Genomic DNA, 143,019 nt, shown 5'->3' on the forward strand with positions numbered 1-143,019 from the left:
CTGTTAAGAGAATGAAAGGAGAAAATACTTGTAAACCACATACCTGACAAAGCACTCATATCTAGAATAAAAAAAGAACTATCCAACTCAACAGTAAAAAATAATCCAATTAGAAAATGGGCATTAGACCTGAAGAGACCTTTCATGGCAGAGGCAAATAAGCACAAGGAAAGCACTTGCCTTTGGGGAAATGCAAATTAAGATCATTATGAGAAATCACTGCACACTTATTTCAGAAGTGGAAATTTAAAAAGTATTGATAAAACCAAGCGCTAGCCAGGATGTGGAGAAACCAGGTTTCCATACCCTGAGTGTGGGAATATAAAACGGTACATGCTGCCAGTCTGGAAAATTTCTTAACATTAGCAGTTTCTTTAAAAACATGCACTCATCATGTTACCCGGCAATCACATTCCTGGGCATTTATTAGAGAAATTAAAGTTGAAGGCCACACAAAAACGTGGCTTTTAACATGCATGTTCACAGCTGCTCGATTTGTAATATTTTGATTGGTAATTAACATATAATGAAATGCACGAATCTTAAATTTTACAATTCAATGTGTGTTGTCAAATATACACTGTACCTACCTGTTAAGGTTTAGAACATTTCTAAGATCCCCTGAAAAATTTCTCTGTGCCCCTTCAGTGACTTGCTGCTCCACTGACAAACTGCAAAGCAACTACTAGTCTGATTTCTGTGACCTTTTATCTGTTTCCATATAAATGGACCATACAGTACATATTCCTTGATGTCTGGCTGCTTTTGTTCAGGAACATGATTCCAGATTCTGTGTTTCGGGGTGTGTCAATAATGCATTTCCTTCCAGTGACCTGCTAGTGTCCATTGTATGGATTCACCTAAATTTGTTTGTTTGTTCTCGTTAATGGATATTTGGGTTAGTTCTAGTTTTTTGTCTTTTATAAATAAAGCTGCTATTAACATTGTCATATAAGTCACTTTGTTAGATATACATTTTCATCTCTTTTGGATAAAAATCTAGCATGAAATTGCTGGATCATACATTAGGGTATTTGTTTACATTTATAAGAAACAACGAAACCATTTTTGAAAGAGTTTGCATCATTTTGCGTTCTCACCAGCAATACATGAGAGAGGCCCCTTTGAAGTTTTTAAACAGGCATTCATTTTTCAGGTGCACACAGGCATTTGTATATAATCCTTTATGAAGTGTCTGCTTAAGTCTTTTTGTCCAGTTTTGTCAAAAAACCAGGCTTTTAATTATTGTTATATGAATTCTAGAATTGAGTCCCTAGTTTGATATGTTGTGTGAATATTTTCTTCTAGTCTATTGATTTTCTTAGTAATAAAGTTTAAAATTTCCATTCGGTCCAATGTGTCAATGGTTTTCTATTGTAGTTACTGCTTTTTGTGTCCTAAGACGTCTTTTCCTCCTCCAAAGTGGTGAAGTTATTGTTTTATTCTGTAAGTTTTTAAGTTTACGTTTATGATCTAATTCTGAAAACACACGTTTTAACCAGAGGCGTAGGTTGCCTGTTACCTGTGACACAGGAACGAATCACAGAGGCAGGCGCGGGCGCGGGGAGCGGCGCGGGCTTCGCAGCCGCGCGTGTCCGGCTGTGTCCAGCCAGGTGGCGCGGGCAGGTCACTCCTCGGGGACCAGCGTGGGCCCGGGCCATGCAGCAGCGACCCACGAAGGCCAGTGCAGCGAAGTGGTTTCGAAACCTGGTTGGAGACACGGGCCGCTCAGCTGTGAGAGCGCCGGGCACTCCGGAAAGCCGCTGCGGAGGAAAGCGCGTGGCACGCCGCGCGGGGCGGGGTTCTCCCGCGGGGCCCCGCCGCCCCGGCCGCGCGGCGCCGTTCTGCAGGCCGCCACCAGAGGGCGCCGTGGGAGCAGGGGCCAGGCCCGCCCGGCGCCACCCAGCGGCCCCGACGCGGCTCTGCTCCAGGCGGGGAGGCGGGCGGAGGCGCGCTCGCCCGAGTCTGCACGCGGCCCTGCTGAGCCGGCCGGGCGCTTCCTCAGAACGCCGCCAGGGGGTGGCCGCCAGGGGAACCGGCAGCCCAGGAAGATGCTGAAAGCAGCCTGGCCCAGCCGTCCCCGTGGCGGCAAGTCTGGGGTAGACGGGCACAGGGAGGCGGAGGGCACGGCAGGGCCTGGCAGCGGGGTGGGTCCGCTGGCCCCGGCTGGTCCCTCCAGGCCAGGCGCGGGGCCGGCTGGCGGCCCTTCCTGTTGCGGTTGGGGCCCACTCAGGCCCTGGCGTGGCGGGTCGGGCGGGCAGCGGAGGCGGCGGCTGTGCGCGACGGTCCGCGCTCTCCTGGTCACCCAGCGCGGCGGTGGGACGGGCATTCCGAGCTCTGGGCAGGAAGCGTGGCTACTGGAGCTGTGGCCTGGGGGCTGACTGGCCCACACCACGAGCCCAGCGCGGTGTGAGCTACAAATATTAAGACTCCCCTCTACCCCCAGCCACTGTGGGCCGAATGGAGCCCCTCCTGGTCAAGGGGATACCCTAAAACTGAGTTGCCGGCCAGGAGAGGGAGGTCAGACCTGCCTCGTCACGGCCCCTCTGTTCTCAGCGTGTCCTTTGTAATTCCTTGACAGGCCTGAGGCTGTGCGGGACAAACCTGCAGGTCCTCAATTGACACAACACATATGTGCTGGTAGCTTGTCTCAGATTAACAGATTTTCTTATCTTAATTTAAAACTTTCCAATACTTTATACACAGCTTCACTTTTTTTTTAAACCAGTTACAAGTCAAAGAGTCTTTAAGCCCCCCTATAACCCATAAGCCCCCCATTCGAGATGGCCCACCTTATCGGACCAAAACAGTGTATTGATTTATGACTTTACCTGTAACCCCTGTCTCCCTGAAATGTCTAAAACCAAACTGTGACCCAACCACAGAGAGTCCACTTGCTCAAGGCTTCTTGAGCTTGGCTCCTGGCCATGGTCCTCAAATTTGGTTCAGAATAAAGCTCTTTAATTAATTTACAGAGTTCGGCTTCTTTTCTGTTGACAATACCAGCCAAGGCTGAGTATCAGGCACCCCAGGGATTTGAGCCTGAGGGACTTGGAAGGGAGTCCAGCCCCACAGCTATGGCAGAGACAGTGCAAGCCCTACCTCCAAGTGGTAGCCTCAGAATCCCATCAGAAGATAGCCCCAGGGCCAGGAACAAACCTAGTCATGGACCACAAGAGTGTCGGACAGGGTCCACCTTTGCCAAATACCACGAGGGTCTGGATACCTGCATGGGGCCATGGAAGTGCCTGGAACCTCACGCCCAAGCCTGGGGCCCACAAAAGTATTTCAGATATTTATGGTCTCACATTAGAAGCTGTAGGAGTTAGTATCTGTTCCTCACTACAAGGACAGAGATGCAGTGACCCGGGATAAATGGCAAGTATTTAGAAGGACTTCCTAGAACCAGGACAGAAGGAGGACAGGGCCAGCTTCCTCCTAGGAAATTAACCCGGGACCGCAAAGTGTTAAGCTGGCAGGCTGGAGGGAATTGGCGCGTTGTCTTGCTAGAGTGTTGCAGCACTTGGGCCAACTGGGTTCCCTGCCTCCAGGCTCACCTTCCAGAGTGCTGCCAGAAAGTTCACTGAAGCCCAGCAAGACACTCCCCTGCCTGTCCCCTGTAAAGGCTCCCCTTGTCCCTGGAAATCCTTTGAGCTTCTCAGCCCAACAGCATGAGCCCTCCCTGACTTGGCCGCTGATGGCACCTTCATCTTTTGACCTCCCTCCTCCCTTGGTGAGAACATAGCATTCCTTTGGCACATCTGGTACAGACCAGATTCCTCACTGCTATCTAAGTTCCTCCCTCTGGCTGGAATGTTCTCCATCCTGTCCCCCTGAAAAGCACTGAGTCGTCCTGCTCAAGTGTCACTTTCCCTGTGGAGCCTGTGGCAGGTAGAGTGCCTGGCCGAGCTAACGGACAACGTGGGTCACTGACCACACATCCACCCGCCCCCCTTTATTCTTTGCCAGGAGAATTCTGATTTTACCCAGGTAGTCACCCTCAGGAAGGTGACCCTAAATAGGCCTCGTCCACTTGGTAGCCCTGCCCTCCTGACAGCATAAAGACCGACACTGGCAGACATGTGCCCTGTTCTGGCTATTGACCTGGTGGCAGGCAGAGGACACAAGCCCTCACAGAGAGGCTACCACAGGGACCAATTCTGCTGGGCTTGTCTGTCATTGCAGTGTCAGAACCTGAAACTGCACCTGGGCTTAAGAAGGTGCCAAAGGGGTTGAGAGAAACCCCCTTCTCTGGTTAGATCCTTCTCAGACTGTGCTGATTAGGGCTGGCCAGGTGGGCCTCCTTCCACAGGGAGCCTGGGAGGCCCAGAGAACCTTCCCAGAGTCAGCCCATAACTTCCGCCCTGTCCCAGCTTTCTCTGCTGGGGGCAGGGGCGGTGTCCATTCTGCTCCATCAGGAGTGATAAATAAACTTTACGACTCTGCTCAGATTTCTTTGTGGGGCAAGCACGTGGCATGACCACATTTCCTGGGCAGTTCCTTGGCTGCAGTTTTTCTCGAAGCTCCTGTTTGGCCACATCAGGTTTTGGGGTGGACTGCAAAATAATCCTGTGCCCAGCAAAGCGGTGGTCAGAAGGGCTTGCAGGGCAAAGGGATCATCTGGGTCCTTTCTAAAGGGTGTGGGCAGAAAGCAGCTAGTGGTTAGGCAGTGACTCAGCACTGCAGGGAAGTCCAGAGATGGAAGGAAGGAAGGAAGGAAGGAAGGAAGGAAGGAAGGAAGGAAGGAAGGAAGGAAGGAAGGAAGGAAGGAAGGAAGGAAGGAAGGAAGGAAGGAAAGAAGGAAGGAAGGAAGGAAGGAAGTCATCGCCCAGGGCGGGCATCCAGGAGATGTGCACTGCTGTGTTTGCTGCACAGCTGTTGAACCGCTGGGGAGCCCAGCACTGCTGTGTTACGGGCGGAATGTGTGTTGTTGAAGCCCAAGCTCCAGTGTGATAGTACTTGGCGACGGGGCCTTTGGGAGGTAATTCGAGTGAGAAGAGGTCATGAGGGTGGGGCCCTCATGAAGGGGTTAGTGCCCTTATAAAAAGAGGAAGAGAGAGCAAGAATTCTCTCCACCCTCCATGCAAGCACAGAGGAAAGGCCACGTGGAGAAGGCAGCTGTCTACGAGAGTCCTCACCTGAAACTGAATTGACAGCACCTTGACCTTTGACTTCCCAGCCTCCAACACTGTGAGAAAGGAATGTCTGTTGTCGAAGCCACCCATTTGTGGCATTTTGTTATGGCGGCCGGGCAGACTAAGACATGTTGGTGCGTAGCTGCCGCCTCACCGAAACCCAGGAGCCTCGCCTGGGGGCCTACAGACACCCCACAGTCCAGCACCAAGGGCTGAGGCCTGGTCGTGCAGGGGCCTCTCCAGCTCTGCTCCGGCCCTACAGCCAGCAGACGAGCTGGTTGTGCTGCACCAGTTCTTAAGTATTTTGAGTAATGCTGTGGTGGATTTAAAAAACAATAGCCTCCAAATTCTCTGACACTGTTCTCATTGACAGATGGGGTCTGTGTCTCCTTTCTTTGACACTGAGGTGGCACGTGATGTCTTTGACCAGTGGGGCACGGTGGAGGTGATGCCACGTGACACCTGACACTAACTCGAAGAAGGCAATGCTGCGTCCTCCTTGTCCACTGGGAGACCGTGGAGCCCTGAGCTGCTGCAAGAGGAGTCCCGCTACCCTGAGGCCACCATGCGGGTGATGCCACGTGTAGGAGCTCCAGGAACAGTCCCAGCTGAGCCCAGCCTTCCAGCCGTCTCCTCCAGGCACCCAACATGTGAATGAAGAAGCATCCAGATGATTCCAACCCCCTGATGCAGAGTCTCCCCAACCTTCAGGTCTTCCCGACAGAGACCACAGACCTGCTGGAACAGAGGCAAGCCATCTCCACCGTGCCTGGCTGAGAACCTGTGAGCACTGTAAAGTGACGGTCTTACACCACTAACTCAGGGGTGGTTTGGATGCAGCAATTATAGTGGGGACCCTACTCTGCATTGGAAGGTAAGGAACCTGAGGCTTGGGGAGAGAGACCGCAAGTGACTAGGTTAGGATCACCGAGCCCACATGGGGCAGACCCAGAACCTGCTCCAATCTATGGGAGCTCAGAGCTCTCACTGCTCCTGTCCCCTGATGGGCCTGGCTCCTGGGTATGTCCTCTCTCCTCAGGGCTGCAGTTTAGGAGGAAGTTTGCAAAGTGGGGCATGTTCAGAGACCCAACCAAGCTCCAGGAGGACTGTTGAAGGGCTGGGGACATTGGGCTTTGACAGATGTCTTAGGGGAATTTGTGAGCCTTCTTCAGATATCCAAAATGTTGTTACTGGGCAAGAATAATAAACGTGTGGCCCTAGAGTGGAGAGTGGTGGGCCTGATGGAGTGGATTTTGGTTCAAAGGAAGAGCTCTACTGGTCACGCCAGTTGGAAAAAAACTGGGCTGTCCAGGGAAGAGGCCTAGTGTCATCAGCATCATTTTATAGATGAGCCTCAGAGAGGTGAGGGCCTTGCCTCGGCCACACGGTCAGTGCAGGACAGAGCTGTGTCCAGGTCTGCGTGGCCCTAAGGCCAGGCTCTCTCCACCCCACGGCACTGCCTCCAGCTGTGGCAGTGCGCACCCTGCTCCCAGCCTTGGCTCCGTGAACTGCTGTAGCAGGTGTTGGTTAAGTAATAGATCAAGCGGTATCAGTGCGTGGCTGGGTGCACCTGTTGCACCTATTAATTTCTTTGTAGGAGTTTTTAACAAACATACTCATCTTGGAGATATTTTTTGCTTTGATGACCTCTATGGAAAGTGGTTTATACTAAATGGAAAATGGTCAATTTATTCATGATTCGAACTGAATTTCCTTTTTTTCTTTTTGGAGACAGAATCTCACTCTGTTGCCTGGGTTAGAGTACCGTGGTGTCTGCCTAGCTCACAGCAACCTCAAACTCCTGGGCTAAAGCAATCCTCCTGCCTCAGCCTCCCCTGTAGCTGGGATTACAGGCATGCACCAGCATGTCTGGCTAATTTTTCCTATATATTTTTAATTGTCCAGCTAATTTCTTTCTATTTTTAGTAGAGATGGGGGGGGTCTCACTCTTGCTCAGGCTGGTCTTGAACTCCTGACTTCGAACGATCCTAGCCTCGGCCTTCCCGAGTGCTAGGATTACAGGTATGAGCCACTGAGCCCAGCCTTGAGTTTTCTTAAGTGACAACATTAGGCAAAATTCAAAAAGGGTAGGCTTCATGTATCTCTAGAAATCTCTCTGATGTCATAAGTAATCACATGTGGTTGAGAGGAGTCAGCAGGGACCACCTGTGGGTGACACAACAGTGTCCGGCTGGCATGTGCCTTGCCCTTCTGCCTCTTGCTGAGCTGGGCAGGGAGCCTAAGGCAAACCCAAGCATTTCTCCAGCTCTGCCCCAGCCCCATGACCTGCTGCCCTGCTTAAAGCAGAATTGTCTTTAAACATATTGTCAGCTGTGTTTCTTGGCAAATGTAGTTAACAACAGCAGACATTTGGAGAACTAGAAACTTGACTTCGTAGCCAATGGAGACCTGGGGGTATTTTTCATAATTTGACTTCGTTAATGACTCAATCTGCATACATCACCAGATGAGCTATTTCTTTTGAAGTTTTAACAGCGTGATAATCACTCTGCATTTTGCAGGCTCCAGTCTGGTTAGGCAATCCATTGCAGCCCATTTGATTTATCTCCTTAGCAGTTTGCTGCCAGGGCTACTTAATTCTGGGCGTGAGTGGTGGGCCCAGATGGCTACCAAGTGCTTACTCTCATCAACTCTTCAGATGTGGCTCCTTCTGGGAGGATTTAGTGTATTTCTGAAGACGCCACCGTAACTCAAGTGAAGAGCCAGCTTTCTGGGTGGGCGAGCCGTAGAGAGGCCTGCCTTGGTCTCTGTGTTTACCCCCAGTCTCCAGCCACACTGACCTCCTTGCTGTTCCCCGACCACACCACAAAGTCACGAGCACAAGTGCATGGTGCCCACTGGGAAGGATGAGCACATATGGCATTGGGTATGCCATCCAGTCTCCCGGGAATGTCTACGTTTCCAACTGAGAAGTGGGGCCCTGGGCTCACCATGATCACACTGCTGAGGGTCTGGCCGTACATCTTCTAGAACTGACACTTATGAGGTTTAAGTCAATCTCACTCCTTGAACCGATTTCCTTATCAGGGTCCCACCGCGTGTCCCTGCTCCTTGGACAAGAAAGTGGCAGTCAACAGCCATGTCTCGCCTTTCCTGGCCGTCTCTGTAGTGACGGACAGATCTGTGTGTCAGGTTCGCGGCTGCTGGAGGGAGGGAGGTGCAGGAAGGGGCCTCTGCTGCAGCGGGGAAGGCGGGATGAGGGATGCTCTGGTGGCTTAAGGGGTCCGTTGCCTTAATCTCTTCTCACTCACTGCCCACACCTCTTCCTCTAGTAGATGCCCAGGGTCCCAAACTGCAGTATGTGTCTGGTTTGCCACCGCAGATTCTAGACCCCCAACGCGCGCTGCTCCAGGGGCCGTGCTTCCTCGCAGAGCAGCAGCGGCAGCGCTGACTTACCTGCCAGCTTGCAGGCAGGACCGTCCAGCTCACTTCCACCCTGACCAGTCTCGTGACGGCTGGAGCCACGTGGCCCAGGGAATCCCATGCCCTCTCTCATTCCTCGGGCAGGCATTGCCAGAGGGCAGAGGCCAGATATTAGCTGCAGGGGGTGTCAGCAACCAGAAGTCAGAGAAGATAGACACTGACTTCAGTCTCACGGAACTATTAATAATTTTACTATCTATCTTCCAGTTGGGTTGCAGACAGCAGAAACTCTACCAGATAAGAGTGGTTTGGGCATCTCTTTTTGCAGCCAGCGCAGCCTTTTGGGCACTAGGCAAACCAAGGGTGGCACCCCTGGAGCACGTAGTCAAATCAAGACAAAGTCAAACCTGTGGTCCACACCCCACTGCAAGAGGGACTGCTCTCTGCAGTCCCTTGGGCCACCCTGTGCCCAGCCAGGAAGGGTCTAGCCCTGTCCACTGCTGATGTAGCCTGCGGCCCACATACTGCCACAGCCCTCAAGGACAGAGTGTTTAGCTGGGCACACGCTGAGCTGCTGTGAGTGGCAGTCTCCCTCTGAACCTGTCCATCAAGAGTGCCTTGATTCCTGCAAGTCCTGCCTGTGATCCCCAGTAGCTCGCTCAGGGAGCCCAGGTGGTGCAGTGAATAGGGCAATTGGGCTGGCTTGGGTTGAAGTCAAGGCTCTGCCACTTGGCAACTGTGTGACCTTGAACTTGAGCCTTAGTTTCATCCCCTCTGGGATGGCAAGTACAACACGGGTCACCCAGGACTGTGTAAAAGTTCAGTGCAATGAACACCTGTGAGCACACTTGCTTGGATTCACACCCGGAGACATGGCTTCGCTTTCCCAAACTTGGCTTACTCTCTGAGAACTAAAACCTTTCTGACCCACAAGAGGCTGGGATAAGAGAAGGCCCAGTGTCGAGGCCCGCGTGGCTCTCAGCTCCTCGGCTTTGCAGTTGGTGCCGCGTAGTGAGCACTGTACAGAGCGCAGGAGACAGGACGGTTACCTTCATGGCGTAGCAGAGTCTCCCGCAAAGTAGCTGTGGCGGTTCCAGGTGCATTTCACGGGCAGACAGGAGAGCCCTGTTGACGCCTGGAGGTTGCGGGCAGCATTGCACACAACTGTTTACTTATGTCTTGCTCTGGCTCAGGACTGTGCCAGGCTGGGTACATGTCTTTGAGCCCAGCCTATCCCCCAATAAGGGGCTTCGTGTCAGGTGGGGCAGGACCGGGAAGGAGGCCTGGGACACTGGGCGCAGCTCCAACCCGGGCAGGCAGGCAAAAGGGCCAGAAATGAAATGCACCCACAGGGCTCTTCTGGAGACACCAGCTGCTCTAGGGACAGCCCCTCCCTGGTGCCCTGTCTCCGGGCGTCATTGACCACCAAGTGCCCTGCCAGCAGGCTGACCTACAGAGACCTGGACACACAGGCCCCGCCCTGAGCCCCGGCGTCCCCGGGTGTGGGCTGTTCCTGCCAGGACAGGGCTTCAGCACGCCCGCCCCACGTCACACTCCTCCCCCCCAGTCTGTCTCCCCAACACCCTCACTGTTGTGGGGGTGCCTCGATGGCGCCTCGGTGGCGCAACAAGAAAGGAGTTTTTCCTCCCCTTTGTGTGAAGTAGGGCGAGGCAATTAGCGAACAGCACACTTCTGCTTACACTTCTACCTCCGGTTATCACTTGGGTTGTAAAGAGTGGCGGAAGGGAGGTGGGATGCGCAGGGGTCGCACAAGATACTGAGGAAATTAATCATTTCAAAGGTCAGCTCATGACCAGCGCGTGATCAGTTTGTGCGTTGCTAGGGCCCTTTGGGGATAAAAGGCGTGCTGCAATTCAGGTGGGGGTCCTTCCCTAAAGAGAGCGACCACTGCGTTGGAGCGCGAGGGCTCGGACCCTGGCTAGCCAGACAATAAAACTCCTCTTGTGATTTCACATCCTCAGTGTCTCTTTCCTTCTGTTCGGCGGGGTTGAGTAAGGCCGGTCCGTAACACTGTCATCCTCAGATGCAGAGGGCAAAGGCCTGCAGGGACCTGAGCCGGGTGGGTCCCAGCCTAGTGTCAAAGAAAGCCCCCATGGGCAGAGGGGCTGGAGTCGATGGCAGAGGGAGAGGCCGAGTGGCCAGCAGGGCACAGTCTCACCTGTCATCTTGGAGAGCCAGTCCTGGGTCCACAAAGCCACTCACGTCATCCCTGCTGCCCTAGGAACAGGGAGGTGGCTCTGTAAGCCAGGCTGGCCAGAGCAGCCGGGCTGTGGGGAGGGCCAGGCTTGGAGGGCAGGCAGGGCTCTGTGCTCTTTGGCCATGGGACTTTCAGCGAGCCAGGTATCCTCTCCAAGCCTCGGGTTTCTCATCTATACAATGGGGGTAGTCAGGGCCCCCACAGGGTATGGGGGATTCAGTGAGCTAAGGGAAGCATGAGGCCTGGCATGGGGCATGCGTGAGGGACCTACTCTCTTCCCACTTCCAGGGTACCTGTGTGTGGCTGAGTCGGGACAGGTGCAGGGCCTCCGCTGTTGGACCCTTCAAACACACTGAGACACTCCCAATGAGCCCAGGCCACTGGGGCTGTCCCATGCCCCTGCCCTGACTCCAGCAGCTCTGTTCAAGGGCTGCTCCCTGGGGTGGGCTGTGGCGATGCCCAGGAGCCTGCACAAGGCATACCAGGGTCCTCTCCAGGTAGCGGCTTGTGTCTGCTTGGATGTCCTCCGCCAGGCTGGAGCCGTAGTCTGCAGGGAAGCAGGACCATGAGGTGGAGGCAGAGACCCGGGCCTTCCCAGGGCCTGCTTTCCTCCTTCCAGCCCTGTTTCCCACGCTTCTCTGACTAAAGCCTTCTAGGAAGGATGAGTCTTTGGCACGGGTGTAGGTGCAGTCCCAGGTGTCCAAATGGCCCCTGTCACCTGGGAGCTTGGGTTTGCCAGGCCTGGCCTCCCAACCTTGCTGCTACAGGGTCTGGGATCTCGGGTGACTTTCAACCTCTCTGAACATCAGTGTCCCCAAGCTGTGAGGGCTGAGAGAGAAACTAAAATGCACGTCACTTTCTCCATGGGGATATTTGGGCTTCATCACTGACTTTCCTTCCTTAAATCTCCAAACTCAATTTGAGCCAGTGGAGGCTTCCAGGCAACCATGGCTGTGCACATGTTCACTCCTGTGCTCGCTGAGTCCCCACACGTCTGGCTCTGTCCTAGGGCTGGGACAGTTGGGAGGAGAAACAAAGGGTCTGGCCTGGTTGCTCCCTGCCCTTAGAGTTCCCCTCTGGGTGGCAGAGGGGACAGGACATGGGCACAGCAGCTCCAACGTGAGGACAGCACACAGCCACAGCACTGGACGGAGCTGGCGGGAAAGAGAAGGGAGGACAAGGCTCAGGGAGAGCAAAGCCTGGGGCAGGAGGCAGCTCCCACTGGGGCCCCTGGGGCAGTGTGAAGGAGCTCAGGGAGGGAGGGGGAGAGGCGGGAAAGGAAGGTGGCGCCAGGCCACAGGGGGCTAAAGCCAGGCCAGGGCTCTGGGCAGCTATCAACAGGGCTGCCAGGTAAAACACAGGGTGGGCAATTAGATTGGAATTTCTGATAAATAAAGGAGAACTGTTTTGGTGTAAGCAGGTCCCATGTGCCCATGTTTCCTGTGGGCTGGCTCAGGGAAAGGCCTGTTCCAGGTGCAGCTGCATCCCAGGCTGTGCCCCCACCCCAGGCATCCCTCCAGCCCCCCTTACCTTGCCAAACTGAGCCTTGAGGGACTTGGTGATCTGCTGCCTCTGCATGTTGCTTCTCCTGGTGAGCACCTCGGTCATGGCCTGCTCATTGGTCGCTGCAGGGGTGCACAGTGTGACCACCCCCCTACCCCCAGGGCACTGCTCTGGGCCAGGAAGGAAGAGGCAGCTGCTTGGTGGCTGAGCAGTGGGCACACGCCACCTGGATAGCTCCAAATGCCCAGATCATTTTCATGGCATAAACACACGCTTAGGAAATCCACCTCCCTATTTCCCATACCACCTGCACCCACACAGTGCTGGGGTGTGTCCCAGGTCCACCCTTACAGCCACAGAATAGGAGGATCAGCTAGCTCTGAATACCACCCCTGGGCCTTCAGCACCTGGCCAAGTGAGGTCTCCTGCCCTGCCCTCTTTGGTGTTGGTCACAGCAGGGGCAATCCCACTAAACCCAGACCTCTGGGTCTGAGGCCTGGCCCAGCTACGCCTTGCCCTGAGCCTCTGTTTTCCCATTTGGAAGTGGAGATAATGGCATAGATTTCACTGAATGTGGAGGCCATGAAAATGTTTTACAGGCTTGTCTAGGAATGGTGGTTCTCATTAACGCCCAGTTTATCAGGCAGAGCCAGCTCAGGGGTAAATCCTGCCTGGGGTGAGATTAGGGCTGGGCCAGCCCTTGCCCATTTGCAGGAATGCTGAGGGTGGCCCAGGGCAGAAGCTGGAGACAGAAGGAAGCCCATCTGTGGCCAGCAGCATGCGGCAAGGGGACCCTGGGTCGGCCCCACAATCCTCCACACCCCCAAGCCAGGCGCTATTCCAGCACCACCCCACCCAGAGTTCACAGACACACGCACGGGTCCAGAGTTCCTGGGGCTGTTTTATAAGTGACAAGCTCAGACTGACGGTGAAGTCGCTTGCACAAGGACATACAGCAGGTGGCCTCCCCCTTTCCCGCTGCTCATGGATCCACAGCCGCCCTCCCCACATCCAGGCTTGGGGGGCAGGTGCCGACCACTGCTGGGGAACCTGGGACATGTGTGATTTTCTGGGTACTGAAGTAAGTTTCAGAGTACCATGGGGACACCCCAACTCCCTGGCTGTCCTCAGCACCCACTTTCCAGGGCTGTGAGTGGAGGGGTCTTGAGCAGAGAGGTGAAGCCCCAGAGAGGCCCAGCCTGGCGAGGCTGCAGATGCCACTCACTGATCCCCTTTGTGACTTCGTAGAGGGTCTCTGTGTCAGGGTCTGGGTGAAGTGGGAGCTGCCCTTCCCGTGACAGACACCCTCCTGTTCAGCCTGCAAGAGAGCCAGGCCTGCTCAAAGCAGGAAGGAGCCTGGAAGGCAGCGAAGGCTCCCGGGCCATCCTGTGGCCTGCCCGGCAAGGTGAGCACCTTCCCTGGGCTCTGAGAGCAGCTGGGCCCTTGCAGGCCAGTGCAGAGCCTTCCAGCCCCTTGGCCAGCAGGCCAGAGCAGCCGGAGCCAGAGTGTGTGGGGAGAAGCCACATAAACGCCTGTCCCTGCCTGTGTACCTGAAGGCAGGTGCAGCACCATCCATAGGCAACAGGAAGGACAGACCCATGCAAAGCTAAGAGGAAAAAGAGCACCTGAGTAAGGGCTTCCTGGAGCTGAATGCGCTGCCGTGAGAGCTGGCAGACGAGCTTGGGGGGCTGGCGCAATGCAGACTGTGACATAAACCAGGTAACTGGAGTACTTGGGCTCGTGACTTCCAAGCCTATAATTCAAGGCTTGCCTGAGGAATCTTTACACTTGCACCCTGTGCTTTGTCTCAGTTGCTTAAGATGAGTGACCCTTGTATGTACGTTTTGGAGGAAGGGTGGTAGAGAGTGGATGGAGTTTGGACATGGGCACTGAATTAGAGAAAGACTCAGACATCCTCAAATGGAAAGGAGTTTATAGTCACATAGAGACTGGTCTCCAACTCACCTGTTCACCTATCCCCTGCACCGCCCCCCATTAACCATCTACTTTGCCACCGACCCACTCACCCATCCACCCGCCCACCCATCCATCAGTCCATCCACTCATCCATCCATCCAGCCAGCCAAGCCCTAGGTTACATCCTGAAAATACAGAACAGATTCCCATCTATGGTATGGCTGTAAGGATCTTTCCTTTGAGTAAGAGCTAAATACCTTGTACTCTGTCCCCTTCGCTTGATGTTTAAATGTCTGGTGGCATGTCTTCCTGATTTCTTAGCACTGTGTTTCACAGCGGAAATTGTTAAAAGTAATTCATGTGGAAATTTCATCCAAAGAGAACCCACGTGTTCCCAGATGCTACCCAAATGTGGGCAGACTCATGGAACCCCTCGCTTGTGGAGTCATGTGCTGCTGCTCCTCCTGTTAGTGATTTTGGTACATCGTATGTGCCAGGTGCTTTGTAATCACTGTTGTCCCCTGGACGTCCCCAGCAGCTGTGCCAGGTGAGTATGGATGCCCATCTTATAAGCAAGGGCACAGGGCTCGGTGAGCTTGCCCAGGTCACACAGCTGGCACGTGGTAGTGCCGGCACCTCCCCCACAGTCTGACTCAGAGCTGAGCTCTGTTGACCGTTCCCGCTCTACCGATGACTCGGCCTTTCCCAGGGAATGGGTTCCCGGAACACTCCACCAAAGGAAGCCTTACCCGCAGGAACGCAGGTCATCTGGGAATGTGGGGGCGTCCCAGCTCTCAGTGTCTAGCTTTGGGAACCCCCCACAGGGGCTTCCCTCTGCACCCAAGTGGGCATTAGGGGGCTGTGGTGCAGCAGCGACTGGCTGGGCCATGGGGCCGAGTCACCGAGGTGACACTGTTTGTAAGCAGCTCCCTGGATGGTTCTGATCTCCCCACATCAAGAAGCCTCAGGCCCACTTCCCACTCTAAGGTTTTAGGAAAAAGTGGGGGGCAATGTTCTTGGAATCAGAGCCCTGGATGTCAGCCTGGAGTGGGAAGGAAGCCCCAGAGGTTTCTATCATGGTCCCCTGCTAGCATGAAGGAGCTTCAGGTTCCAGCTGGGTCTTGCCCAGGGCTGGGCCCATCCAGACATGTACATTTTCACTGAAAAGGTGACCCAGAGTCCGTGACTCTATCTCTCTAACACATTCTGTGATGGCGCAGAGGAGCGGCCGCACCTTTGCCTTCCCTGTCACGGGGCTGCCAGAGAAGCTGGGAGACAGAGTTTGTCTCTACAAGAGAGGTGTGGAAGGGGACACCCCCCTAAAGAAGGAGGGTGTGGCTCTTTCATCCCCCCAAATCCTGTTCCTGGTCTGGCTTGTGCCCAGGGGATGTCTGCTCTTCCTCGGCAGCTCAGCAGTCGCAGGTGAGGTCTACCTGTGCACTTGCTGCCCCAAGTCAGCTCAGGCCACAGTGTAGGCTCTGGAGTCAGGCTGCTCAGATTCTAAGCCGGCACCTGACACTTACTAGTGTGGCAACCTCAGGCAGCTGTGTAGCCTACTTGTGCCTCAGTTTCCTCATCTGCAGACAAGGATACTATGTCATAGGCTTGTGATGAGGCTCAAGAGAGATACTGAAAGTGACATGCTCAGAGGCATGTCTGGCACACCATGGGGGCTCAGTGAAAGCTGTCATAACCCTACCAGTTTGGCCAGGTCCCCACAAGGAGGCCCCTTCGCCCCTGCCCCACTGGGTGCAAGGCCCAGTATCAGACTGCCTTGGCTAGTGCCTGGCTTTGGAAACTGCCCAGCGCTGGGCTCTCCCTGCAGGCCTCTACCAGCCAGGTCCTCCTGCTCACTCTCCTCCCTCCCCAGTCTTGACAAATGAGTCAAGTCCTTTGACCCCTGGAGGCCTGCAGCCCTCCCATGGCCTGAGGCATGGGCATGGATGGCCCCCAACATCAGTGTATTCAATCAGGTTACTCTGGAGCTCAAAGCCCTTCAAGGGCTCCCCATTGCTCTTAAGGTAAAGCCCCAACTCCTTAGGCTGCCTTGCAAGGCCCTTTAGGACTCAGCCTTGCCTGCCTCCCCAGGTCCGTGTTTGACTTACTCAAGGAAGCCCTTATTGCAACTTCTAAGTCATTATTTTGCACACACTCATCTGCACGCATACAAACACTAAATTAAAACCAAAGCCACAATAACAGAAAGAGTTATCATTTTAAAAATTAAGATTCTCCTCCTCCAGATCTTCCTTTTGCCTCTTTTATAGTCAGAAAAATCAATAGCAAAGATACCAAGATTTCACAGGGATTACCTTCTGAACGAATTTCTTATTATCTTAGACAAAAGAGATGGCCCACACTACTTTTAACTAAATCAAATAGAACATGCCATTCAAAATTTTTCAGTGTACTAAAGCAGTATGAAATAAAGCCATAGCCTAGAACATAGTTAGCTCTCCATTCCTTTTTTCTCCTGGTTGGCAAAACAAAGATTCCTACCTAAAAACTTCAGAATCTAGGACAGTGCAGTTCAGTTTCCACCTTGTGTCTTCTGCTCTGGAAACTGCAGACATCAACTACCAAGACAAGACAGGTGTAAATGGTACTTCAGCATCCAACTATTCTCAAGAGAGAACTGAAATGCAATAGAATGCCAATCTGGTATATTCTATCTCCTTAACAAAAGGATCTATTGAGAGCTTGAGGCACAAATGAGCCAGGAATGTAGATCAGCCAAACTAATAAGGAGTTTTCCAGTACAGAAGAGTTCAGAAGCATGATAGCGTCCAGAGAATTAGAACTATGGGTTCCTTGAAATAAAGTTACTTCACAAATTAATTCAAATGTATTTGAATCTCCCATATTTGGATCATCATCTGTGAAGACAAAAAAAGTCATTGCCAGAGAGAATTTGCTGATGCATTAAGTCTTTGTCTTCTCTGGTAAAGTAAAAAAATGAGTCAATTGCTTAGGTAAGTCAGCCTAAAATATCAAGATAATGGAGACAGTAGTTGGGCTTTATATAGGGCTCTGAATCCCAAAATGGAACTTACCTGCCTGTTAAAAGACAGAGGAATCAAACTAAATCATATTGGCACTATAGAAACCATAGGCTGCAATTATATGACAACTCCAGCATCACCTTTCCCTGACTCACCTATAATGATGTTGGTTACTTTTCACAGTTAGGCCTATTATATTCTGAAGGAAATTCTGTCCTCACTCAGTTTTATGCCAAATGATTTATCTGAAATGATAAAACCCACATTTTCTCTTCCTAAAATATCTGACTGGTGTTAGCAATGATTTATGAAAAATAAACCACATTTCTAGGAATGCAAATGATTAGAAAGAATATGAAGCAGTCTTTATAACATTCAATTCATATCAGGATTTCTTTTATAGCAAATTGAAGATAGAAATTAAATATTTATTCTGAATAGATTATTTGAACTATAGCTACTTTACCTAGATGTTTTCATTCTGCACTTTGCTATCTAGGTCTGGCCACTACATCTAAAGTCAAAAGGAAGAGTAAGCAAATCTGTGACATTATAAAGTGGGGTTATCCTATACCTGAGATTTTGCTATATTCATTTTTCTTCTAATAACATTTAATTCAACTTCAGAAAAAAATTTTTCCTAAAAGTCCCTGAGTGAGAATTGGTTTGAAACTTAAACATGAACTTGACTTGACTTTAAGCACTGAAGATTTTTAGTGACAACCCCTCTCTCTAATGATTAAAAAGGAACAAATCCCTAAATTAAGTGAGACTATAACTTCCTTCTCTCCAAACATGAGAAATATGCAAATAAAAAGTATTTCTATCCAGCACAACCATAAGAGGAAAACAAAACTAAAAGAAAAGAAAAGAAAGAAAATCAAGAGACAACTGGCCATAGGTGTACAGCAAAAAATAAATAAAAGGATAAAAACATATACACACAGACACATGGATAAATTAATTATTTAGCAAACATTATCTTCTGATTTCTTTCCTTCTATTTAAGGTAACAATATGAAACTGGTTCAGGTATAAATTTTGAGCACTCAGATTGGATTCCTCAGGAATGACTACAGTTGTCATATAATGGGCATCCATGGGAATCAAAGTAGGTTGAAGAATACTTCTCTTGTCTTCCAAAAGTTCTGAGCATAACAAACTGTATTTTTATAAAAACATTTGTTTTATGTATTACATAAGTCAATTTTCTACTGAATATGGTCTGAAATTAAAGTGATGGATACTTTAGTAGTTGTCCACGTGGTCTTGTCACATTCTGCATGCATTGTCAAATTTCTCACTGTTAATTTTCTAACAAGCAGTTTTGCTTTCAAATGCACCAAGGCCAGTGACTGAGTCCAAACACAAACTTTGTAAGTAAAGAAACTTCAAGTAGTGAGAAATTTTAAACACAACAGCAGCAGCAGTCCAGTATATATTGCATTTTCTCTAGTTTTTGACTTTTTTCTTCTCATATACTTACCAGTTTTTATAATGTATTTTTCATTGTGTGTGAGTCTCAGTATTCAGGAAAACATCCAATTTATTAATCACAGAAGACTTCTTATATCTACTCTGGTCAGTCTAGTAGGGTATGTTTATCTAACTTTATTAAAAATACAACTTTTTCTAAAAAGATTTGCATTTCAAAATCCTAACAATGTTTTGTTAGAACACAATATATGCTCAATAAACAGATATGTTTGAACATGTTTATATAGAGTAGTAGCATATTCAACAAGTACTGATCTGAAAGTGAACATACCTTAGGTTTCCACATACCATGAATGATTCATCAATGTCATTCATATTTTTCAAAGTATTATCTTCTCCAAATGAACATAATTTACAAAACTGAGGAAAAATAACAGTCATGTTGTGAGAAAATGTATTTATTTATTTTTATGGGAGGGACTTTTATAACAGAATTGCATGAAATAATTGTGTCTGGAAAAATGAGAGATTTAAGAGAAGGATTTCTTTGGAAAAAAGAAAACCTACTTCTGCTTTGGAAATTGTAAGAATGTATGCACACACATGAAGAATTATCAGGAAGATGAGTTACCTAGTAGGGTCATTTAAAAATGCTTATCACTAAAGTCACTAACAATTAATCTATCTTTACTTGGGAATACAGCAGTTTTTTAAAAAATTTGCTTTAGGTGGTAAATTAGGCACAAGTCTCAGCTTTCCTTTTGTCAATAAAGATTTTGAAGACTTTCCCTTCATTTTTTAAAATTAAGAGAAGGTGATAGGAAGATTTCTACTTATTCAAAAAATGTAATACAGTGAAATCTAGAGGGTAATTCATTTTCCTTTTTGGTCTTAAATTCCAAACAATTTATTTATGGTACTATTTAAAGATTTCTTCCTAGGAGATATTATAATGATGCATTTTAGAGTAATTACATAAAGCTTAAATGTGTGTTAGCTACCTACCTAGATACTACTTTGCCATCTCCTTAGAATGAAATTAAATTAGGTAAATTCCACACTTATGCAACATAGAAAAACTCCCTGGTAAAATGAGTTGTTTTCAGTTAATTTATATATGAGGTAAAATGAAACAAAGTATTCATATTAGAAATATCAGATTATATATTGTCACTTTTAAACAACAAGGTTACTTAGAGCTACTTTAAAGTTTATTAATTAAATATAAATCACAATTATAAATGCTAAGAAGCAATTAAATTTAAATATATTAAAAATCTGTTCCTTCAATTCTCTTCAAAACTGTTAAAATAAAATATACAAGAAGTCATTGTTCCTTTCTAAATAACTTTATCATTATTTGCTAAATAACTAGTTGCTATGGGAGTTTAAAGCACTGAAAACCATCATATAAAATATGGTTAATGCCCACAGTCATGGAGAAAAACCACACAAAACAATAATTCCAAACAGATGAGCATAAAGTCCTTTCTAAAAATACTGTATATGGTACATTCAAATCTATTGAGAAGGTATATCAAAATTTACTTCTGATTTTTAAACCTTTGTTCTCAACTACTATACAAGCCTACAAATAAAATGCAGAAACTTTTTTCCCAATTTATTTATAAAGCCAAAAATCTGACTAACTTTTATATTCACTTTCACTTCTCTGTACGTGCACTGACCCTGAGATGTCTCCTCTCTCCAGCTCAAATACAACCAACATGGAATTATTTTAAACTGCAATTTAAAATTTATTAAGAAAAATGCTGAATGTTACACTTGACTGGGTTTTATCCTGGCCCAAAGTATGTATTAAATGAGTCAAATATTTGTTAACACTTCCCATTGTCTAATTCAGAGCATTTCCGTATGACTTGACAGAAAGGTTTTTTGCGATTATGATATACTATATTGCAAGTTTATTGTAGAACAAACAGTATACTTTATCATCACAATTAAAGCTGTAAAATTCATGAAATTGTTTCTCGTATTCCATAAACATATTTTCTAATTATCATCTATTTGGCAAAGTACTTCAACAGGACTTGGTTTGCAGTAGTCATGTAAATAAGCACAAAGTAAATTGAATTTTATTATTTTTCAGAGGAAATTGCGAAAACTTCATCATCAGGTAAATCTATAGTTTTGATTTGTTTTTAACTGTTTTACAACTAGTGCAAATATTATAGTGTCATTCTCTACCCCGTTTCCTTCCTTATACCCCCACTCTAATTTTAAGGTTCATATTATTTGGTGGTTGTTTGTTTCAAAACAACACATTTTATGCTAAGCATCTACTTAGAAAAAAGTTAACTCTCATCTGTCTATGTTAAATGTAGGAAATGAGTCTTGGGTTACCCAGTTGGGACAAATCCTTAGGTGTGGATTCAGACGTGGACAGTAACAGGGAGGTTCCTATAGCCACTGGTAAAAGTTAAGGAGAGCACGACTTGAGAAATCTCACCTTTTGAGCTGCTTTGGAGGGACTCGTTTTTGCTGCCTTTAGGACTTCCCCTGGGTCTCTCAGGAGAGGGCTCAAATGTTGGCCCCTAATTGGGGGGGATGCTGTCGTGGCAAGACCCTCTGAATGAAATTGATCCTGACTCTATATTTGCTGCATATGCTGCTCAACAGAGCTGTTGGAACACATTCCGTTCAAGCACAAGCAGATGGGACAGAGTTTACAGAAAAGGGAAACAGCTCTCCTTTCAATCCATTCCAGCTGCCCTTTGCAGAGCTGGGACGCTCCCGGGGCGAGGCACGCGGCCCAGGGCGTGGCCTCTCGGTGGGCTGGGGCCCCTGTTCTCACGTGAGATCACTCGTGAAAGGGGCGGGGCGAAGCAGGCTGGGAAAATGGTCTGGAACGGCAGGGGCGGAGCCAGTGCCTGATTGACAGTTGAGGGGCCAATGAGAGAAAGCAGGCCAGAACAAGGAACACGCCGCCTTCAGTTAAACTGTCAGGGCGCGTGGGAAATCTAACTCGTATTGCCTGTCAGGTTCTCCACTTGGCTGGTCTCCGCCTAGCGCTCTCAAACTGACCTTTTCTGGCGGTCTTAGAACCCATTCGTGGACTGTCTCCTCCGTCGTCTGTACGTTTCTCCACAGGCGCTGGTGAGCACTATTACCACGTCCATTTCACAGGTGCGGCAGCTGAGGCTTAGAGGTAGGAACCTCAGCAAGGCCACAGCTGGGATCCCACTCTTGGCACCTGACCCCAGAGCCCATCCTGTCCAGCGCTGCAGTTCCACTGGCCCGGACACCTGGGAGTCAAGGCGGAGCAGGGCCGGTAAAGAGACCCAGATGAGTGCAGTTGAGCAGATTGCTGGGGGCAGTGTCCTCGGAGTGGACGTAAATAGTGATAAGTAGCTGTTGGGTCCCACACGGCGTGAGAGCTCAGAGGATGCAGATGGGAGGGGAGTCAGGAGACAGGAAGGTGAGAATGTGGGTGTCATGGGCCAGGCTGTCCCCCATCTGGCAGAGCCTGGCAGCACTGCAGTCTGATGTGGCTTTGGGTTACCAGCAGGTGCAGAAAAGCTGTTCCCTCGGGGCTGTGGTGTTTCTCAGGTGTGAAGTTCAGCATTTAGGAGCACAGCAGTATTATAGTCCCTAGGAGACAGTTGCCTCTGTCTGCTAGGGCTGCGACTACAAAATACCACAGAGAAGGTGGCTTAGACAACAGATTTCTTTTCTCACAGCCCCAGAGGCTGGGAAGTCTGAGACGGGGCGCTGGCAGGTGTGGTTCCTGGCCAGGCCTCTTTCTGGCTTTCAGAGGGTCACCTTCCATCTGCGTCCTCACATGGTGGGAGGACTCTCCTCTCTCTCTCTCATCTAGAACATCAATGCTGTTGGATTATTACCGCACACTTAGGACCTCATTTAATCTTAACTGCCTCCTTAAAAGCCTTGTCTCCACATAGAGTCACAATGGGGGTTAGGCCTTCGACACATGAATTTGGGCAGACACAGTTCATTCCATAACAACGGTTCATACTCAGTAAGTATGTAACAAGTGATAATCGAGGACGGAAGAAACTGAAGTTTGAGAACTCACATGTACCTGAGGTCCTTCCACAAATCTTACTTGGTTTAATGGGCGTGAGATTCCTGTGCTGGTGTGTGCCTTAGCCGTGGGGGAACGTTCTGAGGAGAACTTGCGTGGGAGCTCATGGTTGTCCTCCAATGGTCACCACGAGGAGGTCTGAGAAGGTTACACCACGTGTCCTTGGTGGGCCTTAGTGAACCCATTATCCTCAGATTGACCTAAGCATTTCCTGACTGTGATGTAGCTGGTGCCACTAATGGAATAATGAGATCCCTAATGACCAGCCCCAGGGAAGCGAAATAATAATGACTTTTATTTTGTATTGTTTAATGTCCTTCTAGAGTGTGGTGACCAAGTCTATCTATTTCATCCTACTTGCTCTGGTGGGAGGAAGAGAGATACAATATGAAGCTCAAAGCCTTTGGGGTCTGGCTGATATGCTTCCATTCTGGGTCCAGACACCTACTGAGTGGCCTTGGGCAAGTCACTTAACTTTTTCTGAATCTCTTTCTTCACATATAAAATAAAGCCAAGAAAAATACTGACCAATAGTGTAGTCGTGAGGCTATATGAAAGCAATCTGAAATCATTAAAGACCCAGCACTTGGACTAGATATTCAAGTCATGAGACCCCCTCTAGCCACCCCTCCCGAGAATAGAGCCCTCTACTGCCAGGCCATCTGGCTGGCTAGTCATTCATTCATCAGATTGTTATTTTGAATGCCTGCAGGGAGCTGTAGCTCCTAGTTCTGAGTCCTGGGGCGTGGGAAGAAGGAGACAAACAAGGTTCCTCCCTTTATGTAGCTTGTATTCCTGGAGGAGAGCAACAAATGAAATGAGTTTGGATAGTGCTAAGAAGGAAAGAAATTAAATACAGGGTAATGTGCTGAGAGGGTTACTGAAAGCTGAGGTGTGTGTGGGAGTGTTGGAAAACTGTCAGTGGCCAAATGGAGGGGGAGGCTTCTCTGAGGAGGTAAGCTGAGTCCTAAACATGGAGGACCCATCAGTCTCCAGGCAGAGGAGAAGCAAGCTTAAGGCCCAGCTGATTAGGTCGGGCTGGGTACCCGAGCACACAGGCTGTAGGCTGACCATTGCTTTGACTTTTCCCTTGGGACTTAGAGATAGGAAGCAGGAAAGGAATTTTCCTGGCCTTGGCAGTGGGAGCTGAAGATAAAAGGTAGAGGGATGAAAGTTTGGAGTAATCAGAAACTCTGAGCCAGCTGAGGAAGTTGGACTGTGGCTCCATCTGGCACCTGCCTGAGCAGGAGAATGAAAATATAGGGCGTTTACTTGTCAGTGAGGTTCCTGGAGCTGTCTTGAAATCCAAGCCACCTTGCAGTTCTAGTCTGCAAGAAGTCTCACCTTGTCATCAGCTTCTGTTCTTGCTTTTCCCAGATAGACTCAATTCTTAATCTCTCACCACGTATACTGTTGGCATAACACCCCACCCTTTTACTTCTGCTAGTTCTCTCTTGCAACTAGAGAACTTGACTGGAATAGAGCCATGTGGACCTGGGTTTGAATACCTGGCTTTCCCCTTATTAGCTGTGACTGTGAGAAGTTATATAATATCTGTAAGCATCACTACACAGCCATGCCCTTGTGGTGGTGTAGAGATTCAAGGAGAGCCTAAAAGGAAAAGGGCCTGCAGAGGATTTATCACCTAGCAGGTGCTCAGGATGTGTGATATCCCTTTCTCCTTCCCTTTTCTCATGTGCTTTAATGGCTTTTCAATGGCATATCTCCCTCTCAGTATTGAGAAAAAATATAGAAAAATAGAAAAAACTATTCTCCTAGTTTTTTCAAGTCATCCTTCTTATGGTAATCCCTCCACCTGTGTGTGTCTCTGGTCATTTCAATGTCCTCTAAACTATAATTGGAAGAACTTAATGGCAACTACCTTCCCCCTTCTAAATGGATTGACACTGTCACTTGTCTTTATGAGGCCAGAGTAATAAGGATGGGTGTTGGATTTATTAATATTAACAAAATTCATTTTAAAGTTGTGAACATTTGTATTCAGATGGACCTGGAAATGGCTTGCAGTGAGAGAGGTGTGGGGACCAGGATGGTAGAGTGTGTCCTCCAGATGGTGACTGAAGGAGGAAAGGGGGAGATAAAATCCCTCTCAGAGAAGACAGGTTCACAAGACGAGACAAAATGTGATATAAACATGGAGCAGAAGTTCTTCGTAGACCTCGGTCTAGCAGGGAAATAGAAATAAGGTCGTGTCGGTATTGGTAAGCTGTTCCAGGCAGAGCTCAGTGTCTTTGGATAGAACTCTGTAGTCTGGAGCCAAAGAGAACGCTGCTATTTCTTCAGGACAGAACACTATGTGAGGGGCTCTCATCTGTACTGGAAATGGAGGTCGGGCAAACTAAGAAGCACACTAAAGGTATCTGTAAGGTATGGGTGTGTATGCTCAATCCTACAAGCTGTGCTCATACTTTTCTGCCTGAGCACCATGCTTTCCATGTGTCCACAGCAGGGTAAAGTGGAGCAGCTGTGGCATGCAAATGCTGCATTGCAGAGACACGGGAGCAGAATGCTGCACAGGTCCTCACAGATACCCTCCTTGACCCCAGAGGCAGACATCTTCAAGAGAACATCTGCAAGCCTTTCATAAATGCATTAAAGTGGTATCCAAGCAGCAGTAGAATGGTAGTTGGTTTGGGGGCTCTTCTAGGCTGCATCCTGCTATAGCCACTTACTGCCCCTGGATGCGTTGCGTGATTCTGGCGTAGCTTCACATGGGCATGCAAAGGATTGAGAAGACATGGTCTCTGCTTGCAGGGAAATGTACAACCAAGGAGAAATTCGGTAACATGTATGAAGGCTGGTCTTGATTTCAATCCCCTTCTTCCTGGCTCACGAGAGAGTTACGGTATTGATTTATTTTTTTCCCAGGACTGTGGTTGATAGAACCCAGAAGGTTCATGCCATCCATTTTGCATTTCCCTTCCTGCCCTATTCCATGGAGAAAGGCTTCCTGGCGGAGCTGCTATTCCAGGCTTTGGCGGTGGCCAAATGGAGATATTTGAGAGTCCAGTGGGCACTGTGTGTGTGAACAGTGAGAGAGCGTGATTACAGCAACTGAGAGGTGGTCTTGCTCCCTGTGACTGGTTGCCTTAGCAGAGATTTTCATGTTAGAAGTTAGGCAAAGTAGCCTGTCAGTTTCTCTTTCTTTGTAGTAGTCACTTTGTCTATGAAAGTGTTAAACACAGCTGGAGGGTGTGAGGTCAGTTAGGCTCAAGGCAAATGAGGATGTGAATGGCTGTGGACGCCATGCCCCACAGCACTGAATCTTTCTAGATTTCTCTGGGCACACAAGTGCTTTGATGTTGAGAAACACAGAAATAACTGGCTTCTTTACAGATTCAACATACTGTCTTAGTCTCCAGGAAGCAGTTGACTGAGCACTGGAGGGATCTGATCCAGGACCCTGAGTTTTTCCTCCCTGGCTGGGAGTGAGGGAGGCATTTATTCCAGGCTGGCCATGGAGAAGAGGGGGAGGGCTGTGGCACTGACCCCCAGCATCTCTCTCTGTTCATTACCTATTATAGCAAGTACTGTGTGCTGGTGAAATGAGTATGTTTCTGTGCCGGGATCTCCTAGAGGAGAATGACCTGTGAGCCCCCTCGCTGTGTCCCTGTCCTCTAGGGGGATTGCCAAGTTTGGCCCACAGGAGGCTCCTGATATGTGTGTGCTGAGTGAAGGAATGAGAGAATGTGACTCATTCTTTTTCTCACTGGTGGGAGCCTGTCGCTCTTTCTGGAGATGACACAGGGATCTCCAGGGACAGGAAAAGTGCTCCGTTGGCTACTCTGTTTTCCATTTTGTTCCTTCATATGCAGTGAGTGGGAGAGAGTAAAGCCCTGCAGTTAACAAAGAGAGCTCCCTGAATGTGGTGTGCATGGTTTTCTTAGGCAGTATGCTGTTAGCATTCTTACCTTCCATCTAAACCCAAAGCCACCTGCCTTCTTCCCATAGCAACCCAGTGAAATATTTTTCTTAGGGTCTTACTGACTTCCTGGCTAACAGTCTTGGATATTTCAAGTCCTTACTTAACTGTTTACTACATTTAATATTATTGAATATGTCTTCCTTTTTTCTGTTAGAGTAATTTTAAGAAGTTAATCAAAGAATAATGCATAAAATTTATGAAATCAGGGAGATTTAACACCTTAAAATATTGTGTACCAATCCATGACCATGATTATAGTCCTCTAATTATTTAGGTATTCTTTACTTTTTTTCCCAGCAATGTTCCAGTGTAGAGATCTTGCACATCTCTTACTAGATATATTCCTTGGTATTTTTTGGTGTTGGCACTATTTAAATGCTCTTTTCAAAAGTTTATTTTCTAATTGTTTATTGTCAGTATACAGAATGCAATTGATTTTGGGTGGGGAGTTTATTTAATTTTGATAAAATATACATAACAGTAAATTTGCCATTTTAACCATTTTTAGGCATATAGTTTAGTGACATTAAGTACATTCACACTATTGTACAACCACCATTGATTTTTCATATCAACTGTATTGAGATATGTATTTAAAATTCACCAATTTTAGGTGTACACTTCAAGGAGTTTGATACATATGTCCACATCTAGAACATTCCAATGTACCCCAAGGGTCATATATTTCCCTTTACATGTCAAAAAATAGCAGCCCTAAAAGTTAGGCAAATTGCCTAAGGAAATGTTGATAGGGAGGTGCAATGTCTTGTCTGGAGCCAAGATTCCATCTTCTGATCCTTAAGCATTACTATTTGTGTGTTTTTATCATCCATGATGAAATACCCTGAAGAACATAACATGTCCAGCAGAAGAGAAACACCCCCCTCTTTATTCCTTACAGAAATATCAGCAGCCATGGGAACCACATCATCTGTAAGGTGCTGCCCAGCAGCCATGTGTCCCTTGTCCCCTATAGAGAACTACACAGAGGTTGGTAGAAGAGAATTGGAGTGGCTCATGTTCAACATGCCCAAGAACAACTTTGTGGGGTGTCTGCAAAGAGCTGGTGAGGTAAGGATATCTGAGACATCTTTCTGGCTTCAGCCAAGGTGGGACACCTCCATCCACAGAGCTGGTTGGGCACCTACCCAGCCAAATTTCCTGTGAGCAGAGCGTGACTTGGGTCCAGTTCATTCACAGCTCCAGTCTGGTTCCCATGTCTGTTCTCCTCATGTGACCCATAACTTCTCCACTCCCACAACCCCTGGTCCAGCTGGAACCCTGTCTCCACACTCACTCCTCCTCTTCCTTCCTCTGCCAGAGATTGTCATTCTTTTTATTATTTCCTCCCTCTAACCTTCCCTTATTCCTGAGTACCCTCTCTCCTCTAGGTTTATGCAGAGAATATGTTAGTCACATTCCAGAGGATACAAGTAAAAATCTTAAAGAACAAGAGTTGTCACGTGCACGATGCCAGATGGTGGCAGACATAACCATCCTGTTTCTGAAGAGAATGGTGAGGAGCCCTTGCCTCTAGGCTGGGGAAAGGAAGGAAAGGACCCTGGGTCTGAGCCCAGCAGTTCTCTTTTGGTGCTGATGACATTTGCAACCAAGTGAGACCTGGGATATAAGTACTGCCAGTCTGAGCAGGGTGTGCCCCACTAGACGAACTTTGAGGTACTGATCAGACATAGGGCATCCCTGAGTTCTGAGTCAGAACTGAAAGGCGATTTGGGTTGCGCCATGAGGCAGGCATCCTGAGTCCTTGTCCAGACAGAAACCTGGGGGAGCTTCCACAAAGCCAGGTGTCTCTGGGTCTGGGTGAAGTCTGGGAAGAAGCATCTAGAAAATGTCCTTCCCAGGCGTCCTTCCAAGAGTGCAGACCAGTACTGGAGTTTTAACAACAGAGCTGCCGACTCTTTATTGAGTGTATGAACTTTTCCTAAGCCCTGGAGTATTATCAAATTCCGAATGAGGGCACCAAGAATGAAGTCCTGCGAGCTGTACACCAGAGGATGGAGCAGTCTAGAGACAGAGGCAAAAAAGTGAACTCCTCACATGGAGGCAGAGAAGTGACTCCCTGTAACAGAGATAGAAAAGTGAAGTCCCTGTGATAGGGACTTAAAAGTGACTCATTATCTCATCCCCATATGGGCCATCAAAAGAAAGGGTATAGAATTCGTATGTGGGTGAGTAAGAATTGTCAGTGATTAGTATGTACAGAATTAAAAGTGTATATATTTCTCTGAGAGAGAGAAAAAGAAAGAAAGAGAAATTATAAGAGAAAGAAAGAGTGAATGAAAGCAAGAAAGCAGGAAAGAAAGAAAGAAAGAGTGTGGCCATAGCACACAGAGAAAGGAGGGAAGGGCTGGGCAGTTGAGGAAAAGGGCCTAGCATTTTCAAAGGGCAAAAATGGCTTTTTCTTCTGCTTCAGCAGGCTGATGACGGAAGTGGCAGCAAAGCCGTTGCAGGCGTCCTTTCCAGCCTGCCTGAGACTTTGCAATCTATCTGACAAGAGTTGAGGCAGGGTTGGACTGGGCGCTCTCACCACTACTGTCCACTTAGGGGTCTTCCAGGCTATGAAAAAAAAAAACCACTTGGAGATAATGAGTTAGGCCACAAAAGGACAGTTGTGTTGTGAGTTTCCTTTTCAAAGAGGCAATTATGTACTGTAAGTTTCTCTTTTTGTTGGATAGATTACTTTCCTCTGTTAGATAGGTTATTAGTAAGACCACCTTTCAGGCACCTTGTGTGGCAAGAGGGTACGGTGCCCCTGGAAGGCTGGGTGGGAGGGCTCCTGCCCCCAGGCTGTATGGTCTGCAGGGATGAGGAGAGGCCTGTCACACTTCTGGGGTCACATGGGCCAGTCCAACCAAGATGGGACATGAACGCAAACCAATCCCTTTCGGAATAAAGCCTTCTTGAGAATTTCTTTCTCTTGTGTCCTCTAAACATGGTTTCTTGCACAGGTCATAGATCATGACCAAAGGTTACATTTGTGGAAGGCTTTAGTTAGTGCCCAGTAAATCTCCATTTTATATAAGATGAAGTGTACTTTTGAAGAAGAAAGGGAGTAAAGAAGTATCAGATGTCTCAGGGTTGGTGCAGGAATGATCCATCGCATGTTGTCTTTGTTCTGTGCCTGGGAAGATGAGCTTGTAAGGGAAAAGTCAGTGTGGAATCAACAGACCAGTGTTAGGAGCTGAACTGATACCTAAGGGTACAACTGTCCTGTCCTTGTTTTAGGGGAGGATACACACCTGGAAGGGTTTCAAAGCCAGCAGAGAAAGTCCTTGTGAGTAATTAGCGAGGGCAGTTATCCAGAGGTGGCTGAGGCCTTGTGCCTTCCAGAGGGTCTGGCGAATGTATGATGCCTTGGCAGGAGGGTGTGAAGCAACAGCTGTTCACTTGGGAAAAGGAAGGTGGTGCTGCTGCCTCAGCCTCCAGCCTCAGCCTTCCCTTTGGCATAATGAGTTTGAGGGTCCTGAGATGCTTTTATTTTCCTTTACAGTATCTAGGCCCAGAGTGTGCATGAAGAGGTCATGGTCTATGACCTGTGCAAGAAACCATGTTTAGAGGACACAAGAGAAAGAAATTATCAAGAAGGCTTTATTCTGAAGGGGATTGGTTTGCGTTCATGTCCCATCTTGGTTGGACTGGCCCATGTGACCCCCAGAAAGAGTTCAACAACTCCTGGGCTTCTTAAATTAATTAATTTTTATTTTTATTTTCCATTTTAGTATAGACAGGGTCTCACTCTTGCTCAGTCTGGTGTTGAACTCCTGAGCTCAAGCGATCCTCATGTCTCAGCCTCCCAGAATGCTAGGATTATAGGTGTGAGCCACTGCACCAGCCTCTGCTGGGCTTTTTGACCTGGGACATATCACTGAACTCTCTGTGCTTTAGTTCTCACAGGAAACTGGATTAATAGAAGCACCTACTGTACAGTTCCTGGGAGGACTAAATCAGTGAAAATGCAACAGGGGTAAAGGTCAGAAAAAGGGCAATGAAATGTTTTACAAGTTGTCTCTGTAACTCCCACCCTTTTCAGGAATTAAAACCTGCCTTCTTTTCCTGGGGCCAGTAATGAGAGGGGCAGAAAAATGTTCTTTGCTGTTTTGTAGTATCTTAATCCACAGGAGATGGCTCAACAGAATTGTACAGACAAGGGTCATGAAGTCATCCTCACCAGAGATAAGGTCAACCCAAACCACCAATTATAGTTAAACAACAATGGCCCAAAGGCAGGACATGTGACCCTCTGGGGCAGCCGAGGAGCTGGAGGCTCCCAGCAGGAAGTGGCGGATGGGACCAGGGTCAGAGCCGGGAGGGGAAGGAGGAGGGCAAAGCCAGGCGGGACGTCTGGAGTTCTCGCCCCGTCACCACCAGCCCCCCAGGGGCCTCTCCCTCCCTGTCTCGGGGCCTCATGGCTGCTGCCTGGCTCGTTCCCCGTCCCCTAAGGAGGCCAGGGGACTTCCTGGGCAAGGAGGGTTCCTCGGGGTGAATTCCTGTCGTCTGGGTCCCAGGGCTCAGACTCCTGCCCAGTTGTCTGTGAGGCCCCTGTGTCTCCATCTCCACCCTCCTCCCTGCAGCCCTTGACACCCCATCTCAGCAGGTGACGAGGCCCATTCCGTGAGCACTTTCCTCACTCTACATGAATGGGTTGCTGCCAGGCCAAGCAGGTGCCATGAACATTTCTGCAATTTTCCTCGTGGTAAGAAGGTGGCTCAGAACTGGTCATTTGCATTCTTTTCCTTGACCTCTGTGAGCCACTTTTTGACTCAGGTGCCCATAGGCAGATGGTTAGAAACCCAACATCAGGATGCCTACTTTTATCACTTCCATTCAATGTAATGCAAGTTTCAGCCAGAGTAATTAGGCCAGTAAAAGAAATAAAAGGCATCCAAATTAGAAAGGAAGAAGTAAAATTGTGTCTGTTATTGAGTAATATGATCTTACATGTAAAAAACCCACAATAGAAAGAATCTATGTGTTAGACCTAATAAATTCAGCAAAGTTGCAGGATACAAAATTACATACCAAATCATTTGCCTTTCTATACACTAATAATGAATAATCCAAAAAGGAAATTAAGAAGATGATTCAATTTGCAAACATCAAATAGATCAAAACGCGTAAGAGTAAATTTAACCAAGGAGGGAAAAGTCCACTGAAAACTACAAAACTTTGCTAAAAGAAATTAACACACAAATAAATGGAGACATCACATGTTTAAGGATTGGAAAACTTAATATTGTTAGGATGACAATGTTAGCTACAGATTCAATGCATTTGTATTAAAATCCCAACAGCATTTTTTTTTTTTTTTTTGCAGAAATGGAAAAATCCATCCCCAAATTCATATGGAATCTGTAGAAACCTAACCAGGCAAATTCATAGACATAGGAAATATAATAGAGCTTACCAGGGATTGGGGAGAGAGAGATGGGGAGTTATTATTTAATGGGTAGGGAATTTCAGCATGCAGTGATGAGAAAGTTTGGGAAATGAATCATGATGATGGCTGTACAACACTTTGTGGGTACTTTATGTCACTGAATTGAATACTTAAAAAATAGTTACCATAGGCCAAGCTCAGGGGCTCACACAGCATTTGGGGGGCCAAGGTGGAGGGATCACTTGAAGCCAGGAGTTTGAGACAAGCCTGAGTAACATAATGAAACCCCATCTCTACCAAAATTTTAAAAAATTAGCTAGGCATGGTGGCACATGCCTGTAGTACTAGCTGCTCAGGAGGCTCAGGTGGGAGGATCACTTGAGCCCAGGAATTCAAGGCTGCAGTGACCTATGATCTTGCCATTGCACTCTAGCCTGGGTGATAGAGCAAGACCCTGTCTCAAAAAAATAAAAAATTGGTTGCAATGGTCAATTTTATGTCATGAATATTCTATCGCAATGACTTACAAAAAAACTAATTATATGGATTGTGAAGTTAGGCAGCTGTGTGTTGGAAGACCCAAGTATGTGCCTCTGCTGAGACATTGGACATGCTACTTAACCTCTCTGAGCCAGTTTCCTCCTCTCCCCAAGGCTAACCGCCCCTTCCACCTCATGGGTGGTGGTGAAGATAAGTGGGGAAGGGGATGCTAGTGCAGGGGATCCCACGAGGCAGGCACCCCAGGCACCATCGCAGGGTCAGCTTGAAATCAGAGGCCTGGTCTGAAGGAGAGAGCCTGGGAGGCAGGAGGTGAAGGAAGCTCAGAGACTAGGATGTGTCAAACCGGACCAGGAAATGTCCCTGGGGAGCATAGCAGTATTAAGACAAAGCAAAACAAAAAGGAGGATTTCACACATTGTTAATGGAATGACAGTCTGTTTATTGTAGATGAGGCCACTTTGGGGAAGTATAAAAATGGTGCTCTGTGTAAGGAAGCATTACCTGAAATTCAGCTCTCTCCAAAAGGAGTGGGCTAGCCTCCCTGGTGGTCTAGTGGTTAGGATTTGGCACTCTCTCAAAAGGAGTGGGCTGGCTCGGCAGGGCTTGGGCCCTGGGTCACTGCAGCATGGTGCAGAGGTAATGGGTCCCCACCCGTAGTGGGTGGGGGTAAAAGATGAAGCTTGACCACCTCTGAGGGATTCACAGTCTGCAACCTTAAGCACTGTCTGAGCTATGAATCCCAAAACCCAGCAAAGAAGACTGAGTGGAGAAAACACCTTTCAGGGACAAACCCACAGCTTTTCCCCACACTTTCCTATTGTCTGCATTTCCTGAGGTCAGATCACAAATGCCTTCTGAGGCCACCACTCAGCAAGTGATCCAGTGAGCTACTGGGGTCCTGAGCAGTCTGGGGAGAGGTCCCCAGAATCACATGAACAGCAACCTCTGGTGCCAGGGCAGCCTGGGCAAGCTGATGCGCTAGGACAGGGAGCCAGCCCCTGATGCCCAGTGCCAGTGGCGCAGTGACCACGAGTGCTGGAGAACGAAAGGACAGTACAGCTCAAAGCAGGCTCTGGGGGCCTTATCCAGCCTGACCCTGAGCACAGGCTGCAGAGCCCTGTGCCTCCCCAACTAGCGCATAAGCCATGGGTAGCTCCCTGTGAGGTTGTATGTATTCAGCACATTGTGTGGCACACGGCAAGAGCTAAATTAATGCTATTTTGCATCCCCCACCTGTGCCCAGAGTCCCTCCCCAGCCATCCAAGGGCTGGGCTGTGCCTCCCTGGGCCCCCAGCTGAGCCCTTGAGGAATGGGCAGGGGCACCTATCGGGGGCAGCTGAGAGGACCCTTTGGACTCAACACCACTCTTTGGAAGGATAGGCCTGACAAGGTTGTCAGCCCCATAAAGCCCATGACTTGTCCAACCTGATGCACAAGGGGGACTCACCACCCTGTGCTGTGATAAGGATGAAGGTGGCAAGACCTTCCTAGGGTGTCTCAGAAGTCCCTCAGCTGGACAGGGAGGAGAGACTTCTCTTCCAGTGGGCAGGATGCCTCTGTCATTGCTGGCTTTGCTTAGGAGCTAGTGGGCTGGGCCCCGCATTCCCTGAGCATCAGTGTCCAGGGGAATGAACATCAGAGGAAGCTCAAGCTGGGATGGTGGGAAGAGTGCAGTGCAGGACACCCAAGTCTTGTCATACCACCTGCCTCTGGGACTTCATCATCTTCCAGGAAATAGGATAGAAAAATGCCTGCACTCCTCCACATCCTGGATGGATTTGAAGATGCCAGAGTGCAGAGGAAGGGCTCTGGGTACAGTGAAGTGCTTCAACACCCACTAACAGTTGTACCACTGCTACTGGAGAGTAACTACAAAGTCTATTCCACCCACCAGCAGCAGCTGAAATGCAACGTAGACAATGTCTCCAGGACTGAAGAACCCCCCCTTTCTTTCTTTGAGAGCTGGAAGGCACATAGTGCACAGCCCAGCTGTCCCATAGCCAAGTGATCATTTGCTGACTAGGGGTCACTCAAAAGCTGTGCTCAGCGGGGACTGTTAATGGAGACCCTGCATATGGCCTCTCCATGTGACTTGGGTTTCCTCACAGAATGGTGGCTTCAGGGTGTTCAGACTTTTTACATAGTGGCTCAGAGTTCCAAGAGTGAGTTCTTCTAGTGGGTAAAACAGAAGTTATAGAGTCTTTTATGACATCACCTTGGGAGTCACACAATGTCACTTCTGCTGTACTCTATTTGGCAAAGCAGTCATGAACCAGCCAACTTCAGTGGGAGAGAACATGGGCCCCACCTCTCCATGGGAGGAATATGGGTGTTTGCACTCATGTGTTGAAACTGCAGCTTGAACAATTCTTTGAATGGCAGAGGTATATTGTGTGGAGAAACATAGGCATAGATAACTCTAAATTAAAAGGGATTCCAAAAAAGACAATGATTATAAAACATTTTTAGTAATACCTTAATCATATTTTCATTTTTGTATGCATAACAGTGATATATGATTAAAAACCCTCTCTAATAAGCCTCAGATCTTTCAATATGAATACATAAAAATTCCAAGTCATAACATGATTGGGTTATTGGGTTTTGTTTTTGGATTTGGAGTGGTACTTAAAATAATAGAATATTTTTTAAAAGTGTTATTTTAAAATGGATGATGTCCCCCACAAGCATATTAAGATTCTCTTGCTTCATTCACATCCTTCATGACACTTGGTACTGTCATATTTTTATTTTTCTGCCTATTGACTAGACATAATCAGTAAGCCAAACTATGAATTTAATTTGCATTTTCCTAATTATTTATGGCATTGTTCATCTGTTTGCATGATTTTGAGTCATTCATGTTTCCTGTTTTTGAAGTGCCCATTCATGTCTGTGCATTCATTCTTCATTCTCTGATTTGGGTGTTTATCTTTTCCATATTGACTTATTAATATTGATTATAAATTCTGGATACTTATCCTTTATTAATTGCTACTAATATCTTGTTCCAGTATGTAGCTTGTTTTTTCTATTTATTTTCTTTTAGTAAAGTAAAAGTTGTTAATTATAATGTAGTTGAGTTGTCATTTTCCTAAACTTTAAGATTTGCTCTATTTTGAATCAAGTATTTCTGCCTTACCAAAGGTACAATACATTTTATTTTAAAAGTTTCAAAGATTTGCCTTTCACATTGAAGTCTTTAATCTATCTGGAATGATTTTATGTGTGATTTGTGCCAGACATTTGATTTCATTTTGTGCCATGTAGATAACAAATTATCCCAGCACCACTTCAGGAAAATTCCATCTTTTTCGCAACCATCTCATGCCATCTCTGATGTGTTTTAAGGTCCAGAAATGCTTGAGTGACTAGGCTATGCAGTGCCCCCTTGGGAACCTAGAATGATATGCAGAAGAGAAATATAGCTTGTCCTTTGCAGATAATCAGATTGTTAATGAACCATCAAGGTGGGTTCCCTCTGTTGCTCCTTGTACAGAAAGCCAATTACTGACAAAATGAGGATTGTCAAAGAAGAAAGGATTTATTGCCTTTGATATGTTAACTGGGAAGTGGAAGAAATGGACTGCCTCAACCATTGGGATCAGGGGGTTTTCTGGAGGTGAAATGAATAATGCGTGAGGGGAGTGAACATCATTACATGTTTGGGGCAGAGTGCAGGGCATGTATGTATAGTGAGAAATCATGCTAGTATATATATTTCATGAGCAAAAAATGGTGAATAAGTCCTTCCCAGGGTAGAGATTTGAGTAGTATAATGAGGTAGGTGTTAATATTAGTCACTCTTTCAGCTTTGTGCACAGGTGGGATGCAAGAAGTAGGTGGCTCAGCAGGACCTTGGTCACAATCTGTGGTGGGGTGTCACTTACTTTGTCTTCTCTGGACAAACAGGCAGTGTAAGGCTTTGTAGTCATCTTATGGCTGCAAGGAGATTCTTCCATTAGTGGCAAAGAAACTGAAAAAGTTACATCAGTGCAACAGAGAGTTACATCAGTGCAACAGAAAGTTACAAGGTTCTGGTCACCAAATCTTACTGAGTCTGTTAAGCTCTCTGTCTTGTCCTTTCTGCCTACTTTGAAACTGCAGATGCCAGGTTACTGACATTGAGATCAAACTCACTGTCTATGGTACCACTAATTCAAGGTTACTTAGAGCAGCCAGCTCTAGCCACAATGTGAACATTGAAAATTCATTTGAAAGATAAGAGAACTTAAATTATAAAGAATGTTTTCTTTTTTATGGAGCCAGTTACAAGACTGAGTGGTGTATGTGTGCAGGAAGAAGGGGGTGTTAGCAGATGATAACCCAGCTGGATCTGACACATTCACAGAGTTCTACAAGTCTTCATGGGATAGGGTAAATCAGCACATAATTTTCTTCCAGTAATTGTTGGATATTTGCTGTTTCATATATATTTTAGAATCATCTCATCAAGTCTCCTTTCCCCCCCAAACCCTCTTAATATTTGATTACAACAACATTAAACATACAGATATACTTGGAGGGAACTGGTATCTGTACTGTAGAATTCTCCTCTCTCTGAACATGTGTCTGTTTTTTCTGTTTTTTAGGTCTTTCCCAATGTCATTTATATATATTTTCCTATGAAGATCTTGATCTCTTTGGTCCAGTGCCTTCTGTCAGTACCCTATATTTTTGCTGCTATTATAAATAGTACTGTTTAAATTAAGTCTTTAAATTCTGTATTGCTGTTATAAAGAAATGTAAGTACATGTTGATATATTCACTCAAATGGCAAACTCTCTTATTCTGAAATTTGATCAGTAGAATTATTTCAGTTTCTATGTGAAATATAATTTCTTTTAAAAGAGTAAGAATTATGCTATTTCTCCAATAAAATGTTGACTAGCAGCTATGATAAAGACATTCTTGATTTTAAAGAGAATGCTTCTAACATGTCACCATAAAGAATGATATTTATTGAAGTTATTTGGTTAAAATCCTTAATGAGATTAGAAAGTGTCTCTACTAATCCTGGTTTGCAACAAATCATGAACATGAATGAATGTTGAATTTTATCTAAATGTTTTTTCTGGATATTTTGTGATGAACATGTATTTTTGTCTAGTAATCTATTAATATGGTTAGTTACATTAATGCATGTAAAACCAATTTTAAAATGTTATAAGTAAACCAAACTTGGCAATGATATTTCTTAAACATGCTAAAAATCCAGTTTACTAATAATTTAGAATTTTTGTTTACCTATGCTCAGGAGATAGACGAGCCTATTTTTTTTTTTTTTTTGCTTTTGTGTAGTCTTTATCAGGTTTTAGATAATAGGAGACTCATAAAGTTCACTGCCTCCATGCCCCCCACTCACCACGGTCCTGCTGGCCTTCAGGGTGGGGCAGAGAGGGGTACCCCAGGCCGGGGACCCACTGCCCAGGTTTAAGCCCCCTCCAGATCTGCTGGGCAGTGCCCTGCCCTCTCAGGGTTCAGCTCTTGGACCACTCCCAGCTGGCATGATCCTGCTGCCTGTCTGCACTTCCTAGGCACCCCAGTTGTGAAGTGTCCAAGGACTTTGCCTCTGGAGGGTGGGATAGGGCGAGGGTGGAAAATGACAGTTTAACTCTGTTAAAATTTACGGCTTCTGCCTTATTGAAAAAGAATAAATCAAGTGAAAAAAAATAAGCCACACACTGGGAGGATATTTGCAACTATTAATAAAGTAACAGTATCCAGAATATATAATATAAAGAATGTTAATGAATCCATATGACAAGGATAAATATCCCAGTGGAAAATGCACACACAGGCATGAATAGACACTCTGAAAAGGAGAAAGTGTGAATAACAAAAAGTCATGTGAATACATGCCCAATTCCAACAGTAATTAGGAAATGGTAAATTAAGACAACAAGGAGATGTGTAACCAATAGGCAAAAATATAAAAATATAACCATAACAAGTGTCATGAAAGACATGAAGCAAGAGAACCCTTATATGCTGTTGGGAGAACAATACCAGATTTCAATGATTATAAAATGTCACTAATTTAAAATATTCCATTACTTTAAATACAATTCCAAAAGAGAAAACAAAACAAAGAAACAACAACAAAAAAGGACCAAAAAACCTCACCAAATCAATACTTATCATTTGTAATTTTTATGTTGTATATATTGAAGGATCTATTTCACTCTTACTAAAGGGTGTTTAATCAGAGGCCACTCTAGTGCATAGAAACATAAAGAAAATGAAATTGATAAAGGGGTGTCTAAAAATGTTTTACAATTGTAATCAGCTCCATAAACAAGAACATATTTTTTATAGTTGTTTTTCTTGTAGTTCTCTTATGTTTCAAGTTCCCAGGCTAGTAAGATTTACTAAGCAGAACTTTGTGGTGGAGACTACCTGTAGGCAGAGATCACTATCCACCCTCACACCACCTATTTGTCCAGAGAAGACAGGATAAACTACAGCCCACCACAGACTGTGCCCAAGTACCCACTGAACCTGCGCACAAGTCTGAAAGAATGACCAATATTAACCCCTAGCTCATTATATTACTAAAGTCCCCATCCTGGGAGGGACTTGCCCCCTATTTTTGATCATTGCATGTATGAACTAGAATGATTCCTCACTGTGCTTCCATGCTCTGCACTCCACACCAAAGGTAATGATGCTCACTCCCGTCATGCATTGTTCATTTCACCTCCAGAAACACCCCTGACCCTGCTGATTGGGGATGCAGATTTGAGACAGTTCATACCTCCCCCCCTCCCAGTAGACAGGTCCACTATAATAAACCCTTTCTTCCTGGAGAATCCTCCTTGTCTCAGTAATTGGCTTTCTGTGCAACTAGCAACAGTGAACCCCCCTCGTGGGTTTGTTAGCACAATTGATTTTCTGAATTCCTTTTGAATCAGAGTTGTCTATGCCAGCAGTCCCCAACCTTTTTGGCACCAGGGACTGGTTTCATGGAAGACAATTTTTCCACTGATGGTGGTGGGATGGTGGAGGCAGAGCTCAGGCAGTGCTGCAATGGGTGGGGAGCAGCTGCAAATACAAAGATTTGCTCACTCCCCCACTGCTCACCTCCTGCTGTGTGGCCCTGTTGCTAAGTTTCATGGAAAACAATCTTTCCACCCATTGGGAGTGTGGCGGGGGCAGGGGAAGGGAGTGCTGGCAGAGCCTGTGTGGCCTAGTTGCTAACAGGCTTCTGACCAATATGGGTCTGAGGCCTGAGGCTGGGGACCACAGATCTATGCCCAAGTTCGCCACACAGTATAACTCTGCCATTCAAACATTGGTCAGGCAGCAGTTTCAAGCATGGGTGCACGTCAACTCATCCATATTCCTTCCATGGAGAGGTTGGGTCTATGTTCCCTTCCCCTAAATTTTGGCCAGCTTGTGACTGCTCTGACAAATAGAATACAGTGGAAGTGACACTATGTGACTTCCAAGATGATATCATAAAAGGCTCTACAACTTCTGCTTTGCCCAGTAGAAATACTCACTCTTGGAACTCTGAGCCACCATGTAAAAAGTCTGAACACCCTGAAGACACCATGCTGTGAGGAAGCCCAAGCTACACGGAGAGGCCACATGCAGGGTCTCCATTAACAGTTCCCGCTGAGCACAGCTTTTGTGTCCTATTATCCAGGTGTGGCACTTGTGAGTGAAGAAGCCTCCAGATAATTGCAATCTTCAATCACTCAAGTCATGTTGGCGGCTCAAGTCTACCCATTGGAGGCCCTGACACATGGAGCCCTCCCCACCCTGCCCTCTCCAAATGTCTGATCCTCAGAACCTGTGAGCATAATAAGATGGTTCTTGGGCCACCAAGAGCGAGTGGTTTGGTGCACGGCAGTGGAAAGCGGGCACGTCCCTTGTTCACAAGGACGTCGGCAGCATCGCACAGTCCTCACCACCTTCTAGATCCCGCCCTCCCCTGGGGCACGTTGGTGCTCACGCAGATGCTGTCTCCGTTCCCAACCTTGGCCTCCCAGCTCCTTGACCCCTCACCCACAGTGACCTTCTTACCTGAGCCACCTCAGGTAGCTCTGTCACTTAACACAAAGGCAGGTTCTGAGGGGATGTGAAGGGACACCTGGGAGGGCAGCAAGGAGCACGAAGCCTTCCTCTTACACCCCTCAATGGCCCTGTGACTCCCACTTGAGATGGTCAGCATGCAGAACACTGGGCAGAGCTGCAGGTCACAAAGTCACCATGTCAACCTTCCTGTCAGTCATAACAACAGGGAACTCTGCCCCCAGGGTGGGGGAAGGGCAGGCAGGTAGCTGAGGCAGGTGTACCCAGAGCCAGACACTGCCCCTGCTCCCTGCGATCTGGGCAGGTAACTGGTGTTGGGCCATAGTGTGCCCTGGTGGTAGGGCAGGAGGGGTGTGGCCCCTGGGCACAGGCAGAGGCCACAGAGAGTGGCCAGAGGTGGCTGGTGCTCAGAGAACCTGGGCCCTGGCGGAGAGGCCACAGGGACCCAAGAGCCCAAGAGCGAGCTGAGGCCACAGGGACATCTGGCCCAAGAACCCAAGAGCGAGCTGAGGCCACAGGGACATCCAGGAAAATGGGGAGCCGTGGTGTCCAGGGACCCTGCTCAGCGCTATTTCTGCTGCTGCTGCTGCTGTTGCTGCCACCCCCACTTTTTAGAGCAGGAAGTTTCCAGCACCCAAGACCTGGCTGGAGAATGTTCCACCACCTGGGTGTGGGCTCCAGAAGGGGCCATCACCGCCGCGGCCCAAACGCCAGGCATCACTGGCGCCAAGGGCAAGCCCAGCAGGCTTGCAAGAACAAATTGGACCTCTACCTCATTGTGGACAAGTAAGTGTCCTTCCAGGCCTGGCTCTGCGTGGCCACAGGAGCCACCATCCCCTTTTCACTGGGGGCAGGACAGGGCCTGGAGCCCAGAGATTCTGCCAGGGAACCGGCCAATCCTTTGGTCAGACGACCAGAGCTAGGCCTCCTTCTTCCCCAAGGCAGAATGAAGGCCCCAGGTATTTGTTCCTTGGTACACTGTCTCTTGGATGGGGAAAACACATCTGTCATATGTCATCATGCCCCGATGCACCAACAGAGACCCATCCAGGCCCCTGTGGTGGCTCTCATGCCCCTTCAACAGCTGATTACCAGGGGCTGCCTTTCAGCAGTTGTTACAAGCGCACTGTGAATTTTTGTTTTTTTGTGTTGTTTTGTTTGTTTCTTTTTTGTCTCAAATGATTTCTGTTTTACTAGGCCCAGAGAGATTGCTTTGTTGCCTCTGCTGGGCCTTCTAATAGTGTCACTCTTAGAAAGTCCTTTGCTGCTGCTTCTAGGTGTTTTGCTTCTTTCATCTACACCCTGGGACCTCGTGACAGTTCCTGCACTTTCAGGAATGGCTTGGTCTGTCTCAGTGTGGCCCTGGGACAGCTGGGCTGTGCACTAGGCACCTTCCGACTCTCAAAGAAAGGGGGAGGGTCTTCCGTCCTGGCGACGTTGTCTTGGTTGCGTTTCAGCTGCTGCCGTTGGGCGGAACAGACTTGGTGGCTGCTCTCCAGTGGCAGTGGAGCGACTGTCAGTGGGTGCCGAAGCACCTCGGTGTGTCCAGAGCCCTCCCCTGCACTCCTGCATCCTCACATCCAGCCCGGGACGTGGAGGAGCGCAGGCATTTTTCTATCCTATTTCCTGGCCAAGGGGGGCTCCTGGAGCTTGGTGCAGTCCCAGAGGCAGGTGGCGTGACAAGACTTGGCGTCCTGCACTGCGCTCCCCCCACCATCCCAGGTGGAGCTCCTCTGGCGTCCTCGTTCCCTTGGATGCTGATGCTTGGCCACTGCTTGGCTGTCCTTGGGGAAGGGCCGCCTGGCTTTGGAAGCAGGCAGACCCCATTCACCAGCCACGTGGCCTTGGGCAAGTTGCTTCAAGTCTCTGTGCCTCAGTGTCCCCATCTGTGAAAAGGGTATCTTCATACCCACCTTGCCAGGTGTATGAGGAAGAAGGGAGAGTTCCTAGGTCAGATGCAATAGCCAAGGGAGAGTGTGACGTGAGCTGCCAGGCAAGGCAGAGTCACAGGCTGGGAACTCCCGGCACTGCAGGGCCCTGCCCCAGTCCTGGCTGCTGGGCTGCGGGGTTGCAGCTGTCTGTCTCCCTGTGCCCTCTGCCTCTGGTGGGGCTGGGTCAGAGCTCCTCTGGGGGCATTGTGGGGCAATTAAACCTGGGCCCGGGTCAGGCACCCCTGAGGTGCTCTGGGATCTTTTACCCGTGCAGAGAGCCCATCCTGGCCATTGGCTCTTGCCCTTGCTTATTCATCCACTCAGGGAGAGTGAATGAGCAGCTCCTAAGAGCCAGTCACTGTTTGGGGCAGTGATGATAAGGCAGCAAACAGAACTAGACCAAGTCCTTGCCCTCTTGGATCTTGCACTTGAGTGGGGAGACAGGCAATAGACAAACCAAAGAGGAAAGTCTCGTGTGCCTTGGGGACAGAATCAGGGCAGGAGAGTGGGAAGAGCTGAGGGCGGGCCTTCTAGAGAGGCGGTCCGGGGAGGGCGCTGCCTGCACTGCCTGTGAGGTGCCCGTGGGCAGTGTCTGCTGGCAGAGGAGGGGTGTGATTGGGCTCCTGTTCAGAAAGGATGACAGTTGAGGGGGCGCAGGCAGAGCTGGCAGGAGGCCAGTGCAGCACCCAGGGAGGGGATGGTGGTGTGGGCCCATGGGCAGGACAGAGGTGAGGAGGGGGCAGAGTCTGGATCCGTGGTGACGGTGGAGGCCACTGAATCCCAGACAGGTTGGATGGGGGATGTGGGGTGGGGGCGTGGACTGGGGGTTCAGGGAGGAGAGGCAGGCACCTTACTTGGCCTCTTGTGTCTGGCCGATTTCATTTAACATAATGTTTTCAAGATTTGGCTGTTGTAGCATCTATCAGAATTTCATTCCTTTTATGGCTGAATAATATTCCACTGTATGTAATATACTACATTTTTAAAAATCCATTCATCTATTGATGGACCCTTACTCGGGTTGTTTCTACCGTTTGGCTATTGTGAATAATGCTGCCATGAACATTGGCATACATTTATCGGTTTGAGTCACTGCTGCCACTTCTTTTGGGAACATACCTAGGAGTGGAATTGATGACCATATGGCTATGTTAAGCTTTCTGAGGAACTTCTGAACTGTTTCCCACAGTGGATGCATCACTTTGCATTCCCACCATCAAAGCTTGATGGGTCCAATTTCTTCACAGCCTCTCCAACACTTGTTATTTTCATTTTTTTTGATAATAGCCATCCCAATGGGTACAGAATGCTATCTCAGGGTAGCTTTGATTTGCACTTCTTCAGTGACTAGTGATGTTACAGCTTTCCTTTTGAGCATATGTACTTATTGGTATTTTTTGTTCCACTTTTTTGTTTGTAGTTTCTTTTTTGTTCTTGGTGTAGGAGTTCTTTGTATATTCTGGATATCAAATCCTTGGCTGATGCATGATTTGCAAATGTCTCCATTCTGCAGGTGTGTCTCACTCTCTCTGTAGTGTCCATTGATGCGCGAAAGTTTTTAATTTGGATGAAGTCCAGTTTTTCTATTTTTTCTTTTGTTGCCTGTGGTCATCGCGTCATATAAAAAAAATCATTACTAAATCGAATGTTATGGCTTTCTCCTATATTTTCTGCTAAGAGTTTAAAAGTTTTATGCTTTATATTTAGGTCATTGGTACATTTTGAATTAACTTCTGTGATGATGGAGGGAATAGTCCAACTTCATTATTTCACATGTGGACATTGAGTTTTCCCAGAACCATTTGTTGAAACTACTGTCATTTTGCACACTGATTACTCAAGGGACAATGGTGGAAAGTCAATGAGCATAGATGTGAGGGTCAGTTTCTGTAGAGGGTCTCTATTCTGTTCCTTGGTGCATGTGACAGTACTTGCTACAGTGCCACACAGTTCTGATCACTGTAGCTTTGTAATAAATTCTGAAATCAGGAAATGTGAGTTCAACAGATGTTATCTTTTTTGAGATTTTTTTGTTTGTATGGCTATTTAAAGTCTCTTGTGATTCCATATGAAATTTAGGATAGATTTTCTGTTTCTGCAAGAAAATACTGTTGTAATTTTGGTACAGATTACATTGTCATCCAGACAATATTGTGTCTTCCAATTCATAAACATGTAATATCTTTCCATTTATTTGTGTCTTTAAATTCTTTCAGCAACGTCCTATAGTTTTCAGTATATATTTCTTTTGTCTCTTAAGTTAAATTTATTCCTAAATATTTTCTTCTGTTTGATGCTTCTGTAAATGGAATTTTTTTTCTTAATTTAGGTTTGGATTATTTATTAGGGCCTTTTCCAGTCAAATAATCCTCACCCATTTCTTGTCCACACAGCCCCACATAGCTTGATGGGCTGTCCTGGTTAGCCACCAAATGTCCCTCATCCCAGGAAGCTCCCCAGTCCGAGGAAGGCAGGTCTGGACCACCACGTTAGGCAGACCACTCGACTGATGGAAGTCCCCATCCAGGATGACAGGATGACCACTGAGGCTGTGCCCAGCCCTCAGCTGTGTTCGGGTGGGGGCAGGCTTGTTAACGAGCCTGCTGTGGAAGCATGTCATCACCCTGACTTATGTCCACTCTGTTTTCAGGTCAGGCAGCGTGAACAACAACTGGGCTGACCTTTATATATTTGTGGAGGACATTGTGAAGCAGTTCCAAAAGTACGATCTCCATGCCGCTGTCTCCTCTGTGCTCTGGGGCGTTCCCTCTGGGAAGCAGAGGGAACGTCCAGTTAGATTTGGTGGGTGGGGAGTCCCTCGTGGGGAGCACAGAGCCTGGCTGGCATTCTGAGGTCTCGGCAGCTGTGGCCGCCCCTGCCTGAGAGCCAGGTGAATGGCAGAGGCCACCGCCGCCCTGGAGGCCCTCGCAGGCTGGGGAAGGGAAGCTGGGCAGAGCAGCGGCTCAGTAACAGCCCTGGCTACACCGCGCTGAGGCCCAAGGAAAGGGACACAGAACTTGCCAAGGAAGGTTACGGAAACAGAGAATTCCCGGGGACAAAGTCAAGGATGGCTTCCCAGTGGAAGTAGAACTTTGAACTGGGTCTTGTAGGCTGGAGAGGACGCAGCCACAGGAGCCATCAGGTGACCTGTGGTGCCGTGAGGGGTCTGGCTCGCCTGGGGCCTGGGGCCAACTCGGGAGGGCTGGAGCCTGAGGCTGGGCAGGCCAGCTTGGGGCCAGGGACACAGGAGCTCATGGTGCCAGCCCAAGGGCTCCGATTCGTGCTGGGAGCCACAGGGAGCCAGAGAAGGTTCTTGCGCAGGGGAGTGACGTCATCAGGGTTGTGCTGCGGGGACAAAAGTCTGACAACTGTGGGGGATGTGGGTGGTGACAAGAGCAGGAGCGCAGCTGGGACGTGTGGCAGCAGCTTCCCTGAGGGGCACAGGGGTCAGCAGGCAGGAAGGCAGTGGTCAGGGGAGGACAGGGAGGAGGTGTGCGTGGTCGCCAGGAGGGAGGGCGATTTCTCTGAGATGGGTGAAGGGACCAGGAGCTGCCCAGTAGAGGAGAGGCCAGTGGGAGGGAGGCGCTGGTGGAGGTGTGGGTCATCGGGTGCGTGTGGGCGTCTGGGTGCTGGAGTGCAGGGACGGAGCAGGTTGCCTCCGGGGGCCCCACCTCCACAGGCCTCAGATCCCTTCACTAACTCACCTGCCCCCCCTGTGCTCCACACGGGCCCCAGCGCGGAAGAGCTGGGGTGGGGAGCAGGCGGGTGGTGCTCACCCCTCCCTGGCAGCTCACTGATGCCCACTGGAGCCTGTGCCTGTGGCTTCTCACCGGCATGTATTTCCTCTCCAGCCAAGAAACGAGAATATCCTTAATCACCTACTCCACTGAGGGTGACATCGTTTTGCCACTCACCTCAGACCCGTAAGTCTTTGACTTTGATCTCCCCAAGGGAATCCTGGTGGGCTGGGTGGCAGAGCTCCAGACAGCTGAGGGGTTCCCCAAGACCACAGTGGAGAACCTTCCAGTGAACAGGGTGAGTTGGCCAGGGCATCCCTCAGTGCGCACCCTGCAGCTAGCCCCGGCTCCCCGGTGCCCTCTGACCCCTGGCTGCACTGGACCTGCAGAGTCCTGTGCCCCCGAGTCCTCCGCCTCCCACCCTCTGTCCCTGCCCTCCCTCTGTCCCTGCCCTCCCTCTGTCCTGCCTCCTCTCCTGGGAGGTGGCTGTGAGGATCCGGGGCCCAGGGGCCTGGTGTGTGTGGGTCCTGGTGAACACAGCCTGTGCTGGGCACGGCTCTGTGCCTGGCCCTCTCGGCCCTGGCCAGTGGGGACAGGAGCCGGTCTGAGCGCGGGGCAGTGCTGGGGAATTTAGTGCAGGGTGCCTGGTCCGGGGCGGGTCCCCGACAGGGGAGCCCGTGGGTGGGTCCAGAGCCAGAGGCCAGGCTGGGGTGCTAGAGGGCGGCAGGACGAGCAAGTGTCCAGGCGGCTGGAGGGTCCCAGTAGGGGAGCCTGGCCTGGCGGTGGGTGTCCTGAGGGTTCCGGGTGGGCTGGGAGGTGAAGGACCCCTTGGGGAGCCGAGGCGTGGAGCGGGGTGCGGAGCGGGTGCGGCACGGGGAGGAGAGGGCGCTGCGCACCGCGTGGTGCCTGGGCCGCCCGGGCAGCTTCGAGGGGAGCAGGCAGGCGTGCCGCTCCGCGGGCTGCGGCGGCTGGGGGTGTGTCCCGTGCTGTGGGTTGGGGGAGACCTGAGTGGGCCTGACGGGGGAGAATCAAGGATGTGGGGAAGGACCTGGCCGGTGGCCAGAGAGCAGTGGGAGCTGGGCTGGGCCCAGCCCAGTGTGGCCTCCCCTGGGCACGCAGGGCACGGCCTCCTCCCTGGGCCGGCGGGGCAGGGCCCTCAGAGCTGCCCTGGCCGCTCTCTGCCGGCAGCGCGGGGCAGGCCCTCAGGGTCCACACGTGGCTCAGCCTTGCTGTGCTGGCTCAGCCTGTCACATTGGATTAGCCAGACGCTGGGCCCCCCTTTCCTGGCCCAGTCCTGCCACCAGAACCAGCCCTGCCTGCCCACCGCGTCCTGTTGGCTCTAACAGCGGCTGACAGGCCTCATCCCAGAGCCGGCGCGCCCACCTCTGCCCTCCTGTGGGAGCACAGGCCGCCAAGGGCCCGAGGGCTCCGAGTGAGATTTGCTGCTTCCTCGGCAGGATGAAGGGGAGGAAGATGGAGTCAGGCCAGGCTGTGAGGCCGTGGGGGTGGGTGCAGGCCTGGGGGCTTAGCAGGTGACCTTTGCCTCTCTCAGCCTTGGGTTACGGTAGAGCGGGGATTAGGATGGCCGGCCCCATTGCCAGGCCCTGACTGGCAGTTGCACCTCTCTGGGTTAGGGTGAGGATTTCGGTCAGGGTTTGGAAAGTTGGGAGGACTTTGGGAGAGCCTGGCTCGCAGCTGCACATCCCTGGGAAGCTCTGACACTCACCGCAGATGGTACAAGCAGGGCCCTTAGCGATGTCCCCAAGGCCTGCGTCCCTGCGACAGGGAGGAGCTCAGAAGGTCGTGAAATCTGCTGTCCAAGTCACAGTGAGAATGGGCAGGTCAGAGTACTTGCCTGCTCCCCTGCCTTGTCCAACTGGGTCTGCACAGTGGAAAATGGCTGGAGCATAGGTCGGGAGCTGGTTTTCTAGCAGTCAACTCTGTCTACTTCAATCTCCCTTGGTTAAAATTTTTTTTCAGAGTAAAAATAAAGCAAGGTCTTGAAATACTTGAGAAGGTGGTTCCTGAAGGACACACATTCATGCAAGAAGGATTTAAAAAGGTACAGACCCCTAAATCTCAAAGAGTCTATTCTAGTTTCCAAGGTCTTACTGGGTTACCGGGTTCACCTCACCATCCATCCCCATATTTCTTCATTTCCTTGCAGGCAATTTTGCAGATTGAAAGATCCAAATCCACAAGTAAGTGCCTGCTGCCTGCATGGCGTCAGGTACAGGGGGCAGACCTGGGCTCAGGGAGGTCTGTGGCCGGTGGAGCACGTGGCGCCCCCGCTCTGAGCTCCAGGCTCCTCCCTGTGCAGGGAGCGTGGCCAGCCCAGGGTGCGCTGAGAACTCCTGAGATCACACGTGTGTCTGTCCCTGGTTCTTAGCAAATAGGCGGTGTGGCCCTGCAGTTGGGCCGGGGGAGAAGAAAAGGGGGGAGCCGGGGACCCTGAGAGAACAGCCGCTTTCCCTCGAGGGCGCCTCTGTCCTTGTCCTGTCCAGTGTCCCCTCCAGCTGACTTGCACCCCATGACGGTGTCTCAGATGGTGCCAAAGGCTGCAGGGCGCAGCCGACCAGTCCCTCCGCTGTGGACCTGCGGCTCCTGTCGGGAGGGAGGCGCCTGGTGGGGAGGGTGTCGGGTAGGCGTGGGCCCTGCCAGTGTGGTTGACCTGGAGTCCTGACCCGGGTCCAGCGCTGCCGCTGCCGGCAGGAGCAGGACCCGCCCTGCGCAGCCCTCTGAGCCTGCTTTTCACAGGAGCGCCTGGCTTGCGCTTGTGGGCGGTGGCCGGGGCTGCTCTTCAGGCAGAGGGTTGCGGCGTGGCAGGTGGCCTACTGGGAAGGCCTTGAACTGCCTCTGTCCCCATCTGTAAAATGGGTCCTGGGCTGAGGCCCTTCTCACTCTGGGAGTCTCTGAGTGGTGGGTGCTCAGGTCTGGGCAGCCTCTCCCCAGGAGGATGAGGTGCGGGCAGCACCCGGCCATGTCCTGAAGTGTCAGTGCTGTGGCCCTGGCAGCCTGGGGCAGTCCTGGAGCTTCTGGAGGTCACCCTGGTGCCTTTGCCGACCAGGCCACTGCTTGCCTCCCCTGTAGCTGAAAAGATTCCCAGCACAATTATCGCTATGACTGATGGGACAATGGAGCCAGAGGCATTTACACAGAGCCTGGAGCAAGTGAGTGCAGTCCATCATTGCTGGCATTTGCTCTCCATATTTGGTGATTTCTACTCAGTGATTTCTTCCTCTTAGGCTAACAAGGCACGGAGCCTGGAGGCAACTGTTTACTCTGTGGGTGTGGCCGATTATGACAAATCACAGGTAATTCAGAGCAGGTAACCACATGCCAGTCTTGAGCCCTGTTGGGGAAATGTGTCACAGGCAGTTTTCTCAGGGCCACTCAAAAGCTGCTGTTGTAATCCTTCCCAAGGGATTTGGGCCAACTGATGGCCACTGCAGAACTGACTAGCAAGATGTTTTGTTCATCTTCCCACAGTGTAGGGAGAGCGAAAAGCTCTGCACTCCCTGAGAGTACTGGCAGAGCCAAGGACTGGCCCTCAGAGTCTGCCATCCTTCTGTCCCCATGGCATGAGGACAATACACTGTCTCCTGGGCCTGGGGACCTGCAGCATCCTCAGCCCTGGCTGGCAGGTCCAAGCCCCTCCTCTTTCTGCAGATAACACAAATTGCGGACAGTGAAGCCCATACGTTTACAGTGGACACAGGCTTCAAAGCCCTGAGATCCATTGTTGACCAGGTGAGGGGGGCTACTGGGAGTGGTGGGCGGCCGGGCACCAGTGTCCCTAGTCTCACACCTCTACGCTAGTCCACCCCTCCCTCTGTTACAGATGAGTTCAAAGATGTGTACTGAAGTCAAATATGTGGAGCCTTCCTCTGTGTGTATAGGAGGTAAGAGCTCCGGAGTCATTGCTGTGGGCTGGCAGGTGTGTATGTGTGCGTCTTTGCATGCTGTGTGTGTGGGTTGTATGTATCTGTGGGGTGTGATTGGAGGGAGGGTGTGTGTGGGGAGAGAGTGAGAGTGTGTGTGTGGTAGGTGTGCTGTGGATGCGGATGCACACGTGTGGTATGTGTGGGAGTGTGTTGCGCGCTGTGTGTGATGTGGGTGATATGTGGTGTATTTATGGTTTGTATGGTGTGTATGTTTCTGGTGTGGCATGTTTATGTGGTGTGTGTCATGTATGTGTGCTGTGTGTGAGGTGTGTGTGGTGTGTGTGGTGTGGTGTGTTTTTGTGTGTTGTGCCTGTGTGCATGTGGTGTGTGCAAGCACAACACAACGTATAAACAGACAAGAGCAACCAGCAGGGCTTGTCCCAGAAGCCCAGGCTGCTGCAGGACCTGGAACGTCCCTGTCACTCACCACATCAATGACAGGGGGAGAGAAACCGGGCGCTTGTCTCAATGGGGAAGAAAACGGGTCGGGCACAGTCCAACCTCCACATCCCGCTAGGGACAGGAGGGGACCTGCACGGCCTGACAAAGGCACCACACAGGCCCCAGGGCTCACAGCCCCCAGCGGTTATGCCAGCGCCTGTCCTGAGGTCAGGAAAGTGACAAGGACACCCTCGCCAAGCTGAGGCCCCACTGGTGTGCGGAGGACGCCCTGTGTGGTGTAAGGTGGTGACATCTGTGTGCTGAGCTCTGTGGGTGCAGGCGGGGTCCCCACACTACAGGTGTTTGTATGACTGCGGCTGCCCTGGGTGTCCTTCCTTCGTGGGGACAGTGCTCAGCTGGGTGCAGCTGGGTCCAGACCAGCTGCGGGCTCTGCCTCCATGTTCCTAACTGGAAGGTGCCTTTGCACTAGGCTGTGGGGACAGACACACCATGCTCGAGTGCGAGCTCTGCGCCTGCGGGCACACAACCTGGAGCAATTGCCTGACGCCCGCCAGCTCCAGCGGAGGCTCCTGTGAGCGGAGATGCTGCCGCCAGGTGTGTCGTGAGATGCACAGGCCGTGGGCTGTGCGGAGGCTGGCACAGGACTGGCAGCTGGTTGGGCCCGAGAAGCAGTAGCTGGTGTGATATTTCCATCTCTGCCCCTGGCTTCTGGTCCCAGTCCCCGTGCCGTGCGAAGGGTGGGGGTGGGGTAGAGGCTGCAGTGCTGGGGGGTAGAGAGACCCCCGTGCCCTGAAGGGTCTCTTCCTGCTGCTCCTGCCGTAAAGCAGCCTGGCCGTGCAGCCGGCCTGACAGCTGCAGCCGCGCATGTCCTCTGGACACACAGTCCGTGGCGTCGGAGCAGCCCTGTCACGGCCCAGGTGAGGATGTGAGTTGTCACTCCTCCCTCCCAGCAGCTGAGTCAAGGTGACAGGTGCCCTCTGTCCACCAGCTCAGCACACTGCCTCTGCCTGCGTGGCCAGCGGTCCCAGCCCTGACCTGTCAACTGATCTATGCAAAGCTGCCCCACACAGGGGGACAGTCCCGTGGAGGGAAAGTCAAGGCAGCATCCTGACCCCAAGCGAAGTAGAAGGAGCCGTTGCACCAGGGGGGCCCTGAGAACCAAGGAGTGTGCCTGGGAAGGGAGGCCCGGGGAGGCCAGGCCGTTCCGGCTCCAGCACTCAGCCTCTGGGCCTCGCACCCAGCATGGCAGAGGCCTCGGCGGGCCTCCGTGCCTCAGGCCTGGCCTCCAGCCCAGCCTCTGCACAGGGCCTGAGGGTCTGAGCTGACCACCTCCTTCACCCCAGCCTGGCTGGGGTGTCTGAGGTACCTTGGCTGGGCCACCAGGCCCTCCAGGGGCCAGTCTGCGTTCTGGGTCCCCGCTGTGCAGAGGCAGGGCTGAGGGGCCCCAGCTTTCTGCAAGCCCTTGCTTAAGGGCTGAGCCCACCCGTCCCTTGAGGCCCCCTCACAGGACACCTCCCCTGGATGCGTTTCCTGCTTGACAGCCCCTCTGACTTCCTGCAGCCCTAAGTGTAGGTTGGACCCTCTCATATGCTGAGGCTCCCACGTGGCTCAGGCTCCTCCAAGGCAGGGTCTGGGCCATCGGGTGGGAGCTCAAGGGGCCATGCAGACACCATGAGCAAGAGGAAGGCCAGGCCCAGCCAGGACAGTGTCAGCTGTCCTTGTAGGGCCTTGGAGTGAAGGTGTTCCTGGGAGCTCCCCCATCTGAGGAGGGCTGTGCCCTTGGGCCCCAACCAGTGGTTGTCAGGGAGGAACACAAACCCATGGATGGCTGCTGTTCCTGTTTTCCAGAAAAGCTAGAAATCTGCATTGTCAGGGAAAATGTTCCAGCTTTTAATGTTTGCTCCCATTTCTGAGGCACCAGAAAACCTGACAGAGCATGTCAGCAGGCCAGCTCTGCCCACCGCCAGAGGTTCTGCAGACTCTGCCTGTGAGCCATGGTGCCAAAGGAAGGCTGGACACAGGGGCCAGAGGCAGTGCTCCTTGGGGAGCATCTGGGGTGCCTCTGGCCCCATCAGGCGTAGGAATGAGCCAGCCCGGGCCGGGCAGAGCCCAGTGCGCTCGAGCAGCCTGGAGTCCTGCGGGAAGGCGGGCGGGCTCCTGGGCCAGCCCTCCCACTGCCTCCCGTTTCCCTGTGGGACTCGCCTGAGGGACAGGAGCCCCGCTTGGGGAGAAGTGCTTGCTGAACCCCAGCGTGGTGGGGGCGGTGCGGTGGGCCAGGAAGAGGCAGGGGAGCAGGAATCGTCTGTAGGTCTCTGGAAGCTCAGCCAAGACAGCACTTGTTCTGGGATGGGTTCTCCTGAGCAGTGTCCTGGGTGTCTCACCTGCCACACTGAGTCCAGGCCCTGCCCCTGGGGTCTCCAGCCTGCCACAGGCACACAGAAAGACAGAAGGGTACACCCCCACATGGGCAGCAGCCCAGCAGACATCAGGCCCGGGTGCCCAGCTCAGACAGGAGACAGGGTGTCTTCAGCCGCCTTGTCCTAGCTCCTCTGACGCCTTACAAGAGGGAGGACCTGGCCTGCTGCCCTCTGGCCTGAGGGTGCACCATGGGACCCCAGGGTGGGGAAGGCCCGGCTCAGTCGGCCCCTGTGCAGGTGCCTTTCACGGCTCCTTGGGCCAGGGAGGGTGGGGAGAGGGCTCTGAGTGCTCAAGGCCCAGCCGCCTCCTCATGCACCCTCAGTGACACCAGATGAGGACTCGGCCTGGTGGACACACATGTTGGTAGAGGCACAGCTTCTCCCTTGCAGGAGCGCCCTGGCCATCGGTATTGGGTGGACCGCCGGGAAGGGCGAGGTGTGCGTGCGCACAGCGCTCCACCCGTCCTCACTCAGACTTCTGGCTGTTGTGTCTGCAGAATCCTATGAAGTGGTTGTTCATGGATCTGGCTTTCTGAATACGCAGGGGCAGGACCAAGTCATTTGCAGATTCCAGATGAGTGAAAGTGACTTTATTGGTAAGTTGTCCGCTTGGTACCTCTGAGTCACACATTCCCCACACATCGCCGCCTTTCTCCACAGCCAGCCAAGACTCCAGTGCGTGGTGCCCATTCCCTGTGGACACTGTGGGTGACAGCGGTGAGGACAGGTGGAATAAGGACCTAGCTCAGAGCCTGGCCACCCCTCCCTTCATCTGCAGAGTGGGGAGGAGTAAATCCCCCAGGGCCACAAGAGCGTCCCAGATCAGGGCTTGACCCCACCGAGGCTGGGTTGGGGGCTGGGTCTGCGTCTCAGCTGCACCTGCCCACCCTGTTCCCAGCTCTCCCTTCCCTGGAGCGCTGAGGCCCCCAGCCCGTGTGTCTGCTCCTGCCAAGTGGCAGCAGCCCGGGCTCTGGGCCTGGCCGGGTGTACCAGTAGCTTGCCCAGGCCGGGGTATTTGCCCTGGATTGAGAGAGGATGCCGGCCGCCAGGCCTGGGCCCTGGAACCCCGGCTCAGGCACACGTTGCCTGTCACCTCGACCAGAGGAGTGTTCTGTTCTGAGCCTCTGTTTTCTCTACTGTAAAACGGAGCCAAAACGGTGGTTGTAGTAGGCACCATTGCAGGTGGAAGGGCTTAACACTTACAAAAAAAATCTCCTATAATTTGGCATCTGTCAGGCAGGAGGGGTGCTTCTACCACAGGGTGTGGCCTGTCCACAGTGCAGCGGCCTCGGCGCTGACGTGGGAGGGCTCCTCCCCACGAGCTCCTGGGCACAGCTGGACTTCCGGCAGCCTCCTCACCTGGCCCTTGATACACTCATTGGATCTGATTATATTATGTTCCATGATGTCTTTGATTCCAGGGCCATCTGCTGAACCCAGAATGACCCCTGTCCCCCAGGAGGCTTGTTGGCCATCTCCCCTCTTTCCATGAGTGCAGAGAACGGGGCAGGGGCCGTCACTGCCACATTCTCACTGGGCACAGCCGTGTGGATGGTCTCAGGGAATTAGGTTTTCATTGGAATGTACTTTCTCAGGAGTGGCTAAGGACTGAGCAACCCCTTCCTACAGAGAGCGACGTTTACTGAGTACTTCTTGTATCAGACACTGTGCCCAGTCCCTACATGCAATATCTCCGTGAATTCCCAAAACAGCCTTAGTGTCACTTTCTTGTATGAGTCCACCTAAATAACAAACAGACAGGCTCTCTAAAAGAAAACTGTTTATTCAGGAATAGAGCATTGCAACGGGAATATGCATGCCATAGTCAACTATGCGCGAATTCAGGGAGATAAAGTAGTCTTTAGGGTAAAAATGAGGAGGATTTCTGATATTTTTGAGCTCATTATTCTTGTCTACGAAGATCAATAATGTGGGTGAAACCAATGTGGTGTGGAACAGGTAGTTGCTGGGCAGATGTTCTTGCAGAAGTATTTTTTGTGTAAGTTTTGCAATGGCCTTTGTGCAAGGTTGTGGTTTTTGCTAAGACTTTTGTGATAGTTTTTGTTTACATATACAAGCAGGAGAACCCTCTCTTTATAGACTTCTGCAGCTCAGTTTGTCAGGTTTTTTGTTTTTTAATACATATGACTCTGTTTTGGTGCTGACAATTTTTGTATTTCTCCCTTTTGATTAAAACCTTTCTCTGGCAGCATCACTGCTCAGTCGTCCTGTGTCTAAGGTTTGATTATCCTTCAGTGCCAGGATGGATTTGTCCTGGTGCTGGTCTCATTCCATGTTGGAGGGAGTGATTGGCAACTCGGAGTCAGTGTCAAACTCTTCTAGCTACATTTGGGTGTCAAAAGAGGTTGTAGAGAGTGGCTCTCAGGCTAAATCTACCTGGAGTCCAATATTAAGTTCAATTTTGTCTGACCCATAGGCTTTTTCTATTATTTCGAAGTACTGGACTGGCATTATTCTGTTACACGTTGTACTTCTGCAAAAATTTAATGAGTAACATATAGAAAGTTTTAAAAAGGGAAAATATAAAGTTAACTTACATTCTCAGTTTGTGTAACAGTTTCGAACCATGAACCTAGGCTTAAAGACAAGCAATTGAATGAATCAAATGGGCATAGGGAATCAGGTGAGACCTTGTTGTGATCACGTGGCCTGGTTTCTTATTTGGTATATATGAGTCTCAACTTTCCCACAGGAATGTATCCAGGTACAGCATGTAGTATTAGCAATAGCACAGATATTTTCTTAGTTAACCAATGGATACCAAAGTATCTCTTAGGTCAGGTTCTGTTGAAGTTACCAACAAAAAGCACTGGTTGTGAAATTTCAATTACAACACCAACCTGCTTAGTAAAAAAGGCACTATTAATGGGTATAAGAGTCTCATGATGTGGAGTCTTGTTCTGATATATTGAGAAAAGCTGTCTATAGTGTGAAAAGGTCCACTTCTTATTCTGGTTTGGAGTTTATCTCTGATTATGGCATAAGGTGGTTTGGTGAACTTTTATTGTAGCCCGTACATCAGACACAAGGGTTCTTAAGATTGATCTAGTTTCAGCTTATAGGGCTTTAGGAACAGTTTTTCATTTTTAGTAATGCCATGGAAGAAGGTTAGATTGGAGGAATATAGAAGAATTCAAGATCTAGTCTCTAGGTAGATAAGGACTTCAAAACAATGTACAGGGCTATACAACATAATAACAGGTATATTATAGATTTTTTTAAGAAACATAAGTTTTTATCTCTACATTGATTCCATAGGATCTCAGATTTAAAACCCCTTATGTTTAGGAATCCAGACAAAGGCAGACTTTAGATTTTATCTGCAGGCTTAAGGTGCCAGTCCTGGGCCCGCCAGGAAGTGACAATTTTTACTCACTCACTGTCAGGCTAGAAATCCTGGACTCCAAGAGTTTTATGTACATTCTGAAATATAACATTTCAGGAAAAGCCTTAGTAATATAACCAATGTCTCAATCTTTTCTGTCATAAGAGAGAGCAGATTTTTATTGAACTTATGCAAATAACCATAGTGTTATGAAAATTAAGAATACTCATAAACATTTTTCACATTTTGGGAGAATCAAGTAGAGAAAAAGCAAATGCTTCCATTTTTGTCCACAAAAGTACACTTTACCAAATTGTTGTAAACTACAAATAGCTTAAGAGAGAAAACTTCCTTACAACTAAAAAAAAGAACATTTAAGTAAAGAACCAAGAATGTTTTAAATAAAAGTCATAAAACATCATCTTCATCTGTTACTCAATCTCAAGTAATTAATTTTTGTTCTTCTGGGTCCTTTTTTTATTTTATTTTATTTTAATTTTAATTTTTTTTATTTTAGCATATTATGGGGGTACAGATTTTAAGGTTTCAATAAATGCCCATTCCTGCCCTCCCCCTACAAGTCTGAGTCCCCAGCATGACCATCCCCCGGATGGTGCACATCTCACTCATTATATATGTATATACCCGCCCCCTCCCCCCTGCCCAATACCCTATTACTATAGTACCTATGTGTCCACTTAGGTGCTGCTCAGTTAATACCAGTTTGCTGGTGAGTATATGTGGTGCTTGTTTTTCCATTCTTGGGATACTTCACTTAGTAGTATGGGTTCCAGCTCTAACCAGGAAAATATAAGGTGTGCTATATCACCATTGTTTCTTAGAGCTGAATAGTACTTCATGGTATACATATACCACATTTTATTAATCCATTCTTGGATGGATGGGCACTTGGGCTGTTTCCACAGCCTTGCAATTATGAATTGTGCTGCTATAAACATTTGAGTGCAGGTGTCTTTTGTGTAGAGTGTCATTGGACCTTTTGGGTAGATGCCCAGCAATGGGATTGCTGGATCAAATGGTAGATTCTCTTGTATCGCTTTAAGGTATCTCCATATTGCTTTCCACAGAGGTTGAACTAGTTTGCAGTCCCACCAGCAGTGTAGGAGTGTTCCTCTCTCTCCACATCCATGCAGCATTTATTGTTTGGAGACTTTGATAAAGGCCATTCTCACTGGAGTTAAGTGATATCTCATTGTGGTTTTGATTTGCATTTCCCTGATGATTAGAGATGTTGAGCATTTTTTCATATGTTTGTTGGCCATTCTTCTGTCTTCTTTAGAAAAGTTTCTGTTCAAGTCCTTTGCCCACTTTTTAATAGGGTTATTTGATTTTTTCTTGCTGATTTTCGTGAGTTCTAAGTATATTCTAGTTATCAGCCCCTTATCGGATGCACAGGATGCAAAAATTTTCTCCCATTCTATAGGTTGTCTGTTTACTTTCATGACTATTTCTTTGGCTGTGCAGAAGCTTTTTAGTTTCATCATGTCCCATTTATTTATTTTTGTTGCTGCTGTGATTGCCTTTGGGGACTTCTTCATAAACTCTTTGCCTAGGCCGATGTCTAGGACAGTATTTCCAACATTTTCCTCTAGAATTCTAATAGTTTCATACCTTAGGTTTAAGTCTGTTATCCAGCGTGAGTTGATTTTTGTGAGAGGTGAAAGGTGTGGGTCCTGTTTTAGCCTTCTACAGGTGGCTATCCAGTTTTCCCAGTACCATTTATCGAAAAAGGATTCTTTTCCCCAGCGTATGTTTTTGTCTGCTTTGTCAAAGATTAGATGGCTATATGAGGATGGTTTTATATCAGGATTCTCACATCTGTTCCATTGGTCAATATTCCTATTTTTGTGCCAATACCATATTGATTTAATTACTACAGCTTTGTAGTATAGTTTGATATCTGGCATATTAATGCCTCCCATTTTGTTTTTGTTGCCTAGAATTGCTTTTGATATTCGGGGTCTTCTTTGGTTCCATACGAAGCATAAAATTATTTTTTCTATATCTGTGAAGAATGCTGATGGGATTTTAACAGGTATTGCATTGAATCTATAGATCAGTTTGGGTAGTATAGACATTTTGATGATGTTGAGTCTGCCGATCCACGAGCATGGTATGGATTTCCATCTGTTTACATCCTCTGCTATTTCCTTCCTCAGTGATTCATAGTTCTCCCTGTAGAGGTCTTTTACCTCCTTGGTTAAGTATATTCCTAGGTACTTTAATTTCTTTGTTGCTTTTGTGAAGGGAATTGAGTCTTTGATTTGGTTCTCAATTAGATTTTTCTTGGCGTATATGAATGCCTCTGATTTCTGTGTATTGATTTTGTATCCTGAGACTTTACTAAATTCATTGATCAGTTCCAGGAGTTTCTTGGTTGAATCTTTGGGGTTTTCTAGATACAATATCATATCATCAGCAAACAGTGAAAGTTTGATCTCTTCTGCCCCTATTTGAATACCTTTAATTCCATTTTCCTGTCTGATTGCTGTAGCCAGGACTTCCAGCAATATGTTGAATATAAGTGGAGATAGTGGGCAGCCTTGTCTGGTTCCAGTTCTAAGTAGAAATGCTTTCAATTTTTCCCCATTCAGTATGATGTTGGCTATGGGTCTGTAATATATGGCTTGTATCATTTGTAGGTATGTCCCTTCTATGCCTATTTTCTTAAGTGTTCGTATCATGAAAGGGTGTTGAATTTTGTCAAAAGCTTTTTCTGCATCTATTGAAAAAATCATATGGTCTTTGTTTTTGCTTCTGTTTATGTGGTGAATTGCATTTATAGATTTACCTATGTTGAACCATCCCTGCATCCCTGGGATGAAGCCCACTTGGTTGTGATGGATTATTTTTTTGATAAGCGTCTGGATTCGGTTAGCTAAGATTTTGTTGAAAATTTTTGCATCTATATTCATTAGGGATATTGGTCTGTAGTTTTCTTTTTTTGTTGCATCCTTTCCTGGTTTTGGTATCAGAGTAATATTTGCTTCATAAAAGGTGTCGGGGAGGTTTCCGTTCTTCTCGATGTTGTGGAATAGTTTCTGCAAGATAGGTACTAGTTCTTCTTTGTAAGTATGGTAAAATTCGGGTGTGAAACCATCTGGACTGGGACTTTTCTTTCTAGGGAGATTTTTAATTGCTGTTTCTATTTCAGCTCTTGAGATTGGTCTGTTCAGGAAATCTATTTCTTCCTGGTTGAGCCTAGGGAGGCTGTGTGTTTCTAGAAATTTGTCCATTTCCTCCACATTTTCCAGTTTTTGTGCATGAAGATTTTTGTAGTATTCATAAATTATATCTTGTATCTCTTTGGGATCAGTGTGATATCTCTTTTTTTGTTCCTGATGGAGCTTATTAGAGATGTCTCTTTTCTGCTTTTCGTTAGCTTAGCCAATGGCGTGTCAATTTTGCTTATTTTTTCAAAGAACCAACTTTTTGTTTTATTAATCTCCTGAATAGCTTCCCTGTTTTCAATTTCATTTAGTTCTGATTTGATCTTGTTGATTTCACTTCTTCTGCTGGCTTTGGGGTTGGTCTGTTCTTCTTTTTCCAGCTCTTTGAGTCATTTTGTTAGATTGTCTATTTGTGATCTTTTTGACTTTTGGTTATAGGCATTTATGGAGACAAACTTTCCTCTCAGAACTGCTTTAGCTGTGTCCCAGAGGAGTTGATAACTTGTCTCTCCATTGTCATTTTCTTCATAGAATATTTTTATTTCCATCTTGATTTCTTCAGACCCGCGGCTCAGGTCTGTGCACACACATGGAGGTGCCCCACGGGAGTTGGGAGCCTGGTGCCGCATCCGCTACAGGCTCACTGCTCGCTGGCGGCGGCCGTCTCTGGGCTGGTGTCCGCAGGTCTCTCCACCCGCTGGGGAGCCCACCAGCAGTCCCAAATGCAGGGAGGGGAAAGGTGACTGATCCACCTACCTTCCCGCTGGTCTCCGGGCTGCTCGGGCGGTCTCGGCTTCCAGTTCTCCTCCACAGCCTCCTCCCGTGGTGTCTCTGGTGGTCTCAGGTACCCCTCCTTCCGGCCCTCGTCCGCTGTATGCTCGTCTTCTTGCTTCTTTATTCTAATTTCTGCTAGAATCTGTCTTTTCTGCAGAGACGCTCTGTCTGGCAGTGTTTCTCGTCCGCCATCTTGATCCTCCCCCTTCTTCTGGGTCTTGATTAGCATTTTCATGAACTTGTTAGTTTCCTTATCAGAGTTCTGGAAATTTTTAATTAGCCCATTGATCTTAAAGTTATCACAGATCTGCCTTCAGGAGTACTTATTAGAGTTTTTTCCATGAAAATTAATTTTAGGCTAAAGCTAATTGCAAATCCTGTTAGAGTAGAATTCAAGACAAAAACTGTGGATGAAAAAAAAACTTAGAATAGCCATGGTTAAAAGTCTGATGAAAGCTCAGAATTGACAAAGATATTTAGTTATTTTTATTAGATGCAAGATTTTAAGATATCCACTAGAATCATGACTGATAACATATCAGGACCGTGAGTGAGACTTTATAAATTTCACATATCTTTAGAATACTCAGATCAATAACATAACAATGCAAATAAAACTTTAAAAAATATTGCCTAACAACCAAAATTATGATTGATAATATATTAATTTTATGATTGATAATATATTAATTTTTTTTTTTTTGAGATAGAGTCTCACTCTGTTGCCTGGGCTAGAGTGCCATGGCATCAGCCTAGCTCACAGCAACCTCAAACTCGTGGGCTCAGGTGATCCTACTGCCTCAGCCTCCCAAATAGCTGGGACTACAGGCATGCGCTACCATGCCTGGCTAATTTTTTCTATATATTTTTAGTTGGCCAATTAATTTCTTTCTAGTTTTGGTAGAGATGGGGTCTCGCTCTTGCTCAGTCTGGTCTCGAACTCCTGACCTCGAGCAATCCACCCGCCTCGGCCTCCCAGAGTGCTAGGATTTATAGGCATGAAGCACCATGCCTGGCCTAAATTTTTAAGAATTTATATAATTTCAAAACATTCAAGTAAATAACATGCCCATAAATATAACTAAGAGATCTAGCATTGCTTATCATTTGACAATGCTTGTCATATAATTTACCAAATAAGCCTAATCATTTAATATATCTATGAGATGAAAAATAGGTTCCTTGAGATTCTCCCGGGGCCCAACTGCAAATCTCAATGTTAATTATAGTTCAAAAGATTAGTTTAGAATTTTTACCCTGGAGAAGCCCGGCAAATATTTCAAAAAGTTCAAAACACTCACTCAAAAAAGAACCACAGGTTACTGTGAAATAATGGCTATTCATTTAATCAGATTGATAATTAAAAGACTTCAAAAGCAATACAGAAAGCTACATGAATTTAAAAACCTTAACCCTTCCAAAGCTCAGGTTTTTTTAAGAAATCAAAAGCTTAATAAAGACACAGGAAGTTATCTTTATGAAACATAACTTTGTAGGTTTTCTTAGGTCAGTTACCAAAAAGATAAAAAAAAACCCTCTTGCAGTATAATTACTTCTCCTTATGGGAAGCCTGTTTAGATAACCTCAAAGTTGAACCTGTTGAAACGGTACTTAAATTTAATTGGACATATGAAGACTGTGTCCAAGGTTATGAGCAAACTCCCAAATTATAGAGGAATGTAAACAAGAGAATTAGTACCTTGAGTGGGAGAATACATGGCTCTGAGAAAAAGTAAAACAATGTAAAGTTTCCTGGTTACATGGAACAAAATCAAGTTATGCTGGAGGAAAACATTGCTTTTCTGGGCCTTCAGGATAAACATTACAAGGCTGGGCAGGGCGCCTCACACTTGTAATCCTAGCACTTTGGGAGGACAAGGTGGGTAGATTCCTTGAGGCCAGGAGTTTGAGAACAGCCTGAGCAATGGCAAAACCCTGTCTCTACAAAAAATAGAAAAATTATCTGGGTGTGGTGGCATGCACCTGGAGTCCCAGTTACACAGGAGGCTGAGGCAGGAGGATCACTTGAGCCAGGAATTTGAGGTTGCAGTGAGCTGTGATGATGCCACTGCACTCTAGCCAGGCAATAGAGTGAGACCATGTTTCAAAAAAATAAAAAATAAAATTAAATAAAAAATAAACATTATAGTGCCAGGGCATAAAAGCAGAGTTAAAACTGGATGAAAAAGTTGTAGGAGATGATGAAAAGTTGGAGGAGAGAAGAATTATCATCTCAGCTGACCAAAAAGATAGACCTTCTCAATGGAAGACAGGAGAGCTAAAGAACAGAACGCACACCTGTAAAGCATGTGCAGTGAGGTGTGAATCTGAAAAACTTCAAGAGGAAAACTCTACCTCAAGACATGAAATTACCATGCTGAATGAAAAAGGTAGCATTTTAAACCTGAAATTAGGGAAATAAAATGGATCTCAGGAAGAAATGTGCCAGAAATAGTCAGAATCTGTCTGCAGTTTAGAAGATGGCTATTAAACAGATTTCAGGATTCAAAATCAATACGTCTTCCAGTTTTACTAGAAGCAAATCAGTATTTCAAGAAAATCTTGTTCTAACACGAGACCATTTTTTTAGTATTGTAATATTATATTTTTAATATCAAATCTCAATCCCTAGAAAGACTTATAAACAATTCCCTTATAAATATTGCCAACTTAGTTACATGCTATTTTTTCCCCCATAAATTCACCCTTTTGGAACGTTATCATGACTTTACACAGATCTTTGACAACATGCTAGAACTTTGTTTTGTCCTATATTTTCTCTTTTTTACATAACTGGTCATCTTATTTTAGGACATAAATTTACCACACAAGATTCTCAATCATATAAAATTATTCTCTTGTTTTTAAACTTCCTTACCAAAACTACATCTTCATACCCGTAACTTTCTATACCTCTCTCTCTCACTTATTGGTTCTTTTCTATCATTTTTTGTTGTTGTTGTTCTGAATCTATATTTTAAAACAACCTTTAAATAACCATTGAATTACATAAAATTATTCTTTTTTCTCAGGAAAAAACATTTTAATGCCTTTTTGATAATTTTATTCATCAAAACAGCTTATTTTTTGGTACACTATGTACAGAATTATGTATATTAATTAGAATTTTAACTCTTAGTAATCTCTATTTTTAGTAAGCAATTTTGAATTCTGTTATACATTAATATTTTATAGATGAGAACCACTTTATAGTTTTAAAACATGTTTCCCCATAATATAATTTTTATATGTTTTAATACACACAAATATAGTCTTTTTATAAGAAGCCAGGAACAAACTTATATTTATGTTTAGCAACTTGTTTTAGTTTTTAAAACTATCATTTGGAAATGACTTAGACATTTAATGAGTATTATTAATTAAATTTAACATTACTTTAAGATTTCAAATTACATGAAAAGTTTATTTATAAGTGTTTATCTCATTGACATTTACCTGACTGATTTTTAACAATTTGCCTAGATTACCTATGAAAACTGAGATATTAGACAAAGCTAGAGCCCTTTCAAATAATTTCCCTGTCAATCATTTTTATAGCCTGTGAATATCAGGTGTTTACCTAAGGAAGAATTTCAAAGTTAAATATATGGGTATTTTGCTGATAACTCAGAAGATACAAATAGTTTCATTAAATCAACAATATTAAATTAGTCTTATCAAAGAATTACATGAACAAAGATCATTCTGTTTTTAGGCTGAGTTTTATAACTTTTGTGTCAAACCCTGACACCTTAAAATATTTAGTAAATATAAAAATGTCTGACCAGTAAACCCAGGCAAAAATGTATGCTGGCAATTTTGAGGACATTTTTATTTTCCCAATAATTTTAAACCAGCTTATTTATTAAAGATATACTTAAGTTAAGTGAACTAAAGAGCATTATATATAATTACTATATATTTTATATAAGTATTTATTTAAGCCAATCTAAATAGAATTACTTAGGGGATTTCTGGCTATGTCAGATTTTACCATGTAGATATAACATACAACATAATACATGTACAAATGCATAAACACACCTAAACATATATATACATAAAGATCTATGGCTTTCACTTTAGAATGTTAGTCATGAGATAGTGAAACATACAAACTCACCAGTTAATAAAAGACAGTTGGATCCAAATTATATTTCTGATAAAATTAAGACTTGTTAATTTGGCTAAATTTCATTTGCCCTGATCAGTAATCTAATGAATGGTGTTCACTAAAATTTTGGGCAAATCAGTTGCCGTAGCAGTTTTATTTTTAAAAAAACTCTTTCACTCTTTTGTTTCTTTTTTCAGTTTCAAATGAGTTTAGGATTAAATATTTAATGTTTACATTTTAACAGAGGTTAACTGAATTGTATAAGGAAAAAAATATATCCAAGTAGCCTTTTTTTTTTTTTTTCTGCAATCACACGAGGAGGTTTATTTTCTGGCTAGCCAGGGTCCAAGCCCCAGAGCACCAACGCAGTGGCCACTCTCGCAGGCAAGGACCCCGACCGGAACTACAGCATGCCTTTTATCCCCATGGTGCACAAGCTGCGCACAAGCTGACTACGCATGGATCATGCGTTGACCTTTAAAATGATTGGTTGCCCACTATTGCCTTTTGAAATAATTGGCGGGTTGGTTGCCCTCTATTGCCTGATGGGCCAGTCGCCCGTGCTTCAATGACCTCATCCCATAATTCCCCCTACCGCGGTGTAGCAAGCAAGCAATGACCAGAAGCAAAAGTTTGCGGTTAGCTCATTGCCCCACCCAAGTAAATTCCCGACAATTGGAAAAATTCCTCTGCCCTTCCTCTGCCCGACATTCCCCCCTTTCTCTAGGTAGCAGACGAGCACTCTTGCTCGTCCTCAAGGTCTCTTAGGTGCTCTAGTTCTATAGCACTTGACCATAGCTGCTGATATTGTTGTTGCAATACTAGTAGCTGGACAGTGTTTATCCGTTCTTTCACAAAAGCTACTAGTCTGTTAATTACACATGGCGCGAAAGTAAGGACTAAGATTAGCATAATGAGTGGGCCTAGTAGGGTGGATAGTAGCGCTGTTAACCAGGGGGAACTGTTAAACCAAGACTCAAACCAACCTGCTTGCTGTTCATATTCCCGTTTGCGGCGGGCAAGCCCTTCCCTGACCTTAGCTATATATTCTCTAACAACTCCCGTATGGTCTGCATAGAAACGACATCCTTCTTTGAGGGCAGCACATAGTCCTCCTTGCTGGAGGAATACTAGATCTAACACCCTCCGGTTCTGGAGCACTACCTCGGATAGGGAGGTTAGTGACTTTTCTAGGTGTGAGATTGAATCTTCTATCCTTGCAATATCTTCATCAACAGCTGCCCTCAGAGTATTAAACCCTCTTTGCTGCATTGCCAGAGAAGAGATACTAGTTCCTGCTCCTATTGCCCCTAAGCCAAAAAGAGTAGCCAGGGTTATGGCAGTGAAGGGCTCTCTTTCTTTCAAAAATTAGGTTGGTGACTCTTCGCCCTACTATGCCCTCATACATTGTCTCCTCAGTGTGGTATATTATTTTTGGGAACACTAACACCATTATACAGTAATCTTTAGACTCATGTAAGGTTATGGGGTTGGTGGGGGTTCAGGGCAGTAAGTACAGCTGTAGGTCTCCATCCCAAAAACATTAGACCAAAAACACAACATCCCAAAAACACAACAACCAACCCCCACCGCGACCCGTCCATGTTTGTCACCCAGTCAATCCTTAGATGCCACAACCCCAGTCCAAGTCTGTGTCAGCAGTCCTGGGCTGTCACCGCCATGTGGGTAAGTCTGGCCTTCAGAGGATTCTTCGGGTCTGCAGTTGCTTTCCACTGATCCTGGCACCGTTCCTGGTCTTTTTTATTAGCAGGTCTCACGTGGGAGTGGTGTATCCAGGTCGCTACTATTCTATCGACCTTAAGAGCAGTGGGGATAACAAGAATAATTTGATAGGGGCCCTTCCACCTAGGCTTGAGGGTTCTGCTGTTATGCCATTTCACCCACACCCAGTCCCCCGGCTGGTGTGGGTGAAACGGGTGTCCGGCACCCTCCTCCTCAGGCCAGTAGATAGCACGGAGGGCCGGCCATACTTGACTGTGGACACATTGCAGAGCCTGCACCGCTTGTAACACTTCTTTGGGATGTCCCGGAAGAGCCTCAGGGCTCATCCTAGGAACTACAGGAGGGGGTGTGCCATACATGATTTCAAAAGGGGTTAAACCCAAGTGATAAGGGGTGTTCCGGGCTCGGAACAGGGCGAAGGGAAGGAGGGTCACCCAGTCTCCGCCAGTCTCCAGGGCCAATTTGGTCAGGGTCTCCTTTATTGTTCTATTCATTCGCTCTACCTGCCCAGAGCTCTGGGGATGATATGCACAATGTAATTTCCAATCTATCCCCATAGCCTGGGCCAGCCCTTGACTAACCTGACAGACAAACGCAGGTCCATTATCTGATCCTATCCCTTCCGGCAGTCCATACCTGGGGACTATTTCTTCTAATATTTTCTTAGCTACTGTCAAAGCTGTTTCTCCTTTCGTAGGGATGGCTTCTACCCATCCGGAAAACGTATCTACCATGACCAGTAAATATCGGTACCCGTATTTTCCAGGCTTGACCTCTGTGAAATCCACTTCCCGAAATAGTCCTGGCTGCCTCCCCATTTCCCTCGTACCTGCGTGGGTCCCTCTGGTCCTCCCCGGCTGCATGACCTGACAGGCTCGGTAACTTTTGACGATGTCATCTGGAACCCGTCCTTGTGACTTGAACCTTAGTTGAGCAGTGTCCAGAAGTTGCAGCATCTTTCTCTTCCCTAGATGTGTGGTCTGATGCAGGTGCTCTAACAGGTGGCGTCCTAAGAGTTCTGGCACTATTAGGCGATGCCCTTCATCCCGCAACCAGCCATCTTCACTTTTGCTTACACGTAGCTGGTCTGAGGCCCATACCTCATCTATACTGGAATAGTCCGGCAGAGGAGGCAACTGTCCCATGCCCAGGGGTGGCAGGCTAAGGTGCAGGATGTTTGGCTGCGGAGTGCCTTCTGCAGCCTTCTTAGCTTCAGTGTCCGCTCTCCGATTGCCCCGTGCTTCCACTGAATCCCTGCTCTGGGTATGGACTACCGCCACTGCCTTTGGCAGCAAAACAGCCTCCAGTAAGTGGAGTATTTCAGGCTTGTGCTTAATTTCTTTTCCCTCTGCCGTGATGAAGCCCCTTTCCCTGTGGAGGGCTCCATGTATGTGCACAGTCCCAAAGGCATAGCGGCTGTCAGTGTACACTGTCAGCCTTTTTCCTCGGGCCCGGCTAAGAGCCTCCGTCAGCGCTATTAGTTCTGCCTTCTGAGCAGATGTCCCTTGCGGAAGGCGTGCCGCCCAGACAAGTTTACCTTGGTCATCTACTATGGCCGCCCCTGCGTACCTGCGTCCGTCCCGGACGAAACTGCTTCTGTCCGTGAACCAGGTCAGGTCGCTACCTGGAAGGGGGCGATCCTTCAAGTCTCTACGGGTCGTCTGGGTCTCGGCTAGGACCTCAAGGCAATCATGTTCAGGTGCGGCTACATCAGAGGTTGGCAGAAGCGTAGCCGGATTCAAGGCGGCAGGGGTCTGGAACTCGATGCGGGGTGCGTTCAGCAAAAGCCCTTGGTAATGAGTCAGCCTCGCATTTGTGATCCACCGTCCTGGTGGCTGCTTCAGAACCCCCTCTATGGCGTGCGGGGTGGTGATCTGCAGCCGCTGCCCTAGGGTTAGCTTATCAGCGTCTTTGACCAACAGGGCTGTGGCTGCAATGATTCGCAAGCATGCTGGCCACCCTGCCGCCACCGGATCTAGTTTTTTTTGACAAGTATGCCACCGGTCTCTTCCAGGGTCCCAGGGCCTGCGTAAGTACCCCCTTGGCTATTCCCCTCTTGTCTATGAACAGGTGAAACTCTTTTGTAGGATCAGGGAGTGCTAGGGCCGGGGCTTCCAGCATGGCTGCCCTCAGGGCCTGAAAAGCGTCTTCCATTTGCACAGTCCACTCCCATGCTCGCCCCGCCTTACGCCCTTCACACAGAGGTCGAGCCTTTTCTGCAAATCCTGGAATCCAGAAGCGGCAGTAACCCACCAACCCCAGGAATTCCCTCAGTTCTCGGCTCGAGGCTGAAGTGGGTATCTTTAACACAGTCTGCTTCATTGCCTCGGTTAGCCACCTTCAGACACCTTTTATTTTATATCCCAAATAGGTGACTTCATCCTTGCAAATTTGAGCCTTCTTTGCACTGGCTTGGTACCCCAACTCGCCTAAAACTTTGAGTAAGTTTTTGGTGTCCTCTAGGCAGGCTGGGGGGGTTAGGTGCAGCTAACAGCAAGTCATCCACGTACTGCAGCAGAGTCACCTCTGGGTGATTAGTTCGGTACTCACCCAGGTCATCATGGAGGACCTCGTTGAACAGGGTAGGCGAGTTTTTAAACCCCTGGGGCAGTCTCGTCTACATCAGCTGCCCATGAATTCCTCTCTCGTCCTCCCGCCACTCAAAGGCGAAAATCTCCTGGCTGTGTGTCGCCACCGCCAGGCTAAAGAAGGCATCCTTTAGGTCTAGGACGGTATACCAAGACAGCGTGGGAGAAAGAGAGCTCAACCGAGTATAGGGGTTAGGGACTGTGGGGTGGATATCCAGGGCCCTTGCATTGACTTCCCTGAGGTCTTGCATAGGCCTATAGTCCCTACCCCCCTGGTTTCTTCACCGGCAACAGGGGGGTGTTCCAGGCCGACTGGCATTTCTGGAGAATCCCACTGTCCAGGAGTCTCCGAATGTGGGGCGTAATTCCCACTCTGGCTTCCTGGGACATGGGGTACTGTCTGACTCGGGCTGGCTCGGCTCCGGGTTTTAACTCAATGTAAAGAGGCAGCCGGTGTTTTGCCCATCCTGTGCCCCCTGTCTTGGCCCACGCCATGGGAAATTCACAGAGCCATTGCTCCATGCCTTCCTCTCTGCTTTTTGTGAGCTAGTACAATCTATATTCATCTGCCTGTGTCAGGGTCAGGATCTGAGTGACCCGGGGGCTGTTGATGAGATTGCCTTTATTATCAGTTATTATTACTCCCTCTTCTTCAAAATGAATTTGAGCCTTAAGCTTGGTAAGAATGTCTCTTCCCAGTAGCGGCGTGGAGCACTCAGGGATGACCATAAAGGTGTGACTCACTTGTCCTGAACCCAAATCCAATTTCTGCCGTGTGGTCCACCGATACAGTTTGGCTCCTGTTGCCAAGTAGCCTTTAATTTATCTTTTGTTTGCCAGTCTGCTATACAGAGATACTTGGTATTATTGCCCTGAGTTCAAGATTTTGACCTGTTTATTTGAAAGCCTAACTTTATAAATGTTTATCTAGTCCTTTCTCTTTTTAGAATACAAATTTTTTAATTAACTATACCATCACTCTGTTAGTCAGGCAAACCTAAATTTACATTTCCCAAAAGCCTTTAGGTTGTTGGTTGTCACAGAGCTATTGTACTTGCAAAGTCCTTAATTTGAAAGCCCTTTAAGACTTTTTTATCTTGGCTGGAATGCCATAAACAGTGAGTCATCTCAACATCAGTAGAGGAGCCAACAGAGTCAAAGTATGCAGAAAAAATAAATAGAGATAAACAGAGAACCTAGAAGACTCTACATGTTCACTCTATAGTGGCAGGGTGTTTTTTTTTTTTGTAGCGAATTTGAATAATGACCATTTGAGCTCTTGATGTAATTTGTTCATCAGTTTCAAGTGTGCACAAAAATGGGCCATAATATGTAGCTGGCTGGAGTCCCAGAAAATCTGGCAATAATGTTTAAGAATCCCATTCCATTTCTTATTAATCTCTCAAGACCAAAGAAGATCTGTAAATCCTGCCCAGAAATGTTGCTGCTGCCCAACCAGGTCCATTTGCTCACTGCCCAAGAGGGAGCCAGTATTCTGAGACAGCAGGATTTACGGCAGCAAAAGGGTTTATTCTGCATGGCACTAAGGAGGGAGACAGGAGATATTTCTCAAATCTGTCCCCCTTAGAATTTGGGAGACAGGGTTTTAAAGACAGTTTGGTATAGGCAATTGAATGTGCTAATTGGCTGGGTTCTGGGAGGAACCAGAGGGATGTAGAAATTGTCTTCTTTGCCGACCAGGTTCTTTGGTGGGGTCACAAGACCTGTTGAATCAGTTCCTTGGTATGGGCCACTGCCCTGGGTGGCTCAGCTGTTCCACTGGAAAATGGGACCTGGGAGATGTCTCAGAAACTACTCCTAGGTTTCGAAAAGGTGACATTATCTATGGAGAAAGCTAAGAATCTTTATGACCACAAGCTATGTGGCTCCAGAGTGGCAGTTATACAGCAGTAAACAGGGGGACAGTGGCTAATTATTGTTATTATTTTTAGCTATGTCCTTACCACTGTTCTCGCCTTGCACCCCTTTTTATTAATTTGTAAGGGCAGTTTCAATGTCAGGAGTTTGAACTGTGTTTTGATGGTGGCAACTGCCTTAGAGGCTTTTAATTAGCTACCTTGCATCTGTATTTAGGATGTTTATTTTACTGTGGAAAGATTTTCAGAAACAAGCAAGGGAAAGAGCCAGATCATTCATTTACAGACACATATAACCAAAACAAAATCAGTATGTTTGCAGAAATTTGAACTCAGGTACACAGATAAAATAAAATATTAAATTAAGCATGCAGAACCAAAAGTGAATTCACCAGAAAAGACAAAACTCACAGACAGGGTATAAATTCTGTACAACCAAAGTAATCAACCCAGAAAGACACTTGTCTCTATACCAGAAAGGCCTTACCAGAAAACACAAAAAAAATTATCATCCCAGGAGGGATGTGGAGTCTTTTATTTAAAGTGCCCTTAACCAAATCAGATCCTAAATAAAGTCAAGCACTTCTACCAAAAAGAGGGAGGTTCAGCCTAAGAGAAGACTCACTAGGAAAGAAAAGGCATGCCATGGAAGAAGAGAGCTCACAGGACTCAAGTGAATACTGCACACCAGTTCCATCTGAAAGTAATCTTACTCCACTTCCCATTCCCAGAAACTATTTATGTCAACCTAAATAGCAAACAGAGAGTCTCTCTAAAAGAATGATGTTTGGCTGGGCATGGTGGTTCACACCTGTCATCCTAGCACTCTGGGAGGTGGAGGTGAGAGGAGCACGTGAGGTCAGGAATTCAAGACCAGCCCGAGCAAGAGCAAGACTCTGTCTCTGCTAAAAATAGAAAAAAAGTTAGCTGGGTATGGTGGTCACCACCTGTAGTTCCAGCTGCTTGGGAGGCTAAGGCAGGAGAGTTGTCTCAGCCCAGAGTTTGAGGCCTCAATGAGATATGATGATGGCACTGCACCAGGGCTACAGATGGGGACTCTGTCTCAAAAAAAAAAAAAAAGAAAGAAAGAAAGGAAGAAAGAAAGAAAGAAAGAAAGAAAGAAAGAAAGAAAGAAAGAAAGAAAGAAAGAAAGAAAGAAAGGAAAAGCAAGCATTTATTCAGGAAAAAAAAAAAAACATTGCAATGGCAATACACATGCCATAGTAAACTATGTGCATATTCAGAAAGGAAAAGGAAGATAAATGTTTTCAAAGGAAAAATGGAAAATTACTTAATTGTTTTGAAATCATTGCCCTTGAATAAAAAGAGAAATAACAAGGTGATGGCAGTCCAAGTTTAGAATGCCAGTTGCTGGGGAGGTGTCATTGTCAGTGTCTTCTGCCTCCCTGAGATGACAGTCCTGGGGTTGCTGAGGCCAACGCTCCCTCCAGAAAGGGTGTCCAGACCCTTCCTCTGTGGGTCTGTGGGGGTGCTGGCTCCTCATCCTGGAGATCACCAGTCTTTACCTCCATACGTGGGCCACCACCAAGGTCTCACACAGGAGCCCATGTGCAGTCCTGGGTGCCTTTGCAAACAAACACTCTGCTCCTGACTGGTGGCTTAGAAAAACAAGCTTATTTTTCAAAAAATCGAAAACAAATTTTAAACCTGTTTTAACTATTAGGAAAGGGTTGCCTGTGAATGTCCCTGGACAGTTGGCCCACCGATGGACATCCCCTACCCACTGCTGAGACAGCAGAGCTACCTTCCCTGCCCTCTGACCCAAGCCCTGGGGTGCAGGGCAGGGAGGACCTCACCTCTGTCCTGCACTTGTGCTCTGGGGTCAGTAGGCACAGAGCTGCGTGGCCGGCCTCTGGGAAACACAAACTGTAGCTACTCGGGCCTTGGGAAGCCCAGGTCATGAAGAAAGCCAGGGAAAGGACCTTCCTTCCAGAATCTCAGCTGTCAGGACTCCTAGGGCCCTCCCAGGCCATTTATTCCCCAATAGGGGAAGCCTGGGACCTGGGGGCTGAGCCCAGTGGAGGAGCTGGGAGCAAAGCCAGAAGGGGGCGCTGTTCAGCCCTGGCCTCTTTCACAGGCCAGCAGTCAGCAAAGGGTGTGGGCTCAGGAGGGACAAGGCTTCACCTCTACAGGTCATGGGATCTCCTGAGCCTCCTCAGCTCCCACGAGAATACATAAATACCATAAAAATTGGAAAATGAAAACACACATAAAAACCTCTATTCCCTCCTCAGCTTCCCCATCTGAATAAATGGCATCCCCACCTACCTGGTCACTCTAGTCAGAAACCTGAATGCCATCCTGGGTTCCCCTTAGCTTCCTGGGCACATGCAGTCCCCTGCAAGTCCTGCTGCCTGTGTGTACAGGATATACCCTGATCTGTCCAGCCCCCGACAGACTCATTGCACAGGAACAAAACCCCAAGTCACTCCCAGGGCCTACCAGCCCAGCCGCCTCTCCTGGGCCACCTCTTTCCTTCCTCGACAAGCTCAGTTAGTCAGCGCCCCAGGGCCTTGGCACGTGCCACTGTCACAGCCCAGAACACTCTTCCTTCAGATCTTCCCCAGCTGGCTCCTCATCCTGTGGTCTCAGCTCAAACGTCACCTCCTCAGTGAGAATTTATTTTTCATGGAAATTTTGAACGGTATAAAAAGGAGTAAGAATTCTGTAATGAACTTGAAGCACCTGTCACCTACTTTCAGTCATTATTAACCCACACCATCTGGTTTCCCTGGTACCCTCACCACAGAGTATTTTGAAGCAAATCACTGTCATCATATCATTTCACGTGTAAATATTTCAGTTTCTCTGAAACAGAAATTGTGTCTCCAAAACATAGAAGAGTTCACCTGGAAGCACCTGCCCCTCCCCTCCGCTCCCTCTGTCCGCTGCGCAGGCACAGCACTTGGCACCCTCTGCCGTGGGTTTTGCTCACTGTTTTTATTTTCTTGTCTGTCTCCCCTGCAGTCCCTAAAAGGTAAGTCCCTTGAGAGCAGGGACTCTGCCTGCCTCGCCCCTGTCAAACCCCAAGCTCTGCACAGGGCGGGGCGTCCTGGGTGCTCGGCAGGGTCTCAGCACAGAGGACGGCAGAGAGGAGAGGCCGGGACAGCCCAAAGTGTCAGCTCTGCCTGCCGGGGGCAGGCGGGGGAGGGGCACGGCGGGTGGACGTGTGCGTTGACATCCTTCTCATGTCATTTCCTTCTAGATGAAAAACCAATCAGAATGGATGAGACTTCCATCACTTGCCCTGGACCAAAGATAACAAATCCTGGAAAGTGAGTGCCCCTGGTTGGGGACCTAGCGGGCAGGGGATCACAAGGTTAGCATTTGCCACCATGATGTGTACAGAATGTGGGATGCCCCCTCTGCTGGGGCAGCACATGTCTCTTTGTGGGTGGGTTAATGGCACCCTCCTCACCTGTCCTTGTTGGTGGCCCCCAAGGTGTTCAGGGATATGTGGTGGCCCAGAGGCCTCTGAGGAAGGCAGGATGCAGGGTACAATATGCTTGAAGAATGGTACCTTTGCTCCAAGTCACTTTTTGATCTAAGCCAGCACACAGTATAAATACAGAAAGGTTGGGATAGTGACACCAAGCAGCCCTCCCTGGTCACATAGCCCATGTTCACCATGGCACCAGACCCCATGCAGGGCTTCTCCCTGCCTGACCCATACACCCTTGGCCTTCAGTGCTGAGGTTGATCTCACTGTGCTTGGGGACTGTGACTCTCTGGGGGCCTGAATGCTGGATGTTCAGTGTCATTACCATGAGAAAAGCTGTGGGTGATGGTTTGAGCCAAGGGCGAGAACTGCATCTCTCTGGGCTGGTTTTCACTGTCTGCCCTTTCTGTGCATCAGAAAGGTCTCTGTTAAAGTCAGCCTAGACAATGGCGGCAAATTCTACTCTGCTGAGAAGGACAGCTTCACCACCACCGACTGTGTGAGTAATGGAGTGGGCCAGACACCTACAGGGAATGTCTAGAGGTGTTGTACTGGAAGGAGATCATTCTGGGGAGGCTAAAAGGACAAATGGTTTCCAGGTGTTCTCAGAGAGTAGCTTGAGCACATAGGCCCCTGGGGCGGCTCCATCCTGGCTTCCACCTGGAGCAGGAGTGGGGCTGGGAGGCTGGCTGCTAGGAGCCAGAGTCCAGGACCTCTAGGGCACCTGGGCCTCCACGGGGCGCCCCAGGCACAGGGCATCCGGAGGAATCCACCAGTTGCAGACAGGGTGTGTGTGACTGAGTCAGTGCCCCGACTACCAACCTGGCCCTAAGCCCACTCATGACCCCTGGGCCCCAAACGTGCCTGGTGAACACCTGTTGACCACCTGCTGTCACTATGCAGGGGCCCCAATTCCTTTCTGCCTCTCCTGCTTTCTCAGGCTCCTGAGGCATCCCTCTGCTCACCCTGTGACCCCTGCAGTGTGTGTGTCCCCTGCCTTGGAGGGAAAGCCGTGAGGGGTGTGGGCCGGGCTCAGCGCAGGAAGGGACTCCTGGGGACGAAGGTGCTGCTCCCAGGTGCCTGCTTGTCAGAGCTGCATGTGACTTGTGTGCCTGGCTCAGGGCAGCATGACAGGAGGACGTGCCGGGGGCGGGGAGGGGGGCCTGAGCCTACTTGCACCGCCCCGTGCCCAGTCCCGGCTGGTGAGGGCCCAGCAGAGCTGACAGTCCTCCCTCTGGGTCTGCCTTCACTTGTCCCTGCACATCACGCACGATCAGCAGTCGGAGCACACATGGGCCATGGGGAGTCCAGCCGCTGGCAGCCCGCAACACCAGGCACATGTAGGCAGGACCTGGGGAGCAGCCCTGGGGCTCCAGCCCAGCCAGGGGCCCTGCCCTCAGCCTGAGGGGCCTCTCCTTCAGCAGCCTGTGCCGGCACAGGCTGTCTCCCCTCTCTCCTTGGACTCAGGGGAGGACTGGGCAGCCTGTGTTCCCACGGTGCAGCCCACGCTCCCTTTATTGGGAAGAACACTCAGGATGAAAGTTCCTGTTGCAGTTCCCCCACAGGGACCAGGCCCGAGTTAGGACTCTCTGGCCTCTCTACACCTCACACCGGGGGCGCTCCTTCCGTTTGTACGGTGTGGACACTGAGGCCAGAGCCCAAGTCGTGTGCCCAAGGCGGCAGAGCCGGCTGTGGGGAGAGAGGCTCTGGGGCCATGCATGGGTCGGCTGCCCCTGCTCACGGCCTGCACCTCTCCTGGGCCTCAGCACGCGCCCCTCACCTGTCTGTGCACTGTAGGTCCTGCGGGCCTCACCCCAGCCCTGTGCTGACAGCCGAGCTGTGCAGCGAGGGCGGCTTTGTCAGACCAGGGAATGTCCCGGGCCTTCTGGGCAGAGCCTTTGAGCAGAGCCAGAGGTGGGGCCTGCAGGTCTCTGGGGACCAGCCCAGCTCCTGCCCCACTGTGGCCCCTTGAGGTGGGGCTGCCTGGGGCCAAGGGAGTGAGGGCAGCTGGTAGGGAAGAGGCCACCCAGGCCTCCCCAGCTGCTGACATTTGCCTTATCCGCTGGACCATCGGGGATGTTCCCCTCCCCCAGAACTTCGAAAACTGGTACTGGCTCATACCCGCCCTGCTGTTGCCACTGCTGCTCTGGTTTCTCTGCCGTCTGTGCTTCAGGAAGGTAAGTGCTCCCTGCCACCCGGCCCTGGGGCCCCCAAACAGGCCCAGCCTCTGAGGAACAAGAACGCGTGACGGCCCCACAATCCTGCCTTTGGGCAGGTTCCCTTTGGCTCCAAGGTCATCACGTGAGCCAGGGGAGGGCAGTTTCGGTCCCTGCATTAGCAGGCCATGGAGAGCCTGGGCTTCCACCATGCCTCAGCCCCGGCTTGCCACAGATAGTGGCCTGGGACGCCCTGGACATGGGGCCAGGACCTGTCCTGGTCCTGAGAGAAGTGACCCCAGCCCCTGGAACAGGGCTGCCTCACACAAGCCCGTCTTCTGGAAGCCCCAGGTGGAACGGGCCAGGAGGGGGCTCCATGTTGAGGGAGGGTGGGAGGGGCGTGAAGCACTGATGGCTCCAAGTGCAGGACGGGGCTGACCAGGGAGGGACGGAAACTTCTGGTCCGGCTGTGCCTTAAAACCCAGCGTGGATCTTGGCCCATTTCTAGTGACTTCCCCACGCCTCCCTCTGTCCTTACTAAGTGCCAGCTCCTCCTGGACCCCATGCAGGGCTGGGGAGGGACAGAAATGAAGCCCCCACCATTGTCACCTGCAGGGGCTCACAGTCCTGCCTCTGGTCTAACCCCAGGGTGAAACGTCCACCATCGTATGATGTGGCCCGTGCCCCACGTGAAGCAGAGCCTGAGCAAAACGGCAGACCCTCGCCGGGTTGGCGGGGAAGCAGAGGCACTGGGAGCTGGGGTGGACAGGACCCACCCAGAGAGCTGGAGAAGACAGGGGACAGAGCACAGGGAGGGAGGGACAGGGCACGGCCACAGAGACCAAGTGGGTTTGATCTCTGCAGGGGAGCAGCAAGGAGAGAAACTGCAGGGACCAGGAGAGGGACAGTCCCTGAGGGCTGGGAGGTCAGGGACAGAGAAGTTCTCCCAGGGGAAGGGCAGTGGGCCCTGTGTCCTCCTCCCCATGTGGGCTCTGGGCTCATGAGGGGCACGTCCTGGGCTGGGTCTCTCCAGGGCCCGGGCCCATAACCTGGCTGATACTGGAGGACGCCAGGGCAGGGGTGCAGGGACTCCCCTGGGGTAAGGTGGGGCCTGCTGGCCGCAGCGCCACAGGCTCGGGCCCCCGACTGACACCCGCAGTCTGGCGCCTGTCCTGCTGCTCCAGAGCAGGGTCCCGTCTGTGTGCAGGGACCAGACAGAGCCCCCCCCCCCCCCATCTCACATCTTTCTCTTTTGAACATTCTAGAAGAAGGACCAACCTGTGCAGACACCAGAACAGGTAAGTCGTGGTTCTGGTCTTGACATTGTCGCATGAGGGGGGGCTGCCCTTCACGAGGAGGCTCCGTGAAGCCTGTGTCCCTGAGCTCCCACCTTCCTGGGCAAAGGAGAGGGCTGCAGAGGGGCAGGGAGTGGCCAGGGGATGGCGTGGGACTCACTGTGATGTCACCCAGACAAGGCCCTTCCGCTCCCAGCACCGCCTGTCATGAGCCTCTGTCAGGGAAAGTGCAGCCTGGGCCCCAGGTTCCGCAACTTCGGGGTCCCTGCTGCGATGCGTGGAACTCTAGTGTGGTCCCCAAAGGGCTGTGGTGGGATGTGAGGACCCAGGTGAGCTCTGAGAAGGAGCCTCCAGTTTGGGGACCTGGTCCCAGCCCAGGCTCTGCATGGAGGCTTGGCTCCGTGAGATGCGTCTGGTCCCCGTCTCCCGGCAGGGCCGAGCGCTGGCTGGGCTCAGCCTCCAGGGACTGCAGGGCTGAGGGGGTGGGAGGGACGCCAGCCCCAGTGAGCACAGGGACCAAGGGCAGGAGCCGGCTGTGGCTCACCCGGGCTGGGGACCCGAGGGCCGTGAGTGGCCGTGGAGGGTGGCTGAGGCAGGAGGCCCTGGCCGGGCTGCGGTGGAAACAGCCTGGCTGTCTCTGCCTCTGCGCGGGCAGCGTGGGCCTGGGGACGCTGTGGCCGCAGGGGCAGAGCAGAGGGCGTGGGCAGGGACGGCCACTCAGCCTCCAGGACAGGCTTCTGCCAACGTGAGTGGCTGAGGAAGCAGGGAGGGCACAGGCCGAGCCGTTGGCGTTTAGGGGAAGAGCCGTGTGCGCAGCCCTGAGCAGTGTGCGCGTTTCTCCCACGGAGGACGCTGCCCGTGCTGGGTGCCCCTCACTGGTGCTTTCATTCAGTGACCGGTGTCTGCTGAGGAGCCAGCCCTGTGCCAGGTGCTGCGGCCACAGACCCCACGTCCCTGCTGCCCAGAGTCTGCCAGGCAAGGAGGCAGACAGCTGTTTTTCTCCTGACAGCCTCCACCACCGCCTCCTGTAACTGTGTGTCCCACAGTGATTGTTTGCTGCCATGGGTGCCACAGAGGGTGCAGAATGTGCGGAAGGCTGGAGGTGAGAAGGGCCCAAGTGGGGAGGAGCTGGCGGAGGGGGGCAGCCGGCTCACATTACAGAGCCCGGCCCTGGAGGCAGCGTGGCTCTGTGGGTGCTGGACGTGACCTCTTGGTGCTGAGGGAAAACCAGGGAACCAGCCCGCCCTAGTGGGCAACAAGAATGAGGGCTCCTGTCCCCCAGCCCCAGGCCTGTGCAGCACCTGGGGTTCCCCCTTTGGAAGCATCCAGGATTCTGGACAGTGGCAGATGGTGACACTGGCCAGTCCGTGGTTCTCACAGAAGTCACAGTCAGCTTGGGCAGTGGCTTGGGTTTCCAACCACCTGCCTGTGGGTGCCTGAGTCCAACAAACTGAGTCACAAAGAGTCTTGCAGAGGTCAGGGAAAAAATAGAAACAAGCAGTCCTGAACCAGATTCTTACCCCCGTGGAAGCTCTCCAGAAAGGACAGTGGCACCTGCTTGGCCTGGCAGCAAGCCATTCACGTAGAGTGAGGAAAGTGCTCACGGAATGGGCCTCGTCACCTGCTGAGATGGGGTGTCAAGGGCTGCAGGGAGGAGGGTGGCGATGGAGACACAGGGCCTCACAGGCAACTGGGCAGGAGTCTGAGCCCTGGGACCCAGACAACGGCAATTCACCCTGAGGAACCCTCCTTGCCCAGGAAGTCCCCTGGCCTCCTTAGGGGACGGGGAACGAGCCAGGCAGCAGCCATGGGGGCCCCAGGACAGGGAGGGAGCGGCCCCTGGGGGGCTGGTGGTGAGGGGGCGAGAACTCCAGACGTCCGGCCTGGCTTTGCCCTCCCTCCTCCTTCCCGGGCCGGGCTCTGACCCTGGTCCCATCTACCGCTTCCTGCTGGGAGCCTCCAGCTCCTCGGCCACCCCAGAGGGCAGCAGGGAGGCCAGGCCTGCCTCTCCCCTGAGTGTGCAGCACAGAGAAGCCAAAGCGTGCCCTCCAGTGGGAGGAAGTCTCCTGCCAGCGCCTTGTTCCTGCTTGTAGGGCACTAGCCCTCCCCCAGCCCCTCCAGGGCCCAGGAAGGCCACACTGCAGAGCCCTGGGCCCGCGCTGCTGCTCATGGCTGCAGGGCTGCTCTCCGCCTGGACTCTGCCGCCTCTTCTCTCTGCCCTGATCTCGGGCACCCGGCCCCCTAAGCAGGGCACAGTCCTTGCATCCGCCTTCCCTCCCTTGCTCCTAATGCAGCCTCCTTCCCCCACCCCGAGTTCCTGCCAGGGCCCGTGCCCAGTGCCCTGCACCACCTCTGCTGGGCCTCCACCGGTCCCTCCACACTTTGGACTTTCCCTCTAGATCTGCCCCTGGCTTCTCCTCCCCGTACACCAAAAATACGGTGTTGTGCCAGATTGCAAACCTCACTGTGACCCTCAGTGACCATCCCTCAGCACACCGGGCCCCAGGGCCCCTCCCCAGGGGGAGCCAGGAGCTTTGTCTTCTGGGGACAGAGCTGTGGGGAGTGGGGTCCTGACGCCTCTGGGGCAGCGTCCAGGCCGCCTGGCTTCCTCATGGCCACATTGCTTTTCAGGACAATCTGGGCACCATGTGCGGCCTCGCTCAGCCCAGCTACAACGAGATGCCACCGATGTGGTGTCCACACAGGGTCCAGGTGAGCCGGGCACAGGGACCCTCCCAATGGGCAGGAGGCCACTTCGTTTGCCCTTGACAGTGGCCCTCTGGGACTGTGGCTCAGAGAGCTGTGTCAGGGCACCTGCCAGGCAGGAACGCCCAGGACAGGGGGAAACGGTGCCCGTGGGTCCCCCGACTGTTTCTGGGTGAGACACGCTGCATTTCCTTTGCTGGTCCCTGGGTGCGGGGAGTGCTGGTGGGTGTGGTTGACGGTGCGGTCTGGGCAGCACTGACCGGTTCTAGAAGTGGTAAAGCGTCCCTCCTTGTGTCATCGCCTTGGGGCCATGGGGAGAACCGAGATTGTTACTGTACTTCTCCCGTGACCTAAAGTCAATGAGGACTGATAGTGAGGGCTGCCCCGCGGGCCAGTTGCTAGCCTAGGAGCCTTCCCTGTGTTCACTGCTTTATCCTCCCAGTGACTATATGCGCAGGTGCTACTGTTTATTGCCCCAGTTTGCTGAGAGGAACTGAGCACAGAGCGGTTGAGTGGCGTGTCCCAGGTCCGAAAGTCCAGGAGTTCTAGAGCTGGAGGTGATGCCATGCCTGGCCCACCCTGCAGACTGCCTTGCCCCTCTTTCAGATCCACATTCCTGACCTCATGGTGGTTACCCCAATTCCCCCCAGGGCTGCCCTGCTCAGGCCTAGGGCTCCAGACAGTTCTGCTGCTGGCCCAGCCTGGGGCTCACCTGCCTGGGCTTCCCACAGTCCCGCACAGACTGGGCCTGGAGGAGGGTCTGATCCCCAGGGTCTGCAGTGAGTCCCACACTGGCCATATTCCCTAAATCAGGCCCACACAGGTTCTTGGTGGCCAGGTGGGTGGGCACTTGCAAGGCCTGTGCAGGCCAGAAGCTTCTGGAGTGCTGCTGTGGAGAGTCGGGCTGGCAGACATGGAGGCATGGCCGGTGTCGGGGGCACACAGGGCTCCTCTAGCAGCGGGGCCTGGCTCTGTCCGTCTGACCAGGGCTCCTGGTCCTGGCCGTGCTTGTGTGGAAGCCCGTTGTCCATCTGATTTCTTGTGGTGCCTCTGCATGTCGCCACAGCCCAAGTGCAGCAGGCCCAGCCCTCTGCACTGGACAGACCACACGCCCGGCCAGAGAAGCCCTCCCAGGGTGGAGGCATGGAGCAAGCCTGAGGGCTGTGACAGTGGGCACCCCTCATTTCAAGTGCAGGAAGGAAGGCGGGAGGGAGGAGAAGGGGGACCAGTCGGAGGAGGCCTCACTGCGCAGCATGGGGAGGGCGGGAATCAAGTGACCCTGACATTGTCCATTCCTGAGGGCAGCTCTTTGAAGATAAGGTGTTGGGGAGCGTGGCAGAGTGATTGCCTTATGGAGGGCACTTTCCAGGGCTCTGCCAGGCCCTTGCCACCACCATCGCGTCAAGTCCACCTGTGGTTCTGTCAGCCAGAGTGACCATCCTCTTTTACTGATGGCAAAACAGAGGCCCAGAGAGGTCCAGGAAGTTACCTGAGGGCACCCAGAGAGTAAGGGGCAGCATCCAGGGCTATTTGAAGTTAACCCCAGCTCTTTCCTGAACCGAGGGGGGCCCACCCTCTGCTTTGTAGACCTTGGCTCCCTTCTAGCTACTCTTGTCCCATCTAATTTGACCTTGTCCCCCCAACCATGAAAACCTTGCTGAGTGTCTTGTAAGACTTCTGTTGGGTCCCCAAATACTCAGATGTGGGGAGGAGGTCCAGGTCTCTCCTCTGTAAGCCTTCAGTGTATGGATTCCAGGGTCTAAGGTGAGCCAAGCAATAAAGAGGATGGGTGTCTGCGGGGACGTGCAGCCCCTGCAGAGCACAGGGTCAGCCAGCAGCCCCAGTCCTGGGGGTGCAGTGCCAGACACCGGCCCAGGCTACTTGGCAAGCTCAGCTAACAGGTTACATAACTCGCCTGCAACCGCACAGCCAGGAAGCAACTGGGCCAGCGTCAGAGAGCCTGGCTCCATGTCCTTACCATGTACGTGGCCACCTCTTTGTCCTTTGAGGAGGTCACTACTCTGCATTTCACAGCTGTGGAAACAGAGGCTTTGACATTTAGTCGTGGGCCATAAATAGGAGGGCTGTCGAATGATAGAGCTAGGCCATCAACTGACCCCGGGAGAGGCTCACCTCTGAGTCTAGGCTCTGCCCCCCATGTCATGCTGCCAGGGTGATCTATGGAGCCATCTGAAAAGCCTGTCTTTTGACAGTGCAAAATATGGTACAGCAGGTCCTCGAATGATGTTATTTCATTCAATGTTATTTCCTTATATTAGCCAAAAAAAAAAAAAAAATTATTCCCAGCCCCAGCCACTCTCTGCACTCTCTTGCATGTTCTCCCCACGACTGCTCAGGCTTTCTTCCCAGTCCTCTGGTTTCCTCCTACATCCCAAAGATGTGCACATTAGGTGACCTGGCGTGTCTGCACGGTCTCAGGCTGAGTGAGGGTGGTGTGTGTGAGAGCACCCTGCTGTGGGGTGGCGTCCCGTCTGGGTGGGCTCCTGCCTTGCACCCTGAGCTGCCGGGATGGGCTCCAGCCGCCAGAGGCCCTGAACTGGAATGATTATTAATAGGTAAATGATTATCTTACTTGTTTTTATTAATCTTTCTTAAATGTATGTACAACTCACATTTACTTCAATGTTTAAGATTAGAAGCATTTTGGTCTTTATTTAGAAGTTAAGTGATGTCTCTGTGACCAGAAATATGCCACAGTAACTTGACTCTTATTTCTATCAATTGGCTTATGGAAAAATTAGTTTCCTTATACATCATTTCACTTAAAGTCACAGTTTCCAAGAACCTATGGATGACTCTTAGTGAGGACTTACTGTATATGCACAACAATTGTGGATATTAATATCTTGATGTTCATGCTGTGTCACTTGCAGATCTCCTTCTAAATTTAAACTCATGTATGTTTGCTGAGAAACGGTTGTTCTAGGTAACAGCAGAGCTGGATACACATGGCCTCAGGATGTGTTCATGACCAAGGGGCTCCACAGTTCTTTTCTGAGCCTACCCTTGGAGGGAGTACCACCAAGAGGCAGAGGCAGTGGAGCTGGGTGGGTAGCCCCAAGTGTCTAGGAGTCCTAACTAGCAGCTTCAAGCCAGTGCTCTTTGGGGAAGTCTTAGACCATAGCTTTGATATTGTGATAGTAGCTGTCTCCCCCTGGACTCCTCAACACCCCCCTTTGCCCCAACACATACTTACACTTGCCCACAATGTAATTAAGAAATCCAGAAATAGAGCCCGAACTCCAAAGCACTGGCAATTAAGGCTTTTGAGCAATCATTTGCCAGTCACTTCAGGAAAGGCCCGGCCACTGTGGAGGGTTGAGCTGATGTGAGAAATGGTTGCTGGCTTAGATCTCTGCAATGGATAGAAAGGCAGCAAGGAAGGAGACCCCTTCTGCCTTCAGGGGACCTCCCTCACCCCCTCACACTTACCCTAGGACTCGGGGTCCGCAGGCAGACTAGGAGGTCTCCTCTACTGTGGGGTGCCCCCAACCCCTCCCCATCACTGCAAGTGCAGATCCAACCCTCAGAGTTCCCTGCAGCTCTGGGCGATGGCTGGGGCAGGGGAGCAGATGTGGCCTTGGCGCCAGTGCCCTGGGTCCTGCTCTGGAGGAAACCAAAGGGACCCACAGCAGCAGGTCTGGAGTGATTGTGCCCATTCTGCAGTGAGTAAGTAGAGACATAGGAGATAAAAATAAACATAAAAGATTCTATTCTCTTCACAATGGCAACAAAAAACCAAAATACTCATGCATAAGTGTAACAGAAACATGCTGACCTATGATGAAAAGAAATCACAAAACTTTACTTGTTGGTATAAGAGATTTGAAAATATAAAATCCTGGACCACAATGTCAGCTTTTCCCAGAGGAATTCATGAACTTAATGTTACTTTGGTGAAAATTGTAATGAAATATTTTTAAGGATTTTGATCAAAATGATTTTGAAGTTCACCTGAACAAATAAACAGTTAAGAATATTTAAGGAATTTTTGAAAAAGAAAAACAGTGAAAGAATATTTGCCTTGCATTAAACTCCAGCAATTAAAATAATGGCAAATCAACCAAACACTATCTGGAATAAATAGATTCAAGCGATAACACCGTAGTGGTGATGATGTACATGCGTGTGTGTTCAGGTGTACTTATGTATGTTTAATGATTAATGTATGTTAAAAGAAAAACTTTAGACAAGTTAAATTTAACAGAGTTTAATTGAGCAAGATAAAAGCAAAATATGATTCAGGAATAGGGCAGCCCCAGCATCAGAACAGATTCAGAGAGACCCTGGGGCTGACACATGGTTGGATAAGCTTTCTGCACAAGAAAAGGAAAGTGACATATGGAGAACAGAAGTGAGGTACAGAAACAGCTCTCGGGGTTTGCCTTGTTCAAGCAGGTTTGGACAGCTTGAGTTCAAACCTTTGACTGCCTGCCTGTGAGTGGTTGAAACCTGGCTGATGCGTAGCTGGGGCTCAGACGCTTTCCAGAAGCACACTCCTAAGCCAGGTTTTCAGTTCGTTTGTGTGCTAAGGTAGGCTATGGTTCATATGTGAACACTCAAGCGTGTGAGTACAGAGGCTTTCCCAGGCCAAATTTCAGTTTAACAATTTCACCCTTTTGATCAGCCTCTAATTTTGTTGATTCCATTCTCTGTCCCTGTCATAAATAAGTTATTTGGTCTCAGGATGGAATTCACAAGTCATGAGGTTGCACCAGTTGAATCCTTTTCTATGTTCTAGTAATGAACCCATGGGGGGGTTCACTGTTGCTGGCTGCACAGAAAGTCAATTAGAGAGTCAAGGAGGGCTGTCATGGAAGAAAGGCTCCATTGCAGGAGATGTGCCCACGTGGAGGCGGGGGAGGTATAAACTGCCTCAAATCCGCCTCCCCAGTCGACAGGGTCAGGGGTATTTCTGGAGGTGAAATGAACAATGCACGAGGGGAGTGAGCATCATTATGTGTTTGGGGCGGAGTGCAGGGCATGCAATGCAGTGAGGAATTATGCTAGTACATGCCATGCCATGATAAAAAAATGATATTACATGCCATGATAAAAAAATGGGGGACAAGTCCCTGCCAGGGTGGGGACTTTAGTATTATAATGAGCTAGGGGTTAACATTGGTCAGTCTTTCAGCCTTGTACGCAGGCTCGGTGGGTCATTGGGCACGATCTGTGGTTTGTCCTGTCTTCTCTGGACACAGGGTGGTGTGAGGCTCTGTACTTGTCTCATGGCTGCAGGAGGCTCCATAGTTTCTGGAAAAGAAACTCAGAAGGGAATGTGTCAGTGCAACAGAGTTCAAAAGTTCTGCTCAGCAAATCTTACTAGAACTTGAAACATAAGAAAACTACAAAAAACAAAGCTATGTTTTCTTGCTTATGGTGCTGGTTCCAGTTCTTGCTGACCTAGTCAAGGTGCGGCTGTTCGGCACTTGAGGACTGGCTGCACACGGACATTTAAGCCCCAGGGGGACTGTTATGATGACCATCAAGAGGATAATATCAAAAGACAAAAGTGTCCTCCTTAACAAAATTTCTTATGAAACAAACCAAACCGAATCAAACAAGTCAAGGTACAGGCAATATAGGCAGCTCAGCAGTATTTGAGTCTAATCAGTCATAGTCCCTGTTCATGATGTGATGATGAAAAGGCCTGATTTTGTTGTTAAACCGGTAGCACATGTCATAATAATCTGGAGAAGATATAGAAAGATTAGAAAAACTTGGAAAAACCAAGCTTGTCATCCACCATTTAGGATGCCTGCACACCAACTGTTAGTCGCTCCTGTAAATGTATCATGTGTTTCTTTCTCTTGAGAGATTTCCTTACTGGATTTGGTGGCAGTGTCTACGGAAACAGCAGTGTCAGCTTTCTATAGTAACAAAGTAAGGGGAGAGATAGGTACAACATTCACTTTTGTTCAATACAAAACACAGGCCTTCAACTTGAGCAAAAAGGAGATCGGGAGTTGCACTATGGTTCATTAAGTGCTTTGTTGAACACGTGTGCAATTAACCATCCACCTTTTGCAGAGTGGATTCTACCCATCTGAAGCCACAAGTGGTCTGATTGGCTATAAAACCCAAGATTTCCCCCAATTTATGGATTAGCTCCAAATTCCATACAACCAGAACCACACTACCACCAAGAGCGAGCCCCCAGGCACCCTTAGTGGGATTCTTCCTCAGTGGAAACTAGCTTATCTCCATCCGTTTCAAGGTTAGTGCTAATTTTGGTTATTGACGATTTTGGCTTCTGATCACAGAAGCTGTTGTGGGAGCTTTCAGGGAAAGCGATTCCAAAGGCAGAAGGGAGCCAGGAGGAACAAGACCCGTACCAGCAAGAAGGCAGAAGAGAACAGGCAGGTTCCCCGCTGCAGGCTCTCTGGAGTTGGAAGATGGGGCCACCTACTTGCATTTGAGAACGGTCAGCTAATTTTCTTTGCCCACAAATCTGCATAGCTCCTGAACAGGGTCCAGTTGAAAATTTTCTTTTTTGTGGTCCCCTTGTAATATGTTGTAAGGGTGTATAACCACATTTAGTAAAAACAACCCTACTGGATTTAATCTGGTGGCATTAGGCAAGCAATTACTTGTACCCACATAGGTAAATTCCAGGTCTTGAGAAAGTAATGCCTGGAAACACAATTTACTTTTTTCAGGCATCACTCAAATAGGTTTTCTATATTTGGTAATGATCAGGTTATTAATTGGAGAAGTTAGAGTGTTTCTAGCTAGTGCAGAAAAGTAAGCAGTACTTAGAAGAGTGGGAGATGCTCTACTAAACTCTGATATGTTTCATAAGGACTGAAGGGAGGAAGAGTATAAATCTTCCAGTGACTATTTTATAAGGGGTCAACTTATGTTTTCCAATGGGAGTGGGCTGTTTGCCTTTAAAGCCAGTGGTAGTACCTTTGGCCAAGGCAACCCGATGGACTCAGTTAACTTTGTCAATTTTAGTTTTAAGATGCCATGTGTTCTTTCAACCTTTCCAGAAGACTGAGAGTGATAAGGACAATGATAGTACTCATAAAGACAATTAGTATGTTCATAAGACCTCGTTGAATTGCTATACAACTTGCCCAATAAAATGAGTTTTCCTATCACTAGAGATTTCTCCAGTGATGCCCCATAAAGGAAACATATTTTCTCATAATTTCTTAGCTACTGCCACTGCATGGGCACTACGTGTGTACATAGGAAAGTACCCATGGGTTCTACCCAACCAGAAAACATACAAGAACATACTGATATCTCATTGAGGGTAGCAACTGAATGGAGTCCACCTGTGAATGTTCAAATGATCCATCAGGTAGCAGAAATACACCACCTGAAGCTCTGATTGTTTTCCTGGGATTATGAGTTTGACAAGCGAAACATTGCTTATAAACCATTTTAGCAATTTTGGGAACAGGTGACTCCACCAATATTTTTTGATAATTTGGATCATGTTTTCTGCTCCATGATGAGTTGTGGAGCTTTTAAGAGTGGAAGCTTTAAAGACTCAGGAAGGGACCAGGCAACCATCCCGGCCCTCTGTGAATCCATACTTAACATCGAATTTCCATTCTGTAGATACAAAATTTGTCTTTTTTTTTTTTTTTCAAATCAGGTTTATTGTACTGATTATTAAATAGGTCATCATAAGGAAGTTGATTTGGGTAAATCTTATGAAGTCCATTCAAATTGCATATCCTAACAGCTGATTTAGCATAAAAATATGCCAGGGCATTCTCTTGATATTCCAGTGCAGTTTTACGGGTATAAGCTTCAGTCTTAATAATGGTAGCCAGTCATGGTGGCTCACACCTGTAATCTTAGTGACTTGGGAGGCTGAGGCGGTAGGATCGCTTGAGGCCAGGAGTTTGAGATCAGTGTGGGCAACATAGAAAGACCTGTCTCTTGAAAAAAAAAAAAAAAAAAAGGCAATCTGTAATGGTAACAGCATAGCAGAAAGGAGTTCATCTACTTGGAGTCCATTTTTTTTTGGATGGGGTCCCACTGGGAGTGAGAAACTCTTGTTGTTTCCATAACATACCAAAACCATGCAGTACTCCAAAAGCGTTATCTGCTATCTGTATAATGCTTATTGACTTATCCTTAGCTATAGGACAGCCTCAGGTGAGCAAAAAGCTCTGCAAGTGGAGCTGACTTGACTTGAAGAAAAGTTCGCTAGTTTATTATTAATTCACTTTGAGCAAACCATGCCTGATATTTTCCTTTGAGTTTTACCATATGACCCACCAGCAAAAAGTAGTAACTTAGGATTATCCAATCAAGTACCTTAAAAATCAAAAGGGGCCACTGTGTCGAATGCTGCACTCACACGATGCGGCCTTCCTCGCCACCAGGCAGAGGCAATGAAGCAGCAGGCTAAGTAGGCCGCAGCATTCTAGATGGGGATTAGGAGACAGGAGAAGAATTTCCTAAGATACTAGTTTGCTTGCTGGAAAATGCTGAGTTTGATTGAAATTTAATACGCTTTCCATAGCACATGAGACTTGCAGATTAAGTTAATTCCCTAAACCCACTCAGATGAAGCTTCTACCAAGGTGGCTGCTGCTGCTACTGCTTTTAAACAATTGGGATATGCCCTAGCTAATGGGTCTAATTGCAGGCTATAATATACAATGGGCCTATGTTTCCCCCAGTTTTCTGGAGAGAACTCCTAATGCCTGATATATTCATGAACAAACAAGGTAAAAAGTTTAGTGTAGTTTGGAAGTCCTAAACCTGGAGGCTTTGGTAAGGCCAATTTCATGGTTAAAAGCCTGCTTGTGACTGTCTTCCCAAGGCAAAGGCTCTGGGACTGCATTTCTAGTGAGCTCCTACAATGGTGAGGCCATTAAGGGAAAACTCTGGGACCCAGGATCTCTAATATCCTTCCTGCAAGTCCAAGGGAAACCTCTAAATTGTCTATTGATTGCAGGCCAAGGAAAACTTTGAATGGGTTTTATTCTTTCAGGCAAGAAGGAAGTCTCTTCATCAGTCATGTCTCAACTAGCGGATTTTTTTCCCTGAAAACTCAAGTTTTTCCATAAGGCCTTGTGACCTTTATGTGAGAGTTGCTGTAAAAGGTAAATTGAATCAATGCCAGAGCACTCTTTAGTGGGAGAGCATGACAGCAGGTCATCTCCATGATGAATAAAACTAGAACTCTGAGGAAACTGTAGGGTTGCAAAGTCCTGACACAATGCCTGGGAAAAACACAAAGGGGCTTTAGTAGATCCTCGTGGCGTTGCAGTCTGGGTGTACTGCTGATGTTTCCAAGTAAAAGCAAACCAATATTGACTCTTTATAGCTGGAATAATAACGAAAGCTGAGCAGTGGTCTATTACCATGAACCACCTTGAATCAGGGGGTATATTAGATAATAAAGCATTAGGATCGGGACTACAGGAAACCTTTGTATTAAGATTTTATTAATTGTCCTTAAACTTTGAACAAATCTCCAACCTCATCCATTTGGGTTTTTGACTGGTAGGATTAGAGTGCTCTGAGGACTCATACATGGAATTGTAAGTCTTTTTTAAATTAAATCTTTTGCAATTAATGAGACTCTTGAGTTGCTTCAGGTTTTAGTGGACATTGGAGTAATTTAGGCAATGGTTTAGAACAATCAACTGGATCTTTATAGGTTCTGCACTTTTAATGCTTCCTGTATGGATAAGGAAGAGACCCACGAACATTCAGGTATTTTAGAAAGGTGAGGGATATTACCGGCCTGAGAGTCCATTTGTAGAGAGCCCAGCGGTTCTGCCTCAGGAGAGCCCAGGAGCTCTGAGTGCATTTCTTCTTCTAGGAGGACTGTGCACGCCCTTTCAGCTTTGAAAATGAGTCCAGCCCTAGCAAGTGGCCTGAAGGGGCGTCACGCAGTGAGAGGCACGTCTGTCTGCTGACAGCCCCAAAGTCAGCTGGGTGGGTTCGGGTATGAGAACTTCTGCAACATGATTCAAAACCCTTACCACAGAAAGGACCTTTTTATTACTACTCCAGGGATTTGTTGGCTTCTTAAAGTGGGCTTTAAACAGGGCGGCTCTGGTACCCAACAGGATTGTATAAGAGTCCCCATTTATTTTTACCTCTTGTTTCTCTCTGTTTATTTAAAGGTATTGCAGGGAGCAGCTTACCAGGGGAGCCCTCAGAACCTTGTCAGTGTTTATCCTGAGTTAACATCTCCTGGGACCAGAAGGTCCTTTTGGTCCCAGCCCCTGTGGTCGTTGTGATTGGAGAGTTGTACTTTTGTTGGCCTTTTGGGTTTTTTCTTGCTCTAAAGTCCCCTCAGAATTCTCAGCTAAGGCTACCAATTCAGTCACATCTGTAACTTCCTATCCTGATGTATGTGTTTTAATGAAACTTTTAAGTTCAGGATGGAATCCATTTGTATTTAGAGCAATTCATGCCATTTCAGTCCCCACGGGAAATATTCCTTGCTGTACTTTGAGCCCAGAATGTTTCTCACAGTGTCTAAGCGACTTCTGGGATCTGAAACTGGTTTATCCTTTTTTTGTCTGTAGAATTACATGATGGGACCAATCAATTTTTTATGGAAAAAATTTTATAAATTGAATCTAAAATGCTTTCAGCATTTTCTAGCTCCTTTTAGCCCTGCTTAGGAGAAGGTTTTGGAGGGTCTTTAATGTCCTCGTCAGGTTTGTCCCTTCTGCTGCTGCCATCCGTTGTTGAGCTTCAACAGGTCCCAATATGTGAATAAATGGGTTAAAGTCATGGAGTCCTATATCATAAACCCCCATGAGATTCTGAATTCCTCAGTAAGTCTTTGAGGTTAGGAAGGTCCCCTACAATGGCTCCAAGCTTAGTTTTAGAGCATTGAGTGAAGGTGGTTATGGCAGGAAGGCTGGGCTGGTGAGAAGGTCTTACTTTGTAAGGCATCTGTCTAGCTAATCATTGTCATCTTTAGGGTGAAAGGGTAACTTAGCAAAATGGTTAGTGGACTCAGAGTATGCAGAGAGGGACGCAGAAAGAGAAGGAGTGGTCAGCTTAGTTCAGAGTGCAGTCCTCTTTCGTCAGGTCCTTCATCTGTTGCTAAAGCTTTTCATTTGCTTTTTGCAAAGAATCTTTTGAAGACACAATATATCGATTCATTTAGTCTTTTAGTTGACTTTGAGTACCAATTAAAGAAAATATCCCATTGTTTTATGGGGTTTTGATACCCTTTTTCTAATATGCCTCACAGATAACTTTATCCAAACTAAAACTTCCCATTGTGAGCCAGACACATCAGTGCACACCTGTCACCTGAGCTACTCAGGAGGCTGAGGCAGGAGGTTTGCTTGAGGCCAGGAATTCAAGCCTGAACTATACTACCATCACGACTGTGAATAGCCACGGCACTCCAGCCTGGGTGACATAGTGAGACTCTGTCTCTAAAAAAAAAAAAAAAGAAAAAGAAAGAAAAAATTCCTAACTGTGGCCATCTTAGCTCTAAGCTATCTCTAGTAAGATTAATTCATGTTTTTGAAAATGCACACATCCTTCTGGGTCCATAAGTTTGAATTTTTTTTCTTTTTTTTTTTAAGACAGGGTCGCACTCTTTCACCCAGGCTAGAATGCAGTGATGTCATCATAGCTCATTGCAACCTCAAACTCCTGGGCTCTGGTGATCCTCCTGCCTTTGCCTCTGCCTCCCAAGTAGCTGGGACTACAGGTGCATGCTAACTTTTTTTTGTTTTTTGTAGAGCCAGGATCTCAGTTATGTTGCCCAGACTGTTCTTGAACTTTTGGCCCGAAGCAATTCTCCCTCCTCGGACTCCCAGAAGGCTGGGATTACAGGAGTGAGCCCCGGCACCCAGCCCCATAAGTTTTATATATAAAATTATCTGGAGTCCCAGAAGGTGGAGTCCTATACTCCTAGGATTGAGACTAACCCATTATTCAAAAGGTACCTACACAAGGCCCAAGGCTTCTAATTGTATCTGATTTAGTTAATTATCAAATCAAATCCAATCCCAGACCAGTCCAATCTAAATATAGCTCAAATAAACTCAGAGTACTCAGAACACAAATTAGTGGAGCTCAGAATCCAAGAAAAAACTCACCTACAACCTCCAGTTACAAAGAAGACAGAAGTGAGCACAACTGAATCCACCGATACCTCACTTGGTCACCTGGTGTTCTTGGAGGTCACTGCAGTTTTACCTTTTTTTTTTTTTAATTTATTGATATATAATTTTTGTACATTTTTATGGGGTATATGTGATATTTTGTCACATGCATAGAATGTGTAATGGTCAAGTCAGGGTATTTGGGGTATCATCACCTCAAATATTTGTCATTTCCATGTGTTGAGAACTTTCAAGTCTTCTCTTCTAGTTATTTTAAAATATGCAGTACATTGTTGTTAACTATACTCACTCTACTGTACTACTGAATATTGGAAAATATCCTCCTGCCTCAGTGTATTTTCATACCCATTTACCACCCTTTCTTCATCCTCCCACCACAGACACCTTTCCCAGGCTCTGGTAACTATCGTTCTACTCTCAACATCCATGAAATCAATTTTTTTAGCTCCCACATATGGGCAGGAACATGCAATATTTGTCTTTCTGTGCCTGACTTATTTCACTTAACAGAATGACCTCCAGTTCCATCCATGTTGCTGCAAATGACATGATTCATTCTTTTTCATGGCCAGGTAGTATTCCACTGTGTATATGTACCACACTGTCTTCATTCATGTGTTGGTTGACACTTAGGTTTATTCTGTATCTTTGCTACTATAAATAGTGCTACAATAAACACATGAGTGCAGTTATCCCTTTGACACATTGATTTATTTTCATTTGGATAGATACTCAGTAGCAGGGGTGCTGGATTGTATGGTAGTTCTACTTTTAGCTTTTTGAGAAATCTCCATACTGTTTCCCATAGTGGTTGTACTATATTAATTTTTATTTCCACCAACAGTGTATAGGAGTTCCTTTTTCTCTACATCCTTGCCAGCAACTGTTATTTTTTTGTCTTTTAATATTAATAATATTAATAACAATAAAGACTATAAGATAATATTTCATTATCATTTTGGTTTGTATTTCTCTAATGGCTGGTAATGGTGAACATTTTTTCATGTACCTGTTGGCCATTTGTATGCCTTGTTTTGAAAATTGTCTATTCATGTCCTTTGCCCACATTTTAATGGGATTTTTTTTATTGTTGAGTTATTAAAGTTCCTTATATATTCTGGATATTAGTCTCTTATTGGATGAATGTTTGCAAATATTTTCTTTCATTCAACAGGTTGTCTCTTCGCTCTGTTGATTGTTTCCTTTGCTATGCAGAGGCCTTTTAGTTTAATATAATCCCACTTGGCTATTTTTGTTTTTGTTGCCTGTGCCTTTGAGGTCTTAGCCATAAAATTTTTGCCTAGGTCAATGTACTATGATGTTTGTCCTATGTTTTCTTTTAGTCGTTTTATAGTTTGGGGTCTTATGTTTAAGTCTGGAATACATATTCAGCTGATTTTTGTACATAGTGAGAGATAGTGTTCCAGTTTCATTCTTTTGCATATAAATATCCAGTTTTCTCAGCACCATTTATTGGAGAAAGTGTCCTTTCCCCAACACATATGCATGGTGCCTTTATCAAAAATTAGTTAACTATAAATATGTGGGTTTATTTCTGAATTCTGTGTTCTGTTCTATTGGTCTATGTGTCTGTTTTTATACCAATGCCATGCTGTTTTGGTTCCTATAGCCTTGTAACATATTTTCAAGTCAGGTAGTGTGATGTGTACAGCTTTGTTCTTTTTTCTCAGGATTGCTTTGCTTCTTCAGACTCTTTTTTGGTTCTATATGAATTTTAGGATTGTATTTTATATAGGGTTGCATTGAATCTGTAGATTGCTTTGGGTGGTATGCTCATTTTAATAATATTAATTCTTCTGATCCATGAGCATGGGATGTTTTTCCATTTGTTTGTGTTGTCAGCAATTTCTTTCATCAATGTTTTGTAAATAAGTATGGGCAGAGTGGACATTTTAATGTTGTTATTTCTACCAATCCATGAGCATACGATGTTTTCCATTTGTTTGTGTCCTCTTCAATTTCTTTCATTGCTGTTTTATATAATAGTTTTCCTTGTGGAGGTTTTTCATCTCTTTGGTTAAATTTATTCTTAGACATTTTTTTTGTAGCTACTATAAATGAGATTGCCGTCTTGATTTCCTTTTCAGATATTTTATTATTAGCGTGTACAAATGCTACTGATTCTTGTATGCTTATTTTGTATTGCTCAACTTACTGAATTTGTTTATCAGATCTAAGAGTTTTTGGATGCTTTTTATTTCTTTCTCTTGTCTGATTGCTCTATTAAGACATCCATTACTATGCTGAATAGAAATGGTGAAAGTGGACATCCTTGTCCTGTTATAGTTCTTAGAGGAAAGGCTTTAAGCTTTTCTCCATCTGTATGATGTTAGCTGTGGATTTGTCATATATGGCCTTTACTACATTGAGGTATGTACCTTCTATGCCTAGTTTGTTAAGAGTTTTTGTCATGAAGCATTGTTGGATTTTATCAAATGCTTTTTCTGCATCTATTAAAGATGATCATATGGTTTTGATCCTTCATTCTGTTGATGTGATGTATCAGGTTTATTATTTTGAGTATGTTCAGCCATCCTTGCATTCTAGGATAAATCTCACTTGATTGTGGTGTATTTTTTTGATGTGCTGTTGGATTCCGTTTGCTAATATTTGTCTGAGTATTTTTGCATCTATGTTCATCAGGGATATTGGCCTGTAGTTTGCCTTTTTGATTGTGTTTTTGTCTGGTTTTCTTATTAGGGTAATGCTGGCCTTCCTGTCCTCATAGAAGGAGTCAGAGAAAGTTCCCTTTGCTTCACTGTTTTTGAATACTTTGAGGAGAATTGATGTTATCTCTTTTCTATAAGCATAGTAGAATTTGGCAGTGGTGCCATCCAGTCATGGGCTCTTCTTTGCCGACTTTTTATTGCTGATTCAATCTTGTTATTCATTATTGGTCTGTTCAGATTTTCTATTTCTTCCTCATTCCATCTTGATAGGTTGTAAGAGCCAGGAATTTGCTCTAGATTTTCCAGTTTGTTAGTGTATAGTTGTTCATAAGTTTCTGATAGTCTTTGTATTTCTATTGTATCAGTTGTTATGTCTCCTTTTTCTGTTCTGAACTTATTTGGGTTTTCTCTCTTTTTTTATTGTGCAATCTAGCTACAGGTTTATTGATTTTGTTTCTCTTTTAAAAAAACAACTTTTCATTTCATTTTTAAAATATATTTTTAGTTATTATTTCATTTAGTTCTGCTCTGATCTTCATGATTTCTTCCTTTATACTAATTTGTTTTTGGTTTGTTCTTGCTTTTATAGTTACTGGAGGTGCATCATTAAATTGTTTATTCGAAATCATTCCACTTGCTTGACATAGACATTTATTGCTATAAATTTCTCTCTTAGCACTGCTTTTGCTATATCTCATATGTTTTGATATATTGTGTTTTCATTGTCAGGTAGAAGTTTTTTATTTCCTTTTTAATTTCTTCATTCATACAATGGTTGCTCAGGATCATGTTGTTGGCTTTCCATGTATTTGTACAGTTTTCAAAGTTTCTCTTGTTATTGATTCCTAGTTTTATTCCATTGTGGTCTGAGAAGATCTTTGATATGATTTTGATTTTCTCAAACTTTGTTGAGACTTTGTTTTGTGGCCTAACATATAGTCTATCCTGGATAATGTTTTATGTGCCAATGAAGAGAATGTGTATTCTATAGCTGTTGGAGGAAATGTTCTGTAGGTGTCTGTTAGGTTTATTTGGCCTAAATCAGGGGTCCTCAAACTATGGCCCTAGGGCCACATGCAGCTAGCCGAGGACATTTATCCGGCCCACCAGGAGTTTTTGCCACCGCTGCCTGTCCTGCTTAGCAGCCAACTTGTCCCGGGCCCGCAGTGTGCATGTGTGGAATGTACACCACACTCTCCAACAGCCCTCCAAAGGTCTGAGGGACAGTGAACTGGCCCCTGTTTAAAAAGTTTGAGGACCCCTGGTCTAAAGTGTTGTTTAAATACAATTTTTCCTTCTTTATTTTCTTTCTAGATGATCTGTCTAATAGTGAGAGTGGGGTGTTGAAGTCCCCAACTATTATTGTATTGGTGTCTATCTCTCCCTTTAGATCTCATAATATTTGCTTTAAATATCTGAGTGTGGTAGTGTTGGATGCATATATATTTCGAATTATTATATTCTCCTGCTGAATTAATTATTTTTTCATTGTATAATATGACCTTCTTTGTCACTTTTTAATGATTTTGGCTTAAAGTCTTTTATCTGATATACGTATGCCTACTTGTGTTTACTTTTGGTTTCTGTTTGTGTGAAATAACTTTTTCCATTCCTTTACTTTCATTCTAAATGTATCTTTATGAGTGAAGTGAACTTATTGTAGGCAGAATATATTTGTGTCATTTTTTAAATCCATTCAGCCAGTTTATATCTTTTAAGTGGAAAATTTAATTCATTTATATTCAAGATTATTATTGATAGGACTTATTTTTGTCATTTGGTTAATTGTTTTCTGATTTTTTTTTTGTATGTTATTTGTTCCTTTCCTTCTCTCTTGCTGTTTGTCATTATGATTTGGTGGTTTTTTGTAAGGGTAACATGTAAGTACTTTTTTCCCCTCATTTCTGTGCTTGCTGTACCATTGAGTTTTATGTTTTCATGTGTTTTCATGATGGTAGACATCATCCTTTTGCCTCCAGGTGTAGGACTCCTTAAGTACTTCTTGTATGGCTGGTCTAGTGGTGATGAATTTCCTCATTTTTTGCTTGTCTGGGAAAGATTTTTTTTTTTTTTTTTTTTTTTTGAGACAGAGTCTCGCTTTGTTGCCCAGGCTAGGGTGAGTGCCGTGGCGTCAGCCTAGCTCACAGCAACCTCAAACTCCTGGGCTCGAGTGATCCTTCTGCCTCAGCCTCCCGGGTAGCTGGGACTACAGGCATGCGCCACCATGCCCGGCTAATTTTTTATATATATATCAGTTGGCCAATTAATTTCTTTCTATTTATAGTAGAGACGGGGTCTCGCTCTTGCTCAGGCTGGTTTACTCCTGACCTTGAGCAATCCGCCCGCCTCGGCCTCCCAAGAGCTAGGATTACAGGCGTGAGCCACAGCGCCCGGCCCTGGGAAAGATTTTATATCTCCTTCTTTTATGAAGGATGAGTTTTCTGTGTATAGCACTGTTGACTAACAGTGGTTTTCTTTCAGCACTGAGAATATATCATCTCATTCTCTCCTGGCTTGTAAAATTTCCACTGAGAAGTTTGCTATTAGTCTGATAGGGGTTCCCTTATATGTGACTAGATGCTTTTCTCTTGCTGTTTTAGAGTTCTCTATTCATTTTGGCTTTTGACAGTTTTACTATAATGTGTTGTGGAGAAGATCCTTTTGGGTTGTAACTATTTGAGAATTCCTAAGCTTCCATTATCTCAATGTCTAAATCTCTTGCTAAACTTTGGAAGTTTTCATTAAAGAGATTTTCCATGCCTTTGGTCTCATCTTCTTTCTGGAACACCCAAAATTCATGTGTTTGATCACTTTATGGTGTCCCATATGTCACATAGGCTTCGTTCATTCTTTTTAATCCTTTTAAAAATTTTATCTGACTAGGCTATTTCAAAGGCCTGCCTTCAAGTTCTGAGATTGTTTCTTCTTTTTTTTTTCTAGTGTATTGTTAAAACATTTAAATGAATGAATATTTTATTTCATTCATTGAATTCTTCAGTTCCAGGACTTCTGTTTGGTTCTTTTTTTAGATATGTATATCTATGGTGAATTTCTCATTCATATCCTCAATTGCTTTTCTGATTTTTTTGTATTGTTTATTTTTGTCTTCTTGTATCTCATTGATATTCTTTAATATCATTATTTTGAATTTTTTTCTTGTGTTTCATACATTTCTTTTTCATTGGAATCTGTTGCTAGAGAATGATTGTGTTCCTTTGGAAGTGTTATGTTTCCTTGTTTAGTCATGTTTCTTGTGTCCTCACATTAATGTCTAGGCATCAGGTGTTGCAGTTGCTTCTTCAAATTTTTTGGGTTGGCTTTCATAGGGAAAGATTTTTCCTGAAGATGTATCTATGGTATTGATTGGGTAGGACACTTTAGCTTTGATTCTGGGTGTGAGAAGTAATGTAGTGTCTGCATGATTTCTTCACCTTTAAGTAGCATCAGGGGTGTATGATTTCATCAGTGCTTAGATTGTGGTTGTTAGTGGAGGTTGTGGTGAAGTTTTGCTTGGAATAGGGATGTCAGGTGGGCCTGTCCTGAGGCCCCAATGGTGACAGTGGCAGGCCCTGGGAAGTGTACAGGCACCAAAGTCAGTGAGTCTAAATGGGCTTATTCTTAGGTCTCTAGGTGGCTCCAGGTGGCTTTCTTAGGTGCTGGCAGTGGTGGGAGTAGACTGGGTGAGTGGGTAGGTCCTTGGTTCCCTTTGCAGCATGTGTGGAGTGCAAAATGGCAGTAGCAGTGGCCAGACAACCCTCAGACTCCAAAGCAGCATGTAATCGTGTTAGTAATGGCTGCAATGGGCTGGTGGGGCAGATCCTAGGCCCCCAAGGTGTGTACAGATGTGTGCAGGGTGTGGTGGCAGTAGTAGGCTGGGCTGGGTGGTCGAATCATCAGGGCCCTGGGAGGAGTACCCAGATGTCAGTAGTGGTGGACAGGGTGTGCTTGGCTACTAGGGTGGGTGGTGCCATGCTGGGTGGGCCTATCCTCAGGCCCCCTGTAGTGTACTCAGGTGCTGGCTGTTGTGGGCAGGGCAGGGTGATCCCCAGGTCCCCCAGAGGAGTGCTTGCTTGGGTGGCTGCAACAGTTGTAGTAGTTGGTGTGGGAAGCATATGCTAAGGGCACATGCAAGTGATCTGTGGCCCTGCTGAAAGGGTGCGGGGGTAACAGTCGTTGCAGCCACAGGGAGGTGGTTTTCAGGCTCTAGGGAGCATGAGCTTTGGCCTCTAGCAGTGTTGGTGCAGCATAGGTAGCAGCAGCAGCAAGGAAAGCCAGTAATAGTGCACCTGCAAGTACATGGTGGCTCTGCTGCTGAAGGGGGCAGCAATGCCCCCTGCAGGTGGCACATGTTTTGTCCCTGGCAGCAGTGGCAGCAGCTGCAGGAGCAGCAGCAGAGGTTGTCCTCAAGTCGTGTGCATGGCAGCCCTACTGCTGGATGGGTGGGGTTGCTGTCTGTGGCAGCCACCCCAAGTAGATGGTTCTCAGATTCTAAGGAGTGCACACCTTGCCTCCTTCTGTTCCAGAGGCAGCAGTGTGCCTTTCCCAGTGTGCCTTTCCCCTGATTCCTTGTGGTGCAGGACGCTGTGTGTGCTAGAGCTCTGGGCCCCTACTGTTCCCCTAGTTCCACTGGTGTTGTGCCATAGCAGCCTTCCAGGTGGATGTAAGGGGATGAAAATTAAGCTCTAGGATGTGGGTGTGCAGGGGCTGTTGGCCCTCAGGGCAGGATGCAGTCTGGCAGAGACTGGGCTCTGAAAATGGCAAAGTGCTACAGCTGCACTCTGGGGATGTGCGAGACCCAGTGTGAGCTCTGTCTCTAGGGCAATGTCATCGCATGATTTCCAGGCAGTTCTCCATGTCAATCTCAGGGCCCGCTGGGATCGAGGCGTTCTCCAATGGCTAGGGTTGCAGGAGTCTGTGGTGGGATACAGACCACTGGGGACCTCTCACTTACCCTTTTTCCATGCTGGGGACCCTCTCTGGGTCCCCAGACAATCCTGGCTGAGCTGGCTGCCTTCCCACCACTTCCGTGTCTCAGGTGTTTCCCATTATTTCTCTGTTGAACTTCAGCATTCTCTCTTAGGTGCTCTATTTGAAGTAAGATTATCTACTTGCTATTTTGTTTTTTCCATGTGGAGGAGGTGAGTGCCAGATGCCTCTAGTCAGCCATCTGGAAGCCCCTCCAACCTTGTGGAGTTTTGTTTTGGATCCCAATTCTGACACCTTATTTCACAACATACTAAAATAAATTCCAAATAGTGTAGAAAGTACGTGTGTGTGTGTGGTATTACTAATGATAACTGCAATAAAATACAAGTAAATATTTGATTTCAGCATAGAGGTCTAGGTAAGCATAGAAGCAGTAGAAGGAATTTGCAAAGGAAAATATTCATGGATTATTCATATTCATTAACTCAGCAAAAATTTATTCTGTATCAGATGCTGGAGAGACAGAATGAACCACAAGAAGAATGTCCCCTTGTCATAGCAGGGCTTACATTTTCTCTGGGGAATGTCAGATGGTGACAGTGCTGTCCAGAGAATTAAAAGTCATGGGTATATCAGCAAATGCCTGGTTGGCCATAGAAGACTCTCTTGAGGGGTAAGGTCTTGGGGGGATCGGGTGACATTTAAACTTAGAAAAAATTGATAAGGAGTCAGTGGAGTGAAAATTAGGGGAATTCCTTCCACAACCAGTGAAAGTGTCCTGGTGTGGCTTGGACTTGGTGAACCAAGAGGCAGGAAATCAAATACAGTATCCATCAATTCAGTAGTCAAGCTGTTCATAGGAACACTCGATGTCACACACTTGTGTGGCGTGGGAGACAGACGAGTGTCAGCCCTGCAGGTTGGAGTGTTGACAGAAGTAATCTTTCCAGAAGCAGTTGTCCTGTATCTGAGTTCATAGATACAGAGCTCTCTGTCGATGAATGAATGAGTGAATGAATGAATGAATGAATGAAGAGTGATCACTTCTAGTCAGACGTGGTCCTGTGAATACACTTTTGGTCTTTTCTCTGACACGAGGAAGCACTTCAGATATGATGTGTATGAAGCACAGGAATCTGTCTTGGGGGTATCTGTGGAGGGATGAGAAGTCCCTTTGGCATCTTCAAGGGTGGCCACAGAAGAATGTGGCTCCATCAAGTTGAGTTGCTTAACCTCTCCAAGTATCATCTTTCTCATTTCAAAGAGAAAAAAGACAACGTAAAACTCCACTCTCCAAAAAATGCTGCCATAAAGAATGCTAGGTCACACTATGGTGAGGCTGCAGGAATGGCAGGTGACCCTGTGTAGGCAGACGACCAGCAGTTCCTGGAGCTCTGTCACCAGATCCAATGCAGGCCCAGCTGCTGGCCACCTGTGCCTGGCAGTCGTTGCTCACGCCACCATCAGGACTGATGGGGACAGTTCTGGCGACGTGGCTGTCTGGGATGTCAGGAGAGCACCCTGGGCCCTGTCACTGGCAGCTCCTCCTCCCACAGAAAGAAGCACAGCCAGCCCTCACAGCAGTGCCACGATCCTGCAGGCGGTGTGCGCAGTGAGAGGAAGAGAAGGGGCCACCTTCTTCTGCACATGGCGTCGTCCTTTCGGGTTCCCGTCATGACTCCCAACAGTGCCAGAGAGAGTCTGAGGAGGGCTTAAGCAGTCTGGCCTCAGCCTGGCCACAGGGACAGCCGAGAGAGGCAAGGGGGATGGACACCCAGGCCCAAGGGACAGAGAAGAGTGTGATCAGCAGTGAGGACCTTCCCTAGGCCCTAGTCAGAGGTGTGAGGTGTGAGCTTCTGGGTCCCCCTTTCAGAACCACCCCAGTGAGGCCTGGACTGTGACCCATACATCCTAATGATGTGTCCTGGCTCTGGGGACAGCAGCTCGTGGTCAGGAGCGGGGGCGGATTGTGTGGCTGAGCCTGTTCTGAGCTCTGAGGAGAGGAGGAGGGAGCCATCCTTGTGGCTCCAGGCTGAGGTCTTTGGCCATGCCTGTGGACGCTCTGTCACTCTTGGTGTGTGACCTGAGGCAGGGAGGGCCAAGGTCCTGCAAGGTCAGAGAGTCCCCAAGCCTGTGCCAGAAAGAGGGGTGGAGGGTGTCTGCCTTACTGCTGGGGATAGAGCCCAACACTGGGGACTGGGGACCAGGGTGCTCCCTCCCAGCCTTGAGGAGGGCAGCCTGGCAGCGGCAGCACCAGGGCTGAGACCCAGGCTCAGGATGGCCGAGTTTGGACATGCAGAATGGAGGGGCAAGGAGGAGGGCCCTCAAGGCAGAGGAGAAAGGAAGGGTGGGGCATGGCTGGTCTTCTAGTAGCCGGGGCTGTGAGTGCCTGGAGGCAGCGTGGAGACAGCCCAGCGCCCTGGTGGGGAATGTCTGGCAGTGCAGCACTGGGCACAGGGACTGGATCATGTCTGCAGTGGGGGCATCTCTGAAGGATGTGAGCTGGCTGGGAAGGTGCTTCTGGAAAGCCTGGATTGGTGTGGGTGGAGCCAGGGAGGACACACTTGAGTTGTCCTAAGAAGGGAGCCTGAAGCCTAAAGGGGCAGGAGGAGCCCAGGGGGGCAAGGAGGAGGGTGGCCGGGTGGCTGCAGACATAGGTGGCTAGGACAGGGTGAGGGGGCACAAGGGGAAGGTGAGCATCATCCTGGGGCCAGCAGGACAGGGCAGGTGAGGGCAGGCACCAGGGCGGGTCTGGAGGGGAAGGGCCGATGTCTATGGAGAGAGTCCAACGTCTGTGGGAAGAAAGCAACATCGGGGCTTTTGTCTCCAGATGCCCGAGGTGAGGCTGTGTGATGAGTGACAGGCCCAGGCAAGCACCAAGTCTGCTCCCTCCATGGAGCACCTGGGGGGTTGTACGGTTTCCTGGGGACCAACAGGCCCAGACTGGCCCAGCAGGGCACTGGTGGGATCCCAGCGGCCTGGGGAGAGTGGGCTTGAGTAGAGAAGGCTCTCAGCAGGCGCTGGGGCAAGGGAAACCCTGGAAGTGCTGGGCTGCAGTGCTGGGCTGCATCCCCCTCCATGGACATGGCCCATTTCACAGACAGGGAGGTCGAGGCAAAGTACCATGCCCCTGGGCAACCTTGGAGCCCTTTTCAGCCCACAGCCTCAGATGCTGGAGGTGATGCAGGTCTGATGTGTGCAGAACAGGGACAGGCGCTCCTGGAGGACGCTGGTCATTCCCACCTTGGGCCTCCAGTATAATTTGGGAGCTTCCATACCCAGGCGCAGACTGTGCATAAAGTGTTATGGTCTGTAACCTGTGACACAAAATGTGTTCAGAGTAAGCAAGAGAGGAAATTATCAATTATTCTGAAGGAAGTTGGTTTGTGTCTGTGTCCCATCTGGTTGGACTGGCCCATGCGACCCCCGGAGCAGTGTGATCCTGGGCACTGTGACCCTGGGCAGTGTGGCACGCCTTTCCTTAGAGTCCCTGCAGGTCATACAGGCCAGAGGCAGGAGCCCTGCCACCCCAGCCCCCAGGGCACAGTCTTCAGGGACAGAGGAGGAAAGATAGAGCCTCGGACTCAGGAGCAGGGCTGGAGGAGAAGCGTGACAATGGCACAGCACGACTAGAGTGGCCCGGAAGGGCAGTCACTTTAGCTGGGAATACGGGTTATGGACCTCAGGGAGGATGACATGCTTGAGCTGAGACGGAAAAGGTGAACAGGGTTCACTAGGCAAACACGACAAGAAGAGGCACTCCAGGGACATGAACTTGGACATGAGAACGCTTGGGCGCTCTGAGAAAGACTTTGTCTGACTGCATACTAAGCCCCTAGAGAGCAACCTGGAGGGGACGTGACAATTCTTCTTGAACAGGCCAGGCTCTCTATTTTTTTCATGCTTACAAGGTGGCTCCTGGACTCCAGCCATCACATCCATATTCCAGGCAGCAAGAGCTGGACAAAGGCAAAGGAGCCCTCTCTAAGTCACTGGCCAACAATTCCTATCCATATTCCATTTGCCATCATTTATTCTGGGGCCACTTTGCTCAGCAGGGCACACTAGGAAATGTCAGTTTACGCCTGAGAGCACATTGCCTGCTCCCTAAAATCAAAATAAGGTGTCCATTATTAAAGCAGGAAGGAGTGACTGACTGATCAGCCTTTGGTGTTGCGGCACCCATTTTAAAGATGGAAAAACCATTCCCAAGAGACCGAGTGATTTTCCTGATGTCAGAGACAGGATTGGACCCCAGCCCCTTAGACCGTGCTTAGAGTGACACTTAGGGCTTTTCTAAAGGCCACAATCAAACCTTCAGACAGGCTTGTCCCTAATCATGTGGGCATAAGAAGCCAGTAGAGAAAGTGACATCGCAGACAGACACGGAGGAAGCCAGCCTCTGTGTGGCTCGGCTGTCCAGACGGTGTGCCGGCCACCTTGGCTGTGTGTGCGCAAGACGAAAGCAAAACGGTTGGAACCGCAGAGACACTTTGCCGTCCCCAGGGTCTGGACCAGTCTCTTCCTAAAGCTGCTGCTGCCGAGTCTGCCCCACCCCCTGCCCAGAGCCCTGCAGCCAGGCCTGAGGGCGCGGCGAGTCTCCCTGTCACCCACGCTTGCTCGCCAGAGCCTCTGGGCAGCGCTGGGCCACAGGGAGCGGGCCTCCTGCTGCCTGCTCCCCAGGCTGCCAGCCCAGGGGCACACAGACAAGGTGAACCCCAAGCACAGGCCACCAGAGTCAGCGTGCCCAGGGCAGCCTGGGGAAGGCAGGGTGGACATTTAGTACCTCACTTGAGTCTGGAAGGAGGAGTGAGGCTGGAGGCCAGCACCCAGGGGAGAGCAGGAGAACCAGCAAGGCCCCTCATCAGCCCTGACTGGTCCCGACCCCCTGGAGCCAGGCAACCGCGGCCTTCCAGGCCCAATTCCAATGCCGTCTCGGTGACCTTGTCTCTCCTCTCTTCCCTACAGGGGAGGTGCTTCAACTTCCAATGTCTACCCTGCAGCCCAAATATCTGCCCTTCAGCCAGCCAGGCGTGCCGCCCCCTCCCCTGCTCGCCCAGGCGCTACCAACTCCCAGCCAGCTGCTTGAGACCTTCCCCCACGATGCTGCCGATGCTCTGCCACTCTTCCCAGGCATACCGCAAACCCTGTTTGTCCCTCCCGCCCTCACAGCCTGGCCTCTAAGGCACCAAACACACACGATTAACAGGCCTTTTGTCTGCCAAATTGGACATATACATTGAGTCTTGCTTTACTGTCAGAGGAGTTGGAATTTGTTGCTGATCAGATGAAGAGTCTGTCCCTGGGGAGCCTGCTCCTCGTGTGAGACGTGTTTAGACCGCCCCTGCTGGGACAGCCAGCCTGGTGTCCTGTGGATGGAGGGCAGGGGCGAGTCCCAAGGGCTGAAACATGCGGGGTCTTATCATCACATTTTCTCCAGAGAAAAGCCCCCAAATTCGTTGAAGTATGAATACAATTCTGTGTCTCCTTCTCTAGATTTTGCAAAGAGAAATACTTAAATTTCTCATTCTCTGAATTCCTCCTTTCTGGTTTCCATTTTTTGGCTCCCCCAATTCTGAATGTGTCATAGAAGGAGGCGAGGCCCTTTTTGGAAATGTGACTTCTCTTTCCAGATACCCCACACTGTCCACAAGCCCAGGAGGATTCAAAGGAATCCTCTCCATGTCACCAGAGAACATCAACCTCCCTCCTAAGCCGTTGGCCCCACAGAGGAAGCCCTGTTACCGGGAGGGGCAGTGTCCTCCCCTGCCAAGTGCACACGCCGTGCCTGTGTGACTGCCCAGGGACCCACTCACAGGCCAAAGGCACACAACTGGGGATATGACAAGAGGGGACCCTAAGGGGAACTTGGCCAAGGTCACCCAGTTGTCCCTGATCCATCTTAAAAGTGAACAGCTCTCCACACCCTCATCTCTTTTAATGTATTATTTATGCTTTTCAGTGGAATGTTTGAAAGGCAAGTGCAAGTTACAAATACAGCAGCTTTGGGTTTCAGGCAGCATTGGCACATTAGGTTGGACAGTGATGACTACGCCGTCCCTCATGTTTAGAGAAAATAAAAAGGTTTGACCGAAGGTTTGCCTATGTGTGTGTGGGCATGGTGTGGGGGCTTGCTCCAGGTCGTGTGATGTTGGCCTTCAAAGCATTCATCCCAGGGAGCTGCTCATCCTGGCTCCCTTCTCTGTCCTGCCACAGCTTGGGTCACAGCAGGGGCCCGCCCACTGCCAGGATGGGAACTGGGCCTGTTCCTGGGACTCGCCCGCCCCAAAGCACATCCACCTCCCGAGCAGGTCACCAGAGGCTTTCCCAGGCCCAAGGCGCCACGCGCAAGGCACCGCAGAGACGTCAGCTGGGGCAGAGTCCCAGAAATGGAAGAGGCCGCTGCAAGCCCTGGGAGGGCTCAGTTGTTTGGTTTTGCCCCGCCTGGAGACTCACTCCCAGAGCTGCCGTGGGGCTCGAGAACGAGTACCCCTGCACACCCCACTTCTTGACGTTCTTCGTGGAATGTGAGGCCCAGCTCAGTCACTTTTTCATTTTGTTTTGGTTTCTATACAGCTTTTGTTTCACAAAGAATGCCCGCCTCTGCTCTGTAACTTCGGAGATTCACACCTGACTGCGGGACCTGACTATGGCAAGGGAGCCTGGTGCCTGGAGGGCAGGTGCTGTCCCACCTGCAGCCCCACGGGGCAGGCTCCAGAGAGGCGGGTCGCAGGCCCCTGCAGGTGTGGGGTGGGATAGGCAGTCCCCTGGCAGCCCCTGGTGCTCTCTGGCCCTGGCCCAGCTGCCTGACACCCACAGTCACGTGCAGTGGTGCCCGGGGCGCCGCAGGCAGCTACAAAGGTGGGGGACCCTGCGCCTTTCACAGTCAGGCGTGAATGTTCGCGGTGCTCCGGACGCCAAGACAAGCCCGTGAGACCTTTCACTGGGCAGCAGAGGGTTAAAGTACCAGAGTGTGGGCAGAGAGCTCATCTTTTCCTCATAGCTGGACCGTGTGGGCTGTCCTGAGCGGCGCCAGCTCTGCCCGGCCTGAGAGGCTCTGGCGCCTTTCTGAAGCTGGCCTGTGCGCCTGCGCCATCCACCGGCAGGCGCGGAGATGGCGGTGCCCGCCTCGGCCTCTCTGGACCCAACAGGGCAAAACAGATGTGCAAGTCCACAAGGAGCTCACTGTGATCCTGGCTAGAATCAACACAGCTGTTTACTTGTTATTTTATTGTTTTAGCAGCAGGGTACAAGACCTGTTGTCCAGGCTGTTGCCCAGGCTGGAGTGCAGTGGCATTATCATAGCTCACTGTAGCCTCAGACTCTGGCTCAAGTGATCCTCCTGCCTCAGCTTCCTGAGTGGCTGGGACTACAGGTGTGTGCCACCATGCCCAGCTATTTTTTTTTTCCTATTTTTGTTGTAGAGATGGGGTCTCAATTATGTTGCCCAGGCTAGACTTGAACTCCTAGCCTCAAGCAACCCTCCCACCTTGGCCTCCCTAAGTGTTGAGATTGCAGACATGAGCCACTGTGCGCAGCCCCGTTTCTGTTTATTAATGGGGGTTGAGAGCCCTCGTGTTTGGCCAATAGGAACCAGAGCTTGGGCTCCTCATGCTTCCTCATCCCTCAAGGGGGGATGTTGTAGCTTAAGAAGGTGAGATTGGAGACATCAGAGGGGAGGATCCCTTTACTCTGCCACCCATGGAGACCCTGTCAGACTCCCTGTGGTGAACAGTGACAGGAGGAGGCTGGAAGAGGGAATTCCGGTGGCCCTCTGCTCCCGGCTCCTCTCTCCCAGCCTCCTCCATTCCAGCTGACCTGGTCCCCCGGCTTGGTATCAGTCAGGGGACTCCTCGCTCCAGCCAAGAGCAAACGGGCACAGCCCTCAGTCATGGCTGACTTGCAGGTGAGCTGCCTTTTGTCCCTGCCCCCTCCTTGGGGGAGCAGGATACTTTTAGAAAACACGGCTCACATCAGAGCTGCCCGAAGCAGAAATGTACGAGGAAACATGGTGAGAAATTTTGATTCCTAATTTTAGATCAGGACTATAAGAATGCACATTTCTGCCTTGATCATGGATTTTCCAGCCTCCAGAAGTGTGAGGGATAAATCCCTTTTCTTCATAAGCTACCTAGTTTCTGGTCGTTTGTTTATAGCAGCCCAGACTAAGACACAGTGGGGAACTGTGGCCTGAAGTCAACCTCTCTTCCCTCTGTGTCAAGACTGACGCTCCTGAGAGGTGATGCTCAGTGTCTCTGAATGAGGGGATTGGGATGGGAGGTGGGAAGGGCAGAGGTCAGGGGTTAGAGAGGCCACCTGCAATTGCTGGACACCACACGGGTGGCTGGGTGGTGACCGGCTGGGAGACACAGCCTTACGAGAGCCACCAGGACTGACTGACCCTGACAGGCCCATGCAGGACAGACACTGGGTGACTCGGGCAGCCTTGGGGGCCTTCTGGATGTAGTACTTTGGCCCAACCCTGGAGGAGGAGGAGTACCTCTGGAGCATATGAAAAATATCCCTAAATAGCAAGAATTCCATTCCTAAATTGTGAGTTTTTTAGATGAACCACAAACCTTGTGACAATGTCAAAGACAACTTTGGAATATTCCCCCAGCTCGGGTTTACGTTCACTTCTATCAGCTGGGGAATTTATATGGCAAAGGTTAAGAAACATGGGAGACCCCAGCCTGCCCCTACGTGGGGGCTGTGCAGGGGCAGGGCCCAAGAGCGAACCGGAGGGCAGGGCCGCCCCTGGGCCACATGGTCTTGGCTGTGCCCCTCCCTTCTCTCCGCGTCTTCCCCCTGCCCAGCCTGCCTCTGCCTCTCTGTGTGCTGGGCTGTTGCACCGTCTCTGCTTACTCATCCTCTGCTCGGACTGCTGGCAGAGGTCGAGCGGCTGTTCCCCAGGGCCACGTCGCTGGGGGACTCTGATCACCACCTGCGTCAAGGTGTCCATGCCTGGTCTGACCACCCAGGTCATAGCATGCACTCTGCTGTCTGGCCCAGCCTGGGTGTGGCCATGGGCTGAGCAGGCACCTCCCAAGTTGTCTTCAACATGTTAAAGAGCCTGTACCCACTGTCTGCCAGAGTGGCACCTTACGCCCACCTCCTGCTGTCCACACGAGGCTGGGCCATGTGGGCATGAGGGAGCCCCTCTGTGACTGTCTCTCTGCCCCAGCACCGGCCCTGCACCTGGGTGTGTGCCAGCTGGGAGAACAGGGCTGGGCTTGGGCAGAGGGGATGAGGAAGTCCCATCCCTTGGGTGCAGGAAACAGGGCTCTGGGCTTTTAGCAGCAGACATTGTAGTCATCTGCAAGGCTGCCATGACAAAGTTCCACAGACCGGGTGGCTCAAGAAGAATTGTGAACGTTTTATCACAATGCTGTGAGCTAGAAGTCCAAGATCAAGGTGTGGACCGTGCCAGTTTCCTCTGAGTCTCACAGAGGTATGGCTTGTAGATGGCCACATTCTAACTGTGTCCTCTCACCGTTCTCTCTCCATGTCTGTGTCCTAATACCTCCTCCTATGGCAGCCACACGGGATTAGGGCTCACCCTAATGACTTCCTTTAACTCTATCACCTCTTTAAAGACCCTGTCTCTAGCTACAGTACAGCTACACTCTGAGGTCCTGGGGGTTAGGACTTTAATATTTGAATTGTGGGAGGACATGATTCAGTGCACGCCAGCCTTTATCAGTGACACTGGCAGGGGCCCCTCTCCTCGTGGCGTGGTTTAGACGACCATGGGCCTTGCGGAAAGACCCCAACAGGTTTTGGAGACAGAAAAGCCCAGTTCCTGCTGGACTCCATCATATGGGTGAGCTGGGCAGCCACAGGCAGGTCCCCTCACCTCTGCAGAGACCACAGTGGCCGTGAGGAGGACATGAGATTATGCAGAGACCCCTCCCAGCCCCCAGGTGGCTCCTAGGTGGCCGCTCCTGCCTGATGGGCTGCAGGCATCTGACTCCAGCTGGGCCAGGGCCCAGGGGCTCAGGCCACGCTGCGGGATCTTGAAGAGACCTTGGAGACCCGTCACCTCCTCGGACGAGCGAGGAGCCAGGGCAGACAGAGGTATGCTTGTGGTTCTAGGGGTGGTGGCCCTGTGGAGATTTGGGGGTTCAAGAAACATTCTGGCCAGAATGAGCATCAGTTCATCACCTCCTGCCCAAAGGGCATCTGCCAATCTCAATCCAAAGATCCAGTTATTTGAACCAAAAATCCTGACCCTTCCCTCTCTATTTCCCTGCTCCCCTGGGTCGGCCTGGCACTCTAGGAAGGGGTCTTGGGATCAGGGGTGCTCACCAGATAGTCCAGAGGCCCTGAGGGGAGGGGCGGGGCTCAGGCTGTCTCAGAGACCAGTAGGGGCCGAGTCTGCAGAGGTGCACGCGGGGCAGGGGGCAGCGGGCACAGGGCCTGAGGGGCGTCTCCTGCACCCCATCCCCAGGGGTCTTCCTGCCTCAGTGCCCCAGAGCCTTCTTGAGGCCTGGGGCTGAGATGACGGGGAAGCAGTGTGACAGACGATTATCCCCTGCTGTGATTATTAGGCTGATGCTAAAAATTTTTTTTAAAACGTCAATGTTTGCAGAATCACAGAATCCAAAGGAGGGAGACTCTGTTCTAATACATAGCTGTTTCATACCCGTTTGTTGTCACTTTCCAACTGTTGGAGCTATTGTCCCCTTTCGGGAGCCTGGAGATGTTTGTTTAAAACACAGAGAGGCAGGAGAGTACTGGGAGGGGCACCTGCACCACCCTACGCCCCCAGTGCTCACGGTTCCAGCCCACGCGCCTCCCAGGGAACCTGCAGCCTCCTGCCGGGCAGAGCAGACGCCCAGCTGGGCTGGCTCTGGCACCCTGAAAGGCTTGACGCACCCAAGCCCTTGGGCCCTGTGCCCTGTCGGGTACTTGAGGAAGAGGCCTGCCTCTCAGCTGTGCACCCTCTCCCCTTCTCCCCAACACCAGCCCTCGCTCCCACCCACTGAGACTCGGGCACCTGCTGGCGCTGCCGCTGGCCCACGGCCCACTGTTACCCAGGGAACCTCAGCAGCCATGAGATAACCCGCCCACTGAGGTGGCCTTGAATGGTCCTTGCCCTCCTGCCCTCCACTCTCCTGCACTCCCCCTGGTCCCGAAGACATCCTGAGCCTGTCAGTGGCCAGTGAGGTTTCCCCTGTGACTGCCCCCTCAGGTGTGCATGGTGGCTGCCTAGTGAGAAGAGAAGTAGATCCAAGGCAGAGCGTAAAGTCCCACCTGGAACAAGGAGAAGCCACCTGGCAAAAGCGGGATTGGGGGCGTTTGCAGGAGACAGCCTGGCCGGGCGCAGAGGCTACATGTGGGACACAGTTGAGGGCCCACCAGCCACCGATGCAACCACTGACAGGGGCCACCTGGGGGCCTCTTCAGGGTGGGTGCAGCAGGTGGCCACAAAGCCATGTGAGGAGGGCAGACAGCTGGCGTGGGCATCGTGGGGAGCTGGATGGGAAGAGCGAGGGCCACGGAGGGCGTGCTGGAGGGCAGGGATGCTGCGAGCTCTGGGAGTCCCAGGGGAGAGCTGGGAGCAGCAGGAGACGCAGGGAAAGGGGGCGGGGTCAGTGAGAAGAGGGCGGGCATGGGAGCCCGGCCAGACTGCAGACTTGACTTCAGTGAGGAGGGAAACAAAGGCAGGCCCTCTCTGCCAGCATCTTCAGAGCAAAGGGCAGAAACAGAGGGCGCGTGGGGACAGGCTGACATCCTCCCAGCTGTCCTGCGGGTGGTCATGTCTTCAGCAGGAGGCGAGATGCTAGGCGAGCTGAGGGGTGAGGCAGTGGGGGCAGTGTTTGGGAGGTGAGAAGTAGTCACTGTGGGACTGAAGGAATCTCACCTGTAGGGGACACCCGGCATGCACATCTCAGACACTTTGAGGGACTCCAGAGCTGAGTGAAGACTGCCCTGGTCCCTGAGCGTGGGATCTGTTCTAACCACCCGTGTACAGACCAGGAACGCGTGTGCCCCAGCCAGAGGCGGTGTCCACCCTGCTCCGCCTGCCTGTCAGGACCCTCCGGGAAGCGCAGACCCCTGACTCCCCGCAGCAGACGGCTACTGGGTTCCGCCACTGGGGCTCGCTGTGTGGCCACGATAATCGGCCAGCTCAGCCTGCAGGTACAGGCGTGTGCGTGCGTGTGTGCGTGTGAGAGAGTCAGAGAGAGAGATTGAGAGAGAGAGCGCTTGGTGTCTTTCCTTCCACCTCTGACCACAGAGGCTAGAGACTGAGCTCCCTCGTGGAAGCTTCTCGCCTGCTCCTCGAATGTCGCTGTCCTGTCCATGGCTCAGGTCTGTCCTTGGAGTTACTCCCCTTTTCCTCTTCAGATTTGTCTTGTGCTTCATTTCTATTCAACGCATTTTAGAACTTTGCTTTGGCCGTTTTAAAGCCCTGTCATCACGAGCTGTTCTTGCTGGTTTATTCCTCCTTCATCTTTCTTGAACATTCTGCATGCACTCATTTAATACCGCTCTCGATTGCTCGGTCATCTCTGCTTCCTGACACCAGAACCTTCCTGTTTTTTGTGTCTGCTGGCTCACTTTGGTTGGATCCCTGGAAGGTTTTCCTCTGAGCTCCTGTCCAGTAGGAGACGGTTTTCCATGAGGATCCCAGTGACCCTGCCTGGGGAAGGTGTCTGCAGAGGGACAGTTTCCCGTTTGGCTTGCTGGGCCCTGGCAGATTCTATCAGTTCCTGATGGGCTGTAATGTCTTCGCAGCTCAGATTGTCGGCACCAACTCAGTGCAGACACGTGGCTGCGATTTCCTGCCGGTGCCCAGGGCAAGTGGCCTTCCTCTGAGCTGTGTCCTGGGCTGGGCCCAACATTCCTCTTCTGTGTCACGGGGTTGGAGGTTACGGTGGGAGGGGCTCTGCAGCCCCCGCTTATGAGGGAGCAGATTCCAGCGTCTCCATGCCGAGAGCTGAGGCCTCACCGCCCAGTCCACCTGTCACACAGCGTCGTAGGCCTTTAGGCATCAGTCACGCTCTCGAATCGTCACGGTTCTTCATAGCCAATCACTGTTCTGGCTTCAAGTTTCCTTCCTTAAACATTTGTAGATAATTTCCTAATACTTAGAAACTTGCTTTTCTTGCTTCTAGTCGAACGTTGCATTAAAAAGTGCTCAGCATTGAGGCTTCAGTTGAGGCTGTGGGCATTAACTTATGTGGGTGCCAGCCAGCCCCATGGTTTATTTTTCCCCCAGTGTGTTCAGTAGCTCAGGATGGGCACAGAAAAGGCGAACGGTTGGCTTCATCCATCATCAGTGTGATCCTGAGCACAGGACACACAGAAAAGGGGCTGGGGCCGTGTGCCGTGTGGGAATGAGAGTGGTCTAGGGGTCAGGCTCTGGGGCCAGGACTTGAAAGAACAAGGAGACAGGAGGTGGATGGGTGGCAGGTCCTGGTGAGGTCAACAGGATAGAGGGGGAGCAGCGAGTCCATATGGTGGGGGCGTCTGTGCTGCTGGTGAAAGAGCGATGTCTGGATTGTGTGTTAGCTCCCCTCCCCCGGACAATGCCCCCAGCTGTCCTCCTCCCATGGCTTTGTGGCCACCTGCTGCACCCACCATGAAGAGGCCCCCAGGTGGCCCCTGTCAGTGGTCGCATCAGTGGCTGGTGGGCCCTCAGCTGTGTCCCATCTGCAGTCCCTGCACCTGGCCAGGCTGTCTCCTGCAAACGCCTCCTGCCCTGCCTTTGCCAGGCGGCTTGCCCTTGTTCCCAGGTGGGACTTTGCGCTCTGCCTTGGATCTGCTTCTCTTCTCACTGGCCACTGACACTTCCATCTGCATGTTTGCTGCTGTCTCTGCAGAGAAGGGCTGCGTGGGGAAGAGACCTCGTGACACCCTGGGTCTGGGGAGGGAAGGGCACTGGACGGCAGGGCTGGAGGAGCTGAAGACAAGCACTGAGAATGCCCTGTCTTTCCTGGGATTGTCCCTGGGGATTAGGGCTCTGTTCACAGGGTCTCCTGGGCTAAGAGGGTCCCTGTGCTGGTGGGTTGCGGGGGTCAGGGGGACCCTCATACCCTGCAGGGAGGGAGCTGAGGGCACAGCCAGGGTCAGGACAGTCACTCCAGCTGCAACCTCTGCTGGGTTGAATGGAGCAGAAATTGAGTTGAAGTGCTGAATCGAGGGCTGAAGCATGGCCTTTCTACCTGCCCCCCTCTGCACCCACGATCCCTGGAGAACACGGGAGTTGAGGATGGTGCTCTTGCCTTAGTTGTTCATCTCAGCCACCTCTCTGGTTCTGGTTCAGGAAGTACACAATGTGCAAGTGGAGTGTACGGTGGAGAACGGACATAACTTCAGGGCCAGGGACACTTTCTCACTCCCCACACTTCTCTGACTGCTAATCAGAGTCTACAGTGCCACCAGTTAAGCCCATCCCCTTAACATAGGCCTTGTCCCTTATTTAAATGCAAAACCTCCAGGGGTGTGGTTAAATGTGACTGGTCACTCACACCTTCCTAGTCCTTTCCTAAGAGGTTTAGATGCTGAGAAAAGTGAGAGCACAGCAACCTAAGAGGAGCGAGACCTTGGGCAGGAGGGGAGAGCTGAGAGCAGGTGAGCACCCAGCACACACACTGTCCCCTGGCGGAAGGTCCCGGGGTTCAGATCTGCCCAGGTAGTGCACCATCCCCCCATCAGCACAGCCCGCCAGGCCCTGCTCGGGTTGGGCAGCTCCAACTGTGGAGCTCTTGGTCATGGTGGCCAGGAGGGACGCCGACACTTGACACATCTATCCACCTTTTTTTTACCAAATTCACTGAGTTACTGAGCACTTAACACTGTGCCAGCCCCCAGGCTTGGTGCTGGGAACACAGAGGTGGTGACACCCCAGTGATGTTCCCAGTGAAAGAGGAACGCCCCAGCGCAGTGACAGGAATGCTGAGGGGCAGCAGGCAGCAGGAGAGGCAGCAGTTTTTTTAAAATTTCTGGTTAATTTTTCATTGTTCATTATTTTTAAATGTGCACAAAAGTAGAATCAACAGTATAACAAACTCCCTGAAGCCATGACCAAGCCCTAACCATTTTTATTAGTATTTTTATCAGTATTATGTCATCTAACTCTTCCATGTTTTTTGACAGAGGATTTTAAAACAAGTTCAAGATGTCACACATTTCACCCATAAATCCTCCCACATCCCTGATACGAGCCTTTCTCAGTCACCGTCACAGCAGCGACCCTGACTCCCAGCAGCACACCTGGGCCCTGCCTCGCTCTCCTGCCCCTTGGGACATCACTCGCCACAGAATGGAATCCTCCATCCTACATCTGTAGGAGTCTCCCCAAGGACCTGCGACCTCGGGCCATGACACACCAAGGGTTTCAGACCTGAGCCCACCAGCAGCCCCCAGCTGCAGAGTCCTGGACCCCCCAAAATGTGGCCAGGAAAAAGACATGGGAGGTCAAAGAAGACAGTATTGTGCTGTGCCGCAGGTAGGGGTGGCAGCTGAAAAGCCATTTGGAAACGTAGTCGTGCTCTGTGGCGCACTTGCTGCTCTCTTCTCAGTTTCTGCCCTCCTGTGACTGAGGCTTCATGACGAATGCACACTCTTTCCTGGCTCCTATCTGCTGTCCCCAATGACAATTGGCCCCGCAACCCAGAGCCACCAAGGATCCAAGGCTTCCTCCAACCCATGCACTAGGGGAGAATGGAGTTGGTGCCATTTGCATGTGGTGTGGCTGCCAGTCTAACCACTGCGGGTGACCTCCTCCCAAATTATAACTTCAGGAAGAATCCCCCATGGGCCAGGTCTCAGTTAGAACCAAGGGCTACTCCCCAAACCTCCAGAGTCCTCACCCGGGCTGCCAGAATGGCAACCCAGCCACCGGAACAGGGACAGGCCTAGGCCTCTTCCCAAGGGCCACCAGCTGCCCAGGGACTTCCCCTCTGCCAGGCTCTTGTCCCTGTGCTCATGGTTGTAGAAGGGGCAGGCAGCCTGCTTCTCCTGCCTCCTCTGGCGTCTCCCCTCAGCTTCATTCTTCTTCTCTGAAGCTGGCACAGGCACAGGGAGCAGAGCACAGAGGATGGCGGCTGTCCATGGGGCCAAGAGTCACTTTGTCATGTTGAAACCATTTCCAGGGGTTGGGGTGACACAACTCTTCCACGTGTTGCTCACTGTGGTCCCATCAGGAAACTCTGGGATGTGACCTCATGTTCTCCATAAAGGGCCTATGAAATCGTCTCCAAGGCAGGGACAGGACTAGACACTGACCCCGAAGGCAGGAACTCCTTTCCTAAGGAGAGGGTCTCCAGGAGGAAACTGGGGTCTGCTCTGCCGTTCCTCCCTTTCGAGACGCAGGTGGTCTTTATTTCCCGTGTCCCTGGCCCACATGGCCCCAGATCCTTGGTCACATCCAGCCCTGTCCCCAGTGTCTCCAGATGTCCTCTGGCTGCACCGGGGGCGTGTGGCTGCATGTGGCTTCTCCGCGTCTGCACACAGCAGCGTGGACAAGCTGCGCGGCACCCAGGCCCTGCCTGACTTTGTTCACACGCAGGCTCTACGAGGCAGGGGAAGGGAAGCAGCGAAGACTCGGTGCTGCCAAGCGACACACAAGCGACCGCCCAGACCTGCCGGCCCAGCCCACCCGCCTCTCCCTTTCCTTCCAGTGACTGACCGCTCAGGCCGAGAGGGCTGCGCAGCCGGCCCCACGCCCAGCGCCTTTCTGGGCCTGGACAAGGAAGATGAAGGCCCAGGGAACGGAGCGGATGCCTCCTGGGCCGAGACACCCTGCAGCTCTTCAGCTGCCGAGAGCCTAGGGGGACAATCGGGAAGTCCTTGCCCAAGGGACTCCTGTGTACTCCGTGCACAAGGTGGCCCGGAGGGAGTGTGTCCAACCGCAGTCGAAACCTGCTCAAGGAACAGACAGCGTTACACAGAGGGGACTCGAACGCGCCTGCGCACTGGGGCGCCGCAGCCTAAGACGCTGAGGGCACGAGGACAGTGACTGCGACGAACCAGCCCGAGCAGGAGGACTACATCTCATGTCAGGTCTCCTCTAACCAGGGGCCCGGGTCGCCCCCAGTCTCCTGCGGCTCCAGCAGTGCCAGGGAACACCCACAGGAGGCAGCTCCTTCCCGTAGCCGGACTCAGCCTCTGATCCGGCTGCTAGGAGGGTTTGGCGACCTAGGGAAAGCGTGTGTTCCCTGGGTGGGGGCTCTCAGGGTGACGATTCTGCCAGTCTGGGGACGGGGGTATCTGGGGAGGGGGCGTGACACACACCCAAAGGGAGAGCAGGACTCAGCTAAAGATTCTCTCTGCTGCTCTTAGGCTTGGAGAAGAGGAAAATAGGGGAAATACCTTCCTTCAACAGAAAACAAAAGCCTTAAATGAATAAAACCAAATATGTTTAAATCTGAGACCTGTCAGGGCTGCCATGTGTCATAGCACTGCGTGCAAACGGAAACGCAGAGAAGAAGCCCCCTGAGAGTGGCAGGGCGGGCACTTCTGCCCGTCCCCCCATGCCCCACCAGCACCGGCCGGCGCAGGGACCAGCCCAGGCCTCGGTGCGGGGCGGCTGCTCCTCAGTGCCCGGCGGAAACCTGGGCCTCGCTCCCAGGACAGGCCTCCCAGGGCCCAGCCTGCCAGGGGGGCGACGGGGACCAGGCTGGGTCTGAGGAGCCATGGAGGCCGTGAGCCAGAGGCTCCTTCCTCAGCAGGAGGGGGAGAAGCAGCCGGAGGGACCCTGGCCTTCTCCACAGGGGTGAATGGCTCGGGACACGGGCCCAGACTCAGTGGCACCTGAGGACATGGGTGTCACCTCCATTCTGTGTCCTTCCTGCAGGCCATGCTCATCCTCACCCACTGTGCAGAGCGAGAACGGAGAACACGGTGTCCCCTCAGCACACTCGGGGCAGCTGCGCAGACGGTCACTGAGCATCTACTGAGCCCCCGACAGGCCTGGGCGCTCCATGACACGTGAGGAGGATGGAGCCCTTTCCCCAGAAGCCAACAGATCTGAGGCCTGCGGTCTGGGCCTGAAAGGAGGTAGACAGTCCCAGCAACAGGTGCCACTGAAGTGGAGGTGCTGCTCCTTCAGAGATGCTCCAGGGCAAAGGCCAGACCTGTCTCCCAGGGCCGCCCAGCTCTGGGGACACGGGGAAGCGTGGTCAGAGAGGAGAGGGGTGCCGCAGCCCCACCCCAGCCCAACGTGGAGGCCTCGGTCCGTTGTCCTACGGCAGTCATCGCAGCTGCGCTCCTCTCCCTGCCGCCCCTCCAGCGGCCAGGCCCCCTCAGATCCCAGAGAGACTGGCCTTTGGCACCTCAGGCCTTGGGACATGCAGGCCTGTGCCTGGAGTGCTCTGGGGCAGGGTGACGCAGCAGCAGCTGTCTCACCCCCCAGCTGCTCTTTTGTCCTCGTCACCCTCTCATTCGACAAGGACCAGCTCCTGCCCCCAGACCGCAGCTGCTCCAGCTGCTCAGCTCCGTCCCTGCTGTCGGCATCTCCCTGCTGACGTGGAGCCTTGTGTCATGCTGCCCAGGCCTGATGGAGCCACCTTGTGTCATGCTGCCCAACTCCTGGGTGAGGACAGCCTAGCCAGCGACCCCTGAGTCCCCATGCAGCGGGACACTGCTTGGCCAGGCCCCAGCCCCTCCGGGAGAGGACACTTGCCAGGTGCGTGGCTGCCCACCCGAGCTGCATGTCAGGATGGAGCCGCTGCAGGTTTCTTCTCACGTCCCCCCTCACCTGCTCCCCACCAGGCGGGAGGCAGCCACGAAGGACACTCGTGCAGGAAGCCCCGAGCAGGTCTTTCCTGAAGCTTCCGCGGCTGCCCAGCCCACTCTCCACACAGGGCAGCTCCGCTTCCCCGCCCCCGCTCCAGGCTGCCGTCACCCCCTTTCCCCAGACCCCCAACCCCGCAGGCCCAGCCTGGCTGCTCACGGCGGACAGCCTGCACCCCCTCCCAACAAGAGAAAGGAAGAAGTAAAAGTTGAGCCCGAGAAGCAGGAAAGAGCTTCTTTGTTCAGCTGCACAGCTTACCATTCTGAAAAGGAATGTAAGTGGTTTGTCGGGTTGTACATAAACGCTGCCAGTCAACAATGAGAGCAAGGTGAGAAGGTGGATAGACAGCCACCCGCAAGAATTAAAGCCCAAAACTGCCCAGCATGGGACCCCACCTACTTGCCAGGGGGAGCCACCCTGGGCTCTCAGCGTCACCCAGCCCATGTGCACACAGAGCACGGCCAGTCACATGAGTGCCAGTGTTTACAAGTTTTGAAAGCAAACTAACTGCTCTGAGAACACTACTCTTACTGAAAGACCAGAATTTCCCCTGTGGGTCCTTGATATGTGTTGAACTGTATCCGCCCACAGTGCCTATGTTGAAGTCCTAACCCCTATGTCTCAGAATGGGACCTTATTTGGAAATAGGGTCACCCCAGATGTGCTCAGTTACCATGAGGCCACTAGGGTGGTCCTAGTCCTTGATAAGGACTGGGGTCCTTATTACAGAGGATGCAGACGGGCACTGGAGGAAGGGGAGGGGATGGCATGTGATGGGACACAGGGAGGAGACGGCCACCCACTAGCCAAGGAAGGGGCCTGAGAGACCCTTCCCTCAGCACCCTCGGGAGGAACCAGGCCTGCCTGCTGGCACTGCCACACAGGCAGTGGGAATGCAGAGCACAGAGGCAGTGAATCCTGGGCTCGGAATCCAGATCCTGTCCCCACCCCAGAGGCTTCTATGCGGAGAGCTGAACTCCTGGCGTCACACGGGGCTCTGCACAGGGAGGCCTGGGCCTGGGAGGTCACGGAGCAGCACTGCGGGAGGCAGACTGAGCACCAGGAGACAAGGGACACACGTGTCTCAGTGCGCACGCGGATGTGCGAGCACATTCTCCTCAGGACGGAGACCCCACCCAGGGAGGCAGAGACACTTCTGCACCACCTTGAGGGACAGAAAGGGCGGGGCCTGGACCCTGGAAGAACAGGCTATGGGATGGGAGAAGAGGATTCTGTTGAGGGCAATGAGTGATTGCCAGGGAGAGTGATTGGCTGGCGAGAGGAAGTGACCCCCAGGGGCTCTCTGTGGAATCTGAGTGAGGCTGAGGGGCAGAACATCATCTTCTAAATGAGTCTGCGCAGATGCGCCGAGACTCCCAGTCTCATGGGGACGGGAAGAAAAGGAACAATTGTTCTCCTTGGCAGGTCTGGGTCTTAGGCAGATGCAGGAACTTCCACTCCTCTGGGGGAGACAGTGGGGAGGGTGAGGTCAGAGAGACCTGGAGGCTTCTTTAGTTCAGCCTGTCAAAGTGTCACAGAGACATCAGTTTCTGAGCCCCAACAGTCGCAAAGGTAAAAGCAGAAGTTAGCCCAATGTGGACGACCGCTGCAATTTTCATTAAACTACATTAGATGACGACATCATAGAATTACCTCGAAGACCTTCTTAACAAACTCCTCTCAAAACTCAGAGCTGGGAAGAACAATTCTCCTCCTAATGCACACACAGGCTTTCTATAACTCAGCAGTGAGGCCTGTTTATACATTCTGTGTTCTTCTTTGCCTCCAATTGTAGTAATCGCCAAGCTATGTATTGTGCATTGTTTTAGTTTTCACTGGCAAACTTTTTTTTTTGATACTTTGTTTTTTCTGTTCTCATTACTTCTTGCTAATTTTATGTAAATCTTCATTAATTTGCAAGAGCAGCTCACAGGACTCAGGGAAACACTTGCCCCTGCTGGCTTATCACAAAGGACCCATTTTATATGATGCCAATAAACAGCCAGATGAAGGGTACAGAGGCTGAGGTCTGGAAAGGTTCCAGCGCTGAAGCTTCTGTCTCTGCGGCGCTGGAGCACCACCCTCCTGGCATGTGGGTGGGTGAGTTCTGGCTGACCTCCCTGTGAGCCTCCAGCTGTCCAACTGTCTGGGAGCTCCCTGAACCCTGTCGTTTTGGGCCTTTTAGGGAGACTTCATTGGATAGGCATGATTGACAACCACGTAGAAATGTGATCGGACAAAAAGGATATGACCTAACACTATTAGACTGAGTGGGAAACCCAGCAAACCCTGTGAAAGATTCCTCTTGGCCTCGTTGTGCAGGTTTCCTTCTGCCTAGGAATGGGGCAGGACCCTCTCTGGAATGAGGGTCTTGTGACCCACAAGCAGATTAGAGTCCTGTCTCGGGCAGGTGAAAAGAGGATGAGAGAAGGTCAAAGAGAAATTTCTGTTTTCAGAGTCCTACTTCTGGGGCCCAAATCCCCAACATTATAACAAAAGACTGTAGAAGGGCTATGGGAGTTATAAGCCAGGAACCAGGGACAAAAACAAATATGTATGCATCATCATATCATAGTGTCCTAAATATGTGTAACATTTTAGTCTTTCACACCATGTCTTAACTATGCTTTTCTACATTACCTATGTTTAGAGAAACAAATAGTTACCATTTTGTTCCAATTGTGGAGAAACACAAATGTGTGCAGGCCTGGTTATCTGTGGCCTTGTGCTGCTCATGACCATTTGGCTTCAAAAATATTTTAACAATATAAAAAGTAAAATGTAAAAAATAAACTAGCTTGATATGGGCATATTGCCTGAGTCCCAACTACTCAGGAGGCTGAGATGGGTGGATCACCTGAGGTCAAGAGTTTGACACCAGAGTGGGCAACATAGCCAGACATGGATTCTTGAAAATAAAGTGAAAAATATATTAGGTGGGTTTGGTGGCGTGTGCCTGGAGTCCCAGCTGCTCAGGAGGCTGAGCTGGGAGGATTGCTTGAGGCCAGGAGTTCAGGCTGCACTAAGCTATGACAGTGCACCATGCCCCAGCATGGGTGACAGAGCAAGACTGTGTCTCTTAAAAAAGTAAAAACAGTAAGAGTCCCCCTAAGGAATTGGTTCTGATTAAAAGCCATTTGCGAGTTAACATTTAGATCGGGGCACTAAAGCTGTTCCCACCTGTTTGTCTAGATGTCAGCGAGACTATTTTTGGTCCCAGGCAAGGGGCTGCTTTGGATTACAATTGGGGAGGCAGATTTGATCTTGGCAGACACAGTAGGTTTCTGTTTGGTCGTTGTTGTTGTTGTGGTGGTGGTGGTGGTTGTTCACTGCAGCTTGAACTCCTGGCCTGAAGTGATCCTCCTGCCTCAGCCTCCTGAGTGGCTGGGACTCCAGGGGCATGCCACTGTGCCTGGCCTCGTGTGGACCTTGAAATGTTCTTGTGCCTCAGTTCTTGTAGCCTCTAGCAGTGGAGCCTCCATAACGCGGCTGTTGCGCCACCTGTGAAAGAAGTCTCGAATTTGTCGGGGACAGCTCTTTTTTTTTCCTTTCTCTCTTTTTATTTTATTTTATTTATTTTTTATTTTTTATTTTTTTTTGAGACAGAGTCTCACTTTGTTGCCCAGGCTAGAGTGAGTGCCGTGGCGTCAGCCTGGCTCACAGCAACCTCAATCTCCGGGGCTCAGCGATCCTCCTGCTTCAGCCTCCCGAGTAGCTGGGACTACAGGCATGTGCCACCATGCCCGGCTAATTTTTTGTATATATATTTTTAGTTGGTCAATTAATTTATTTCTATTTTTGGTAGAGACGGGGTCTTAATCAGGATGGTTTCGAACTCCTGACCTTGAGCAATCCGCCCGCCTCAGCCTCCCAAAGTGCTAGGATTACAGGCGTGAGCCACCACGCCTGGCCTTCTTTTTATTTTTTATTTTAGAGTATTATGGGGGTACAAGTGCTAAGGTTACATATATTGCCCATGCCCTCCTCCCCCCTTGAATAAGAGCTTCAAGCGTGTCCATCCCCCAAACGTTGCACATCTTACTAATTGTGTTTGCATATACTCATCCTCTGCTCCCCCCTCCCACCCTCCCGACACCTGATAAATGTTACTCCTATGTGTCCACTTAGGTGTTGATCTGTTAATACCAATTTGTTGGTGAGTACATGTGGTGCTGGTTTTTCCATTCTTGAGATACTTCACTTAGTAGAATGGGTTCCAGCTCTAGCCAGGAAAATACAAGAGGTGCTATATCACCATTGTGTCTTATAGCTGAATAGTACTCCATGGTATACATATACCACATTTTATTAATCTACTCATGAATTGATGGGCACTTGGGTTGTTTCCACAGCTTTGCAATTGTGAATTGTGCTGCTATAAACATTCAAGTGCAGGTGTCTTTTTCATAAAGTGACTTTTGATCTTTTGGGTAGATGCCCAGTAGTGGAATTGCTGGATCAAATGGTAGATCTACTAGTATGGCTTTGAGATATCTCCATATTGCTTTCCGCAGAGGTTGAAATAGTTTGCAGTCCCACCAGCAGTGTAGGAGTGTTCCTCTCTCTCCACATCCACGCCAGCACTTATTGTTTGGGGACTTTTTGATAAAGGCCATTGTCACTGGAGTTAAGTGATATCTCATTGTGGTTTTGATTTGCATTTCCCTGATGATTAGAGATGTTGAACATTTTTTCATATGTTTGTTGGCCATTTTTCTGTCTTCTTTTGAGAAGTTTCTGTTCATGTCCTTTGCCCACTTTTTGATAGGGTTGTTTGATTTTTCTTGCTGACTTTCCTGAGTTCTAAATAGATTCTAGTTATCAGCTCTTTATCAGATGTGTAGCTTGCAAAATTTTTCTCCCATTCTGTGGGTTGTCTGTTTGCTCTCTTGACAGTTTCTTTGGCTGTGCAGAAGCTTTTAAATTTCATCAGGTCCCATTTGTTTATTTTTGTTGCTGTTATGATTGCCTTCAGGGGCTTCTTCATAAATTCTTTGCCTAGCTTTGCCTAGGCGAATGTCTAGAAGAGTATTTCCAACATTTTCCTCTAGAATTCTAATAGTTTCACACCTAAGGTTCAAGTATGTTACCCAGTGTGAGTTGATTTTTGTGAGAGGTGAAAAGTGTGGGTCTCGTTTCAGTCTTCTACATGTGGCTATCTAGTTTTCCCAGCACCATTTATTGAATAAGGATTCTTTTCCCTAGTGTATGTTTTTGTCTGCTTTGTTGAAGATTAGTTGGCTATATGAGGATGGTTTTATATCTGGGTTCTCTGTTCTGTTCCACTGGTCAATGTCCCTGTTCTTGTGCCAGTCAAAAGCTGTTTTAATGACTATAGCCTTGTAGTATAGTTTGAAGTCTGGTAAATGGATACCTCCTATTTTGTTTTTATCGCCTACGATTGATTTTGCTATACAGGGTCTTCTCTGGTTCCATACAAAGCATAAAATTATTTTTTCTATATCTGTGAAAAATGATGATGGTATTTTGATAGGGATTGTGTTGACTCTGTAGGTCACTTTGGATAATATAGACATTTTAACAATGTTGATTCTGCCGACCCATGAGCATGGTATATTCTTCCATCTGTTTATGTCCTCTGCTATTTCCTTCTTCAGTGTTTCATAGTTCTCCCTGTAGAGGTCTTTTACCTCCTTAGTTAAATATATTCTTAGGTATTTTATTTTCTTTGTTGCTATTTTGAAGGGAATTGAGTCTTTGATTTGGTCACACTTTTACTGTTGTTGGCATATATGAATGCCTCTGATTTCTGTGTATTGATTTTGTATCTTGAGACTTTACCAAATTCATTTATCAATTCAAGGAGTCTCTTGGTTGAATCCTTGGGGGTTTTCTAGGTATAATATCATATCATCAGCAAAGAGTGAGAGTTTGATCTCTTCTGCTCCCATTTGGACACCCTTACCCTTAATTCTGCTCTCTTGTCTGATTGCTATAGCAAGGATGGGAGGTATCAATTTACCAGACTTCAAACTACACTACAAGGCTATAGTCATTAAAGCAGCTTTTGACTGGCACAAGAACAGGGACATTGACCAGTGGAACAGAACAGAGAACCCAGATATAAAACCATCCTCATATAGCCAACTAATCTTCAACAAAGCAGACAAAAACATACACTGGGGAAAAGAATCCTTATTCAATAAATGGTGCTGGGAAAACTAGATAGCCACATGTAGAAGACTGAAACAAGACCCACACCTTTCACCTCTCACAAAAATCAACTCACACTGGGTAACATACTTGAACCTTAGGTGTGAAACTATTAGAATTCTAGAGGAAAATGTTGGAAATACTCTTCTAGACATTCGCCTAGGCAAAGAATTTATGAAGAAGACCTGAAAGGCAATCACAACAGCAACAAAAATAAACAAATGGGACCCGATCAAATTAAAAAGCATCTGCACAGCCAAAGAAACTGTCAAGAGAGCAAACACACAACCCACAGAATGGGAGAAAATTGTCACAAGTTACATATCTGATAAAGAGCTGATAACTAGAATCTATTTAGAACTCAGGAAAGTCAGCAAGAAAAATCAAACAACCCTATCAAAAAGTGGGCAAAGGACATGAACAGAAACTTCTCAAAAGAAGACAGGGTAATGGCCAACAAACATATGAATAAATGCTCAACATCTCTAATCATCAGGGAAATGCAAATCAAAACCACAATGAGATTATCACTTATCTCCAGTGAGAATGGCCTTTATTAACAAGTCCCAAAACAATAAATATTCCCGTGGATGTGTAGAGATAGGAACACTCCTACATTGCTGGTGGGACTGCAAACTAGTTCAACTTCTGTGGAAAGCAATATGGAGATACCCTAAAGCAATACAAGTGGATCTACCATTTGATGCAGCAATCCCATTACTGGGCATCTACACAAAACATTAAAAGTCACTCTGTGAAAAAGACACCTTCACTCGAATGTTTATAGCTGCACAATTCACAGTTGCAAAGATGTGGAAACAACCGAAGTGTCCATCAACACATGAGTGGATTAATAAAATGTGGTATATGTATACCATGGAGTACTATTCAGCTATAAGAAACCACGGTGATATAGTACCTAAGTTTCAACTTAGTTCTTTTAGCCCCTGAGTTCTCAATGTGAGACACCCAGCAGATGCCTCTCAAACAAGATTTTCTTGGTCCCAAGTCATCACAGAACACTGGCAGGTCCTGGTTCAGCTCCCTCCCCTCCCTCTATTTTCCTAGCCACATTGCACTTCTCCAAAACGCCTTGACCTTTGCTGAGCATGTTTTAATTTCTAACAAAAATAAGTCTCTAGCAGATGGGGATATTTTTAATTGAATCGTATAAGCCAAGAGCTGCAGGATAAAACCAGGGTTCCTACTTCAAACTACCCTACAAGGTTTTTTGCTTTTAAATCAAACCACAAAATAGTTATATTTCAACATGAAATGAAGATGAACAATGTGAAAAACAATCTCACCACTAATCAAACTGAGCAACTTAGCAGTCATGAAATGGTTGTACTGAGTGTTTTGTTTTGAACTGCCTAGAATGGAAAAGGGAGGCTCTAGGGTTAAGTAAGAGACTCTCTTGTTATCACAAAGGCCAACCAAACCAAATTTCTACATTGTCAAATTTCTCAATTATTAGCATGTGTAAGACGTGGCACAAATGAGGAAATGCAGTCACTCCCTGTCTTCAGGAGGTCTGTAACCTCACTAGAAGGTAAGGTATCCATTTCACACGTGCTTCTCCAGATCCACTAAAGACCTACGGTAAGACCATGTGTACTGATTTGATGAATTGACAATCTCTTAGCACTGAACATGTGTACAAAGAAAATAAATGTTTTAGTTAGGTGAAGCTATCAGGGCAGGCTTCCTGAGGGAGGTTGGGCTTTAACTGCCCTGGGCTAAGAAGAAGTAGGAAAGAGAATGGAGAATTCATTCTCCGGTGGTCTGGTGGCATCCTGGTTTCTCGGGCACAGAGTCTCAGTTGGAAATGCCTGGGTAGAGAGACAGGCTGTGAAGCCATCAGCACCCAGCCCACACTCTCACTACTGAGAGCTGTGCCACCAGGGCAGGAGCAGCAAATAAGACAATGCCTACCTTTCCAGCTCCCAGAAAACAGTGTGCTGAGCTTCCTACACAAAATGCCCCTCCAACAAACTGCACATTGTCAAGGTGCAGGATACTGTAGATAATGCTGGGAGACTAGAGTGTGGACCAGGCTTATGGTGTCATCTCCAATGGACATTGGTGAAGCCAGCACCAGTTTGGAGGAGATTGAGGGATGAGGCATGCTGGGCAGTTCAATGAGCCAGGCAGGCCCCCAGGGCTGAGCTGTCCTTGGCCTCCCTGATGCCCCACCCCTCACTGACAGACTAGGCATGATCCATGGAACTGGGCAACAATGTTCTAGAATAACAACAAACCCTATGCTACATTGCCTTCCCATCAGAGCTGTGTGAAAGGTGCTGGGAGAGCTGTCTTCCCTGATGCTTGCTTCTGTGCAGTCCAGCCATCCCCCCACTTCTTGCAGCCCCTCCACCCCCCCGCCCAGTGCTCCAATAGCTCAGTGACTTCTCACCATCCCAAGCCCAAATTTCTCTGCTTCACAAACCCAGTAGTCTCCACTCATAAATCTCTTCTCCTGCTCTTCCAACACACTCTATGTCATCTTGGACTCTTCTACTCCGCTAGGTTGCAGAGGCTCATGTCCACCTTGGGGTGGCTTCTTCCCATTGTTTCCACCATCTAAAACACCTGCTCCCTTCCCTCCCTCCTATGTCCTGGAGTGGGAAGGGCTGCTAAAAGCCAGGCTCCAGCTCTCCAATCCTGCCTTGATCTTTCTGGGACCAGCCCCCATCCTGAAGCTACCTAGGGGCCCCTAGCCATTAGCCTATCCATTAACATACAAAAAGACATCACTTTGGTGATTCTAAGAATTTTAGGAATTGTATCCTAGGAAACAGGGTTGAAGATCAAACATATATATTTTGCATTATCACAACTACATTAATCAAGACAGTGTGATCCTGGCAGAAAGGTAGACATATAGGCCAATCAAACAGAATTGAGACTCTAGAGACAAACTTTTGCATTATTGGTGAATAGATTTTTGACAAATGTACCAAAGCAGTTCAATGTGGGGAAAAGATAGTCTTTCCAACAAAAATGCTGGCCTAATTGGATATGCACATGTAAGAAGGATGAGGTTAGTCACTTTTCATCATACATAAAAATCAAGTCAAGAAAGATCATTGACTTAAACATAAGAGCTAAAACTATAAATCTCTTGGTTTAGGATGTATATATAGGGGCAAACGGAAAACTTCCCTATCACTCTCTGAAGCTTCACTGAAAATCACTGGCAAAAGGCAGATAAATAGGAGAAAAAGCATAGAAATTTATTTGATCATAGTTTTAAGTGACATGAAAGCCTTCAGAATGAAGACCCAAAGATACAAAGGAAACTTCATTTTTATGCATGAGTTCAGCAAAGTGTGGACAGCTGTGTAAAAACATGATTGGACAAAAAGGATTGGCTCTAATGCCAATACACTGAGTGGGGAGACCCAGCAAGGCCTGTTTGGCTTCTTCTCGTCCTCTCCGTGCAGCATTCCTTCCTTCTGGATATGGGGCAGGACCTTCGCTGGAATGGGGGTTTTATGGCCTACAATCAATGTAGGTTGGATAATTTCTTCATGGGAAGTTTTTACATAGAAAGGTTGGAGAAAAAAAAATATTTTTAGGCTTTTTGGCTGGCATTGGGGAAAAGGGGTTCTGGTTTGTATGACCTGCCTCGGGGAAGGGGATTCTCATTTCTATGCTAGTCTTGGAGGACAATGAAGGACCAGAGATAGGAGAGTAGGAGAAGTTCAGAGAGAGCTGCTTCTGAGGCCTTCATTTTGGGGTATCATTTTGTGAGACATTACAAGGCAGTCATTTCTTAGATACGGCATCAGAACTATAAGTGATAAAGAAAAGTATTAACAAATTGGCGTTCATCCAAATCAAAACCATTTATATTTCAAAAGATACTATTTAGAAAGTCACAGACTAGGAGAAACTATTTACAAATCAAGTATTCAATACAGAATTGCATCCAGAATATATAAGGGATTCTAACAACCCAATAATAGAACAAACAGTTAAAAATGATCAAAATATTTGAATGATCAAGGAATTGAAAAAACAAATCATTGAATGGCAGAAAATATTTACAGATCACATATTTAATAAGGGACTTGTATCTTGAATATATAAAGGACTCTTACAATTCAATAATAAACAGATATTTCAAGAGTAGGTATATTCATTTGCTAGGGCTGCCATAATAATGCACCACAAACTGAATGACATAAACAACAGAAATTAATTTTCTTACAACTCTGGAAACTAGAAGGTCGAAATTAACATGTGGCAGGGTTGGCTTCTTTTGAGGTCTCTCTTCTTGGCTTATAGATGTTCATCTTCTCCCTGTGTCTTCATGTGGTCTTTCTTCTCAGTAAATGTGTCCTCATCTCTTCTTATAGGGCCAGTAGTTGTATTGGATTAGGATCCACCCAAATGACCTAATTTTAGGTTAACCACCTTTTTAAAGGACCTATCTCAAAATATGATCACATTTTGAGATACTGGAGATTAGAATTTCAAAATAAAAATTGAGGGGGACAAAATTAAGCCCGTAATAATGGGCAAAGGATCTGGATAGACATTTCTCCAAAGAAGACATACAAATTGCTAATAAACACGTGACAAGATGTTCAGCATCAGTAGGCATCAGGGAAATGTCAATCAAAACCACAATAAGCTCCCACTCCACGCGCACTAGGATGCTATAATCAAAAGACATAATAATAAGTGTCGGTGAGGATACAGAGGAATTGGAGCTGCCATACATTGCTGGTGAGAATGTAAAATGGTCTATCCCTTTTGGAAAATGGTCTAGTGGTTCCTCAAAAGGTAAAATACACAGTTACCACATAACTCAGAAATTCCAGTCTCAGGTATATACCGGAGAAAATGAAAGCTTCCACCCTCCTGAAAACTTGCGCACATGTTTATAGCAGCATTATTCATAATAGCTACTAAGTAAAAGCAACCCAAATGTCCACCAACTGGTGAATGGGTAAGTAAAGTGTTGTCCACCCATACAATGGAATCTTATTCAGCAATAAAAGGAATGAAGTGCTGATACACGCTACAACATGGGGTTACCTTGAAAACATTCCACTAAATGACGGAAGCCAGTCACAAAAGACCACGTATCATGTGATTGCATTTATATGAAATATCCCCAAAAGGCAAATATATAGACAGAAAGTAGGTTGATGGTTGCCAAGGGATGGAGGATGGAGGGTAGGGGAATGCAGAGTAACTGGTAGTGGGTACTGGGTTTCTTTTTGGAGTAATGAAATGTTTTAAAATTTATTTTAGCAGTGATGTGGTGTGGTGATTTATAGTTCTGAACATATGAAAAACCACTGTATTATGTACTCGAAACAGGTGAATTTTGTAGTATGTGACATATGTCTCAATAAATCTGTATAGAAAAAGTTATAGAAGGGCATTTTACCAACGAATTTACAGTCATGTGTCACTCACTGACAGGGATATGTTCTGAGAAATGCATTGTTAGGTGATCTCAATGTGTGAACATCACGGAGTGCACTTGCACAAACCCAGATGCGGTGTATCCTCTGCACACCGCCTGCCTGGCGCAGCCCGTTGCTCCCAGGCCACATATCTGCACAGCGTGTCACTGTGCTGAATACTGTAGGCAGCTGTAACACATGGGAAGGGTTTGTGTATCTAAACATAGAAAAGGTACAGTAAAATTATGGTATTATAATCTTATGGGATCTCTGTCATATCTGTTGTCTGTCATTGAAGTTATGTGGCCCATGACTGTATATGAAAATTCAATAAGCACATGAAAACATCCTTAGATAATAGGGAAATGGAAATTAAAACGCAATGGATGCTACTTCATGCCCTAAGGAATGTCTGCAATCAAAAAGACAGTCAATAACAAGTGTTGAGAGAGAATGTGGAGAAACTGGGCCCTCATGCATTGTTGGTGGGAATGTAAAATGACATCTTCACAATGCTTTTCCAGTTTCTTAAAATGTTAGACATAGTTTTACCATATGACCCACTGATTCTACTCTCAGGTACACCCAGGAGAAATTAAAATGTATGTCCACATAAAGATTTGCATGTGAATATTCATAGCATCATTTTCCATAATAGCCAAAAAGTGGAAACAACTCAAATGTCCAACAACTAGTAATTGGACAAACAATATGTGCTCTATCCATTCAATGGATACTGTTCAACAATAGAAGGAATGAAGTAGTGATGCATGCTACGGTATGAACGGACCTTGAAATCATTACACTAGGTGAAAGAAGCCATATATTGTATATTTACGTTTATATGAAATGCCCAGAAAAGGCAACTCTATAGAAGCAGATATTGGGTTCATGGTTCCATGGAGCAGAGGGCAGTGATGTGGGTGACTGCAAATGGAAATGAGCTTTGCTGTTGGTGCGGTAGAAACGTTCTAACATTAGATTGTGGTGATGGTTGCTCAACTCTGTAAGTGTTCTAAAAATAATTGAATCATACACTTAAAATGAGTGAATATTATTGTATATAAACTATATCTCAGGCCGGGCGCGGTGGCTCACGCCTGTAATCCTAGCACTCTGGGAGGCCGAGGCGGGCGGATTGCTCGAGGTTGGGAGTTCGAAACCATCCTGAGCGAGACCCCGTCTCTACTAAAAATAGAAAGAAATTAATTGACCAACTAAAAATATATATACAAAAAAATAGCCGGGCATGGTGGCACATGCCTGTAGTCCCAGCTACTTGGGAGGCTGAGGCAGGAGGATCGTTTGAGCCCAGGAGTTTGAGGTTGCTGTGAGCTAGGCTGACGCCATGGCACTCACTCTAGCCTGGGCAACAAAAGTGAGACTCTGTCTCAAAAAAAAATAAAATAAAAAAAAAAAAAAAAAAAAAAAACTATATCTCAGTAAAGCTGTCTTAAAAAATGACCAAGAGGTTTGGGAGTCGGGCTGTTGGCGGGTGCGTGGTGACTGGAACGAGGGCCACGTGACAGGAGCTGGTGAGGAGCAGCCAGAGCAGCAGGAGCAGTGAACGTTGGGTGCGGCTGACGAATTGCTGGAGGCAGTGAGGTGCAAAGACAGGAGCTGATAATCGGAAAATGGGATGATTGAAGTTGAGTTCATTGTTGGATTGATAATGAAAAATTTAAAAATGTAATCACGGATGGCAGTGAGTGGCTCTGGTTGCATAGAGAGGAAGATCATTGGAAGTAAGGAGGGAAAGTGACTAAAGGATCGTTTATGATGATGCCAAGAGTTACAACAGTAGTCCTGGAGTGAGTGGTAATGACAGGGGAACTAAAATCTTCAGGGAACACCCCAGCGGAGAGATGACTGCTACAAAGATGAGTAATAAGTCCAGTAGCGTTAAGACAGGAGATTCACAGGTGGAGTTAAGAGGGAGAGGGTATTGTCTTGAAGCAGGAAGAGATAGGATCAGAACAGGTTATAGTTGGATTATATATCTGTAGAGGCAAAACCCCAAAAAACAACCTGAATGGTTTTGGTACTAGTCAAACAAGTTCTAGTACATCTGTAGCTTGTATTGAATGTGATGTATTGTTATAGTAGCAATCTAAGAGGAAGGTAAAGCTGGTCAGCTGAGTGGCCTGAGAACATATTAATAAAAGGAACATAATCAGTAAAATCAGAAAAAACCAGGCAGGTTGGCCAGAACTTTTAGAAAGAGATATAAATTAGAGAGCAAGCAAAATTATGGAGTGCTTGCCTTTAATGAAAGGAATGAGGCTCTCCAAGAGTAAGGTGAGATCCAGCACTGCAGAAATAAAAGTCCTGGTGACAGCCAGACTGTACACATTCCATTCTGCCACTGAGTCCCTGATGCCATGGCAATGACATCATAATGACCCCAGTGCAAGTGAAGTGATCCGGTGAACTAGAGCTTGCTGAAAGGTGTGGACGGGAGCTTGACAGAGGCTTGCGTCCATGATAAAAGGGAAGATTAAAGTGTTCGTTTGAATCTGTAAGTGTGGGCCCTCTTTGGTAAGGTTTACTTGTGCTCCTGGCTCTGATTTGAAGTCAAAATTAGGTAAGAAATCATGTATTTACTTATTCGTCCATGTTGACCATTCTATTCAACTGCAGGATTGATTCTTGAATAGAAACTCCGGCACTCAGGAACTCAGTGTGGAAGAGGAGGGCGTGCACTGTCTTGATGCCCCGTGTAGAGGGTAGGGTAACCTAGGCTGCTGCTGCTGGGAATTTTCTTCCCACTCTTTTCATTATCCTGAAGGGAGCTTTGGGCCTGCCTGGAGAGGCTAGTAGTGCCGAGAGTCAGATTGTACAGCCGGTCAGAAGAGTGGGCTATTGGCTCTTCAAAACACAGATTGCTGTCTCTCCCTCCCATCCCGCTGCCTGTCCGCAGTTTCTGATTCAGTAGGTCTGGGACAGGGTTTTATAATTTGAATTCTAAGTTCTCAGGTGACACTGACGTCCTTTAACCATACTTTGAGCAGCACTAGGTTAGATTTCTATGTATTTCTGCAGAAGGATGTTTTTAATACTGTGGCAAACGCGCCCTAAGTGTTATGGGTTCAATTGTGTCCTCCAAAGAGATAAGATGAAGTCCTAACTGCCAGTGCCTCACACCATGACCTATTTGGAAATAGGGTCTTTGAAGATGTAATTGTAATAGTTAAGATGAGGTTATACTGGAGTAGGCAAGGAAGCCAGGCAAGGAAGGACTCTCCTTGTCAGGTTTCAGAGTGCATGTGGCCCTGCTGACACCTTGATTTTGGACTTCCAACCTTCAGAGCTTTAAGATATTTTTCTGTTTTTTTTTTTTTTTTTTTGAGACAGAGTCTCACTCTGTTGCCCAGGCTAGAGTGAGTGCCGTGGCGTCAACCTAGCTCATAGCAACCTCAAACTCCTGGGCTCAAGCAATCCTCCTGCCTCAGCCTCCCGAGTAGCTGGGACTGCAGGCATGCGCCACCATGCTTGGCTAATTTTTTCTCTATATATTAGCTGGCTAATTAATTTCTCTCTATTTATAGTAGAGATGGGGTCTCACTCTTGCTCAGGCTGGTTTTGAACTCCTGACCTTGAGCAATCTGCCCGCCTCGGCCTCCCAGAGTGCTAGGATTATAGGCGTGAGCCACCGCGCCCAGCTTTTCTATTGTTTTAAGCCACCAGTTTGTGGTACGTTTTTTACAGTGGCCCTAGAAAACTAGTACACTAAGGTTACTCCCAGTGAGTCATGCCCTGTGCTGTCCACTCCTTCTGAGTGTGGGTACAACCTGAGACTTGCTTCTCACGTGGCTGGGGTGGTGGAATGTCACTCCTGTGACTATGTTATGTTGCATAAGACTTTTCCTGGAAGATAGGAAAGATAGATTCTTCTGCTGGACTTAAAGAAGCAAACTGCTGTGTGGTGGTAGAGAACTTCAGGTGGCCCTGGCACCTCAGGACAAATGTCATCCAACAGCCAGTAAGAAACTGGGACTCTCAATTATACAACCACAAGGAAATGCATGCTGCCACCACCTGAACGGGCTGAGGAGGAGATCTTCTCTTGCTGAGACTCCCATGTGAACATGGCTTGGTTGACACCTTGAGTGCAGTCTGGTGAGACCCTGAGCAGAGTTCCCAGCAAGGCCACTCCTGAACTTCAGAAACGTGGGAACTGTGAGAACATAAATATGTGTTATTCAAATCACTAAGTTTGTAGTAATAGATATGTTATTAAATAAAGTGTAAAGATAGATATATTTATTAACTTAAAAAGAAACACTAAGCAGCCAAGAAGTGGGTATAGAGTGATCCCTTTTTTTGTTTTCCAAAAAGAATGAAAGAAGGAAATACATCCAAGTTCTGTGGTTTGACATATTTGCATGAGCATAAAGGTACATAAGTGTATGTACCCAACAGTATGTGTGGAGAGGTGACTATTGTTTGCAATAGTAAACATTTAGAAACTAATAACAGTCAGTAGCAAAATTTATAAATAAATTATGGTCCATCTATTAAAAATTCAGGTAGATCTAGATGAAATAATGTAGAAAGAAATCCAGGATAGTCTTCAGGGAAAAAGTAAAGATGTAGATCATTAAGTGTGGCTCAATCCCATTAAAGAAATAAACCATACGCATACCTCCAGTGGGGTCCCTTTCCCCTTCCCCTTTAGAGTATAATTGCTCTAAATATCGCCTCTACACACACTGAGAACCACATCAGACAATGTTATAATTTTTGCTTCAGTTACCTAACATAGTATAGAAAATGTAAAAGGAAAAGGATAATCTATTATATCTACCTACGTTTGTACTCTGTTTTTATTTCTTCCTTCCTCATGCTTCAGATTTTTTTCCTTTATCATTTTTTCTATTTGAAGAACTTCTTCTAGCCATTTTCTTAGGGTAGGTCAGCTGCTGACAAATTCTCCTAGTTTTCTTTTTTCTGAAAGAAATGATTGGTTTCCCCCTAAAGTCCTCCTTCATTCTTGAAAGATATTTTCACTGGTATAAAATTGTGGTTTGAGAGTTCTTTTCTTCCAGCACTTGAAAAATGTGAGCCAATTCTTTCTGGTCCCCATGATTTCTGGTGCAAAATCCATTGTTATTATTAAATCATTGATTCTCTATAGATGATGTTTTGTTTCTCTCTAGCTGATTTCAAGTTTCTTTTTCTTTGTGTTTTATTTTCTGGTTTATGATGTGTCTTGCCATGCATTTTTTTGGGTGTATCATGTTTGAGGTTTGCTCAGCTTCTTGACTCTGGAGGTTTTGTGCCTTTCACTAAATTTGGGCAATTTTCAGTATTAATTCTTCAAATATTTTTTCAGCCTTACTCTTTTCTCCCCTTCTTCTGAAACATCAATGATACTAGTGTTAGCTCTTTTGTTATTATCCTACAGGTCCCCAAGACTCTGTTCATTTCTCTTCAGTCTATTTTCTCTCCGTCATTCAGATTGGGTAATTTCTATTTTTCTATCTTCAAATGTATTGATTCTTTTTTGTGCCATATTCATGCTGCTATTGAGCCCATGTAGTAAGTTTTAAATTTATTTTATTTTATTTTTCAGTTCTAAAATTACCAGTTGATTCTTCTTTTTTTTTTTTTTTTTTAAGATAGCTGTAGAAGATGAACGATTCTTCTTTATTCATCACCTGTGTGACCCACACAGATTATTTAAGCTCTCTAGACTTTAGTTTCCTGATAATTATAGTTAGTACTTATCCAAGAAGTTGGCTGTGAGAGCTCAAGGATATAAAGCTTAGTGTGTAGCAAAAAGTGAACATTTTGTAAATATTGGCTCTCTTTTAAAAATTATTTTTCTACAAATAAATTAATGTCAAATATTTCTGGCTTTCTGGTGTGTTTGGTTTTTATTGTATGGGGGTCAGTCCACCTTACAGGCCCACTGATACTGATAATGAAAGTCAGTGGGAAGATAGATTCTCATTTCACTAGGGAAAATTCTATACATCAGTGGAATTTGTTCACTCAGTCTTAACTTAAAAAAAAGTATTGGGTACATTAGGAACTTTAGCCTAACATCTTAATCTAACATTTTGATATTTAATGATTTGTTCTAAATATATTTCATGTATTAGACATACTTATATAAATAAATATACATCATCTATACTGTATAAATATGTAAGTGGATGTGGGTATATATGTATATACACATACATGTAGTTGATTCTCATCATTCACAGCAGTTATGTTCTATAGTCTCTGTGAACATTGATTTAGAAACTACTGAATCATTGTTCCTAGGAGAAGTACAGGATTAGATTCCTACAAGCTTCTAGTCACAATGTTTTCATCAGCTGATCAACATATAACCTTGTTTTATGTACATTTCTGTTTAAAGATACCTTATTTAATATATATTGCTGATTCATTAACATTGACAAATGTATAACTCATGCCTGAACAAAAGTTATATAACACATGAGTTTTCTCTTCAAGGCATATCACAGCCTCTTATACTTGGGAACAGTAGACAGTACCTCAACACTATATTTGAGGTTATTTTAAACAACAAAATCATCAACAAAAGGCACAAAACTGTGAAAAACACAGCACTAAAGATAACATGAAAAGGATACTTGTTTACAGTATGAGAAATGAAACAGGTGGCAGAATGACACTTTGACCTCAGTTGGGAATATAAGTGTCACACGACTCAAATTTTCTCTGTCCTGTGCATGTCTGTGAGTGACCACAAAAGCACAGTGAGTACTGATTTTGGGGTTACAAGTAAATTTTAGCAAGTAGTCATATTTGCAAATATGGAATTCATGGATAATGATGATCAGCTGTATACACACACATAAACACACATTTCCTTAATGGTGGAAATTCCAGGTAGACAAAACAGATTTTTGTCTTATTTGGAAGTACAATATGGTGCTATATTGGGGAGAAAATTTAGATTTTTGTAAGGCATATTAATTTTACAAACCACATTTTATCATGATGTATTTTTTTAATATATTATTTGACTCAAGTTGCTAAAATATTAAGTATTTTTGTGTCTGTATTCATGAGAGAAGTTGGTCTATAGTTTTCTTTTTGTGTGTGTGATGTCTTTGGTTTGGGGGCCAAAGTAATACTAAGTTAATGAGGTGATTTGGGGCATATTATCTTCCTTTTTATTTTCTGAAAAAATATGTAGGAATTGTATCATTTTTTACTAAAATGTTTAATAGGCTTTATCAGTAAAGCCATTTTAGCCTGGATTTTTCTTTTGTGAAGTCATTTAATTACAAATTGAGTTTCTTTAAGGGATATAGGGCTACCTAAATTTTCTATTTCTTTTTGTGTCAGTTTGGCAAATTGTATTCTTTAAAGAATTTGCCCATTTCATTTATATTGTTGAATTTATTGACATAACATTGTGCATAGTATACTTTCGCTATTTAATATCGACATAATTTGTAGTGATATCTTTTCTTATATTATTTATATTTGTAATTTGTGTTTTTCTCCTTTTTTCTTGATTAGTCTTGCTAGAGTTTGTCAGTTTTATTAATCTTTCCAAATAGCTAACTTCTGCTTTGTTGGTATTCAGTTTCATTGATTTCTTCTATTTTGATTTGTTTTTTATTTTGCTCTGATTAATTCTTTTTCTAGTGCTTTAAATGGGTAACAGATCAGTGATTTTATGTTTTTTCAAAAACTCTAGGCATTTTAAAACTACAAAATTCCCCTAAAGAGCTGTGCTAGCTGCATTGTCAAAATTTTGACATGTATTTATGTTATCATTCAGTTCAAAATACTTTCTAATTTCTTTGTGATTTATTCATTGCATTGAGTTATTTAGGAGTGGATAGTTTAATTTCCAAACAATTGGAGGTATTTTCTAGATATTTTATTATTACTATTGATTTCTAATTTCATACCGTAGTGGCTAGAGAATATACTCTGTATGATTTAAGTCTTTGTATTGTGGCCCAGCATATCATCTATCTTGGTGAAGGTTGCTTTTACACTGGAGAAGAATGTCTACTCTGTTTTTGGTGAGTGTAGTGTCTCATAAATGTCAATGACACAAAGTTGATTGGTAGTGTTATTCAAATTTTCCATATTCTGACTGATTTTTTCCTACTTGTTTTACCAGTTATTGAGAGAGGGATGTCAACATCTCCAACTATGATTTTGATGGTGTCTATATTTCTGTTGTTCTCTCAATTTTTGCTTTATGCATTTGTGACCTGTGATATTGTGAATTATATATTTGGTCTTCATCCTGTTTCCTGACATATAGTCCTATAATCCTTGGAATCTCCTGAGTGATGAGTGGTTTTGTATGCTAATGAGATGACTGATGGCTGGAGGCCCCTAGATAGCTTCAGGATGGGACTGGTCACTATAAAGACCAAGGCAGGATTAGAGGGTGGGACTTTCAGCACCATCCACCCTCAACCTCCAGGGAGGGGAGAGGGGCTGAAGGTTAAGTTGATCATTATTGGCCAGTGATATATTTTGACCTATTTACTCTTACTCATTCCTTTCTTATAGAACCATAAGTCTTAGATTATATATATGTGTGTGTGTGTATGTATATATACACACACATCTGAGATTCTGAGGTTTTATATATATACACACACACACATATAATCTATACCATGCCTCTATTTTGTCAAAGAGAATGTTTATTTTTAAACCTTAAGCTTTCTGGTGTATCATAAATGACAATTTCCTGTTTTGATTTAACCAGTGAGATAAAATCAAGTTGCTTCCCCAAATATTTCCTTTTTTTTTTTCAAAAGCTTATCCTTAAAAATATATATTTTAATATACAATATATAAAATATATATAATTTGTTATATTATTGCTGCTACAAATTACCTGAAAACATAGTGGTATACAACCATGAAGTTTCATTTTTCTCATGATTTTGTATGTTAGGAATTAGGTAAGAAAGTCACACTTTTGGGTCTCTCATGTGGTTTTGCTCAGATGTCAGCTGGGTCTGCAGTCATCTGAAGGTTCTGTTGGACTGAGCACCTGCAATGACTCACTCACATGGCTGGGAGTTGATGCTGGCTGTTTACTGGGAGCTCAGCTGAAGCACTTATATGCAGCTTGTCCATCAGAGTGGTTTCAGGATAGTTCGACTTTTTACATGGTGGTGGTTTCCAAAATTCCCAAGAGAACTAGGCAGAAGCTTCTCAGACTTTTGAAGGGCTTTTCAGAACTATCCTTGGTAGTCATGTGGCATCATGTCTGTTGTGTTCTATTGTTTGTAGCAGTCACAGCCTGATTCAAGGGGAGGTGACATAGATCCCATCTTTTCATGGGATGAGTGCCCAAGAACTTGTGGGAAATATTTTTATACTGCCTTATGGTTACTGAAATATACTTTACATATAATTCAATACATAGATCTTAAGTGTTGAGTTCAATGAATTTTGACAGTTGTTCAAACCCATGCATCTACCTCCTGGTGTAAGGTATACAACATTTTTTCACGCTATAAAGTCCTCTCGTGTCCCATTCAAGTCAATCTTCATACATAGTTTTTCCTGTTCTGTGAAGTCACATAAATGGAATTATATGCTGTGTGTGTGTGTGTGTGTGTGTGTGTGTTTGTGTGTGTTTGGCTTCTTTCACTCAACATGAGGCTCTCAGATTCATCTATATTGTTGCATGTATCAGTTGTTTGTTCTTTTTTATTGTTGAGTTGTATTTCATTGTATGAATATACCATAATTTGTTTATTCTTCATCTATTGTTTGACATTTGAATTATTTCCAGTGAGTGGCTATTATAAATGAGGATGAGATGAACATTCTTGTATAAATCTTGAAATGTTATTAGAGTTTTCTGGGAGTAATATTTTGTTATTATTCATATACATAGTGTTTCCAAATTGTTTTTATGCTCAAAGATCGTTGATATTATTTAATTCTCTAGATGATAAAGATTGGCTATCATAAACTGTTTAAGATTAAAGAACATACACATACAGTTTATAGGATCTACTAGAAAGAATGGAATGGTGCCTTCTCGAGAAGACCACACATCTACATCATTTATCATTTCAATTATATAGATGCCAGGTGTCTAAGATAAAAAAAGAAAAAACAGAAATTTCCCCTCAAAGCCAACTTCTCCTCTCCAACTGTCTTTGAACCTGATCCTCAGAAGTTAAAAGAAAATAGAGTGGGTTCTATTTCTTTCTGCATGTGTGTAAGAAGATAGTGTTGTTGGTAAGTGGAACTTCATTATTGATTACCAACTACAAGTCAGTAATATGAACACTTATATGTCCTTTCCAGGTGACTCCAGCCCCAAGATATTGCTACTGTTGCCAAAGAGGAAGTGAAGGTCATTGTGTCTGTCAGAAAGTAGGTGTCCCTTCTATAGAAGGCATAATAGGTTTAGGATTCTTTAAAAAAAGGCACAGCTAGTAGTCATCTGCCCTTTGGCTGTAGGGGAATTATCTCTATCCCAGTTAGGAATACGGGTCTGAAATATACCTAAATGCACAAACTCCAAACCTTTGCAGGCTTAGAATGGAATCTTTCGTAAGAAAAAGCTAGACCCCTTGGAATGGACATGAGTAATTTGTTAGAATAGGTTATTGGGGGTATCATGCAGGTAACAAAATGTTCAGTAAGAAGATTATTAAAGTAATTAGATTTGCCCCATGGATTCTGCCTAGTGTTCTTGAATGTAAAACAAGATTAATTTGAATATGTAGGGAAGAAAAGAAACTTGGGATTGATAAGTGGCTGACTTTTTTTTTTTTTAAAGACTGATGGTGTCATTTACAAATTTAAAATCTGTATCTGCCACACACAGAAGAATCTCTAGTGTGGCACTAGATTAATGGGGGTAGCTTGGGAAACTAGGTCAAAATAAACTGACAGAAATTACAGAACATACATGATAATGATAATAAACAAGACATTTATTGTTCTTATTCATTTAGGGGAAAGGAGAAAAGTCAATTTGCTTACTCAGTGATGGTCTTTCTGAAAGATTCTCCATTCATTCCATAGAGTCAGACAGTTTGCTTGGTCTCAAGAGGATTTTGTACCTTTGATTCATAAAGAGAACTTCCTTTGGAGAGAACAGTCAAAGGGTGAGCCTTTGTGAGCAGCTTCGCTGGTGCACAGCCAGACTCCCTCTCTGAGTAAAGCTTTTCCCACACTGGCCACACAGATATGGCGTCTCTCCTGTGTGGATTTTGCCATGTAGAATACAATTCCCCCTAGTGTGGAAACTCTTCCTGCACTGGGTACAGGCATAGGGCTTCAGGCCTGTGTGGACTCTGATGTGAACAATTAAGCTTCCTTTCTGACTGAAGGCTTTTCCACACTGATCACATCTATAGGGCTTCTCACCACTGTGAACTCTTCTGTGAACAGCAAGGTTACTTTGATTCCTGAAGCTCCTCTGACAAATAGCACACTCATAGGGTTTCTGTCCAGTGTGGAGTCTCTCATGGACGGCTAGACTACCTCGCTGACTGAAGCTTTTCCCACACTCCTTGCACTGATAGGGCTTCTCTCCTGTGTGTATTCGCTGATGTGTAACAAGATTACCTTTGGCCCTGAAGCTTTTCCCACAGTGAGTACACTCAAAAGGTTTTTGACCAGTGTGGATTCTCTCATGTAATGTTAGACTACCTTTTTGCCGGAAGGATTTTCCACACTCCTGGCACTCATAGACCTTTTGTCTCACTCCAGGTGGATCTTCCTGCAGTGTCTTAGCATCTGGGGATTTTTGTTCCAGCTTCTCTCTTCTGAAAGAATTCTGGATATCCCAGCTTGAGGATCCTGTGGCCTCAGAATGATCATATTTGTGGTGAGCTTCGGTCATCACATCTGGTAAAATGAGAGGGGAGTCATGTAAGATGCACCAATATGTTGAGTGAGAAGAATAGAGAAAAAAGAAACATAATACTTTCAGTGCTTATTATGTGCCAGGCATTATAATATGTACCATGCATGGATAATTTAATCCTAAAAACAATCCCATGAGATTGCTACAGATAATGAGAACAAAGGGAGGCTGTTAAAGATCACACAGCTAGGTAGGTTAGATTTGGGATTCAAACTCAGGAATGTTCCAGTGCAGTATACTGCCTCTAAGTTTTGTTTTCTTCCTTTTAAAGACAAGAGTCTTGCTCTGTCACCCAAGCTGGAGTTCAATGGCACCTAAGCTGTAGCTCATGATAGCGTTGAACTTTGGGCTCAAGCAATCCTCCCATCTCAGCCTTCTGAGTAGCTAGGACTATAGGTGCACACCACCACGCCTTGCTAATTTTTCTAATTTTTTGTAGAGATGGGGTCTCACTAGGTTACCCAGGCTGGTCTCGAACTTGTGGCTTCAAGTAATCCTCCCACCTTGACCTCCAAAGTGCTGGGATTATAGGTGTGAGCCATCATCCCCGGCCTCTAAATTTAATTTAATTAAGCCTCACAAATAATCTTGTGAAGTAGACATGATTATTTATTTATTTATTTTTTGAGACAGAGTCTCGCTTTGTTGCCTAGGCTAGAGCGAGTGCCATGGCGTCAGCCTAGCTCACAGCAACCTCAAGCTCCTGGGCTCAAGCGGTCCTTCTGCCTTAGCCTCCTGAATAGCTGGGACGACAGGCATGCGCCACCATGCCTGGCTGATTTTTTCTATATATATTAGTTGGCCAATTAATTTATTTCTATTTATAGTAGAGATGGGGTCTCACTCTTGCTCAGGCT

At 47.9% G+C, this 143,019-nt stretch overlaps 2 protein-coding genes across 4 annotated transcripts in view; one reads left to right on the forward strand and one right to left on the reverse strand.

The window, feature by feature from the left end:
• Positions 1-40,774: 40,774 nt before the first annotated feature.
• Positions 40,775-105,157, forward strand: ANTXRL (ANTXR like). The gene is made up of 17 exons (XM_076010200.1): positions 40,775-41,333; positions 45,129-45,200; positions 46,330-46,401; positions 48,196-48,277; positions 48,383-48,416; positions 49,306-49,385; positions 49,461-49,529; positions 49,885-49,965; positions 50,057-50,117; positions 53,476-53,574; positions 73,838-73,907; positions 74,489-74,570; positions 76,165-76,248; positions 77,493-77,525; positions 78,532-78,624; positions 80,154-80,234; positions 104,920-105,157. Exons 1-17 carry the CDS (start codon positions 41,080-41,082, stop codon positions 105,133-105,135), a joined length of 1,563 nt encoding a protein of 520 aa, XP_075866315.1. The 5' UTR covers positions 40,775-41,079; the 3' UTR covers positions 105,136-105,157.
• A 36,049-nt stretch (positions 105,158-141,206) lies between these two features.
• The window catches only part of ZNF32 (zinc finger protein 32), a 5,479-nt gene continuing 3,666 nt past the window's right edge, over positions 141,207-143,019 (reverse strand). For all 3 annotated transcript variants that reach the window (XM_012788056.3, XM_020280489.2, XM_020280491.2), the window contains one exon: positions 141,207-142,143. In XM_012788056.3, the coding sequence (XP_012643510.1) occupies positions 141,392-142,143 (752 nt within the window). In that variant the 3' untranslated portion in view covers positions 141,207-141,391. The remainder of the gene's footprint in view (positions 142,144-143,019) is intronic.

Source organism: Microcebus murinus, chromosome 14 (assembly GCF_040939455.1).
Source record: "Microcebus murinus isolate Inina chromosome 14, M.murinus_Inina_mat1.0, whole genome shotgun sequence".
Lineage (NCBI taxonomy): Eukaryota > Metazoa > Chordata > Mammalia > Primates > Cheirogaleidae > Microcebus > Microcebus murinus.

Coding starts and splice junctions, on each gene's coding strand:
- ANTXRL (XM_076010200.1), top strand. CDS start 41,080: ATGGGGAGCCGTGGTGTCCAGGGACCCTGCTCAGCGCTATTTCTGCTG. Junction 74,571..76,164: donor GCTTCACCACCACCGACTGT/GTGAGTAATGGA, acceptor CCCCTCCCCCAG/AACTTCGAAAACTGGTACTG. Junction 78,625..80,153: donor GAATGTGCGGAAGGCTGGAG/GTGAGAAGGGCC, acceptor ATTGCTTTTCAG/GACAATCTGGGCACCATGTG.